This window comes from Falco biarmicus, chromosome 16 (genome assembly GCF_023638135.1).
Source record: "Falco biarmicus isolate bFalBia1 chromosome 16, bFalBia1.pri, whole genome shotgun sequence".
Classification (NCBI taxonomy): Eukaryota; Metazoa; Chordata; class Aves; order Falconiformes; family Falconidae; genus Falco; species Falco biarmicus.
In genome coordinates this window covers 6774525-6914152 of record NC_079303.1, presented here as the reverse complement: position 1 = coordinate 6914152, position 139628 = coordinate 6774525, and the positions used below count along the sequence as shown (strand labels likewise).

General features: G+C 51.0%; 6 protein-coding genes across 10 annotated transcripts; 3 read left to right on the top strand and 3 right to left on the bottom strand.

The window, feature by feature from the left end:
* Positions 1-45338: 45338 nt before the first annotated feature.
* Positions 45339-65276, bottom strand: TAFA3 (TAFA chemokine like family member 3). Its single transcript, XM_056361837.1, has 6 exons — positions 65036-65276; positions 58027-58111; positions 57637-57752; positions 49413-49562; positions 48321-48445; positions 45339-46916 (listed from the first exon to the last, which is right to left on the bottom strand). Exons 3-6 carry the CDS (start codon positions 57749-57751, stop codon positions 46905-46907), a joined length of 402 nt encoding a protein of 133 aa, XP_056217812.1. The 5' UTR covers position 57752; positions 58027-58111; positions 65036-65276; the 3' UTR covers positions 45339-46904.
* A 7562-nt stretch (positions 65277-72838) lies between these two features.
* On the top strand, positions 72839-82299 carry PPM1J (protein phosphatase, Mg2+/Mn2+ dependent 1J). Its single transcript, XM_056361831.1, is given in 11 exon segments — positions 72839-72909; positions 72911-73099; positions 74374-74500; positions 75032-75355; positions 75920-76032; positions 77574-77658; positions 79252-79370; positions 79611-79674; positions 79853-79960; positions 80112-80263; positions 80570-82299. Coding segments are annotated over 11 exon segments (1485 nt in total). The 5' UTR covers positions 72839-72853; the 3' UTR covers positions 80718-82299.
* Positions 82300-83906: 1607 nt separating this feature from the next.
* Positions 83907-93886, top strand: RHOC (ras homolog family member C). 4 transcript variants are annotated; one of them, XM_056362083.1, is made up of 7 exons: positions 83934-84062; positions 85446-85518; positions 87506-87670; positions 91875-92032; positions 92306-92426; positions 92748-92878; positions 93035-93886. In XM_056362083.1, the coding sequence occupies exons 4-7, from the start codon at positions 91877-91879 to the stop codon at positions 93206-93208; spliced, it is 582 nt and encodes a 193-aa protein (XP_056218058.1). In that variant the 5' UTR covers positions 83934-84062; positions 85446-85518; positions 87506-87670; positions 91875-91876; the 3' UTR covers positions 93209-93886. The 4 variants fall into 4 exon arrangements, with proteins under 4 accessions (XP_056218059.1, XP_056218060.1, XP_056218058.1 ...); XM_056362085.1 differs by lacking the exon at positions 85446-85518 and having other exon boundaries at positions 83923-84062; XM_056362082.1 differs by lacking the exon at positions 87506-87670.
* Positions 93887-94265: 379 nt separating this feature from the next.
* Positions 94266-101677, bottom strand: MOV10 (Mov10 RISC complex RNA helicase). 2 transcript variants are annotated; one of them, XM_056362080.1, is made up of 22 exons: positions 101446-101677; positions 100176-100272; positions 99924-100054; positions 99602-99840; positions 99282-99522; positions 98918-99040; positions 98659-98812; positions 98424-98578; positions 98105-98281; positions 97870-98017; positions 97618-97779; positions 97420-97523; positions 97091-97188; positions 96887-97006; positions 96699-96801; positions 96350-96473; positions 96077-96268; positions 95863-95937; positions 95624-95749; positions 95347-95435; positions 95023-95144; positions 94266-94771 (listed from the first exon to the last, which is right to left on the bottom strand). In XM_056362080.1, the coding sequence occupies exons 1-21, from the start codon at positions 101577-101579 to the stop codon at positions 95030-95032; spliced, it is 2907 nt and encodes a 968-aa protein (XP_056218055.1). In that variant the 5' UTR covers positions 101580-101677; the 3' UTR covers positions 94266-94771; positions 95023-95029. The 2 variants fall into 2 exon arrangements, with proteins under 2 accessions (XP_056218055.1, XP_056218056.1); XM_056362081.1 differs by having other exon boundaries at positions 94266-94549.
* Positions 101678-103694: 2017 nt separating this feature from the next.
* On the bottom strand, positions 103695-115342 carry CAPZA1 (capping actin protein of muscle Z-line subunit alpha 1). Its single transcript, XM_056362079.1, has 10 exons — positions 115200-115342; positions 110724-110787; positions 110411-110462; positions 109516-109579; positions 108112-108318; positions 107631-107710; positions 107105-107183; positions 106534-106605; positions 105837-105899; positions 103695-105256 (listed from the first exon to the last, which is right to left on the bottom strand). The coding sequence occupies exons 1-10, from the start codon at positions 115236-115238 to the stop codon at positions 105116-105118; spliced, it is 861 nt and encodes a 286-aa protein (XP_056218054.1). The 5' UTR covers positions 115239-115342; the 3' UTR covers positions 103695-105115.
* Positions 115343-115469: 127 nt separating this feature from the next.
* On the top strand, positions 115470-138486 carry ST7L (suppression of tumorigenicity 7 like). Its single transcript, XM_056362078.1, is given in 18 exon segments — positions 115470-115682; positions 115684-115755; positions 115757-115790; positions 116693-116775; positions 118478-118637; positions 119188-119242; positions 119786-119901; positions 121518-121596; positions 122432-122586; positions 123139-123236; positions 123858-123972; positions 125736-125808; positions 126475-126577; positions 129733-129883; positions 130020-130112; positions 132821-132960; positions 137648-137717; positions 137951-138486. Coding segments are annotated over 17 exon segments (1674 nt in total). The 5' UTR covers positions 115470-115589; the 3' UTR covers positions 137702-137717; positions 137951-138486.
* The last annotated feature ends 1142 nt before the right edge of the window (positions 138487-139628 follow it).

The window sequence follows — 139628 nt, the reverse complement described above, 5'->3', positions numbered from 1 at the left end:
ATATTCATGAAAGGAACTTAATACGTAATGTACGATAAATTAAAGCCTTTATTTCAGCGTCCTCCTGCTCTTCCAGCAAAGTGCATGGCAGACATTGTGAAACTGAAAGAATAATTAGAATTCATCTCTGGGAAAGAAAACGAAGTAATTACCATTAAAAAAATCTTTCTGCTATTTTCTACCAAGCAAGAAATTCTGCTAAGGTATTATCAGCAATCAATAGCAACATACTTCAATAATTGATGATAAGAACATGTATCAGCTGGATAAATTGGCCTTACAGTGTGATCTGAGCACACAAGAAGATGCTGCCAAGCCTCCCGGAGCAGAGTTGTGCTCCAGCCCAGCGTGCCCAGGGCGAGCTGGAGTGGCTCGAACCCATATCCATCTTCCTGGCAGGGAGGTAAAGCCCAGGTGCTCGTGCTAAGCGTGGGTGGTAATCCAAGACACAAAGAATACGAGCTTCAGCAGTTTTCCCTTAAATTACTTAGGAGTTTTGAGCTGGAAACATCTTTTGTATTCTTTCCTAAAAATCCGCGCGCTGTCCTGCATGGCAAGGAGCAGCTGCCGTGCCGGGCTGGAAGCGAGTCCTTGCAATCTGCATTTCCGTGGGTGGTCTGGGGATACTGCAGGATCAAACCTGTTGGGTGAAACTCTGAACCAGCAAAACAGTCAAGCAAAGCACAATTTAACATGGATGGCTATCATTAAATAGGTGAAAAATTCCCTTGAGACTATGCCCGTTTTTATTTGGAAGGCTGGAATTCCTGATTGGATGTGAAATCTCAGCAGGGAGGACCAGGGCTGAAAAAGCCCCTTCATTTTCTGCCAGGCAATTTGTTTTTCTAGGGGTAGAAATGCTGGCTATTTAAAATACTTATGATCAGTTCTGTTTTCAACTGTTATTTGCTGGAATTAAGTGAGTTTTGATTGGAAAATAAGCTTAACCAACTGCTTTATTAGTCAGCGGAAATTGCTTTGGCTAATTGACAGAGGAAATACTGGAAGAGAAATCAAGACCTGGAAAATGTTACTTAACAGGAATAGTTCAGCTCCCCTAAATCACGTTAACTTTCCATTTTGTGGTGATATTGAATGCAGGCGTGGTATAGGCTCTTTTTCAAGGGGAAATAGTAGAAAATTTTCCTAGTAGTGGAAAGTAATTGCATTAGATTTATTGAAATAAAGATGATTTATTCACCTTTGTGATTGGGAATATGAGTTCTCGAGGTGTAAAAACCAGACCTGATTATTTCATTCACTTTCTTATAAAATTAAAGGTTGATGGAGATGGAGAAGGCAGAGCAGGGTGGCACTTTGTTCCCAGCCACCCAACGCCCTCAATTGCCCCTCAGCAAATTCCTCCCGGGGAGTGCTGGCAGTGATATGTCGCAGGAGGAGCCTTGGTCTGGGTGCCAGCCCTTTGCTGCTGGCCCAGCGGGCACATCTGCACCTAGGGGGCCTAGCACAGGCACTGCTGGCATGGGCACCATTGGAATAGGCACTGCTGGCATGGGCACCACCGGCATGGGCACCACCGGCATGGGCACTGCCAGCACATGTACCACTGGCACAGGCACCACCAGCGCGATGCCCAGCTAGGACATCCCAGGCTAAAGTGGCTGAAATGTCTCCTCTGTGGTTTTATTCTAAACAAAAGCTTTCCCTGAATGAGGAGGATGGGCCTTTTGTTATTTTTCTATACGAGTGCACTGGCTGTTCCTCCTGCCCATCCTCACGGCACAGCCCAACCCAGAGCAGGTACATTTCAAACTGGAACTGCCAGAGATAAAGCATGAAGAGAAGCAATAGCACTGGTCTTCACCATCCCCTCCCCAGGGCTGTGCCCGAACCACTGAGTGTGATGGATTTGGCCCCTCCAGACCTTAGTCATCCTTCACTTTTGCTGCTGAGGAGGTGTGAAAACAAAACCCCTGGGCCAGCCCCCGCCCAGGTCCCATGAGAGCCTGGAGGCAATTGCTCCCCACTCCCAGGGCTGAACCCCAAGGGCGGCATCCACCAGGAGAAGCAGAACTTATGTCCAGCGTTTGCTGTCCTGCCAGCACTGCAGGAGCAGGGTCCCTGCCCAGGAACTCCATCACGCTGACAGCTCCTGGAAAAATGCTGCTGCTGGCTGCTCTGCATGGCTGTTCGGCTGCCAGGCTCCCAATGGCACCATCAATCCCAGCCTGCCAAGGCTTGTTGTCCCTTACAGTGATCAAAACAAAAGCAAATTCAGGCAGCAGCTATGAAAGAAAGATGAAAAAAGGAAAGGATACCTTGGGCGAGGAAGGCTAGACCGGATCACTGGCACGAGGTACTGAGGGGTGTGCAGGGGCGCATGGCGCTTCCCAAAGGGCTCCTGGCACTCAGAGCCTGCCTGATCCCCAGCAGGATGGATCGACTTCTCCTGCCCGTGTTTCTGCAGGCAATGAGCAGGATGCTGGTGAGCTGCCCCTGCCCCAGGCCAGCAGGCACCCACGGCTGCGTGGTTCACTCCGAGCTGCTTCCCCAGGTCAGAGTTTCACAGGCCAGGTCACGAGCTGCAGACACCATGCATCCTCACCTGCTGCTGCCCAGCTTCAACATCAACAGAAGATAAAGAGCTCTGAAATGTTGGTGGCCAATGTCTGTTCCTAATAAGAGGGGCCTTTCACTGGATATTTTTGTTTAATTAGCACACTGACTGTAAATATCACCATATATACGTACTGAAAGAGAGAATCAGTTCATATTGTATGGCTTGGCCTTAAGTTTTCTCAACAGTGAATTATTAGCTTGGTGATAAATACATTTTGTCATTTCCTACATCATAAACATCTATTTCTAGTGCTAATTAGAACAGATTCATTGTTGCAGAAGTTATAAGTATCTATAAAAGCTTGCAGTTGTTTCACTAAGCACTCTGTGTGCAGCTGTGCCCCCCCAAATCTGGAACACAGTAGCAGATGGCAGGTATTATTGTACAATTAGCCAGAAAGGCTGGGTTATCCGCTTACCTATGTAATTAAGGAGTTTGGGAAAAAAAAATTCAGCTTAGGCAGAAATATTAATATTACAACCCTTCTGCCTAGGCAGACTCTGCTTTTGAGCCTTACGTTCACTTTTCGTTTTGAAAGCAGAAGTACAAGGGATGGCACAGAAAAGGAGCTTCTCTGGTTGCTGACACGTTTGAGGGATATTCAGGGCTTGGGGTGTTTTTTCATTGGATATTTGTTGCTTCAGTGAGGGCTAAAAAACATTTCCCTGTTGCTTTCTGCTGCTCTGGTAGTAACAAAAACCATTATTTTCATCTGAGTGTTATTGTTGAGCACAGTTGTGCTTAACACAGTCGATAAATGCGGGGAATAAAATGACATATAAAATGTTTGAGACACGAGAGCCTAGGTAACAATCCTCAGCCACAGAGCATGATTTTCCTGCTGGCTGTGAGCCCGTGGGACGGAGGATGTTTATCAGCTTCTCTGCCCTTGTCCCTTCCCACGCACGTTGCCGGAGGTTGGTTTGCTCGGCACGGAGGTGACTCCGGGCAGCAGATCCTACAGGCATCATCAGATTTAAAGCCTGCACGTGCCCTCGTGCCATAAGCGCGGTGCTCTGCTGATGGGAAACCTTTCACACTGGTACGACGCGTACCATAAATTACTGCAGGTGAAAGCAGCCCCAACGCCAGCTGATAACCAGCCGGTGTTTCTGCTGTGGCAGGAGCGGGTCGGGGGCACCGGCAGAGACGCAGCTTGTGCAACCACCAAGGGTGTTTTGTCTCCTCTGCTCTTGGAGGCCTGTCCAAAGGGGTGGGTGAAGGTGGGCTTCAGTGCTAGAGGTTTGGATGGGGATCAGAAGAGGAAAAACTTAAGACTGGGCATAGCAAATGCAGACACACCTGTGCAAACCAGTGCTGAAACCACGACATTCGGCCCTCACTGATGCAGCACCACATGTCAGCAGAGGTGTGCAGAAACCCCTCAGTTTTTGTCACACACAGAACTGCTAATGCGATGCCAGTTCTGCTTCCACTCCCCTATGCTGGCATAGAGTGAGTGCAGAAATAGGCATAACACAAGCAGAGAGGAAAATATCAAAATTCATATTAAAAGTTCTGCCCAATTTTGTCTGGAAAGGCATTGGACAAAGTTCCTATTTTGGTTGTAGTCAATAACTCCGTTCCAAGGTATATTGCTAGGATCATCCGCAGAGAGCATAAAGTTTGCAGGCAGACTCCCAGCCTGATGAAGACACAGCTCAGCTCAGGCTTTAACATGCAATATTCCTCGTAGAGTGATGAACTCTGAGCTGGTAGCAAGGCAATTTCTTCTCTGGATCTCATTTGGGCCAAAAATGACAAATGTAGCTGCTAATTTAATTGTCTGTTGAATTGCCTTTCTCAGAGCTGGCCCAAAAATCAATGCATGGATATATGTTGGCTGCATGTACCCAGCATTATATATACCCCCAAATAAACTCACATCTACTTCTGGTCAATTGCAAAACAGCATAAGATGGTAATAAAGACTGAACACAAATAGGCTATTTGGCTGAAATATCTGTAATTTAAAATGTGAATGTTCCTGCTGCCACAGGAGCTGAAATGAAAGGTCACACGTTGCTTGCCAGCAGCACAAGGTGGGGTAGGGAAGCCCAGGGAGCAGCAGCAGGCAGGATGGTGGGTCTGCTGTGTGGGAACTCGCACGGTGAGCAAATCCACGACCAAGAGGGGAAATATCCCAAGGAAAGGACTGCATAGTGTGAAATGCAAGCCCTGGGGAGTTGCACGGTGCTTGCCAAACTGCTGCAGAGCTGGGCAGAAAGGCAGCTGTGTCTGGTATGATAGAACCAGTCAAAGGGAGTCGAGGGCTCTCTCTGGAGCTGCTCAGACCCTGGGTGAGCACAGAGCCCCGCACGTTTCCTAAGGGCTGACACGTGACAGTAGCATCCCACCTCGCGGTTAATCCCAGCCTGCAGTACCATGCAATCCTGGCCGCTTTGCGAGGCAGGATGCAGCAGGGCTCCCAGCTCATCTCCAGGTCAGTTGTTCCTCATGCAGGAGAGAAGTGGAGACACAAGAACTGGTTTGGTTGTCAAGTGTATTATTTCCCATGAGCAAAATTACCCATGTTTTGTTTCTTTAGCTATTTAGATCACTTAATTTGTTTCAAACTAATTACTACTTCATTATGGTAGCATGCCTACTGCGAGCACAATTTCGAAGTTAGAAATTTGATATGCAATACAGTCCCCGAGCTTTGGGCCAGATTTTTGCTTAATAGTTTAATTTAAAATTCAGGTGAACCCCCAAAGCATCACCAGCTCCCTCTTGAAGTCCAAATGTGTTTCTCTCTGAGCATCGCTTGTGTAGCACCCAGTACTTGCAATGTAATGTAATGCACAATGTAATGTGAAAAATGCTATTTTCTCATCAAAAGCACAATGTCAGAATTACTTTCCTCCTGTTCTTTAAGATACCTGTGCTTTCCCATCCTCAATTAAATGTCAGGTCACACTGGGTATCCAATCAAAGCTAGAGACGTTTCAGATCCCATTTCACATAAGCACGGGGAGGAATGCTGAATTTTTATCACCTTTTTTTGATCTGAAGCCTCCAGGACTGAGAACAAATATATCCAGCCCACAGAAAAACAACACTGGGGCTGCCTGCACCCACCGCCACAGTCTGCCCTGAAAAAACCCTGTGCGGATCTCATTGCCTCCTTCATGCACTGTGTTCAGCTGAATTAAGCTCAAAGATTAAAACAATAAGAAAATAAAATTGAATTAAGTTGATGAGAACACAAATGTAATTTGTAATTAGATCTTTTGTCTTGCCATTTCATTCCCTGCTCTTTTTATAGCCCTTCTCTCTCCAGCTTTTGTGCCTTCTCCTCATGTCTCTTTTGATATTTTTTTTTAAGTCCCTTGCTAAACTCTAAATAACATGTCTGCATTATGTAATCCTTAGACAAATAATTAACCAGGAGTGGTCATGGCAGCAGAGCCAGCCGAGGATAGTAATCTTTCCTGGTATTGCTTCTGCCTTGGCCTCTGGTTTCTGACCGCAGCATCCCGCAAAGCCCAAACACACCAAAGCGGCTGTTCCCAGCAACAGCCCTGCAGGCAAAGAGATTAGCCCGGTAAAGCCACATAAGACAGCAAATGGCATATTGGAATATCGTGTTGCTGGAAACCGGCCTGAAATGTTCTGCAAATGCTGCGGTGGAGGCTGGAGAGCAGCGGGGCGAGGACACCTCTGTGCTGCCCCCGGCCGTGGGGGTCTGCAGCTCCCAGCCCCACACTCCACCCGGATGACCCCCCCCATCCTTCCAGGGCCAGGGGAGCTGTGGCTGCTGCCTTCCCTGTGCTGGCCTGCGGCATCACACCCCAGCCCATAAATCTTGTTGTCCCGGGAAGAGGCTTCACCAGCCCCAGCACCCGGGTCTTTGAGGAGCATCACCAGCTCAGACACCCAGACCGGGGGGGGTGGCAGCGGGCTGATGGGCCATGGTGGCAGAACTCAGCACTCGACAGTTCTGCAAGACAGAAACTGGAGGGAAACACCTTTAAATGAACATAACATCTATCCTAGCTACACCTAAAGAGCTGGTGCCTCTGTAGACCTCACAAAGCGAGCAACCAGGCCAACAAATGAAAGCACACATGATTCATCTGCAATGAAAGTGCCTTTCATGTGGCCTCTCTGGCTGTGGTGTCTCAGGGTTGAGCAGAGACCTCAGCCCACCTGCACATCACTCCCACACCAAAGAGCTGCTGCACAAGGGGACAGCAACATCTCATAGCAGAGCTCCAGGCAGAGACTGTGAGCCTCTGGCTAGCTCAGAGTGCTTTAAAAGCAAAGAGGGGAAATATTTGTTAGACTAGCAGCACTGTTGGGTTAAAACAGAACCTCAGAGTGTTTACAGGGTGAAAAAAATCCATGAACCCCAGGGAGAGGAGGGGAAGCATCACCCTGCTCTCCCAGCACGTGGGGCAGAGGCTGCACTGCTATGGCAGGCAGCCAGTCCTGGGCTGTCCGTCCTATTCGGGACCAGCGTTGGACCTTACATCTTGGATATACAACAAATGGCTCAGAAAGAGTCAAAAATCCCAAGGCAGTTCAGGGCAGCACATGTTCCTGGTGCATGTAAAGTCCCAGAAGTGAGGGCAGCAGGGGCCGGGGAGCTGCTGTGTTCCGCCACCAGGCATGGCTGGGGGCCAGCAGCTCCCACTGGAAGCACAAGCGTGCTGGGGGATGCTTCACTCAGCTTTGCAGTTCCATAGTCCCAGCACTCATGAGCTGCCACTCTCCCAGGCCACCCTGGCACTTGGATGTCCACGACTGAGCAGTTTCTGTTCTGTTTTGCAGCAGCAGAGGGTAAAACCCAAGCGTGCAGCAACCAATGAGAATTTGACCAGGGACCAAGAGAAAGAGAAGAGCAGCACTGTCCTCTGGGTATTCAGAGTTCCTTACATAGCAGCTGTATGCAGGGAAGGCTCTGATTAAATTACCTCCCAAGCACACTGACTGTATTTGCCTAGAAGCCTAGCTTTTATAACTGTGTTTTCTTTAATTGAGAAAGATGACAGCTCAGTTTTCAGCACCTGCTTCAGCTCCTGCCAGGCTGGTTTTAAGACCCAGCCAACACTGTTCTCATTCATTCAAACCTGGATGCTTTTGCTGTAGCTGGTGTTCTATGATTCATACTTTTGGTTTTCCTAAATTGGATTATCACAATCCGAGGCCTTTTGGGCTGCCCACAGACTGTTCTGGCAGAGTGCAGTGCCGTAACTCAGTTTAACACGCAGAAATTTCAGTTCTGAACCTTGTTACAGTTAATCTTCATCCGCTTCCTTGTGGAGAGTGGATTGAGCTAATGCTGTACGGGATGCTCTGCCCTGCTCATCCACCATGAATTCTCCTTCTTATCATTCATGTAGTCCTGAACCAGCCGTAGGGCTGCAGAGCTGGGGCATGTCCAGCTCATGATCTTAGCCAAACTCTGAACTTACAAAGAAAATGCCACCAGGTTAAACAATTTTCCCTTTCTGAGCTGGGTGGCTCTTGGTCAGGGTCTGCCCACTGTTCTGCTGCAGCAGCTCGCACCCCCTCCTCCACACTCACAGCAACCCCGTCCCCAGGCTGAGCTCAGTGGGACTGTGCCAACAGCCCAGCCTCCAACCTGCTGCTGCCTCATTCAGTATCTAAAACTTGATTTTGTTGGTGCATGTACATAGAAAACAGGACATAAACATTTGATTGGGGGAATAAAAAATGTTTTCCTTTTCATGCCACTTTATAGTAGTTTGAGCTGATTTCTAGTTTGTCATTGGTAATTAACAGACATTACTGCTTCTAATTCCTCATTTCATTGCCCTCTGATGCAGAACGATCTCCACAGTATAAAAGCATTTGCTGGGCTGTGCCACACGCTCGCACGGGCGGGAGGCTACATGGCGTTCACTTTGTAAAGAACCATTAAAAGTGACTCCAGGAGTCAATAAGCTAACAGCTTCACTTCAGTTGCTTTATTAGTATTGATTCAGTTAATAATTATTTATCTTAATCCCAGGCCCTCGGCAGCTGCCCGTTTAACCCTTTGGAGGAGGTACGTTATGGAGTCAGGCAGCTGTGCGGCTCCCAGGCTGCAGGGAGGTTCTCTCTGTAATGAAATTCCTCAGTGATTTTCTGCTGTGATAGCCCAGGCACTCTCAGCCAAGGATCAATAAGAAGCAGATAGATGGCAGAGCAAGCAGCCCCTCTCCGAGAAGGCTGCAGGGGACAGGATGCGAGCACTGAGTCCCCTCAGCAGGACCAGGAGGGACCGGAGCATCCCTGTGCCCGAGCTCCGTGCAGGTGCTGGCACCCTGTCCCCTGGGGCAGCTTCCCCACTTCTCTCTCCCCCATCCAGCCCAATCAGTCACCGCACTCTCTTCTGCTAGGACATTTGTGTGCGGCGTTGCTGGGCTTGGCTTTGCCCCTTCACTCACCTTAACCTCTATGCAATACCTTCCTCCTCCTTTGACTCTCCAGACCCAGCAGTATTGAACATTAATTCCCCATTTATTCTCAATAAAAACCGTTCTTTAACTCCTAATAGCTTTCCTAAAGCCATAACCTGCTTTGTCTGCTGTTTAATAGGAAATCAATATTGTTGTAATACAATGAAATTAACATTGATTTATCTCATTCTAACTGGCAGCTAAACCAATAAAGCATTAGTCCATGTGCTCCTTTCAGGAGGTCCAGTCATCTTCAAGCCTGACGTGTTTCTCTTTTTTGTAATTAATTATTAGCAATCTGGCATAAGGCTTGCAAAGGGGATTAGGCAGAATAACTACTTGCAGTGGTTTTCTAAATTAATGCAAAAGTGGAACCTCTCAAACTGCGATGCATTTGAAACGTGTTCATGCTGGCAGGCACAAGTTGCATAAGGACGGTCACCTGTGCTTGCCGGGGGCTAGGAGCCGGGCAGAGGCCACCAGCACATTGTGTCTGCTCATCATGACCATTCCAGCTAGACTAGCAAAGGCTGCAGAGCCCTAACCTCCAGAGGCACGGCAGGAGTGCCTGGAGAGCATGAAGAGGAGACACTGATTTGCACCATGGCCATCCAACTGTCACCACTTGAATTCCCCTGTCACACACCCCACAGGTGGCTGTTCTGCCACCAAAACCAGGCGTTTAGAGGGAACACTCCATCCCAGAGCCAGGCAGCTTTGGTGCCAGGGGAGGTTTGTGTAAGCGACAGTGCTGCTCCTCTGCTAGCCCCAGCCCCGGCTGCTGGGTGGGAGTCTGTCCCTGCCACAAACGCAAGCAGCAAAGCACAGGCTGGAGACCTGAGCTTGAGGTGTCCATGTTGTGCTATGAACACTTAATTGGCTGAACAGCTTCTGTAATTACATCAGTAAATCCTGCTGCACAAGCATCCCCTAACTTGCAGCTTCAGGGTGTAAATAGTGCATTCCCCTGGGTGGGGAGGGACCTGCCTGCCCTGGGACCGATCGCACACGTGGCAGCACAGGCAGAGGGGAAGGATGGGTGTCTTGTCATTTTGCTGGAGCTTTTTTTTCAACAGCTGGTGGTGGATCAGCCGCCATCAGAAATCCTTAGAAATCAAAAGGTAAAAACATATTTTAGGCCAAGGAAAAAGGACTTTTGTCTCTCACTTGGAGGACTGGGAGAACCATTTTTCATTTTAATAATGTGGTGATTAACTTTGAGGCAGGAGGGAATACTCCTCCGAGACAGGAGCACTCTTGACTGCAGTTTACATGGGATCTACAGTAATTCTGTTGTATTAATATAATTACCAGACAATCCATTTCAATAACATAATCACAACCCATATTTCATTCTCCAATTACTGTTCTGATTAGAACAGTTCCTAAGCCATAACCTCCTCACAAACCCATCACCAAAATGATTTTTAAAAGAGAACAATCCAATAATTACTCTCACCATGTTAAGCCAATTAGCCCAGTGGCAACAGAGCAGAAAGGTGGTTTTCTTACTGACTACCCATCAGTAGGGGAAAGAGAAGTTTCAGCAGAAGAACACATCCTTCTTCAGAGACCTTTTTTAAAACTTGCAGTCTTGCTTTAACTTAAACATGCTGGGACAAATCAGCCCTGAGCAGCTGAAGACAATGCACCGACAAAGAGTTACAGTTCGGGGTTTGCCCAGTCCCATCTCCCCACCACGTCCCACCAGTTGCCCACCAACCCCACCAGCTCCCCACCCCAGGTACCGCATGGTGATGCTCCTTCAGGGACCATTTCACTGACGCAGGTGGAGACTGGTGCATGATGCACGGGTGATGTGCCCAGGCTGCTGGGTGCTGCCCATCATTCCCTGCTGCTTTCCTGAGACTTGGCTCTGTGGCCATTTCTCCAGTCCTGCAGCTCAGCCTCGGCTGCCCTTTCTCATTTAACTGTGAGTTTTGGTAGTATTTTTCCTGCCCCACATCTCTGCACTTCCATCACGCTGGACAAGCCACTACTGCAAAAGTCTTCCTACTGGCCCCTCAGCCAGGAGCTGCTGCCGGCACTGCGGCGAGGCTGTGCCGTGGCACCATGAGTCTGCGAGGGCTGTGTCTGCTCACAGGGCGTGCTGCCCTGCGCCCCTGCTCCTGTCACCTGTTTAAGTGCTAAGGATGACCCCAGGTTTGGCCAGATGCTGTTTCTGTAGCCAACGGAGGGAAGGGGAGGGTTAGACAAGCCAACAGCCACAGTCATGGAGGACCTAGCCTCGTAATTACACTCTCATTAACAGCTCTCGCCACTTACTTTTGCCTTCACACCATCTGCAGTGCTGGCTGGGACACGGTTCACAGGAGGCACTGTGCCACCCCCCTGCCAGCAGCCCAGGTGCCCCGGGAGTGGGCACAGGCAGCCTGGCTGCAGGCTGTTCTCAGCAGGGACCCTGTGAAGGCAGCCCCCTGGCCAGACCCGTGCAGGGGGTCCCACTGGGACACAGGGCAGGCTGCAGTCTGCCCCCAGCTCCCTGCCAGCAGTCGCCCTGCTGTGATGCTTGTTTCACTACCTGGGAGCTGGACTTTCCCCAAGCAATGTGTGGGGCAAGAGGAGACCCACGTATGTTTTTGACTCCTTATCTTAGCAAACTATAAAATGTTTTGGACTTTCCCTGTATCAGAGCCTGGTCTGTTCTCGGCTGGTAAGGGAGCAGGTAACGCCATCCTCACACCTCCAACTCCTGCAGTATTACCTGCTCCAGACACCAGCTCTAAATGTTCTAAATTTAAACAAATTACATTTCCAGCTGTCCAGGAGATCACAGCAACATGCAAGGGATGAATCCCGCTTGCCTCAGCACTGGAATTAAGGAGTAGAAATACAATTGTTTGCCATAAGAAAGCAGTTCAGAAAGCTGCATATTACACATTATCATGTTATACATGATGGTTTTGCACTGCAGTCCTCCGAGATTGTAATGAATAAAATCTTGACAACATTCTCTCCTGCATTAATCATTTTAAGCTGATCCTACAGGATACAAGGGCAAATTAAATTCTATTTGCAATTTCATGCATGACGCACAGGCGCGGACGATGCCTGAGCTAGCAGTTTTTCAGTAAGACAAGCGTGTAAGTTGCAATTATGCAGTTACTTTCTCCCATGTGCCAACACTCTTATTACTGACAAATTTATAAATGAAAATGTATGAATGGTATTAAACTCACCTTCAAGTATGTAGCAAATTAAAATGAATAACTTGTAAGACTCTATTTGAAGAAAAACACTACTTTTAATGGTTAAAACGACAAATGGAAGCTGTGCCTTTCCAGGGCTGCCTGCGAGCCTGCTGTCATTGCCTGACCTGACGTGCCCTGTGGAAACCAGGAGGCTCCCACGCCACGTGCCTGTACACCTCATGCAGGCAGTTGCCTGCTGCAGGTGGGCACTGCTGGAGGTGAGCACACACCAGCTCCAGCAGGATGTTCAGGAGCCAAGACCCTGTCCCAGTGTACCCCCATCAGTAGTGCTGGGTGAGACACCCTGTCCCCAAGCTTGTGGGCAGCACAGGGATGGCTGTTCAGGACAGCAGCCCTGGCCCAGGTGGGCTTTTCCAGACACCTTTGGTTTCTGGCACTTCCAGGGCGCTTTCTTCTTCCTTTTTAAACCGTAAATAACTGGAGGAGCTCAGCTATACAGAACAGCCCAGCCAGGGCTGCAGAGCCCCACAGCTCATTAACAGCTTCTGAAACAAAAAAAAAGCAAGACCTCTTTCCCTCCTCCCTTAGCGTTTCAAAGATCCTTTCATCACCGCCAGAAAAGCACAGGGCTCCTGCTTCCGCCTCTCTCCCGCCCCAGCGGCTGGACCACGCAGCGCGCGGCAGAGCTGCAACCCGCATCCCGGCCTCCCTGCGAGCCCGGAGCGGCCGCTGCGAGCTCCTCCGCTGCCGGGATTTACGATTACCATCCGACCTGTTAAAGCAACAATCTGTCGCTTCTGCAAGGTTAACCGTGTCTATTCAGGCTGACAGAGGCTCACGCTGCTAATTTTACATGATCTACAGAGCCCTAATGCCTTCTCACTTTTGGCGACATGCAAGAAGTGTGGCATATGTAAGCTACGGTATTACTGTTGCATGCTCTTTCTGAGTAGCGCAGGCATTTATTGACAGTTTCTATCTAATGCACATCTCAGAAAAGACTGCAGCCCAGGCTCTTCTTCATTTCCCATCCTGCATGACTGAGCCCCAGACAGCCTTCTGCAGCCTGAAGGCAGCCAGGACTTTCTGGATCAAGAACAACACGGATGTGAAGTTCCAGCCTAACTTCATTAATCAAACAACAATTTTCTAAGCAGCAACTAATTACCAGCTGCCTGGATCCCTCATAAGGGAGAGTTTGAAAAGCAACAGCCACAGGTATGGAAGCCAGCGGCAGACAGCCAGGAGGAGCCCAGTGACTCACACAGGGTGTCTCAGCATAGCATGAATGGTCTGATGTTGATGCAGGGTTTTATATAGGAGCAGCAGTAGGAAAGCAAAGCAATAATAGAGGTAATAATAACTCAAGCTTGCTCACTGCCCGTTTGTAGGTCAGCAGTGCCCTTCATGTGCTGACACTGCTCTGCTTGAGCAGCTCCCTTAGCACAAGAAATGTCTTATTCACCCCTGAAGCTCCCTGGCACATCTGTTGGGAGGGACTGTTTCCCTGGGGCTGGCCAACCCCATGCAACGCAGAAGTCAGAGTTGCTGCTGGTATCCACTGTTCACAGGGAGTCTGTGGCACGCACACACACACACGCAGCCCCCAAGCATCTAGCATGCTTTGTGGTACCCAGCTCGTCCTTCTCAAATGGCTTCTTGGGTTCCCCTGTGCAGCATCTGCATGCAGGGAAGGGAAAGGGAGAAACTGGCAAAAGGCTCCATGTTCTCCTTTTCAAGCTTCACGACAGTGCTAACAATTTTTAAAATGCTGTTCTTGATTTTGTTGTTTCCTTTTCCCAAGGCCCCAGCCCCTGCAGTCAAGTGATGACGCGTGTTTCTCACTGCTGCTTTCATAGGGTAAATGTTCAAAACAAATGAAGCAAACTGGAGGGAGGGAGGAAAATAATGCAGAGCTGGTAAGTAGGATGTCTCTCTGGAAGGCACATTTGAGTCAAAATACAGGATACAAAGAATAAAGAAGTGGTACCTGGCGGGCACTTGAACCAGTGTCTTGCAAACCCTTTCCCACGCCCCTGCGATAGCAGCCAGCTCTGGAAAGTGCAGGAAAAGGGCTAGATAACAAACCTTTGTCTCAGAGAAAAGCCTTAAACTTCCCTTTGGAGGAATTAAATTCCTGCCTAAGTACTCCCCAGCCAGCCAACTTCGTGATCTCCTGTCCCTCTCCATTGCACAGCACTCCATGCAAAAGTTCAAAGCCATTTCCAGATGCATTTGTAAGGAGGCCTGTGTTAATCAGGTTATAATGTAATATGCTTCTTAGTCCTCTGGAGGGGAAACTTACACTTTTCTTCAAAGCAGTTTTCTCTGATAACTTATAACCTCCCCCGCCCCCCCAGGCCTTTCTCCTCGTTTGCTGTTATTTCCCCACTGGGAAGAAGCGATTTTCGTGAAGTTATCATATACAATATCACACACCAGACTCCTCTGCTTTGGCCTTTCTTGGTGCACCAGCTGCAACAGAGCCCCAAAAAACACATGGGGCCCAAAGCAAGTCCCACGTGGGTATTGCAGCTCCTGCTTGCTTCTCCTGCCAGCCCCACCCCCCAACCCCCTTACCCACCCTCTCATCTCCATGGGGTTTTTTTCCCCCTCTACATTATCTTGGATTAAGAAACTCATTGCCTCAGACTGCAAAAGCCTTGGTAAGACCCTGGGCAGGATCAGGCATCAGTGCAGATCACAAGACAGCCTGGAAACCCGCGTGTGCTTACAGCGCTCTCCAGCCCCTCGCATCCTTTGTTTGCCTCTGCTTCTCCCTTCTCTCTCTCTCCTCTGTGCGTGTTATTTATCCCTGCAATTAGATCAGCCAGCTCTGCAGTGCGTCCAGGAGGGCATTTGCATGGATTATCTGCGAGGCACAGTGCATGGTGCTGTCGGGATCTGCCTCCCACACACCCTGCTTCTGGGGCAGCCCGTCCTGCCCAGGCACTCTGGGAGCCACTGTGGCTGGCAGCTCCCTCAGCAGAGGGGCCACCAGCCCAGGGAATGTGGCTGCCCCATGGAGCAAGACTCCTGCAGCCCTCCAGGATGCTGTGCCAGCACAGCTGGGCCATGACTGGGAGCCCCCAGGCTCATCCCAAGGCTCCTGTCTCCAGGGTCCCCTCGCCCCACAGGCAGATACTCTCCTTGTGTCAAGCAGCTCAGCTGCAGCTGGACACACACACACACACAAATAATAATCACAGATCCATAGGAAATCTTAAATTAAGTGCAGGCATCAGGCAACCAGAGAGGTAGCACACCAGATCTGATAGCAGGCGTGTAACAGGCTGACACCTCTTCAACACAGCCATGCGAAATTGCGCTGTGCTCCAGCCCGTTGCAGCCTGGAGTCCTGAAACAAACCCAAAGTCATCACCAACCTGCAGTGTCGCTCCGAACACTTAATAACTTTTATTGTGTGTTTTCAGTCTGTGCGTTTGGAGTTTTCTTGTAATTTAGGTGATAGGACCCCAAGGAGGAGCCTCATGAAAACCCTATGCCATGTTTTATTTGCAACATTATGCTAATAGTCTATGGCTTTATTTCGTTGGTCTATAAATTACCTATTCATAAGCAGAACGGTTCATCCTGTATGGATGCACCATGCTTAATACTGAAAATCAGGCTGCAACTCCATGGTTGTAGAGACCAAGAAGTTCCACAAAAAGGCAGGAGAGAAGCCTGGTGTGTGCCTCAGCAGCGAGGGCCAGCCACCACCACCCACGCCAGAGACACCAGAGCCCCACGCGGCACCACCACACCGGGGCTGCCAACCAGGCCAGGCTGTGCGGGCACCTCCTGCTGCCAGCTTCTGCCTGCACCTTCGAGCCAGGAGACAGGTCGGTTGAGTAGTTAGGGCAGCGGTCTGCCAGGAGGAGTGGGGCTCAGTCCCTCAAGACCCTGAGGCTTCCCTTCCACCAGGCCTTCAGCAGCTTCCCAGCACGCTGCGGCGCACAGCTGCAGTTCTGGCATGGCTATGGTTCCATCGCTTGCACGGGGAGCTCCTGTCCCCAAACCCAACAGCAACATGTCTTGGAGAGACACCACAGAGCAGTCCCCACATTGCCCTTTCCAAGGTTGCCTGAGGAGGTAGGGGATCAAGGGATTCTTTTGCATAATTAGCTCCTTTTGTACTTGCCATATCATCACAGGCTTCTCTGAGATTTGTCACCCTCATATATTTTCTGGCTTTTGTGGGCCTATTTGAGCATTTTTTTTTTCTCAACCAGCTGTTTATGACCTTGGCAGATGCTACTAAACACTGCCTGCACCACAGCCCCGCATGAGCTGGGAACAGGGATGCAGAAGCTCAGCAGGGACTGCCAGAGGCTCGCACACACACATTTATCACACCGGCACCGCTGCCCGAGCATGGCTAGATTAAACATTAAGCATTGGCTAAACATGAACACACTGGCAGCTCAGCAAGATGCCAGCTGAGTGCTGCAATTCTGGGAGCAGGGATACAGGCATCACCCAAGCATCGCCACCGACTGCCAGCCATGGGAACCCAGCTCCCCTCCCGCCCTCGCCCCGGCAGCCGTACTCACAGAAGATCCTGCCGCCGGCAGCTCACTCTCCTGGGAGGCTGTTGCTTGCTAACCACAAGCTGCCCCGAGCCCTTTAATACCTTGCCCCAGGTGTGGTGGGCTGGAAATCCCGCAGGTGTGCCGCCACCCCCCCCCTCCCCCCGGCCCCCCATGGGCTGATCAGCAGCTCCTGAGTAAAGACAAGTAGCTCCCTGCCATGATTGCTCTCCTCTCAAATTTACCTAACCCTGAAAACACAGTCCTAATTAAAATATTGACGCAAGGAAGTGGAATCAATCACCAGCTGGCACACCAGGACACGCTTTGCATTAAGTAGCAGCCAGCTGGGTTGTTATGGACTCCTCAGGTGACATTTAATGGCTGTTTGTACAGGAGGAGAAGTGACCCCCCAGCTCAGCGGTGGCAACAATTAGCACAGAGCAAGCCACGGGTGTGCACGATTTTAACATTGAATAAAGACTATTGGTCTTACTCCCCTTAAGCATCCAGGCAAGAAGCTGAGCCCTTGTTTTTCAAGGGTGACAAAGGTCCCATTTTCAGGGCCTGGGGGTGCAGCTCTGTGTAGTTTATGCTGGGGGGTGGGTATCAGTTATCACCCTGTGCCAGCTTCCCCTGGGACCTGGCGTGTCTGAGGGGACATTTCCGTGTGTGCCTTTGGGCGATAGCAGCCAAAACCTGGGGTGGAGGGAAGAGAGCTGGGGGCTTCGCTGGAGGAGGCAGTGGGGAGATAGGGATCCCCCCCAGCAGAGCAGGGAGGTGGGGGCTTCAGGGGTGCATTTGCATTAACAACGGGGCTCATTTTCCACTCACTCCCCTCACCAGTGCCCATGCTGTCTCTGTGCAGCAGCATCTGGTCCAGACTGGACTCCTGCACTGGGGTCACTCATGGGTGCCAGCGAGGGAGGGCCAGAATGGCTCAGCCCCACCCCCGCACCAGGAGCGGTGTGCTCTGCCACTGAAAAACGTATAAAGCAATATTCCAGGGAGCATCAAAGAGCTGCGGAAGGTATTGTTAACCTACATCAAAGATGGAGGCCTGAGCAAGCGGCTTGGCAGGGGTAGTGAAAATCACGGCAGCGAGATCAAAAGGAATAAAATACCAAGATGTGCAATATTTCTTTGCCAGCCAGAGAGACAAATAAGAGAGCTTCAAAGGCATCTTCTGTGCTCATGACTGACTGATAAATAAATAAATAAGGCAGTTGGCTCCTCCTGAGCTCAGCAGTAAGAGGATGAGGAGCAGGGAAGGAGACCTGGCTCCTGACCCTGCTCAATGGACCCGTTGCGCAGGATGGCTCCCTGCCTTCCCATCTCTGCTCTGCGGAAGAGCAGTGATCTAGAAATAGGTGCAGGGGGAAATACTCGATGGAAAACACCACCTGAGGTTCTGCCTTCACTATACGTCCATTCCTCGTGCATGGTCCAGGAGTCTCAGACCCGGAGAGCAGCTGTGGATGAACGACCCAGCAGCGGAGCATCCCCGGGCTGCCCATCCCCGCACGAAGGGGCTGCGGCTCTGCGCTCGGGAGCCCACGTGCTGCCCTCCTCCCTCTGCCTGTGGTTTTCAGCTGATTCTCTTTGAGACTGCTGTGACTCCTTGCACAAACTCTCCTCCCGAGTGTCATATTAAGGAGGCTATTAAAAGACTTTGAAAAGTGTAAGTTTTCACACTCCAGTTACAGCTGACATCTGCCAGCAGTGGCACCCACAGCTAATTAACAGCCCCTGTTATCAAAATATGAAACTCGTTATTTGAAAGTAACCGCTTTCTTTCTCCCAAACTATGTTCATAAAATGACACATCAGGCAATTTTTTTCCATCCATGAGTTACCTTCCATTTTCTCAGTATTTTGAGAAAGTACCATGGGTTTCTTTCTTTCGGAAATGTTTTTTTTGCCATTTGGGAGGAAATGTGCGTGGCAGTGAGCACCAAGAAACAGTGGCACATGCCACAGCAATGGCAAAGCCCTGCCAATGCCTCTCCCAAAGGACTGATCCTGTGCCATAGGCTCAGGGATGGTTCTGAAATCATCATCCCCTGTTCCTGAGGCAAAAGCCACAAGGGAGCAGGAGCACCTGGCGGGTGGGAGCACCAGGGTTTGCACCCACTTCAGCAGCACCGGCAGTGGATGCTCCTTCTGAACGTGCAGACCCTGCTGCTGCCTCAAAATCAACCAAATTATCAGCATCGCTGAGAAGAGGCTTTTGCCCATCACCTCCTACTTTTGACAGTGTTTTGGGGTGGAGGCGAGACAGCTCAGCCTGTTTCATTCCAATCTCACAGGCTTCATACTCTTCTTCGTATGCATGGGGAGGTCACACGTCCACCAAGGCACGCGGGTGCAGGCGTGGGAGTGCAATTCCCTTTGGAGACAGAACCCTGTTTGGGGTACTGGTGTTTGGTCTTTCTTTCTGTCAAGAACAGGCAGCAGCAGTAAGCCCACAACTGCTGCTGAACAAAGAAGGCAGTTCTTTTATCTAAATGGCAAATTCAGAAAATAAGCAGGGAAACAGCTTGGCTTAAAAACTGAACAAACTGCAAATTATTCTGTTTGAGCCTGTTCTAAATTTTCAATTGGACAGTTCACTTTTGACTGTTAGTGGATCAAAAGATGCATTTCCTCGAGTGTCTGAAGGCAGCAGAGCGGACAGAAGCAATTTCTAACCCCTGTCAGGTCCCTGGCTGGGCTGAGCCCATCCTGGCAGCCACCAGCGCTGGGCTGGTTGTTTGCCCAGTGGCTTTAACAAGAGTTCACTCAGGCTTACCCGTGATTATTGGGTCTTTAAGCTAGTAATTATTAAAATGAAATAACAGCACAGCAGAAGGCAGACTGAACTCCCTTCACTCTGCAAACACACCAGACCCCTCTCCCTGCTGGGGTAACAAAAGCACATAAATAGTCCACTTAACACTGGAAACTCAGCCAAACAGGAAGGAATTTATTCATGGCATTTTTGCAGCTTTTGTTTGGGGATCTGCAGGGGGGATTTCAGTGTAAACCTGCCTGGCTTTGCTGTTGTTAACCCTTGTTTTGCTTTTAGCAAGGGAAAGGGAAAAGCAGCAGAGGTTCAGGTGGACACCATGGGTTTGTGTGTCCTGCAAAACCCAGGTATATCAGAGTCATCCCTGGAAAAAAAATCCATTGAAGTGAGACACAAATGCAGCTGTTAGAACAAACAGGCTCCTGCTCAGTTCACGGTCTAATCCAGCACCAATGGGAGCAGGGGGTCCACAGCTCCCCCAGACCCTCAGTGTTTTTCCATCCTGACAGGGATTTTGGTTCTGATGCTGCAAGCTGGTGTGTGCTTGGGTGGGTGAGCCCTTCCCTCCGGGACTGCTGCTCTCTGAGCTGTTGGTCTCTCTACAACACTGGGGATTATTTTCCTGCTATTATTTCCCTTTTCTCATTTTCTCCTGGATTCTCCAGTGTGTTTTTAGCATTTATAAGGGATGGCAGTCCGTCTTTCTCTGAGAGAAGCAGTTCAGAGCTGCCCGCTGTGTGTGGGAAAAGGAGCTCCAACCCAGCCAGCTTCCATCACCGCACCCGCCGCTGGCACTGCTTATCCTGCTTTTTCTGCTGCTGGTGCCCAAGTGAGACGGGCAGGTGGTGGCTTTCTTGGTTTTCTGTTTCTGCTTAAAACACCAGGATTTATTTGTGCAGTTTCTTTTCAACATTTCTGCATGAGAAATATCACCCTGACGTTCCACAACATCTCCACAGTTGCATCTTTGCCAAAACCAACAAAGCAAAAAGATATCTCCTGATGCTGACATTTCTTTAAATAATAAACTTTTCCCACATGCAGTTTCGTATCTGATGTTTTCCAATTCATAACTGCTCTGGCAGTGGAGAGAGAGAAAGTGTGAGGAACCAGGAGGCATGGTCTTGCACATCATCTAGACTCCGGCTGTCAAGCCTTCTGCACAGCCTGCCCGAGGCTTGCCTGTAGCTTCCTCGGAAAATCCCAGCCAGTGACTACTGTACCAACTTACTTTGTTGTTAACTTAGGCTTAGGAATGTTTACTGTCACCTCATTTGTTTCCCATTCTTTATGGCTCAGGTATTTTATTTGTGCAGCTTCTTGTCCTAACAAGGGCAGAGCAGAGAAGGTGAAGGGCCTGGAAGGGTTAAACAGTTCAAGGGTTAGATGGTGACATGCACCAGAAAAGACCTAGAGCCAGCACTCCCCACAGAGCAAAGGCACGGCATCCCTGCCCCAGACCCAGGAACCGGAGCTGAAGGACAGAGGGAAACGGTCAGGATGCTCATAGCTGCCCTGGTGGGTAAAAGTGTTGTTTCCAGCACCGGGTTAAAGTGTTCAGCCCTGTGGAGTGAGAGCCAGTTGGTGTCTGAAGTATTGTACATTTGCATTATAAAGGATCAGATCCAGGTATAAATTATATATCTTGTTTCAGCCCCATCCTTAAAAGCTAGTGAAAATTGTCCTTTGAAGAACTGATTCCTCTGATAAAAGACCTGTATCACGCTTCTGAGGAGCTCACCCCCTTTGCAGAATGGGGATGGCAGGGGTGTGACAGCATTCCTGGGGTACGAACTGTCCCCTGCACAGGCCCAGCCGGCTGCTGGGAGCATGGCAAAGCGGCTTAGCTCCCATGCTTGGGGGTGCTCGTCTCCTACAGATCTAGGAGATGATTATTTCCGTTCTGGGTATAATAAAATACATAGGGACACATGCTGCCACGCTGCTCCCTGGCTGCACTGTCTCCACAGGAGATATCACAGTCACTCCACAGCTAAAACCATGTACAGAGGTACAGGAATTCAGCCTATAGTACTTGAATTATTGCCTCCCAAAAACCATGCCCAAGGGAAGCGAAGAGGGGGGGGACAGGGCCGTGCACCCCAGGAGCCAGAGCTGGGGGCTGGAAGAACACAGCTGGCTGGGGCACGGGCAGTGGGCTGCTCCTGGGGAGGGGGGTCTGCTTCCACTGGCTTGCTCCGAACTTGTGCCGGGGGTCCAGGGAGCTGCCCACGGGCTCTGGGCTGAGAGCAGAGCTGGGGCAGGCTGGGTGCCACCCATAGCACCTGTCGCAGCCCTGCCCAGCTGCTGCTTCTCCTGCTGCCAAAGAGCCACAGCGGGGCAGGAACCGGCACCTCACTCCAGAGGGGAACGCACCGAGCTCACCTCGGCACTCCTGAACACGGGCTGTGTAAAAGCCTCCGTGTTGTTCAACAATCTTGGCATTAAAAGCTGCATGAGTCTGGTGCTGCCCTCGCCTGCTTGAGGGACAGAGAAAACTCACCGTCATCATCCAGGGAGCTGACACATAACTTCCCCATTACATCATTTTTGTTGAGCTTGTGTGTCCATGATACCGCCGTCAGCAGCGGGGGGATTGCTGGTGCCACCAGCCTCCGGCGTGGGCTTGTCCCCCCTTGCTGAGGGGACAGGGAGCACAGGGCCCCAGGGACACCAGGTCTGCAGCTGCTGCGCACCCCTCAGCTCCTCACCCTGCGCGATGGAGCTGGCCTCCCTCTGTGTAGGAAAGAGAAAAAAAATGAGTGTGGCTGCCCTGGAGCTGGGGCTAGCATCAGCACCCTGTCGCTGTCTCGCAGCTCCCTGCATGCTGGTGGATGCACAGAGTGTGACCCCAGGCTGTTCTGCCCGTGCCCCCCAGCGACCACCCCACGGTCCCTTTCCTCCCTGTGCCGCTGCCCTCAGCCAGCACCGTGAAGCCTGTCCAGGGGCACCCAGGGTCCCTGCCCGGCTGGTGCGGCTCACCCCGCGGTGATGGGAAAGGTGAACCGAGGTTGTCCTCTGCTAATATCACAGCTGGAAAAATACTGTTTTCTGTCTGTGTGCATGGGAAGATGAAGGGGTACTTTGCATACTGGGAGCCATAATCTGTAGTGTGATGTACCTATTTTTGTTGTCTCCTTCAAACATATTTAGAGGATTAGAGAAAGCTCACATCATACAAGGGATATAAATGTTATTAAGGGAGAAATGTATTTTTCAGCACAGGCTGCCTGGAAAGTGTGTCGACAATAGTGTTTTAAATACCTGGGCGCTGTTAGTCATAGAAAACGCTTTTCTCCCCCCCCCCCCTTTTTTTTTTTCTTGTGTAACCGTAGTCATCATTCAGCCTTATAACTATAATGGATGGTTGCTAGAAGCCTTCCAAACAAGCCAGCACAATAAGATACAGACGGTTAACCCACATCAATTCTCTAAGGAAATTTCATGTTGGGCCCTTTAATACTCTATCTTTGAAATTATTCAGATAAGTTGGTGCATAGGGCACTGCTGCAGGGAAAAAACTGAACCTGGAACAAAGTGGAATGAGATTTGAAATAATAAAAATAAAGAAAAACCACACAGGCAAGCTTCAGGTACACCTCAAAAATTCAAATGAGCTCATTTGCAGAGCTAAAAATTTCCCAGGGACTCAAGTTGATTCAAAGAGAAATGTATTTAATTTAAAACAACTCACTTCAGGGAGCTCTGCACTGGGATGAAATCTATTAAATAATTGATCAGCCGGGGAGTAAGAAAGAGGGGGGAAAAAAGAAAAAGAAAAAAGAAGGGAAGGCAGGCACCTGGCTGGTGCATGGAGCTGGCAGGGGAACGCAGGGTGCAGCATTGGGTACCAGCCCTGCTGCCCCAGCTGGGGCGAGGGACAGACCGAGGGGTGGCGGGCACCCACAGCCACCCAGCCAGGGACAGACTGAGGGGTGGCGGGCACCCACAGCCACCCAGCCAGGGACAGACCGAGGGGGTGGCGGGCACCCACAGCCACCCAGCCAGGGACAGACCGAGGGGGTGGTGGGCACCCACAGCCACCCAGCCAGGGACAGACCGAGGGGGTGGCGGGCACCCACAGCCACCCAGCCAGGGACAGACCGAGGGGGTGGCGGGCACCCACAGCCACCCAGCCAGGGACAGACCGAGGGGGGTGGCGGGCACCCACAGCCACCCAGCCAGGGACAGACCGAGGGGGTGGTGGGCACCCACAGCCACCCAGCCAGGGACAGACCGAGGGGGTGGTGGGCACCCACAGCCACCCAGTCAGGGACAGACCGAGGGGTGGCGGGCACCCACAGCCACCCAGCCAGGGACAGACCGAGGGGGTGGCGGGCACCCACAGCCACCCAGCCAGGGACAGACCGAGGGGGTGGTGGGCACCCACAGCCACCCAGCCAGGGACAGACCGAGGGGTGGCGGGCACCCACAGCCACCCAGCCAGGGACAGACCGAGGGGTGGTGGGCACCCACAGCCACCCAGCCAGGGACAGACCGAGGGGTGGCGGGCACCCACAGCCACCCAGCCAGGGACAGACCGAGGGGGTGGCGGGCACCCACAGCCACCCAGCCAGGGACAGACCGAGGGGTGGCGGGCACCCACAGCCACCCACGCTGCCCCCATGGCTCGGCAGCACCCAACCTCCAGCAGCCAAACTGGGGCCAGGGGAACCCCTGGAATGGCACATCCCAGTGTCCCTCTGCAGGGGCACAGGGATGTTCGTCTCATCCTGCCGGTGTGTCACAAGTTTTTATTACATTTTCTCCCAGCTGCAAAGTCAAACAGAGCCTCCCGTCCTGCGTGGCCTCTGTCTTGGTATTGGTTTCCTTTCTGCTTCACTGGGTACTTTACAAAGTACTTAAAATAAAACAAATATACTTAGTCCTTTCTCCTCAGCAGCTCTGAGAGCAGATTAAGATGGAGCTGGTATCAAAACACATGTACCGATGATTTTTCTGCAGTGGTTTGGATTTGGATGTAAGATGGAAATACACTTTTAGTGCTTGGATGTAACACTGCTGTGTATGCAAACAGCAATTAAAACCCGCAGCCAAACTGCATAAATCCACCAGTGACAGAATAACTGCAGTTAAAGGGGAAAAATGAAAAGAAACTGCAGTTCATTTGCATTTTTTAAGAGTAATTTTGTTCAGGCTACAGTTGTTCTGAATGAAATGTAACTTCTAAGTACTGTTTCACTGCACCGAAGGCACATTGTGAATGCAGGAGGCTTTGAGCTGCAGCTGGGCTGCTCTGAGTGGGTGATGAGGACAGTGCAGCAGGGACCCCTTCCCACCTTGGCCGCAGCACCAAGCCCAGCCGAACTGGGGAGGGTACCAGCAGCCCTGTGCCCCCCACCCCAGCCCCTCGGACAGCACTGCCTGTCTAAATGTTATTTGTATTGATTTTTTTATTTAAATAGCTTCCCCTTATTAACTAAACAGAGATGGCACAGACTTCCAGACGATATGCTTTCTGCCAGCAGCAGTGGGCAGATGAGTTAATGCATGCTGAATTTAAGATCTATCTCTTTTTACTGCAGACTTTACATGATCCTCCTGCGGGAAGCCCCTGGGACACGTGGGCTGGGCTGGTGAGAGCTGGTGTCAGTAGCAAACACTGAATGGATGCTCATATAATTTCTAATAAATGAATTAAATTAGAGGCATAAATGTAATTGTTATCCACTTCATTTACTATTGACTGCAATATTCCTGCTCAATAAGGCTCAACGAGGGAAGTGAGCAATGTACCCTGGACTGAGGATCCTGTGGGGAGGCAAAGCTCCCCCAGGCTCCTGATGTGACCGAAGCGGAGCTGGTTGGTCCTTGTGAGGGGCTGGTGGGGCTGCTGTCGCTGCCTGGGCACAGAAGCATCACCCAGCATGTCCTCCAGCAGCATTCCTCCTGCACAGCTCCTGCTCCCAGCGACGCAGCTAATGGAGGCATGGGAAAAGCCAGGATCAGAAAGGCTGGAGCTCAGATGGGTGCTGGACAAGGGGGAAAATGTGCCCTTGGACCAGCACTGGGGTGCCCAGCTCTGCTGCTGAGGGTTGAGGGCTGGAAACCCCGTAAAGGATTTATTCAAGGATACTCAGATGAGGCCAGAAGAGAAATGCTCCTTTCTGCTGCTGCCTGCTTCTGTCACGGTGGGAGATGGGTGGGCTGGTGCAAGGGGCTCCCAGTTCTGTCTGGGGCAGCTGCTGCCGAGTGGCACAGGGCTGAGCCGAGCGGGGCTGAGCAGAGCCTCTCCCCAGCAAAGACTGCTTTGCAAATGACATATAAATGCTGCTTGCTGTAAAAAACAAACTCAAATTGTATGTCTCACACAGAAGAGTGAAGCACGGGATGGGAAGAGGCACAGATGGAAGAGGTTGTATAATTTTACTGGTCTTAATAGCAGATGATGAAGTCAGTTTTTAATAAATCAGTAACAGAACTGATAGCAGCTCTCCTTGTGTCAACTGGCCAAAACCACCCCTGGATCTACCCTCTCCTGTCGCCTCTCTTCCCATTCACTACATCGCCCTCAGTTACTTCCTTTCATACCTCATTAGGACCAATAAAATATGTAAAATTGTGATAAAATAGAATATTGAACACTTTTTCCTCTGCTTGTGATCTGACAGTATCAGTCCTGGAGATTCCCAAAAAGGTTTGTTTTTTCTCTGCAAAACATCGCTGTCAAAACCGACCTGGTCTAGGACATGAGTTATGCTCCCCAAGACAGCAAAAGCTTTTTGGGTTAAAATCACAAGTACTTTCTTTCTTCTTTTTCCTTCCTAATAAAAATAAAATAAAAATAATAAAACCCCACAAAAACCAAAAGAACACCCTGCTTTCTCATAACTACATGCCCAGGAATATTTCAGCTCTCCAAAAGGTCACAGTTTTCCAGCAAGTGTTGGTACCTTTCACGGACATGTGAAGCAGCTGGTTAAAAGGTAGGAAACACAACAAACCAGGGGACATCAAAACAGTCCATGCAGCTCTGGTTTTTGTTTTATCCTGCAAACACGTGCATATGTGGCATCATTCAGCCAGTGAGCTAAACCCCTGGGGTGTAAAGCATACATTAAAAGTACAGGATTGAAGTCAAAGTGACAAATTTAAGGAGATTATTTCCATAAGCGTGATTGTGAATTTTCTGTCCTTTTCTTTGCAAGAACATTTTTGTCCTCTCCGCACACCCAATTACCATAGCAAGCTAATTATTGTAATGTGAACCAATTTTTTTGTATGTAAATTTAATTTAAAACACTTTTCTCTTGATCACCAATGTTTAACTAGCTCATTAGAAGCATTTATCTTTGTGAAAAGGAAAAAATCCACCCAGACATTAGAAACACTGACATGATGAGCTGCTATCAATTAGCCTGAGCCCAAGGGTCCATATTTCATCTTTTGGGAGCAGGGGGTCCTCCGGGCTGGGTGAGCACGAGGGACCGCCAGGACGGTGATGCTGATGGAGGCACAGTGCCTGGGGCAGGGGAGCTGGGGGCACAGTTCTGCCCGCTCACCTGGGCATCACCGCTGTAAAGAGGGAGCAATAGCGAGCGGGCAGTGGAGGGACGAGGGTCTCCCACCCTGCAGGGCCTGTGTGGGGTGGGGGGACTTGAAAGCAGCCGCATTATGCAGCTGAACACATCTGTGCCGGCTGTCCCCAGGGAAGAGGAGCTACCTAAATGAAAGGATGGTGTTAGCAGAGGGATGACGAGGTATGAACTGAGAAATAAATTCAGGCTGGAAATTACAAAAAGGTTTCTAAGCTCAGAGCAGCGCGGGTCTGGGTTGTAAAACCCTTCCAAGAGCGGTGGGAAAAGAAAAAAATCCACCGTACTTCTTAGAAGTGGTTTGATGAGTTTCCACAAAGACTTGCAGGGAGCAGCGCTGATGAGAGGAAGCGATGGGGTTTGCGAGGTTCCCCCCAGCTCCCGGGGGAGAGCCCTCAGAAGCTGGTACAAAGCAGCACCGGTGCCCAGGGCAGACGCGCCACATAAAGCACAACTCCCTCCTGCTTTGCTTCAGGGGGACAGGAGTGCCTGAGCCCCACAGCCCACAGTGGGGCCCATGGCTTGGACAGGAGCCAGAAATGCTTAAAAAAACCCCAACAAACAATAAAAGCCAAAACAAAGCACAACAAACTAACCCCAAAGAACCAGTCAAAGACAGACAAACAGACATCTGCCACGCTCTGGGAAGCACCAGTGGGTGTTACCCTGCGCTCAGCACAGCTCATACTCTCTGCTCCCTTTCTGAGCCAAGTGCATCCCTTGGAAAATGTATTGATTACATGAATACAGACTAATGAGAGGCAGGCAGCACCAATGAAGGCAGTTAATTGCTTATTGCACTTTTCTTTGGCTGGTCCCTGGTGATTTTTTCACCAATGAATAATTCAACAGCCACTGACACGTAAGTAATATCTCCTCATTTGCATTGAGCATCATTCATTAGGCAGCAGATGAAAACCTCACCTATCCACCAGCTAATGCCCTGGAAATGAATGTGTTGAGCAATGGTTGGTTCAGCTTCTTGTCTGGGACCTGGAGGCACCACATGCACTTCTGCGGCAGGAGGGGAGGAACATGCCCCACGCCCCGGGGAGCCCAGCCTCCCCCGGAGGGGTGTGCAGGGCTGCCGCCCCATCCAGCACCATCCATGCGTGGCCTCCAGCCTCGGTGACCAGCAGCACAGCAGGGATGAGGGCTGTGCCTTTCGAAATCTGCCTTATTTCCAGCGTCAGCCTTTTGGCATTTTAAATCATTGAGCACTACACAGAGCTGATAATCAGATTTACTGATGGAGCTCCTCTGTCTCAGAGACATAACAAATCCCTTTTAATCCTTTTCTTAAACTCTTCCTTACAAGTGCTTACAACAGAGTTTATCTTTCAGCTTTGAGTCTAATTTTGGCTTCCAAATGTGTTTTCTTTTCAAATAAGGCTGTAGCTGTACTTGTTATTTCTAAATGACTGAAGTGGAGCATATTCCACAGACTTTACAAATATTGCACCACCCTCCCAGCCCATGAACCATCCTGAAAAGTGCATCCGAACACGCAATATCCACATGCCAAATGGGCTGGGAAAGGCACTGACCTGAAGCCTGGCAGCAGCTTTGCCTTCACCAAAGGGTCCACACAGGCAGGTGGGCATCAACACTGACCAGCTCAGCCAGTACTTGAACCCTGCCAAATGAGGACATTTGGAACACCAGGGCTGCCTCCTTAGATGCAAACAGCTCATCAGCAAAGCATCCCCATGCCACCGCCTCCGCCCCGGGAGCCATCCCTGTCCACCCAGGGCAGTGCTGGGCATCCCTGTGTGCCAGGCTGATGGCAGGGAGGGTTTTGGCTCAGCAATCTTGTTTAGGAGACATGGGTGCATTGGTGGCGTGTCACACACTGCCAGGACTGGGATACAGCAGTCCCATGGCTTGGCTATGTTCTTTCCACAGCTGGGAAGACATAGGAAAAATAAAAAAGCATTTTTAACCTGTAGCCAACACTGGTGAGAGAAAGCCAGGCAAGGGGAGGAACAGCCTCTTGCCTTCCCACCAGCAACAGATGCTCCCCCTACCTTAGCAGTGATCTTTGCAAGTGAAGTTACAGGTAATTTAGAAACCAGCAGACAAAAATAAATCACCTACTTTTTTTTTTTTTAGAGTAGGAGCTACAATCATTGCAACAAGTGATGAGATTGTTCTCCTGTGAACATCTCCTCATTACATCCCAACTAAGGTGCTCAGGCACCTTTTGGGATAGCTGCAAATTATATAAAAGCCCAGCCTGAGTCACAGCAATTAATCTCTGCATCAGCAGCACCACTCACTGCTTTTCCTGCCTCTTCTGCACGTGGTTTTCTAATCAACCAGCTCAGCCTGTTCCCATAGAAACCAAGCAGCACATCACTACAGAGTCACGGCTTCTGGGTTTTTTTAAGTTATCATCAGATCTTTATTCTACCCCTAAGAAAGCCATGCTGATAGCTGGAATTGGGGATGGCCACTGTGCCTTGACTGCCAGTGGAAAAGGAGGCTCAGCTGTGAGTGCTCCCATGCATGGCACCTGGGGAGCTCAGCAGGCTGCAGAAAGTTTGCTGTCAGTATAAGATATTGGGAAGAAATTCTTCACTGTAAGGGCGGCAAGGTGCTGGCACAGGGTGCCCAGAGCTGCTGTGGGTGCCCCATCCCTGGAAGGGTTCAAGGCCAGGTTGGACGGGGCTGGGAGCACCCTGGGCTGGTGGCAGGTGTCCCTGCCCATGGCGGAGGGGTTGGCACTAGATGATCTTTAAGGTCCCTTCCAACCCAAACTATTTGATGAGTGCATCTCCTGAATCTATTCCAGCTGCAGCTTTGCCTTTTGCATCTGCTGTTGGCAAACATTTGTTTCTTCTCCAGTTGATGTGTGCTTCTGAATGGGAAGTTGTCCTGGCACTGAAACGCGCTGCAGTAGTGAGCCGTCACCTTCCTCCAGGGGAGGAACAGAACCAGTGTTGTGTGCTTCGCTGGGCCAGATCTGATGAAAAACGTGGAGCAACTCCAGACCCAACACTGGCTGTGGGTACCAGCACCAGGGCTGTGCCTGTGCACAGCCGTGTCCCATTGCTGCATGGCTGTGTCTCATCACTGTGTGGGCTGGGTGCCATCAGCCCGTCACCATGGCATGGGCTGAGCACCTGCTCCTGGAGCAGCGAAGAAATCAGGGTAATTCAGCTTCTCTGCTGCCCACATGTGACCCTCTCCAAAGCCCCCCACTGTCAGGACAGCCCCAGGAGGAGGGCTTGGACCAGGCTTGGTCGCCAGCAGCAGCCTCTTCAGCATCTTCCTAGTGTTCCACAGCTGTGGGTTTCAAAGGGCTTTGGGGAAAGGAGGCAACTACCCCTCACCCAGCCCTTCATCCAAGGGAAATTAGGTTTAAGGTCTCCAGTTTGGGTGCACATCTCAGGGGAGAAGCTCTTAGGAGCAAATGCTTTTAAAGATGCTTCTAGAAAAGCTCCCTTCCCTCAGGTGCCTCAGGCTGGGGCACAGAGACCTGGGGTCCTGGGGGGGCCCCTCTGCAAGGAGCCAGGCAGAGCTACCCAAGGATCCTGCTCCACTGGGGAGAGCAGCAAGAAAAAACATCTCAGAGCTGCATCTGCCTGGAAACCTTAGATGTTTTGCCTGGAGTTTTGTTTTTTCCATCAAAAGCTGCTAATGTAAATATTTACTGGCAACTATTCCCATTCTATTAGTGACAGAGCTTTGTGAAGGCTATGTTTCTTAGGGAAATACTTTAAGAATCTGCTTGATGTATTCAAATAATCTCCAATGTATTAATTTAATTTTCTTTTATTTGCAGGAGTGAAACTCCTGCACATATGGCTATGCTTATGCAACTAGTTGATTAGATTTTACATTTCCATGTGTAATTTATGGTAAATTGCCCACAGATTTTTTAAAAACCTCTATCCTTTAAATATGTCCTGAATGATCTCTTCCATGCACTTTATATAGAACAAAAATAGGGTGATTCTGTATTCTAAAGGGACACCTACTGATAAGAACATGTTGCATTTGTAGTAGTTTAAATGCAGGATATAGAAAATGCCTATCTTGCTGGGATTTTAAAGCCCCACTAAAATGTATTTCAAGGAATCAATCAGTACTGAGTCAGTGTACAAGAACTGCTTTAATAAATCTAAATAGATGTGTCAGGCTCTAAGTGAATTGCACATTAAATAAAATCTGATTCTTCATCGAATGTATTGATTGTTATCATTAAAAGCATATTTGTTACACTTTCTGAGCAGGGGGCTGATCGAAATAACAGCAGCAGACAGCACCGCTGAGCTCGTGGGCTGCAGCAGGCTCTGGAGGGTCGCCCCGCGTGTCCTGCTGAGCCTTGGCAATTCCTTAAAGCCTTCGTTTTACACTGGAGAAACCTCAGCCTTTATGTCTTTCTGTTATACGTGCCTTAAAACACGAAATCATGAAACAGAGACAGATTTTGTGAGCAGCTCTGAGAAACATAAAGGTCGTCATCCTGTGCATCTTCCCAGCTCTGGAAGAGAGCCCTGGGGCGAGGCTGGGAGCTGGTCCCCAGGGTGGGAACAGCTCGTGCCTGGGCTCTGGACACGACACCTTGCCCTGCGCCAACCCGAACCACTCAGCCGTGGCCGTGGTGAGGCTTTAGTTCATCGCTTGTACGCAGATAACGACTGTGAAAGTGCAGCAGGTTGAACGCTGCACTTGGATTTCTACGGTGGGTCTTGGTAAACGTTCTGTGATCAGTTTTGCTGGGGAATGCACTTGGCTGCCAGCAGTGCGGAGCGGATGAGGGGGTTAACCCTGTGCATCATGTGCCAGCCATGACCAGAGCCTAATGCCACTGCGATCCTATCTGCCGGTGCCCCAGCAAGGCTCCACCACCGCTGGTCACAGCAACAAAGGCGGCGTGAGGGAGCGGAGGTGCTCCCTGTGTCGTGAGCATCCAGCATGTGCGAGCTGGATCGTGTCAGTGCACAGATCCCAGCCAGCTCCGTGCACAGGTGCTGCAGGGATAACGCAGGCTCTGTCAGCAGAGTACTGCGATGTGTGTTTTTTCTTCACACATTTCGCTTTCACTTGCCCTTAGGCTTTCTTTGACCCTGTTAAGTAAGCAGTTTGGGACAGGTATTCCATAAATATATATTCTCCCCAAAAAGCTGTTTTGCAAGTGTGGATTTGATGTACAATAAGCTGTTCCAATGTCTGATTTATAAAGCATATGAAGTTTCTGACTGAAAAAAATATGATTAATTTCTCAGGTGTCTCCCTGATTTATTGACCGTGTGGCAATTTATAAGTCATGTCAGCAACTTCATAAGTAACACAATTAATTCTGAAGTTATCCCTGCGTTATCAGAGTCCTGTGTCACTGATGAATACGTGATGGGTTTGAGTTATAGGTTGGCTCTGAACTATGACTGACTCTGAAATAAGTCACAAAGCTGAGTCATAAATCACAAGAGATGGATCTGGGTACACCGCTGAGTCACAAGCGCGTCGTCGGACCGCACACCCCGATTTACGGGCCGGTGAGGTGGCGTCTGCATTATCTCATGGCTTGTGAGTAAAGGCCGAGGTGTAAATCTGTGATGGTGCTGCCAGGGGGGCGAGAAGCAGCAGGCGCTGGGAGCCCTTCGCACCCGTCTGCGCTGCCCGGGAAAGGGCAAATGGGGCAATAACCTCCAGAGAAAGAGGCAAAACTTGGAGGTGTGAAACGCCACTGCTCTGTCATTAGGCCCCAAGGCAGGCTCCTCCATCACTGGAGCAGCTCCGGCACCGATCAAGCAGGGAGTGACGCTGCCAAGATGCTGCCCTGACCCTGTGACTGGTGCTGGGAGCAGCTCCGGGACACCCCGTGCTGCCCAGGCTCCCCACACCAACAGACCGAATTAATCCGTCATTACCAAAGGTGTCCTGTCAGCCCTGCCGGGAGCGGGCAGCTGTGGGGCAGGGAGGGTGGGAGCACCGTGATGGGTACAGCGCTGTGGAGGGGACATTGCTGGGGTGGGACGGGGACACCACCAGCAGGTCTCCAAGGCAAGGGTGCTGATGGAAGGTGACACCGAGGGCAGGCACTGGCTTGCTCTGCCAGGCATTAGCAGAGGTGGCTGCTGCACCCTCTCCCCACCTCCCTCCCACTTGCCCTTTGGCAGTGGAAGGAGGTCTTCTCTACAGGAGCTGGTCCCAGGCAGCGCTGGGCTCTAACAATAACCCCACCTCTACAGCAGAGCAGTTTTTCTCAGGAAATCTACCTGGACATGCAAATGCACTGAGCTTATGACTTTCACTGTGACTTAGCGTTTGCCTAAATGAGAGAGGGTGGCTGGCTGTGTCCTCGGCCGGCCGTCACCAGCGGGCGACATCCCCATCACCCACCAGGGTACACGCACTCACTGCTCGCAGCCCCGGCAGCACGCCGACATACGCTCAGCACTCCCGCAGCAGGGTGAATGGACCCAGTGAGAGCAGCAGTGCAGCCGTGCTGGCCCTGTTGCTCATCTTAATGACCCCAATTAGCAGGCAGGGGCACGAAGGGGGTGCACAACCCCCCCCCCCCCCGCCAGCCTTCCCCGCCCCCACCTCGCTTGCGGACACACGGCACTCAGAGGCAGGAGATCGGCCCCTCGTGCCCTGGGCGTGCACTGATGCATTTGCCACTGTGCTGCTTGTGTTTGCACACGCGTGTGCGCAGCTCGTCAAAGGTCAGTACGGAGAGCCTTCCCCTCGCAGGTGAATAACTGCAGGTGTGCCCCACATCTCTGTTCTCGCCTCTCTTCCTGGGGTACCAACTCTACAGCAAGCCTGGCTGGCACTGGTAGATATTGTAGGCTATTAATTAAGATGTCATTTACAGGCCCACTGGGTGACCTTAATTAAACTATAAAGAGGCAAACACTAATAAGAAAGATGATATCCCTGTGGGTGGTGAATCACGTACATGAACCTCCTAGTGAGGAAGCTTTCCTTCACCTGACGGAGACGGGAGATCTCCCAGCTTGCTGCAAGGACTAAGCCTGGTGTCACTGTTGGTGGCAGAGGTGGCAGCTCCCCTGCCCACGAGACACCTTCCTCCTGCACCCACCGCGTGGCAGGGCCATGATTCCTCCTCCTGAGTGTGCCGGGATGGGTAATTCCTGTGGACTTCACGTGGGCAACAGGACAGCAGCCTTTCCTCAGAGCATCAGACACTTCCTTGAAGGACCACCAAGATGTGTTTCCCTTCTCCTTTCAAGAATCTTCTCCCCTTTCAGCTCAGCAGGTGCTTACCACAGGCTGGGATGGAGATCACCAGAAACCACGCCGGCGCTGCGGATGTACATGGAGCTTTTCTGTTTGTTTTCCTTCCTGTGCATCACTCAGATGCTGTTACACTAAACACTCATTTCATATTCCCAGGAGATGAGGGAGATGTCATGGGAGACATTTACATTTGTAAACTGCAATCAAATCTAATTTAAACCAACACAAATACTGATTAATAGAAGAGGGAACCTGATGCCAAGTCCCATGGCTCCACCCCAAATAACAGTGGTTTATTTTTTAAGAGGCAGATTTGCTTGTTCTCTTTCATTCCCAACATCTGGCAGCACATCTCCAGGTCCTGGCTCCGAGGCAGCCTGGCAGCCACGCTGTGTTGGGAAGTGATGCAGGGGAGACCATCTGACAGCTGGAGGTTGTTCTACCTGAAACGCAGCTTTTCTTCAAAAACTCACCACTGGGACATCATGATACGAGATAAGCTCCATCCCCATTCTCATTTTGCACTAGGTCACTGGTTTTGGTTTATTTCATTAAAGCTGAATTTATTCCAGCAAAGCAGTTAAAATATTCATTACTAGTCTTGCCACCTTTAAGACTCCCCGTTCCCTGTGTACCAGCCCTAATTGCTTGCTCCAGGCAGAGTGCTGGCATGCCATCTCTCCAGCTGAGGTCTTGCATGGAAAAGGTGCTAACAGGAGGGAGTCAGAGGTGTGGAAACAGCTCACAGCAGAGTGAGCTGCCACACGAGCACGTTGTCAGCAGCCCCGTGATGCACACTGGCAGCAAGGAAAACCCTTCACACGTGGACTTGGTGAGAAAAATGCAAAGCACATAGCTTGCTGAGCACGGAACATTGTACACGGAGCATTGAGCCGAACCGGAGGGAAATGGTTCCAAGTGGAGCAGAAAGCCAGTTTGTATAAAAAGCAAATTATTGATAACTGTGGAGACAAAACAAGCAGAACCACCGGATGGGGTATGAGTGATGGACGTTCCTAGGAAGACAGATTTGGAAGTGGTGACTACGGCATCAGCCATCAGCTCTGTCCTGGAAGAAACGGACCCACCTGCCTGAGCACCGGTGACGGGGACCTCCCCCATCAGCCCTACCCTTCCCACCCAGCAATGGAGACCAGAGAGCAGCAATCCCAGGAGGGGCCAGGGGTGGTGGTGGAGGTGGGCAGGGGAGCACAGCGGGGAACAGTGGGGACATAGAAACAGTCCTCAGTGCTCCCCTCCCACTTCAAGCTGCTTCTGCAGACCCTCGGCTCCGTCTGTGCCCACAGCCTGATTTTGAGCTGTGGCTTTGTATTGCACCCAGGTAGCTGCCAGCATGAGAGGACACTTCCCTGGGATGGACTGCAGGCAATTAAGTAATGTCCATGAAGTGGCTGTTATTACAGCAGCTCATCTGGCTTCTCCCTTTGCAAAGAGCCTTCACTGGGATGGTGTCTGGCAGTCACTGTTCTCAAATCACAGTTTTTTCACGGTGAAAGGCTATTTTCTCCAAGCAGCCAGCAGGGATTTTATTGTTTAAATAGTGTGAAATCCTTCTTTATGAGGCCACTTGCCTTCTGGTCTACAAGAATGGCCTTTTGCAGCATCTAATGTTCCCTGTTATCCCTGATGCTATTTGTTAGAGAGACAGTCTGTCCACTCCGGACCCTGCTGTCCTGCTCTTCCGTTGCTAACCCTTGAGGATTTAAAGATGAAATGACCGATGCTGCAGGGGAGGACCACCAGGCGCTGCACCCACAGGTGGTTAATCTTCCAATTTCTTGCAAAGGATTTTAACAGCATTTCCTTGTGGAAACGGGAGGTTTGCTCCACTGATGCCTCCTGTGCTCAGCTGTGCAAGGCCTCCTATCCAAAGGGAAGGTGAAGGAGCCAAACGCGAACATTAATCAGCCACCGCAGCCACAGTGTGCGCATGCCTTTTCCTGGCACCAGTGTCAGTGAGAGCCAGAGACAGGGGCTGAAGTGCAAGGGGGGGGGTATTCCTGGCCCCCCCCGCCCCGCCATGCCAGGGCACTGCAGGATGAAGACATGTGTGGGCAAAGCCCCGAGTGCTTCCTAGGCCCCAGCCAGCATCAGTCTCTGAGTGGGGACTACACTGACGTCGGTGGGTTCAGGGTGCAGACACCCCGTGCAGCAACGGCACCAGCTCACCTGTCAGTATGACTATACTGTCAGTATTCCACCTTCAGCTCAACTTATTAACCCAGTGTTCCTTTCAAACAAAATATCACATTGCTTAATTATTTTTTAGCTAACCATTTGCAAATGCCATCAATTACTGAAAACATGATGCCGCTGCCTTTTGCGAGGCACTGGAATCAGGCTCCATGTCACCCTCTGACAGGAGCATCGTAAAAGTGCATTAATCAAACTGCATATCAGTCACAAAAATTGAGGAGTAATTTGTCAAAGTCACAGCCGTGCTCAATAACCGTTTGGAGATGACTAAGTAATTAATCAATAATGCATTCTCACCTTTTCATTTCCCTAGGTTGCTATGGCTTGCACAGTGGAAGGGCTGGAAAACAACAGACCAAGGTGTCCGGTGGCTTTAGAAACAGCGGCTGGAATTTCCTGGGGAGTTAATTCATCCCGGCCGGGCACCTTCCCTTCTTTCCCGCACACCTGCAGGGCTGGGACCCCCTGAGCCGCCTGGCAGCCCAGACCTGCGGGGAGGCTGCACCGCACAGCCTTAACAGCAATGCTCGGAAGCCCATTTCAGAGCAGGGGGCACCAAGCACCTGGACACAAGCAGAGGCGCCATCAAAGGGACAGAAAGCATTGCCCAGGGCTTGCATTCCCGACTGGACACCTGGACAGACCCTGCCCAAACCCGTTGGCAGGCAGGGTGCATCACCACAAAGCTGGACACAACCTCCAGTTCCATCAGTCAAACCCAGGCTTTTAACCCAATGCTCACCCCGTAATCTAAATAACTGTTTATCAGAGATGCTGTTAATTTAGTCTAAATTCTTCTTTCTTAATGTTTTTGAAATAACACTCTCTAATGCGATCCAAGAATAACCCATTGGTGTAATGAAAAAATTTCCCTGTGAGGCTAAGCTGCTGCTTCTTGAATGGCCTAAAAATGGCAATTTGATTAATAAAATGGTCAGATTTGCAGTATCGAAGGGCTTTTCAACTCAGAATCAATCACTTCACATCTATTACTCAGTGCCAGATTCACTGAGTGCATTGTTGAACTCATTGAAAACTGTGTTAGTAATATTAAGTAATTAGTAAGATTAATGCTGTTGCAGAGCTATAACCTGGGCAGAATCCAGATCAATTAGAGGTAATTATCTTCTGCCCAATTAAATCATTTATATTCTGTTTTTCCCACTGTTTCCCCCCCCCACTAAGAAAGATTCCCTTCCTCTGCACGGTACACACGGGCTGAGCCACCAGCACGGCGAGTGCCAGCCGCAGGATGTTTCAGCAAGACACCGCTAACCAAGGGAGTCCCTCCTGCTCCTGCTCCTCCTCCACCAGGTCAGCTCATTTCGTGCATCCAGCCCCACCACCACTCACACTGCCCACCCCGCTGCCCGGCCAGCTCAGGCAGCCCCGCGTCTGCTGCTACAAAGCCAAAATATTTTCAGCTGAACTCACCAGTTCTACACACTGTTTGGCCCGGAGGGTTGATGCAATAACTTATGCATGATCCTGGCTTTCTAATCAAAATTTCATTATTATAAATGATTGCAAAAGTTTTCATATTCTACATTTTGTCTTTGCAGAGAATTTTAAGCACTCTTTAATTTTGTCCCTTGGTGCTGGTATGTGTAATAATCCCACTGATCCATATTCATATCCTCCCAGTTCCTGCACACATTTCACAACTCATGGAATCACTTTCTTAAAGAACTGAGTATCCACAATATTTATTATTGTAATTAATGCAACATGATTTCAGTCCCTTTAATAATCACAGGACATGATTCCCAGTGTATTTAAATAAGTGATTGACTTAGAGCTCACTAATATGAATGCATCCACAAGTATTTAATTGGATCGTTACTTGATCCTGGCTCCGTGCAGTGTATCATGTTACCAATAAATCAATTATGCATCTCTCTGCTCGCAGCATCTCTCCTGATGGCTCAGAGGACCAGGCTGGCTGCAGAGGGGTGGGTGCACCGGCCCCCAGCTCAGGGCTTTCTGAGGGAGAAAGTGATGGCAAAGGATGTGTCCAGTCCTACTCTGTGGGACTCAATGCACAGCCAGCTCCCAACACACATGGAGAAGCTGAGACCAGAGAAAAGCACATCATTAGAAGGCAATGGAGCATGTGCTAATTTGTCCATGTTTTCAGTTAGGAGGCATTTATTAGGGATGTCTGACTTATTCATATTCAGGTCAACCTGCTAATATTATATTAACCTCTGTTGCCACTGATGTGCATAGGAAAAATTAAAACCACACTGCACAGGGATTTTACATGCCGCTCGAGGCATCTCCTGACCATGCTCAGTGCACTGCTGGCTGCAGGCACCGCTGGCTGCCCACCTCAATGCCCGTCAGCCTGGCCACTGGAAGATGCTGAAGCTTCTTACCAGCACAAGACAGCACATGGCTGGAGCACCCTGTAAGCAATTCTGTCTCACAAACCCAGGGGCTGCCCTGGTGGCCGAGTCCTCCCATGCCCAGTGCGGGTTTCTTCTCCCCAGAGCATCTTTCAGTGGCTTTGGTCCCTGCGGGCAAAAGGGCTGCTGGAGCAGCAGCAGTGCAGCAGACCCTTTCAGGACAGCAATGCCTGCTTTGTGGCTCTGAACCTGAAAGGAGGGGATGGGGACCCCCACAAGACAGGCAGCAGGGGATGCTGAACGATCCAGGAGAGCAAGTGCTAGATCATAGACTGAATGCTCCTGCAAATGTCAACAAAATCATACACATATTATTTTTACTTATTTGACCCATTAACTAACTACAAAATTTCTCAGTAATCCCCAGCAGATGAGCATCAAAGAGAAGACCTATGGTCCTAGCTAATCCTTTTATTAAGAAGTAATGCTATAGAAATCAAATACCAGCAGTAAGTCGAGAGATTAACAACAGGCTGGGAAACACACAAATTAAATTGCATTCTCCCCTGCCCCAGCCAATGGCTCGATTTCTGCTCTGGTCACTGCAGCCCACCCCTCCCCCCCCCCCCCCCCAGCAGGAAAACAAGGTTAGACGTCACTTTATAAAAATGAGACTCTACTTTAATCCCTGATGCAGTCAGTAAACAGAACCTACCCAGGAAGAGCCGATGCCCATGCAACCCACACCCCATCTCCATGTGCCTTTTGCCTGGTGAGGGGAGAGTTCTTTTCCAAATGTGCAGGGATCCAAATCTGGAGACAGAGCCATGCCCAGAAGAGATGAGGGGCAAGTGCTGCCAGGCTGGTGGCAGCAATGACCACGTCTGGGGCTCAGCACCCCTGCCTTTTCAACCAGCTTGGGATGGGAGTCAGGGATGGGGCTTTGCCTGCAGAGAGGTGGGACATGGGCACTGCTCTCTGGTGCGGTGACACCTCTGCAGCAGTCCCCGGGCTGTCCCGCATCACCTGCCTGAATGCCAGACAGGGGGACAGGCCCTGGGTAGAAGAAAGATGATGTAAAGAAAACGGATAGCAGTTCTGTTCAGTGCCAATGGAGTAGGGGGTTCCTGCAGGGAGGGCTGTGCCAGAGCCACTGGACATGGCTGGGGTCTCCTGAGCAAGTGGCAGCGGGAACCAGTGTCCCCAGGGACCCTCCTGAGGCATGGCAGGAGCCAGACTGCTTGCAGAAGGGCCAGGTCTGCAGGTGACCCCAGCAGCACCGTTTGTGCCCTGACTCTGCTTTTATTGCACAGCAGCATCTGAATGAATATTTTATTCATTCCCTTAAGAACATCTCCACAAATGCACACTTTAATAAAACATGAGGACGTGTGTTTAGAAGAGCCATCTAATGCTTCAAACAGCCCCATCATAGCTTATTAACCAGAGCAAACACTGTGCAGTTGTATTTTTATCTTGGTGACTCTAATGGAGTCCCACCACGTGCGAGGCAATGGGAAGGTGCCCGCAGCCCCATGTCCCGGCAGCGGGGCCTGAGCTGTGGCTGCCCCAAGTGCCGGGGGACAGGGCAGTGCATGTGAACACTGGAGCCATTCACTTCACACACCCCCCACAGTCAAACAGGGATATATCTGTGAGCATGCCAGAGAGGAAAAAAACCCCAACCATACAGTGTTTCTTAGCGAAAAGTATTAGCAAACTAGAAAAATACTGAGCCAGATGCTCATGTGCAAACATGCTCATGGACAAGTGCCAGAACAGCTGCAGACACCTTCCACCTGTTCGACTCGCATAAGCTGGATGAGATGGACTCTACCGCTCCTCTGATAAGCCAATTTTGATTTTCCGCGTGTCTAAATACGGCATGGGAGCTGCATAGTAATTCTTTTTCCATAACTGAGGTGATTCTAGCAAAAAAAAAAATGCTTCTGGAAAAGGCAAAATATTTTCTTGTCCTTGTTTGACTTCATTGTAAAAACAGCAATAAACCAAACGGCCAGAGAGGAGCGAGCTGAGCAACGGCAGGAGGATGGAGGTGGCAGGGGTTACTTCTGCCTCTTCCTGCTACAGGAAAGGGAACCAATTAAGTTGGAGAGAAGGAAATTTAAAGCCAGCGAAAGAAAACGTTCCTCCGGCTCTACACCGGGCTGTTCAACTTGCTGGTGCAAGAGGCCACTGCAGGCAAGTTCCCAGTGAGATGATGTAGGAGCAACACTGGCAGAAGTCACAAGGGTGGCACTAGCTACAGCAGCGGAACTCCAGGGAAAGCAAAGGGGATTTGGGGAAGGGCATGGGCCAGCTCCAGGCAGCAGGCACTGCAGGCTGGGTGAGGGAGGGGAGCACCAAGGCCTTGGCTTTTGGAGGCATCAGCTGCTTCCACAGTGACACATGGCTCACGGTGCAGGTGTGCGCAGCAGTCCCAGCTCGGACAAGGTGCGGTCCTCACCAGCAGCATCCTTCAGAAAACTTCTGCTCTGGAACAGCTTTGCATTACTGCTGACAGGTAGCACTGATTTATAAAGCAGAAATAAATGAGTCTGCTCTGCAATTTCACCTAATTTTGTCTCCCATTTCAATTTGCCATCTTTCAGCATAATACTGGGTGGTTAATTATGTTTCCATCTTATTGCTCAGATAATACCCCCCTTGTACTGCACATCGTAGCTACTCAAAGGGTTTCATTTTACCTTTCATTTCACCTCCTAGCACAGCTTTAAATTTAGTCAGCTTGTAATTTTGGGGTATTTTATACATTATGCCTTTATTATTGTGAAGTAAAATGGAATCCTTGTCTTTTAATTCACTCTCTAATAATTCTCTACCAAACCTTATATAATACAAAAGGCTTTTTTTTCCTAAAGACTAATTGAACGGGGTGTAATTATAATACCCAGGGAGATGATATTGAAAGTACCTTAACTGTGACAGTTTCCTCTGACTAATCGCCCTTTCAGCAACTTGCAAGCCCTGGCTGCACAAGCTCCCCAGCAGTGACTGTACTAACGTGCCGGCACCGAGCTTAGGGGGCTTTGGGCACAGTGCTGCTCCTGAGTCAGGACCTCGAGGTCTCTGAGCTGCTGGTGCAGCCAAAGCAGCATCTCTCCCCTCCAGAGACCAGCGGCACGGTCCCATGTTGGAGAAGGGAACAGGGTGTTCAAGGCAGCTGAGGGCCATGGCAGTGGCACTGTCCCACCACAGGAACAAAGACATGGGACATCTCACAGCCCTTTCCGTAGGAGCAGGCGTCCAGCAGCCACAGTGTGAGGATGTTCCCACCTCCATCACCCTCTTCCTTGGGGTAACGCTCCTGCTAGAAACGTTCTTCCTGTTTGGCCAAAGGAAAGCATTGAAAATACAGAAAGAGAGCACAAGGGAGGAGTGCCAGGAGCCGAGGCAGGAGCATCCTTCCCTGGCTCCCTCCAAGAGATGGGAGACAAAACCAGCATTACTATGGGCTGTAGCGCTTTCCTCTGAAAAGCATTTTACCTGCCAGGAGGGGAGCAGTGATTTTCTTTATTTGTATACTTTACTGTGATAGCAGTATACAACAGGCAAGGTCAGCGCTCAGCAGACACCAAGGGGCTATTTCCTCACTAAACCGTGTATTGCAGTAAGTGAAAAATAAGCATTAAGGGTGGCTATTATGCTGACAATAAAATGTTTTTATATCAATGTAGGTGTCGAGCTCAACACTTCTGCAGAGTGGATCCTTCCCATTATGAGCCAACTACAAATATGCTTAGCCAAGCAGGGATGCTTCCAGTAGCAGCCCAGTGTTTGTTATTAGAAACAACAAAATTCCACTTTGCATTCAACAGCTAGGGCTCTTGGTGGAGGACAGGCTACAGACTGGCCCTGGAAAGGGGTGGCATCCGCAGGGACATTGCACTGTGGTGTGGGAGCTACTGTACAAGGAGAAAGGAGAGGACAGAGGAAGCTCTCAGCAAAGCATCCTGGAGAAATTAAGGCATGTTGCTCTAGGATTGCTATGAGTTAATTAGCCTTCACTGGCTAGAACAGGCTTTCAGCTCTCCTCCAGAGCCAGCTTTCTTCTTTCCCTCAAGCACACACTCACACAGGCTGTAGCTAGTATCGGAGGGAAAGGAGGTACTTAAGCAGAGCTCACCAGCGTCCAGCTCAGCAATCACTTGAGCTAACAGGGATCAGGTCTGGTGGGGGGTGCAGGCACCTGGGGATTTCCAGGTGCAGCTTATTCACAGTTAAGCTTCTGCCACCAAAGCTTAGCAGACACAGCAGGGATCTGCTCCCAGAGTGGCACGGTTCAAGCGCCCTTTGCCACCAAGTGTGGCTGCAGCAGGCACACATCAACACCAGCACCCCTGCACATCCCTGTGCTGCTCACCTTCCCACTGCCCATGGCCCTGATGAGCCCTGGCTGCTGCTTTCGATCCAATTTGGAATCACTCATTACTGGCATCTCTCTGGTTAAACTTCCTTGGCCAGAATTCACTCATGTACAGACTAATCCTAAAAGCCTTAAGAGCAGGGCCCCCAGCAAGGGCTTAACACCAGGGAATAACCCCTCCAGAGCCCTGGGAGGGGATGGAGGGATGGGACGCCCTCCCCACACTGGTGGGGTGAACTCAGTACCTGACCTGAGGAGCAGAAACGATTAAAGCTCCCAGCCTGCTATCAGTTGTGAAGGGCAGAGCAGGAGCACACAGAAGAAGTCCTTGTGCATCCCCATGGAGGCAGAGGACAAAGTGCCATCTTCCCACAGCTGTGCTGAGCCTAGGGGCATGGAGAACCCCACCAGGCAGACACACATGTGGGTGTAGGCAGCAGCAAGCTGCTCCCCTCTCCTGCAGGACAGCAGTGGCCAAGGCATGGAGGTACCTCCACTGCCCAGGACACCACAGGAGGGCCATGCAGAGCCCCCCCGACAGCCCAGAACTGGGAAAAAAAGAGACATGGGAAGGTTGCTAGGAAAGCACAAAGCAAGAGCACATTCCCAGTGCCATATTGCTCCCCCAGAGCAGGAGAACGAGCAGCTGAAGCACCTGCTGCTCCCCAGCCCAACTGCCCTGGCACTTGGCTGGCAGGAGAGGGAAACCTCAGCCCAGCCCCAAAGACACCAGGGACAGCACAGCTTCTGCACAGAACAAGAGCAGTTAAGAGCAGTACCTCCTCCCGCAGCAGCAGCATCATGCCTCTTGCAGCAGCAGGACCCACCACCCCCTGCCTCCTTTATTAAAGCTGTCCTGGGGCCTGATTGCCTATTGCCCCCAGCTGCCTTTGCCCTGCACCCCCAGCTCAGGGGGTGCATGGCCCCTCTGGCCCCTGGTGACCGGGGGAGCAGCAGTTTCTGCTGGCAACCCCCGCGTTGGGGCTGGTGGCGCAAGCCCAGGGGCTCGGGGGCTCCACCTGGCCCAGCTTCAGCTGAGCAGAGACAGAGGGAAAGGCTGGTTTGCACAGCCCAGCCTCCAGCACCAGCCCCTGCTCTCTCCAGCTGTCATCCAAGAGCGGCGCCGTAAATTATTCATGCTGGGAACAACACTCAATAAATGAGCTTGACCGGCTGTTTGTTGCAGCCCTGTCCCTCGCCCTGAGCCCTGGCCCAGAGTGGGGCACAAGTTGTCCCGTCCTGTCCCCTGCCCTCTGCCTCCCTCCTCACAGTGCTGTCCTATGTTCGGGGATGAGTCCTGCCTTTCCTCTCTGTGAGGACAGATCCTCTTTTTTCACTGCTGAGGAATCTCTTGCCGATTATTCTGAATGTGGGTTTTTTTCCCCTCTGTTTTTCTGTTTTTAACTGATAAGATCTCCCAGCAGATAGGGCTCTTCATCAGGAGAGGTACAGAAAGCTGACGGTGTTTTTTTCTGTATCTTTTGTCCATCTTAGCCTCATTTCCCCAGGGAAGGATGCTCCTGCTGTGCATCCCTTCTCCTGATAACTTGTGGCCCAGGCTCATCTCATTCCTTTGATGGAGGAAAGCCATCTCAAAGGTATTTATGTTCATTCAGCTGCCCAAGACAGAAAGCTACTGCGCAGCCAGGGCTGTCCCACCGGCAGCCCAGTGATGTCCCAATGCTGGGACACCCTGATGGCCCCAGCTGCACAGGCAGCTGCTGGCTCCTCTGCTGGGCTTTGCCCTCTGCTGCTTCTCAAACCATTCCAGCCTGCGTAACAGATAATAACAAAAAAACTGTCTCCAAATACTTGACAAAACACAAAAGCCCTTTGCTGGGTAACCCAACAGCCGAGCCATGCAGGGCCCACGACAGGACAAACGCGCTGGTAGCACATCAGCGGCCGTGGCCCCGAGCACGGCTCCCTGCCCACTGGAGCTGGAGAAGGTTGTCGCTGGTCAGATCTCAGCATGCAGAAACAGAGACACGGGCAGACTCAACCCTGCAGCAACATCAGTGAAACCGAGATGAAAATCAGCCTGCCGAGCATCACCCGAACTGCTCCTCTGCGGTTCGGCTAAATGAAAGAGTATGCCTTTTTAATGCAATGTGTAATTAGAGAGTGTAAGTCACAGCCAAAAGATTTTATTGAGCCAGAGAATTAGACAGTTGCATGAGTAATGAGAGCGGCCGCCGTTGCACAAGCCGGTTGGGATTGGAATGGCCAGGGCAGAGCCCCAGCCCCTCCACCTCGGATCCGGTCAGCAAGAGAAGAGCTCCCAAAGCCTCCCTTTGCTGCTGAATGAAAAGATTTTTTGCAGAGATTAAAATGAATTTATTATTTCACAGTCTGGTATTTACATCACATCTGGAGCAGGTATTACATACCCTGTTACAAAAATGTCTAAATAACGAGTCCCACCAGTGGCAGCTGGAGCACATAGGCAGGCAGCTGCCTGCACCCCAGCATCCCCCGGGCTGCACGCTGTGCACTCCAGCCCCAGCCCCTCCTGAGCCGGCGTGGCCCCCCGTGTGGGTCACAGAGCAGGGCTGGGCGCCTGGGAGGCACTGGCCCCGCTCTCCACCGCAATACGCTTGCTCAGGCCGTGTGCTGCCAGCACAGCAGCCCTGGAGCCCCCAGCCTGGCTGACATCGGGAGCACGGGGCTCCCGTCCTCTCCCCCTCGAGCTGCCCCACCAGGGGAAACGGTGTGTCCTGGAGAAGGTCACGAGCTCAGGGCCAGGAGATGGTACATTTTTCTTTATTTTGCATTAATGCAACAAAGCCTTGCATGGTCTGGCTCTCTGGCTGGGCATCAGCACGGTGTCAGGCACACCAGACCCGCAGGCAGACGAGGGCTTCCCCTGCGTGTTATCCTGAAATTCGATTGCAAACACAAGCAGTAGCTTGGTGCCTGGGACTTGCATGGTAGAAAACATATTAAACTCGCAGCCTGATTAATGTAATTAACAAGGAAGGAGAAACCAGCAGCATGCTCCATGGAGACATTTCACCATCGCCGGGGGCTGATGGGGTGTCAGACACCCCCGGCCATGCCGCCGCATCTGCCACAGGTGGCCACAGCAGGCAGGTGTTGGGGCAGGGGACACGCAATGCCCCAGGCGCAGAGCAGCCCACCAGCCACTGAGATCAGGCCGGAGCTCAGCGCCTGCTCCGGGGAACCCGCTGGGCCGGGAGCCGGCAGCCAGGCAGGGGAGAGTTTCACACAACCATTGACTTCCCAGTTCCTGACAGCAACCTTGATTCAGCATCCTGGGAGATGGGGAAAGGCGACTCACAGCAGATTTCAGCTATTTCAGAATAAAGCCCATTTGGGGGGACTGCCATCTGTCTGTCTCTGTATTGTCAACAGCTCTTACACAACTGGAGTATTTTATTTAAGAGGACAGGAAAATGAGCCCATTTCTTGGTCAGTGAGTGTGTCCATAGGGAAGGAGGAGACCACAGAGTGACAGGAGTCTTGCAGCTGCACTGGGGTCCCATACTTGCAGCTTCTGGGGAAGCTGGGGCTCAGCGGATGCTCTGACCCCATGGTCCCACCAGCAGATGCAGGACAGCAGTCCCGGAGCATCCCAGCTCTGCAGGCACCACCTGGGCCATGTCCTGCTGCTCACAGCTCCACAGAGCACTGGGGACCAGTGCCAAGGCTGGTCAGCCACCACGTTGCACGGAGGCTATCGTGTGACCTGCGGGCAGAGGAGAAGGAAGAGTGTGGCAGGTGTCTGCTAATGGAAACAGTCAATCTGTTTGCAGCAGGTGAGTTACCCAACACATCCTGCTGACTCTCCCATCCACAAATTGCCAGCAAACAGTCTCAGGAGATGCAAATATGATTTTTCTCTTTGCATTCATTTAACGGGGTGGTCATTTCAAATTTCAGCTTATGGATTGTTTGTGAACCCTGTGCTCTGGCTACAGCTTCCCCTGAGGGTCTGTCTGCAGAGGGGACTGGGAGGGGAAAACCCAGCCCCCTGGGCACAGTTCCTCACTGGGCACCCAACATCACCAAAAGTCCCTTTGAAAACATAGGTCTATGTTTCCAAAATGCCACCTCCCCAGGCAATGGCGAGGGACCCAAAAGGGGTGTTAGGAGCATGCCCACGGAGGTTGGGGCTGTGGGCGAGGGAGGAGGGCAGAAGCCCTGGGGTCCTGCAGGTGGGAATGGTCCCCAGTGAGACCCCAGGACAGCAATGCCAGAGCAGAGGCTTTGAGCTAAGTTAGCAGCTGGGGGGAAACCAGACAAACAATACTAAGACAGGAAAAAGACAATAAACTAAAAGTAGTGCTGCAGTTACTGGTCAGTGATGGATGCCCAGGGCCAGAGGAACCTTCTTGGATGTCCATAAAAACACTTGAGCATGAAAGTGCTTTCTGTGCACAAAAATAATAGCAATAATGAAAAAAATCCCAACATAACTTAATAGGATAATTTTATGGCAGGGGATATGGGGTGAGAAAAACTAAAGCATAAGGAATAATTACACTCAACAGTATGAACAATGATTACAAAATTATGCAACTGATTAACCATGGCATATATGTAATTACTAATGAGTTTGATAAAATTTTAATTACACCTTGTTCTTTGGGGCATTCAGCAAGCCATGAAAATAATAATCATGTAGTGCTCTGTCACAGATGATTGCCTCAGACGGGGAGCGGTGACGGATTCAGGGCTGCAGCACTGTGCCGGGACGAGCAACCTGCTGCCCTGGAGCAGCCAGGAGGTGCTGAGGAGCAGCCCCGGGCTGGTAGGGAAACATCCTCAGCACATCTGCTCATGGGCTGAACCACGCAACACCCTCCTCACCGAGCCTCCTCACGGCAGTTATTGATCAGCAAAGCTGTGGGACCCACTTGGGGTTTGTACCACCCCCAGCGACCCCTCCAGCACCAGTGACAACAGCCCAGCCCAGCCCCTCTGCTCTGCGCTGGTGCATCTGTAACAAACGGTGCATGCCCTGGAGAAGCTGGAGCTCTCCCTTTCCCCTCCCTGCACACTCTCTGGGGATGCTTCCCTGGGTTTTGTTTGCTCCAAGCTGGAAAAAGTACAGCCAGGCTTCCCCCCAGCACCCTGCCAGGGGACATACCTTGGTCGTCTTCACTTTGTTGCCGCTACTGCAGCTCCAGCCCGAGAGGTCGGGCAGCACCTTGCACTCCTCCCCGTCGAGGCACGGCTCCATCTGGCACCACCACTTCTGCAGCACGATGGAGGCTGGCAGAGAGGAGGGCATCAGTGGCGGGGCGCCGAGGGTGCCAGCCCTGCCTGCCTTCGGCTGGCGGCAGGAGGTGCAGCCCCCCTCTCCAGCACAGCCCCCCTCCCCAGAGCTGCTCATCGCCAGCCTGGCCTCACTTGACCCAGCTGCTCCGCTTACCTCCAAAACACCCTGATTTCTCTCCCTATCCCAGGTAAAAAGCCTAATGGAAGCCCTGTCCTCACTCCCAGCAAGAGCAAGGAGAACACTGCTGCTCAGTAACCTACTTTGGGTTCCACTTACAGAGGCAAAGGGACTGTCTACTACCCCTCTAATCTGTTAAGTTCTTGTATGTTATGCCTCCAACATGGGTAACCCAACTGGGCTCCTCTACATTTAGGAATGACAACACACCAGCTGTTTGGGACAACAAAAGCTTTCCCTGACAATTCTTCCTGGCATTTCTTGGTGTTGCACACAAATGCACTCACAGGACACTGGCTGTAAAGCCAGTCAATATCGCACTGGCAGAGGCTGCAGACACTCCTGCCAGCCCTTCAGTGATGCCACGTGATGCTATTTGATAAAATATAGATGCTTCGAGCTTTGCTTAGTGCTCCTCGCAGGTGATGGTGCTTCATGGCTGGAGTCACATCCCTGCCCCCAGCTGCAGCAGTGCAGCGAGCAGACATGCAGGGATCGATGCTGCGGCACCTGGCCATAGCGCAGCAACGCACTGGAGGAGTTCGAATCACTAGAGCACCATGACCCACCCATGGCACACAGCCCGGGGCTGCACGGGGTGGGGGGACACAGCCACGCCAATGGAGCATCCCCAGAATGCTGCCTCTCCCCTTCTGCTTCACTGCAGGAGCCCCTGGGCAGGTCTCCTCTGTTCATCCCTGGGGCACAGAAACCCTGCACCAGCCTGACCGACCCAGAAGACGCAGTCAGGGATGCACAGTATCCGGCTTGCAGGGTACTCACCATCCACACAGGAGGGAGCCGCCCTTGTTGTCCCTGCCACCTGCCCCGGGAAGCAGGAGCATTTCACTGTCTGGGAGCGCTCCTCGATCTTGTTCTTATTGCAGCACCTGTGAGCTGCAATGACTTCGCACGTGCCAGGCTCTACGTGCACTGCAGGAGGACAAAGAGCCACTGTCAGGTGAGGCTGTGCCCTGAAGCCCCCAGGCCACCTCCCGCTTGCCACCCCCAGGCAGCGCTGCCAGCGTGTGCCATGACCGAAGCATCGGGAGAGCCTAGCACGGGCAGCACTGTCCCAACCTCCGGCAATCGCCCCAGAGCTGCTGCTGACATACAGGTGGCTCTGCCCCGCATCTCCCCATCCCATCCCTAAGGAGGAGCACTGGTCCTGCTCCAGACCTCCTGCATCTGAGCTCTTACTCCCAACAGCCCTCACACCCATCCAACCCAGCAAAATTAATAGCCTCTTGCCACGGCCAAGCCAAGAGCTTTACTGAAATGAATGAGCACATTAGTTAATTGAAGCTGATGAGATGCACACTTTGCTACAAGAGAGGATGGTGTGTCATGATGCCTTTGGCTTCAAAGTACCACCTCTGGCTGGAGGAGGGAGAACCAGGACAGTGTTTCTGCCCTGCAGTGACACAGAAATATCATGGTGTTCATCAGAAATCCGGGCTGCTCTACTGTTCCCCCTCCCAGTGCCATTAAAATATTAAGGAAGAAAGAAAACTAATGTGTTGGCTTATCACCTCTGGGATCCAGGTTTAGAAGCTAGTTATGCATTGCAAATCAATGACTTTCGCTGGGTAATGGCCCACACAAGCACAATGCAAATTAGCCAGCCAGGGCTGGATAGAATTCATTCCCATGACCCGAGCGGGCAATCCCTGCAGGTCCTGTTTAATGAGTACCGGAGGAGCAAGCGCAGAGCCATGCACTGAGACATCCCCTGGGTCACCAGGAACAGGCTTTTACTTCTGCAAGTGAGTGGGAGCCAGGCTGTGAGGAGGACAGGGAAGCTGCATTCCCGCAGCGTGCCATCCCAAAACATGTGCAGACAAGCACACCCCAGGCTGCCAGACCTGGCTGCAAAGGAAAGGCTCAGTAAAGGCTGCAAGCAGGACATGCAGGGCTGCGGGGAGCAGTGGCACGCTGCCGCTGCTGGAGGTACCTGTGAGCTCACACTCAGCCCCTTCCCAGCACACGCAGCTCTGGCAGTAGCTGCGACCTCACCTGCATTTGCCAGCCCACCCTTGCCATCCTGCTCCCAGCTCTGCTTCGTGCCCCAGCCACTGCCAGGAGGGTGGTGCTGAGGGTCCCATCCAACCCCAACCCCACGAAGCGAGGCAGCCAGCCCAGGGAGTCTGTGCCGCAGGTTCACGCTGGTGTCCCCTGCCCAGCTCTGCAGGAACCGCCACGTGAAGGGGACTGGGGGGGCTGCCCTGTGTGCTCCTGTGGGTCCCCAGCACATAGCCACGCTCACCAGCAAACCTCGACTGCCTTCGAGGAGCTTTTGGAAAGCAGCCGCTTCACCTTTGCAAACGAAAGCTCTGGGAAATAGGATCTATCTCCAGGCACTGGGGGAAATCCCTCTGCCTCGCAGCCACATTTTCACATCCCTGCTGGGAAATGCTGATCGAAGGGCAACCGCCCAGCTCGTGCCAGCCAGGCACGGCTGCGACAGCTTCCAGCCAAAGCAGTCCTTGCCCCTCTCCTCTTCCCAGCCCATGCGAGCATCCGCTGGGAGACAAAAGGGCAGGACACAAAAAGCCGCCCCGGGACCCGCTCTCCAGCAATGCCACCAGCCTGGGGCCAGGGCAGAGACGCTCAAGACTGGCCCTTTCTGTGCAGCTGCAGCATGAGCCTGGGCAGTGACAACACTGCTCATCCCTCGCAGCCGGCTCCATTGGGGAGCCACGGCCAGGAGCCAGGCACCCCTGCGCCCTGCACCCACCAGCACGAGGGCAGGGTGGGCCAAGCAATTACTATGGCTTTAAATTGGCTTTATTTATTGTTAATTTCATGGTCATTTCCTTTTAATGAACCATCACTTCCATTTCTGCCCATAATATTTACACAATTACCTGTCCTGGAAGTATTTTGTAATAGCATCTCTGGCCATAAATTTTATCTTCCCTTTTAAATGCCATCATAATTCAGCTTTAATGATAATTTCCATTCTTTTTGTATGCAGAAATGGTAGACTTCGTTAAAAGTGAGAAGGGAAGTAACTCATTACAACACAAACGTGGCTGGTTTGCCTTGTTTTTACAGTTAATGGGATTTTTCAAATTATCTGAGGAATAAGCAGGGGTCCTTGGCTTTGCCTGACCGTGAACCCACATTTCACCATGTTCTGGTCCAGGACCACTGGGAGTCACTCACCACCCTGTGCACCCCACCCCCAGGGGTTTTTATACCCTCCAACCCGAGTGCTCACATGTAGCGGTGGTTTTGACTCATTTTTATAAAAGCCTCTCTGCAAAGCTTCATTAGCGGAGCTCTTCCCAGGAGGAAGGGGCAGACGACTGCTCCGCTCCCTCTCACTCCTGCTCTCCGGCTTCTCATTTTCAGCTAATTTTAAAAGCTTCAGCTGAGGGAGAGCCAGGCAGAACTGAGAAATCGCTCATTACAGCCGTGCAATAAGAGTGTGCTAACACACCAAAGCCCTTTTAATTTACTCAAAAAGGTGCAGCATGGAGATAAAGAAAAATTTGCCTCTCCTCTGCATTACCACAGCTGGCTGAGCACTGCAGCACTGGACCCGCAGCCCTGGAACCCCATCCTGCCCCAGCAGGAGCCCATGGGCACCCACCGTGACTCTGCCATCACACCAAGGAACCACAGCAGGCTATGGGTGTGCAGACACAAGGAAGGTGCTCCCACCACGACAGATGGACACAGTCCACCTCCAGCTTGCATCTTGCCCCTGGCTGCCCGGGCACGGGGAAGACAAAAACCATAGCAGACGAGAGATGCTCTCACTGCTAAGATGCTGCTTTGTGCTCCAGCCCTGCTAGACCCAGCCCGGGGCTGCAGTCAGCCATGCAGTGCCAGGGGTGCAGGTCTGCTTTTGTGTGAGGAGCACGGAGGGCAGCTGCGAGCCTCAGAACAGAGAAGTTCAGAAAGCCTTTGTTTTCCCTCAGAAGCATACAGCTTTCCTTTGAGCCAGCCAGAGCCCAGGCAGCTGCTGCCAGTGGGATCATGCAGTAAAGTGCAGTGCCAGCAGCCTCTGCCCCAGGAGGAGCACAGTGTGTGGGGGCAGGCACCCCATCGCCCGCAGCCAGGCTGCTCCCACCTCACCTGCTCTGGGATTCAAACTGTGAACAGCTCAGACCAACACACCACGGAGGCTGGGCAGCCTCCTGGCACAGCCCCACAGCCCCCTCAGGGGCACACACAGCCCTGCAGCAAGGGCTCTGCTGATGGCAGAGCTGGGGAACCCCCACACCCCTGGAACCAGGCCCTCTCTTGGGCTGTGAAATACCTTCATCTGCCTAAAGGTCTTGTGAACATCCAATATCCTGCCCTGTGACACAATTACACAGGAAACTTGCCCCAGGCATTTCCATGCTGCACAGACCCCTTCAGATGCCAGCCCCAGCCCGAGGCACTGCAGCAGGGCACGGTGCATCCCCTTCCTAAGGGATTGCTCCCAAGAGAGCTGCAGGCTGCGTTTGAGCAGGAGGGGCAGCCCCATGGGGAGCAGAAGAGGCACTCCACCCGGTGTTAAAGCACCTCGGCTTCCTACGCACCAAACAGATTCACCTGCTTTCCCACACCTCAGCTGCAGGGAACGCGAACCACACCAGGCACGAGTGCCGTGGACCTCAATATCCCAGTGAGCTCAGGAGTCTGAGGGGTTGTAACCAACACAAATGAATCCCTCTGCACCAGATACGGCGAGTCCCAGGATGTCAGCAAGAGGCTTTGCTGTTTCCTCATCGCAGAGGAGATGAGCAGCCCCATGCCAAGGGATGCCGGCAGGAGAGAGATGCCACTGCTGAGCGGCTCCCTGCCACACTGGACTTTCATGTCACACACTTGGGAAGAGCAAGAAAAAAGCCTGAGCACAGAGAAAGCGATGGGCTCCTCCAGAGCTCCCTGCAGCTTCTTCTCCTTTTGCTGAGCAGCAGGAAACTTCGAACCAGATAGGACTGAAAATGCTGATGGTGTGTTTAACACTGAGAGCTGGAAACCCCCAGAGAGCCTGGGATGAGTTCCAGAGCTTCTGGCATGCTTCTCCCTCCCATTTAACTGGTATTTCCCTGCTGGAACCCTTCTTAAAAAAAAAAAAAAAAAAAAATCTTATCTCACAGAACCGTAAAAGCACTGTAAGAGCACAAGGCTTTTGAATCCTTCATGCAAAAACAAAATAAAAACGCTGTCCTACTCCAGGTGACCTTTAAGTGAGTGGCAGAACATGTTTTTTTACAGAATAACCTGAAACGACACATTCTGTGTGTCCCAGGGAGGCATGGGCACAGCTCCACATGTTCAGTGTAAAATATCACTCTGCTTGCTGGTGGAGAGTTGTAAAATGAAGAGAAGCTGAATGCCTGTAACTGCCAGGCAATGCCCAAACCCTCTGTGTCAGAACCCCTTCCTCCTGGGCACTGAAATGCCATTCAAGGGGTCCAGGTGTCCAGAGAAGGGCTGATCAGCACAGCAGAGACAGGCAGAACCAGGAGGGAGGCAGAGGGTCCGGTCCCCAGCAGGGAACAGAGCAGTGCACTCTGCTCGGAGGGTGGCACAGCCCGGGGGGCAGTGGGAAACAAAGGGCAGACCTGGGCAGCCAGTGGCGTGAGTCTACTCCATGCCCTGCAACAGCTCTACTACTAATATTCACTAAATAATTAAAGTCTTAAAAATCACTACTGCCTTAGATGCATGTATTATTTAGGAGGGTTTTTGGAGAGAAGCAGGCTTGTTTTTATTGCTCCTTATCACTGCATGTCAGTTGGGATTTTTTACTATCCTGTCACCTCAAGACTCCACATTATGCTCTGTCCCCCTTCATTGCACAAATGAGCACGTGCACACCCATGAACTGCTCGTGCAAATCCCATCATTTCACACCTGCAAGCAGAAAGCCAAATATCTGGACTGTGTCAAGAGCAGCTGGAAGCATCCTGCCATCATGCAACAGATGAACCTGTACAGGCACCCTGCAGCTGTGGGATACAGCTCCCGACACACAACCTGCCTCCCTCCGCAGCACTGAGTGATGCCTCCCACACACCCAGCACAGCTCCTGCCTCAGCTACAGAGGGGGGCTTAGAAAAATATAGCATCTTGATCTAAAGGCTGCACATGATGGAGGAACCAACACTTCCCCAAGCAAGAGGGAATCTTGCAGAAGCATCTCACAAATAAACACCATCAAACTGCTGTCTTCACTCTGAGCAGCGATGCACTGACCAGTAAATCTCTCTTACAAGATAATCAGAAATCGGTGCTTCGATTCACCCAGAGAACCTCATTTCCCAAAAGCAAATCCCAGATGACTAAATGCCTTTACTTGTGGTCCAGGTTGAGCGATGAATGTGAACAAAGGCAAAGATGGGACTTTGATCATCAGCATTAGAGGGGTTTATCTGAAGATGCTGGGGCCACCTTTGTGGGAGCTGTATCCAGACAAGCAAGCCTTGTTCATCACGTAGAACTCACTGCTGTTATACGGGGGATTAAACTGCTGGTGAATCATTCTTCACCGAGGAGTTTCCTATTCCATTTCCAAACGACTTAATCTCTGCACTTGATTCATGTGGCTCTAAGTCCAGCCACACAGCCCAGGAAGCACCGCTCCACTCGGATACACCAGCATTCCCCACGTGCTGGGTGAGCACAAGTGATTCCATCTTATTTCTGCAGCCAGATGTTTACAGTGCGGCATTTCCCTGGAGGGTCTGCATGCAGGCTCTCTGTTCAAGAAATTCATAAGTCTGGGGGCTCTGAAACCTTGTGGCTACAGCGTCACAATTAGTGATCTTCCCCTGTTATTGCTCATTTTTCGATGCCACACATGGTTTTAACTGTGAACAAGTGCAATGCTCTAAGCACTTGAAAGCTCTGAATGTGCCTGTCAGTTGCAAATGAGAACACAACATTATGAAAGTGCGTTTCAAACTTTACTGAAAACAGTCCCAAATGAAGCAAAAGCACAGGGCAGACAACAGGAAAATAAAGCTGAAGAACTCAGCAAGCAGACTAAGAATTCCTGGTTTGTGCCCATGGAAATCAGCCCAGGAGAGGCGGCAGCTGCCAGTGCAGCCATGCAAAGTTCTTACAATGCCAGGGAACCAGGATGCACAGGGAGAAACCGTGTTAATACAGACACAGAGCGGGGTCAAACTTTTAAGTATTTGCTCCTGGCATGCCCTCTTTGCTGTGGATTAGAATTTGCTTGAATACAAAGTACAAGATTTGGTCCACTGTGGATAAGTCTGTGTGAGCAAAAAAAAAAACCCTGGCTCCCTGCCTGTGAGCACGTGAATCCACGAGCCTGTCTCCTCACGTATGGAGCGAGACTTATACATAATTCACACCCCGTGAGTACGCTTGGGCATTTGCACTTTAAACCTAGGTGAGACGCTGCTTTATTAATGCCAGGTCTGACTCTTCCCTGAAGCAGCAGCTCCCCTGCAAATGGCTCCAGCCGAGGAGCGAGGAGGGGGGCTCTCCGTCCCCGGGGACCAGGCAGGCTGGACAAGCATCCAGCTGTGGGCAGTGCCCCAGCCTGCATCCTGGGGAGTCCTGAGCTGGTGCCAAGAAGTAACTCCAGAAATGACTGCAGAGTTTTATCTCCTCATGCACCTGCTGCAGGTTAGAAAGAGGGTAAGGCAGGTAAGTGCTGACTAACTGGTTGAGGGAGTCACTCTGGAAGACAGGTTTTGGTTTTAAGCAATGAGGATAGGGATTATAGGATTAGAACTGCTTTAACTGTCAGGCAAAAATGACAGAAATAGGACAGGGTTAGGTGTGGGTCAGGCAAGAGCACAAACAATGTCAAATTAACCCCTAAATACCTTCCTTCCCAAACACAGGCGCAAGAGGCAGACCGCAGGCACCCCAGGATTGCTCTGTACTCCAAGCCCTCACTCTGCCACCCTGCTGCACAGCTCTGCCAGCAACACCAGCCTCCCACCACCACCAAGGAGAGGAACCCCCAGCCCTGGACCACCGGATCCCCACTCCGCACCAGGCGGGATGGGCACAAAGGGCTGAGCACGACTTCTCAGCTGCTTCTCTTCTCACGACACCAACTTCACCGTGGCTTCACGTAACCCCTCCAAAAATCACATCGACTGCACAGAAGAGCATTGCAGCCCACACACGCAGGGGGGATCTCAAAGCCACTGCCAGAATAACAAATTAACACCCCAGAGCCAAGGCTACACTTTCCAGCAAGACTTTCAGTTCTACATCAGTTTATACTTGTTCCATGTTTCGAGATGATCTTTACAACCACAGGTCTGAAAATTTATATTTCTAATGAAAGCCTGAAGTGGAGAGTCCATTGCATAACAAGTATGGTTTGTGATATTCGTGGCAACTTAGATGGAAAGAGTTACATCTCACTGCTCACAGATGAAGAATTACCTTGGTAATAACCTGAATACATATAGATATGCCTCAGATTTTGCTATAGACATAAAGAAACGAGCTTCTCAGCTCCTCAGACTAGCTAGACTCACCAAGCAACAGTTTTTAAATGCCTCATATTAAGTATTTACAAGTCATAACTCCAAGGAACAGCTTTACTGCTATAAGGCTCCAGGTTCCCGCCTGTCTCCGAGGAGCAGCCCAGAGAGTTTCCTGCCTGCACGAACACTAGAAGCGCAAATCCCACAGCCGTCACAGCGGCACTGGAGAGAAAACGTTGGTGTCTCTCAGTGACTATTTGCTGGATTCTGCCCCTGCACCTTCAGCATGCTCATCCTCACCACCTGGAGCCCAGTGATGGGGCCAGACACAGAGGTGCCCCCAGAGAGACACCCATCCGCTCCTGCAGCTGCTGTGTGCCACAGCCCAAGACCACCTACATACATCCTCCCACCCAGGATCAAGGGATTGCCCCTGGCCCCTCACCAAACATCTCAGGTCCAACAGAACCCCCACCCTGGGCATCCCATAGAGACTCCAAGGTACCACCAGCATCACAGGAGCCCAGGGCGATCGCACAGGAACGTGACGCACATAGCGAGGACATCGCTTCCCCTACCTGAATGGCTTCTGTGGTGGGTGGAGGCCAGCGTCAGTCTTCCCCACAGTGTGGTAAGGCAGAGAGTGAGCACGAAAACCCATTTGCTCAGGCTTTGTATGTCTCTCTCACTCATTCTACCAAAAACAAGAAGAGATGTGCGGAGGAAGAGGGGCTGAGGAGGGTTGGGAGGTGCAGCCCCCACTCACCGACGCTGCTGCACACAGCGGTGCAGCCCCTGAACATGCACGGCCACAGGGACCAGGATGGGCTCCTTGCGGGGTCACGGCCCTAGGAGGCAGGGCATGCACCCAGGATTCACCCACCGCCCTCAGACTTCTTCAGCATCATGGGCCATCGCAGCAGGACAAAGAAATCACACCAGCAGTAGCACAGATGAGTGATAGTTACCTTTTACTGGGGATTCACGCTAACACCTGCGCATCTGCCAACCTTGGGTAGGTCAGGTCTTTGCAAGGGGAAGACATCAGTGCATCTAGAAGGAGAAAGAGAAATACGGGCAGTGATACCTGCTGCAAGTGCCTGGGGAGTGAGAACCACCACATCCCCAGGCCCGGGGATGCTCTGGAGCTTGGCTGGTCCCACATCAGTGCACACACCCTCATGAACAGGAGCACCCGCCTGCCCGTTGCACACACCGGCACCTCTCCGGGAGCTCAGCCCGTAACCCTGCTCATGCCCTCTGAACAGCAGCAGGACTCCATCCACTTCAGAGGAGTTGCTCCTAATTTTTACCATCAAGAGTGCAAAATCAGGCCTGTTATAGTATGTTATTAACGCAGATCACAAATACTAAGCACAGACGCAGGTGTGTGGGAGGAGCCACGGTACATCAGCAGTGAGTCATCCCAGGTATCACCTTTTCCATGTGTGGTTACACACTGTCGTTGAGGTCTTTTGCAGTGACACCCAAGGTTTGGCTCTCACAGGCTTGCAAACCACTCGTCAACTGACAGATGGACGGACTGACCGTGCCGGCTGCCCCAGGGCCAGTGCCACACGGGAAGCCAAGGGACGGGGCAGCTGACACTCAGGCAGACACACGCAGCCTGCGGCAGCACCAGGACCCACACCCCAGTGTCCCAGCGCGATGCCTTCTTCTGGGGCTGCTTCTCCTCTCAGTGTAGCTGCAAAGTTCATAAAACCATACTGACACAAAACTGCGTCCACTACCTGTGAACGTGCTGGGTCCCCCTGTCACCCCTCTTGGCACCTCTGTGCACACCAGGGCACTACGCTGGCACCCATGCCATGCAGGACGTGCTGGGAAGGAGCAGAGTTTTACATCATCTGGAGCCCTTAAGGAAAAATTCAAATTCCCAAAGACTTGGTATTTTACTGTCGACTGCTTTAAATATGTTCTCTGTACTATTTATCAGCCACAGCCCTGCAGGTGGAAACAGCTCCGGGGCTCTGCAGGCAGCAGCACAAGCAATAACAGCTCTGACAGCAACATCTCCGCTCAGCATCTGCCAAGCAAAGTGACAGCCTCCTGGCCTCAGTTATTGCCTGCTGAGATCTAACCAGGTCCAGGGCAAATAACCATGTCCCCCATAAAACTTCAGTGCTGGATCGTAATTTATTAACGAGAAGCCACAAAGACGAGCAGCAATGACTCCAAGGCTCAGGAGCGCTGCCACGACCAGACAGCGGGTGCCTGGGCTGCCCCTGCCCCATACAAGGCTCGCACCCACGGTCCCCTCCCTGGTGAGTTTCGCTGCACCAGCCTCCCTGCCCGCACCCACTGGGGCCAACGCGAGCAGCGAGGGCATTGAGGGTAGTCCTGGGGTATGGGCAGCGAGGGCAGTGCTGGGATTCCGGGCAGGCACTGGACAAACCCAGGCTGCGGGGAGAAGAAATCTTTAATTTTGAACCATCTTCTAAGTTTCTACCTGCTCTGGACCAGCCTGAGACAGTGAAACAGACTCATATAATGAAGTGCTAGAACAGAAAACATTGACATTTTTAATCAAAACAAAGTGATTTGAGGTGGTAAAAGGGCATTTCTTGTTTTGGAGCATTTCAAAATGAATTGTTCCGTTTTAAACTGACATTTCAAAATGAAAAATGTTTCATTCCAAAATGCTGATTTAAAATGATATTTTCCATTTTGATTCTCCCAGCTGGAAAAAAAAAAATAATCAGAAAATGTCACCAAAAACGTTGACATTTGCCCAGGAAAAAAAGAGAAAGGTATCTTGACAAAACCCCCCATATTTTATGCTAGAAAAGAATGTAGACGTAAGAAAATACTCCTAATTAACACTGTGGGGTAGTCAGCTTGGCCAGGAGCAGACTGAAGCATGGTTGAGGAGGGCACGGACATGCAGGCATGCCGCTTACCTTCCTGGCTCCATCCCTGCCCGCTGGGTGACAAGGGACTGATCCTGCTCCAGCACAACCCTCACTCAGGCTATACCCTGTGCTGCAGGGGCCAGAGGAGCTGTGCAGACCTGCACCACTGCCCAGGAACAAGGCAGTCCCAAGCCGGCACTGCATCACCAGAACAAACCCAGGATGGCTTAATGTGCAAAAAAGCCATCACTCCTTGAAGCCGGCACAAGCTGGTGTGACAAGACTGCGCCAACTCCCCCGTGTAAAGCTGTATTTAGGCAGTCTCCAGCGGGGCTGTCGGCAGGGTCTGCTCTGCAAGAGGCTTCCTCAGAGAGGATTTTCACACAACAGCCTGCACTGTCGGAGTCCCTTCAGAGATACATCAACCCATCATGTAAATATTGATGCCAGCTTAAAACACGCGCTATTTCCTCAATGAAAAAGTAAACAGCTTTCTCCGAGCTGCTCAGCCCTTCACATAAACGCAGGGGCAGTTGCGTGCATCGGTGCTCAGCGCCGTGGCCAGCCGGGAGCTGGGCACGAAGCCCTCCTGCGCCTCTGCACACACACAGCCAAGCTGGACCAGGGGAGCCAGGGACAAGCTGTGCCCCAGCTGTGCTGGGACATGTACCACAGCCCACATCTGTCCTGCCCCACAAAGCAGCACACCTGGCAGCCCAGATGTGAGGACAGCAGACATGATGCTGTCACCAGCTTCTGCATCTCTTGCAGCAGCGAGCCCCCGATGCCAACGCACATCCCACGCAGCTTCCAGCAGAGCAGCTGGGTCCCTGCGGGAAGTCAGCCCACACTGGCTCCCCCTCCATGCAGGGAGCACAGCCGAGCTCCCAAGCATGAGCACAGAGCCCCACAGCACACAACAAGGCCCCTCTAGAGGAGCCCAGCCCCAGCTCCTGCCCATGGAACACTCCAGGAGACATCCCCAACTCTCTCAGCTAGACCAAAAAGCAAGTGCACTGCTGGCTCTGGCTGCCTCCATCCTGCACAGGACAGAGATGCGCTCCCAGTGCAAACTATATTTAGCTTAGAAAGGCTGAGCTGTTTGCTACAGCCAAGGAAGCATAAATAAATCACAGAGTTATCAATAATGCAGCCTGCACTGTCCACACCTCACTCAAAAGGGAAGCCACCGAGCAGCAGGAGCCAAGCTGGCGGCCAGGGAGAGCATGCGGGGTTCGAAGGATCACAAGGCCAAAAGGTGCCATCCCCGGCAGCAGCCATCGGAGCGATGCTCCTCCCCGCAGCCACACCGGCACAGGCACTCAGGGCTCCCACTCATGCATAAACTCCCATTAGAAAACACAGCTGCACAGAAATTGCTATTTTGACAGTTATCAACCTCCATTGTCATGAGACTCCAACTACAAATGTTTGGTCTGACTTGAAATTTTTCAGCCTGGAATGTCATTTTGAAATGAAGAGTGGTGTTCTGGCATGTCAAAGCACTTAATTCTGATTGAAAATATCGGTATACTCTGCTCTGTTTGGAGTTCTGTGGAATTTTTCATTAACGTTTTTTAGCTGCTTTCCGCCTTTTGGGGCTGAACTGAGACCTGAAGTAACTACAAAGTGCCCCAAACTCTCAGAAAATAAATCTCTGTTGTGGCCAGCATGGTAAGAGGTGACTGTTCCTCCACATGGGCCCACGTCCCTTTCCATGGGCACAGGCCATCACCCACACATGAGCTTATCGAGGTTCCCCCAGCACACAGACACACAGGCACACCAGGAGCAGCTCCACGCTGCCCTCCCAGACCCCAGCCACTCTGCCAGTCACAAGAACTGGAGACTTTTTCCTCCTTCTCCATTAAAGCCACACGTAGAACTGTGACCCTCCAGCCAGGACTGCTCCATCCGCAGCTCAGCTGGAACGCAGCCCAGCACCCCACAGTGCTAATGAGGGACTCTCTGTCATGCCAAATTATGCTCCAAGTCCTGCTGGTCTGGAGCATTGTTTGCAACGGTCCATGTGAGCTGCATAATTATAGTTAGCAGGATTCCACCCAGAAAAGAGACAGAGAGGTGGGGGAGGCTGGCACACCGGCTGCTTTTCTGTGCCGAGTGACACAAGCTCTCCCCACTGCAGCTCCAACACTGCCAACCTTTGTGCACATCTGGCCCTACAGTTCTGCCAGTTTTCTGAGAGCTATATTCATACCCCTCTTGTCTCAGCACTTCTTGGAACTTGGGCACCTTCGTTTGGTGCAGGAAGAGGTGCAGACTTTGGCCCAACAGAGCACAACCCAGGGGTCCTCAGTGCCGGGCAGCCCTGAACCCCAGTGCAGAGTGGAGAAGAAACCGGGCTGGAGCCCAGCAGGCACAGAAACCTTCCCACGATGTTGGAGATGTTACACTGCTGTTGGAGGGAGCAATTTCATTTTAATACTCCCTTGAAGCAAAAAGTCAGACCATCTTAGCAAGTGCCCCACTGTGCAGGACCAGGGCACAGGCTACACACCCACGACCACCCTGTGCATCCCTGCCATGCCACACAGCTACCTGGCAAACCTCATGACAGCAGTGGCCAAGCTGACCCCTCCTCATACAAGAGGGAGGGCTGGACCCCCAGACCACTGCTAGCTCCATGCCTGCAGACACTGCCCGGAGGGAAAGTGTCCTTCCCTCACCCCGAAACACAGCTCCGTGGGCTGCACAACAGGCGATGGCAGCAGCATGGAGAGGCTGCTGAGTCTCCTGAAGAAGCTGACGCCTTCTTGAAAGATTCTGACAAGCAAGGAGACACCTTCACGGTCCCCTGGGAAAGCACAACACAGGCTCAAGAACAGCTCTGCATCCAGCAGCCAAAGAGATGGCAAAAGCAGCAGGGCAGGCTTGGCAGAGGGCATCTCCCTTCTCCCCCAAGGCTGGAAAATCAGCCAAGTGCTGGATCCTCCACCTCAGGCAGGTGAGAAAATGCTCAGCCGTGTGCAGGCTGTGAGATTTGGGCCCTGAACCTCCGAGACACTCTGCTGCTGGTGGTCCTGGGAACAAGCTGTGAGGCTGGGGGTCCGTGGGGAGGCTGGTCAGCAAGATGCTGCCATCCTCTGAGCACAGACTGACAACAGCAGCAACCTCCACACCTCCAGGTTCAGCAGTGCAGGCCAGCAGACTGGCTACCTCCTCGCTCCTTCTGCAGCACTGAGGATGCTCTATTACAGGCAAAGCTGGGAAGTCAGAGCTACTGTGGCCGCAGAGCTGGGGGCAGCGCCCAGGAGGCTGGCATGCCCGCTTGGAGCTGTGCTGACAGGAGCTTCACGCATCAATTCCTGCGCCCTCCCATGCTCCGTACTGCCCTAAACACTGCACTGCTCCCCTCCAGAGGGAACCCCCACCACAGGGGAGCCTAGCCCAAGCCCCAGAGCTCCAGGTTGAGCTGAGTCCTTTTGCACACTTCATTTAGGTCTTACTTGGGGTGCACTTACAGCAGTCCAGTCCCACAGATGTGCTAGTGAGTACAGCACGAGGCACGCACCCTCCGACCATACAAAGAGGTGGCAGGGGAGCACACAGAAATGCAGAACGCTCTTTCCCCCAAGTGTGCTCTCTCATCCTCTCCTTTATGCTGATTTATTTCCAGCTCCTTGCTCATTCCTCCAGCGTCTGCAGCATTTCCTTCCCAGTCAAGGTGAGCGGGAGAGTTTTTAACTGTAATTCCACCCAAGCACGGGCCTGCTCCTGCTCCTTCGCTCAGTGAATCCCAGCCACCCCACTGCCTCTGGCAGTTTGAAGGTCAGCTCTGCTGACAGCTCAAACCTCAGTCTCATCCAGTGCCAGGAACCTCTCTCTGGCAGAGCGTGGCCCCTCATCAGGGGTTTTGAAACCCAAGGTCAACAACAGCTCAGTCAGTCTTGTCAATGGAGGAAAGCAGAGGACTTGACAGCTCAAATTGTTTCCCCAGGAGATACACCACCTCACCTGTGCAGGCTTTTTGCCGGGGTGTGGGTGCCGCAGCACAGCGAGCTCTGCCAGGGCAAGGGCACCTGCACGCTGACTAGCCCCCCAAGCCTCACATACTGCATCAAAAGGGATGGCTAACCGGCAGGAGGAGGAGACTCCTGCTCCCTGCCCAACACCACGGCATGGATCCGCTCCTGCCTGTCTCCAGAACAGGACTGGTACCACTCACACTCTCCTGCAGACCACTGAGCCTCCCCTCGCAGGCGAGTGGAACCCCCGGCTTGTGCAAGCTGCTCCCCGGCCCCTTGCACCAGCCCGCCCGGCAGCAGGACACCAGCACCCCGCACCACCCCAGCCTGGCACCGGCCAGAAGCGAGCCCACCCCGGCCGAGGGAGCTGCAGCAGGGGGGAATGAAGTAGCCGAAGAGCGAAGCCCACCTCCCACCCGTCCCGCCCGAGGCTTTGGCTGCCGGCACGGCTCGGACCGAAGGCGGGCGGCGGTTGCTCTCGGCTCCCCATCCAGGGAGAAGCATTTTCGGCTGCAGTAACCTCGGATCCCTCCCGCAGCGCTTTGCCGCCCCAGGCTGCGAGCGGCTCCGGGGGCTGGCAGAGCCCTTCCACCGGGGGAACCGCACCCCCGGCCAGGGCTCAGCCCCGCGGCGAGACCCTGCCGAGCCGGTGACCACCCCCAGGCCCCCTCGGGGAGGGCACCCCGTCCCGCGGGGCCGCCCGCTGCTCTCGGGGTCCCCTGTAACCGGGCTCACGACGGGAGCCGGCGCGGAGAAACTTCTGCGCGGACCGGCCGAGACCCCCCCGCCCCGCAGCGCGGGGCGCTCGGGGAGCCGCGGGCCGCGCCGCCGGGGGCGCCGGGCCGGGACGCGCTGCACCCGGCCGGGCCGGACCAGGAGCGCGTTGCGCTGCGGAGCCCCGCACCGGCACCCACGGGCACCCCGAGCCCGGCGCTCCCCGCCGGTAACGGCCCTGCCCCTCAGCGGGACGGCCGCGGCCACCCCCTCGCACCGCCCCGGGGACCAGCACCGGGCAGGGGCGCGGGGCCCCGACGGCGCTGCCGCTGAGCGCCGTGCCCGGCACGGGGGTCCCGTCCCACCCCGCCCGCCCCAAACTTTCCGTCCGGGGCCGCACGTACCTGCCGGTGCCGTCCGTGCGGGCCGGGGCCGCCGCTGCCCATGGCCCACTCCGCCAGGTCAGCGCCGCGTCCGCGGGCCGCTGCGGCCGGGGGCCGCTGGCATCGCCGGGCGGCGGCGGCGCCGGTAGCGCGGGGCTGGGCTGGGCGGGGGCGGCGGGCGCGGGGCCGAGCGGAGCCGAGCGGCCCCGGTAGCCGCGCGAAGGGGTGCAGCGCCGCCTGCCGCCCCGGGACCCGCACCGGTACCGAGCCCGGGCTGGCACCCCGCTCCGCGCCAGCCCGCCCCGCCGCCCGTCCCTCCTGGAAGGATGCTGCGCTGCGCTGCCCCGCCCCAATTAGCCCCGGTGCTCATTAACGTAGCCAGTAGGGAGGACCGGTCAGAGCTAATTTACCTGAAAACCAATTTCACCCCCCGCAAATGACAAAAAGAAAAAAGCGTGAGAGCCCCGGTGCGCAGCGAGTGACACCGCACGGGGATACTCGGGCGGAGGGGCAGCCGCCCCCCCGGTGCCCTGCCCGGGAAGGGAGCCAGGCCGCAAGCCAGCCCTCGCCGCCTTCCCGGAACCCGGAGCTGCTGCAGAAACACCGGGAGCGGCCTGGCCCCAGCCCGCCGGCGACCCCCGAGCCCGATACCGCTCCGGCGGCTCCCCCAGAGCAGCCCTAGGCCACCGAAGCGAACCCTCCCGTGCGCCCCGGGATGGCCCGTGAGCTGCTGCGGCCACTGGCAGCAACAGGCTGTAAAATGCCAACAAGCTGCAAAAGCAAGGGTTGAATTTTCACAATCGCTGCCAGGAGTTAGCCTCACAGCCTCCGGACAGCTGACATGAAAGGCTGGAATTACACGTAACTCATTTTCTTCGCTTTACCATTTGCGTACTGATGAAAGCCGGTGGTTTCTGAAGACAGCTCGCAGTTTACTCCTGGACCTTTCAAGCCACTGCTCAGCTGGAAGCACTGAATGATTTCCAAGGCCAATCTGAGTTACAGATCAGTGGCAGCTGTGCAGACAAACCACATTTGGGCAGTTTGCAGATCTCCTGGTCGTTTTGTTTCCATGAGACCACTGAAGCCTTTGTGCATCCCCTCTCCCCACCCAGGCACCAGCCCTTGGAAAGGGCTCTGCCAAAAGCCCCAGTGAAGTGTGCCAGCCACCCTCACCAAACACTCACTGCCCCCCAGGTTTGTCCAAGCCTCGCAGCCTCCAAGCACAGTGGGAGCAGCAGATCACGCTCTGAACACCCGGGGACATCTCAGATCACCACCAAGCTGGGCCCCTCAGGGCCACCCAGCACTCTTGCCCATGGCTTTGGTGTGTGGGGTCTCAGCCTGTCCTGCCTGCCAGAGCCCCGGCTCCTGCTCCTCCAATGCTCCGTGCCTCTCACAATCCTCATCATCTGACCTGTTTTCCTTCCTCTGATCCAAGCGGATTTCTGCAGCCAGTTAGAGCAAACCACAGCCTCCACAGCACCTCACATCAGACGTTTCCATTTTTTCCTTAGGAAAGGATGCCAGGCAGAGACAGGATCCCCCCCCAGCGGGGAAGGCTTCTCTCTACTTTGTGTATCCACAGCAGAAGCCCAGACTTCTTCCTTTTTAATCTTGGTTTGATTTATAATGTCTCCAGTTCTGATCAGTAAAACCAATTAGCACTGGTGAGAGCAGAGCATGGCCAGCAGCAGCGCCAGCCTCAGGCAGCCACCCCGAGCACGGTCCCTCCTAGCCCCGCCACCCTGCGCCCAGGCTGGGAGGCAGATGTCCCAAAGTGACCCACCAGCTCCCAGGGGCCCCAAGACCTCGGCCTGGGAGAAGAGTCACCCCAAAATGCACATAGAAAGCCAGGGGAAATACCCCAGCTTTAAGAAGCTCATGGTAAGAATAGGTTTCTGTACTATTTCATCTAAAGGAACTGACTTTCTCCCTTTATAGAGTCAAAATTGTATATGTCAAATTCCAATTAATTAGACTTGGTTGCTCAAAAGAAAATGGAAAAGCTCAACGTGATTAACCCAAACCCCAAGTAATAAGATATTAAGAAAATACAAGCATCTCATTTTTCAGATCAGAGGTGTTTTAATAATAATGGCAAAAATCAATATGAAAGTAAATTAAATCTGCTGTTTATATTCATCAGGTAATTTGATAGAGAGTCTGCCAATCGAGGTCTCCATTGCTATGATAAGTAAATACAAACATATTACTTCTCAGATCACAAAGTTTTAATGGAAATGATCTAGAGCAAATGCAATCAAAACTATCTTTCACACCAGCCAATTTCCAAATAGGCCAGATTATTCAATAAGGAAGCCCACAAAAAATCAAGTTCTTTATTGATATAATGGTACAGAAATACAAACTCGCTGCTTTCCAGATCACAGCATTTCAATACAGGGGAAGAATTAAGACTCCAGTAAAGCTGATTTCATTTAAATTCCACTAGAAGTGAACACAGTAATTCCTCCTCCCACCGACTGCTTGTCCGACTGCCCAGCAGCAGCAGGCTCCAGCAGTGCTCTCCTCCCCTGTCACTCTTTGAGGAGCCAGTTATCTCACCCAGGGAGGAAGGAGTTCTTAGCATCCGTAACAAGGCAAGTTCGGCGAGGAAAGGAACCACACTAGAAAGATCTTAGTGATGAATACCCCTGCTACCATGTAAGAAATCATTTCCCTTGCACTGGATGGCTGTCAACATACCTGGAACCCTTCTGTGCTCTCTAACTGGCTTTTTTTACAGGAAGAAAACTCAGGATTTACGGCAAGGGCTTGGGATAGATGCAGAGGCAGGTGGGCATGCCAGAAGACTTTAGATCCTCAGTGCGATCAACACATCTGCAGATGCTAATAGAGACATACAAACGATTTTATTAAAGATGGAAAAAAGCAAACTCCTGACGTTTTATTCCTGGGGAGGATTTGTTACACCTCGTTTTCAGTGGGTCACTGAATTAACATTTAAACTTATTTATCCCCTTCCTCTGAGGGCATGACAGTTCCTCCAGACTGTCTCAGCAGCAACCACTCAGGTCCAGAGATCTTGCTCCCTTTTCAGAAGACTTTGCTGACAGCAAGGAATTTCAGTGCAGATTCGCAGCCTGACAGTATGAGGGTACAGGAGGCAGGATCTCCAGGGAGCCCGGGGACAGGCAGGGATGAGTCCTACTCGGGGTCCCTGCATCCTCTGGGACATGGGTCTTTCCAAACTGAAAAATAAATACCCAAAGGCTCCATAAATTCCAGTTAGCATCATTATCACACATTTATTATTGTCCTTCTGTATTTCTACTGCTAGGTGACATTATATGAGGAGACTCGTGAAGCCTTTTGGAGCAGAACGTAGCATGAAGCTCCCTCGGGCAATGTGAAAGGGCTAAGGCAGATCTGGCAGCAGCAGCGGGGGGAAAAGCCTAGTGACCCAAGGGGGTAAAAACCTGCTGCCCTCTGCCACTGCAGCAGGGAGAGGTGAGGGTAAAAGCCTGCAGGAAATCTGCAGCAACACCAGGTCATCTGGTCTGCAGAACACTGACTACAACAGCCCGCAGAGAGGTCACATACACACCCCGAGCTGCAGCACTCGAAAGGCGGCTCTGCACTCGAGCAGGAAGACACAGAATAAAGATGTGTGGTTGCAATCAAATTATCCCTTCAAAGAAATAACAATAAATTCTGAACTTCCCAATTACAGGGGACAGGCAAACCTTGGAAACCATTAAGAGCTGCTTCTTCTGTTGATGAATTATCCAGAGTGCACAGAGCTATTTGCTGAGCTTCACTGTATTACACTAATTATAAATTAATATATTGCTCATTACACAGTAAAGCTGTGCAGTCAACTAATGCACTGCTGCAAAGAGCCTATTTTAAAACATCCTTTGGTACTTTTATGATCTAGATGTTTAATTTACTTCTGTTCTGGCTTAAATGCCACCAACATGTCATTCTTTCACAAAGAAATATCCCAGGCTTCATCCTACCTCCTTTGGGGCTCAGAACACAGATGGATGACGGAACTTAGAAAGGCTTTTTCAGTGCTAAGCAGTTGCATGAGAAATTAAGCAAAATAGCATAATTTAAGCCTAATTCCTTTGCTACTAGTTTTTAAAATCAGTCATTATCAGGACAGCAGGCTGGCAGGGGATTATCTGTCCCAGCGGCAGTGCTGCCCGTGCACAGCTGCTTCCTCGTCGTGCAAATGCGGCTGGTGCCCTGGTGAGCTCAGCTCCTCTTGCCCTGCTCAGAGACAGGCAGAACCAGGAAGAGGGCTGCTCTTCTCAAAGAAAAAAAGGGGGTCTTTGAAAGGAATTAAAACCTCCTCTCCTTTGAAAATAAAGTTTTTCATTCAGAAAAGGGCTTTGGAAAATTGTTCCTCTGGTCTCTCCCTAGAAATTAAAAGCAGTCATTTTCATTACCCTTTTCACATAGCTTTGTCCAGAAACAGAGATGATGTCATAACCTTACATCTCCTCTGTGCTGCACAGGGAAACACTTAGCAATTAAGAAGGCAGGCAAGGACCCAGGAGTTTATCTTCTCCCTGGAGCTGCAGGGCACTCAGCTGGAGCAGGGGGGCACTCAGCTGAAGAGGGGAAGGAAACACCAGTGCCCAGATCCAGCAGAAACCCTAAAACAATGCTGAGCTGCACAGAAATCTCGGGTTTAGATCAGCCTGAGCAATCCTGACAGCTCTGGAGGCTGAGGGAAAATGTCTCCCCAGCTTTGCACCCACTTGAGTGTTGCTGCTAGAGATAACTCACTGCAGCCTGGAGGTGAAGAAGCATCTCCAGAGCTGAGTTTGGAGGCAGAAAGCTAGTGGTTTTGGTAGGAATCATGCAGGACAGTAGGTCTCCCAAATAAAGCATTGAAGGCTCACCCAAAGCCATGCCCACATAGGGTGAGTGCCTGGCCCTGTGCTCAGGCAGGGAGGGATGCTCTGGGTGAGACCAGGGGCAGGGGAAGTACAGACATCCTGGGCAGGAACCCCTGAAGCCGGGAAGGGCAAAAGGCAGAGCTGTTGGCTTCCACAGTGGCCATTTACTAGCATTTGTCTCTGCAGGCTCCTAGTCTGACTCAGTCTGTGACCGTCTGTGTCCCCAGACACAGGCAGGGGTCTTGTTCCAGGCAGCCTTGTGATGGGGAACACCAGCCTGGCAGACGAGGAAGAAAATTCACATTGAACTGGCAGGCAGGATGAATAGGAGGAAACTGAGCCCTCTTTCTTGGAAAAGTTGTTAGCATTGCATTGTTTCAGAGGACATTCTCGCAGCATGTTTTTATGTCAGACCATTGTTTGTGTGCAGCACTCAGCATAACGGAGACAACAAACGCAAAACAAGACCAGCCTTACCCAGAAGTCATTTTGGAAACTGCCGTTTCTTTCTTTCCAAGGAAAGCATCCTGGTGACTCAGCAGTATGGGGCACGTTGGCAGCCCTACAGAAGCGAGAAACATTCCCTGGAAAATCCGGTGATTTTCAATCTTAATAACACAAAGGATATTACACTCACAATACTGTGACCACCCTGTGTGACAGCAGCAGGACAGAGATGCTGCAAGGGAGAAAGCACCTGGAGCAAAGAGAGGGCTTTCCTCTTTGGAAACCCAGGGCTGCCGGAGAGGGCCCAGAAGGGTGCTGGCCTCCAGGCTGGCACAGCTGCTCTCGGTCAGCCCCTGCCCACCACAGCTCCCCTCCTTTGGGGCTGGGGCTGCCAGAGCACCCACACAGCCAGAAGGCACCAGGGGCCACAGGGAAAGAGATGGGGAGCCGGTGCTAGAAATAAGTGAAACTGGGTAACCTGTGGTGTGCCAGGGCTGCACACCCAGCCCAACCCGGGGGTCCCCAGCCCCCCACAGTACCAAACCCTAAAGTAGCTTAGGGTGTACCGAGCCAGGAGGTGCTGCAGAGACGGGGCTCCCAGCCGTGCCAGCCCACCCAGGAGAGGGGCAGGAGGGCAGCTCAGCAGCCTTGCTGCAGGTGCCGGCAGTCGCAGCCCACTCGCTGCAGCTCTCCCTGCCCGGTGTCCCGGGGGGGCTCGGTCCGGTGTCCCCGGGGGGAGGGTGGGTCCTCGGCCTGGTGTCTCTGGGGTGGCGGTGGGACGACTTTGGTCTGGTCTCTGCAGGGGGTCGAGGTCTAGTGTCCCCAGCCCAGTGTCCCGGCGGGGGAAGCTCGGTCTGGTGTCCCCAGCCCTGTTCCCGCAGCGAAGGGGGTTCGGGCTGGTGTCCCCAAGGTGGGGGTGGGCTCGGTCCGGTGTTCCTGGCCCAGCGTCCCCGGGGCTCCGTGCAGCCGGCCGGTTCCCAGGGCCGTAGCGCAGCCTGTGTCGCCACCCAGCGCCTCCACCGCTCCCTGCACCCCCTCCCCCCCCACCGGGGGGCCCGCGCTGAGCGCCCCCGGACAGACAAGGGGTAATGGAGGGTGGCGGGGCTGGGAGCGGCTATAGCATTCCCCCCCCCCCCCCGGCACAGACACACATCGCTGCTGCCGGGATGGTCTCAGCTGGGCAGCTCGCAGCAGAGCTCGGGGATCGCTAATTAGCGGCAAGACACTGCACTGACCCGCTAACGTGCGGTGGGGCGAAGAAGCACCCACATAGGCGCTGATGCACCCACGTGCGCTGAGCTGTGCTGCAAACATCCACTGCAGGTCAGGGGTCCCGGCGCACTCCCTCTCAGTTCTGTAGCACCCGTGATGGGGAGCAGGGACATATTTATCAAGGAACACTTTAACTGGAGCCAAGCAACAGCTGGGACCACCAGGTGAGCAGTGGGTGCAAAGCAAGGTGGGAAATGAGGCAGCAGTTTCAAATAGGGGCACGTGAACAGCAAGGGGAGCAGGAGAAAGGATATGAGCTTGGGTTACATGAGGACTGTTAAAGAACAGCAGGCTACTGAATAGCTAGTAACCCAAGGGCTTGGAAGGTGGGAATAGAGGTAGTATGAGCAGCTTCTGTAGGGTGGTCTTAATAGCCTGGTGTGGTTAGAAGAGCTGGGGGTGAAGGTGGCTAAAGCATGGAGGGCTTTATATAGCTAGCAGCGAGAGCTCTGCATCTGCTCAGACCTCTGTAAAAGCCCTGCGTGGGAAGGAGTAAATGGCTCTTCTGCAGAGCTGAGAGCACTGGGACACACGAGCCCTGGAAATAGCCTCAGTTTTACTTTACAGTAGACAAACACTGTTTTTTTCAGCAGGTTTTCTGTTGTCATAGGAACCCAGTGGCAGGGAGGCAGAGGTTGGGCCATGTGAGAGATGCTGTATGAGTGCCAGATCTTCCTCCTGCCCAGCAGGTGGGAATGTGCTGTTCTGGGTCAGCTAAACCTGCGTCCTGCTCGGCGCTGGGGTCCCGAGCCTGGCTGGGAGCGGGGGGAGCCCCGAGTCCTAGTCCTCTCGCGTTAGCTCCTCGCTTCTCCGCAGGCTGCCCGTTTATTAATAGCCTGGCATGGCTGCGAGGGGGTTGGGTTTCCTTGATGAGCGCAGGGAGAGTGACAAAGCACCTGTCGCGGGAAGGGGATGTTGTACCGCACTCGGTGGCTCTGCTGGACCCCCGGGAAGATCCAGCCAGGAAACCCACCTGGCTGGAAAGCCCAGGCACGGAACGGGGCAGGGCGCGCCCGCCAGCTGTAGACCCCCCTCCCCGCCTCCGCCAGCCGGGACGAGCCTTCCCCCGAGCGGCTTCTGGCCGCTGCCCCGCCGCCGGGGGCTCTGCCAGCGCCGGGGCCGCCGCTCGCCGCCCGCGGAGCCACCGCGGGCCGATGCGCGTCCGCGCTGCGGCGCGGCCCCCCCCGCCCGGGGCGGAAGGCGGGGCGGGGCGGGGTCCCGGCACGGCTCGGCACGGCTCGGCATGCTGCTGCGGGTGCGCACCGCCGTGGCGCAGCTGGTGGCGGGGCTGGGCGCGGGCGCGCACCCCCCCCGCGGAGCCCCGGGGCGGTGGGGAGGGGGCGTCGCCGGCGGGACCCCCGTTCTGCCGGCCGGCGTTCCTGCAGCTGACGCCCGAGGAGCTGCGCCGGGCCGACGACCACGCGGGCCGGGCGGTGCAGAGCCCCCGCGACGGCCGCCGCCGCCTGCCCTGGAGCACGGGCTACGCCGAGTGAGCGGGGCCGGGGGGCGCCGGGCGGGGGTCTGCGGCCCGGGGAGGGCGGGGCGGGCAGCGCAGGGCGCCGGAGCGGGATCCTCGGGAGCTAAAGTGGGTCGCAGCCCGCCGGCGGTGAGCTCGTTGGCTTCCGCAGGAGCTGGGGAGCTTGTGCCGGTAACGGTGGCGGCGTGGGCTCAGGCTCGTCCCCGTCCCGAGGGTTTGAGCTGTGATGGCTTTTTTGTGCTCATCTGCGCGGTACCGGTGACGCTGATGGGGAACTGCCACCGAGGGCTGAAGGAACTGCTGCAGGACCCCGGGGGGAGGAGGGGGTTGAAGCTGTCTTTGGGATGGGACCTGACTTCAACTTCCCCTTGGAGGGCCTGATCCTCTTCTTCTTTTACTTGCTGCCAGTTTCACCCTTAACTGAAGGCCGATGGAGAAGGTCAGGCTCTGAAGGCCACCTTTGCTGCACAGTGCTGTCAGTTCACACCCCCATCCCTTGCTCAGGCCGGCCTTCCTGATATCTTAGGGAGCTTTCTGAGATACTAGTTTGCCCCAGGAGATACTGGGATAGGAGTACCTGGGGCAAAACCCACCCTCTGCTCGGTGCCGAGGCTTCCCTTCCATCTCCCAAGACTTGTTTGTGCAAACCACTTCAAAAATCTGTGCCCACAGAGCTCATCCTGTTGTGGATGCTTACAGCTTCCTCCCGTGAGCAGGTTTTGCAATCTAGACCTGAAATCTGCTGTGCCAGCATAGGTTGTGAAAACTTAGTGTGAATCTTTTTGCAAAAGTTCTGCTGGTTTAATGTTCATTGCCTTCTCCCCTCCTTCTCTGAGGCACCTGCTCCCTCTGAGAGGTGCTGGGTGTGATGGGACGTGGATGAGGCTGTAATCCTGTCCATGAGTCCCAGCTGGGGCGGTGTGCATTGAGGCTGGTCCAGGTTTTCAGGCAATTGCTCTGCATGGGGCAGTGGTGAGGACCTTCAGCAAAACCAGCTTTTTCTGGTCACCTCCCTTGGTGGGTGGCTGGATGGCCGCTCTACCCTGGACCCATCTGTGCTGGTGGGAGCGAGCACTGCTGCTGGTGCCAGATCAACCCATGCAACTGGTCTGGGACATCTGCTCGCCTGGCTGCTGCTGCCCCAGGCGGGACAGGAGCATCCACAGAGAGCATCCCCCAGGATGTGGGGGAACAAATGGGGGCCGGTGGGATGAGGTGCTGCGAGGTGGCTTCTGCTGGAGTGTGGTGTGAAAAAGGAGCCTTCATACCTTGTTTCCTTCTGGCAGGGTGATAAATGCAGGGAAGAGCCAGCACAACGAGGACCAGGCATGCTGCGAGGTGGTGTTTGTGGAGAGGAGACCCAGCCTGAGGGGCCGGCTGCCATCCCGGGAAGGCAGCGGAGAGCTGGACGGGGTGAGAGCTGGGGCAGCATGCACAGGCGGGGACATGACAGAGAGGATGCCCAGTGGCAGGACACGAGATGGGGCCCATGGCGATGTGTGCACACTGCTGCTTCCCTGGGGATTCCCTTGGTTCCCAGGTCAGCTGCCCCTGCTCCCTGCCAGCTCCTGCTATCATCCCTGCTGGACTACACCAGGGTTGGCTGGCCCAGGGAGACTGCTGGCCCACGTGCCCCGATGGGCTGCGGAGGTGGCTGCCATGCTGGCCCCATCGTGCCTCCTCTTTGGAGGAGCCGGCTGCTGGAGACATGTTGCTGGCAGCACGAGGTGTCTGACGCAGGGCTGGGCTCCAGCCAGGGACCAGCCGTGTCCAGACAGCTTTGACCAGCTGCCCACATCGCTCCTGCCTGCGCTGGGCTGGGACCTGCGAGCCAGACGCAAAGCCCCATGTCACTGTCCTCAGCTGGTGACCCCAGCTGCTCTCAATTCCCCATCCCATCTGCTTCCTCACAGGCTCACTTAACCTTCCTTTCTCTCCCTGCAGGGCAGGAAGGGTTTTTATTTCCACTACTGGGCCTTGTTTGACGGCCATGCGGGCAGTGGTGCTGCTGTCATGGCATCCAAGAGGCTCCATCTGCACATCTGTGAGCAGCTCCGGGATCTCGTGGACATCCTGCAGGACCCTTCCCCGCCTCCCGTCTGCCTCCTGCATGATGCGAGGGCTGGCCCTGCGGAGCCAAGCCGGGTGCCCCTCACAGAGGATGACAGGGAGGTCCCCCACGATGCTTTGCCGCGGTTTCATCTGGAGAAAGCGGTCTCCCATGACAGCCTGGTGATCGGTGCCATCGAGAACGCCTTTAAGGAAATGGTGAGTGAGCCCCTGCCTGCAGGGATGCCCAGGGCATCCCCTGGGAGCATCTCTGCTGCCTGTGTGTACCCTGGCTTGTCCCCTTCAGCAAAAGGCAGCTCTGCAGCAAGTAGGGGGCTGCAGTGAGCGGTCATAGCAGGGCGGGCTCAGAGAGGGCACTGCGATGCTCTCCTGTATTTTAGGGGTTCAGGACGCAGAGGCTTGGGGCTCCAGGTCTGTGTGGGTGCAAAGGGCTTCGTTGCACTTTGTTCCAGCAGGGCCAGCTGATCCCCTCCTGTCTTGCTCTTTCCTGCCCACTCCACTGCCCTGGTAAAGCCACTTCCCCAGCTGTCCCGCAGGACCCCTGCCTGCCCCCCAAGCCCTGCAGCCACCCCTGGGCTGTGTGGGGAAAGGTGCCCGGGCCCTGGCTGGCCGCGGCTCCTCACCTGGAGCGGGTTCTTGGCTTGGTCAGCAGCTGAGGTGCTGTCAGAGCAGCCAGGCACTATTTTGGGCTGGTTGCGGCTTTGCTTGCTGGCGTGGGGCCATGTGCCCGCCCTTGCCTGGAGCTGCTCTCTGTCTCCCCAGGACGACCAGATCAAGCGGGAGCGGGCGTCCCAGCACGTGTCTGGGGGCTGCTGTGCCCTGGCTGCCATCTACCTCATGGGCAAGTTCTACGTGGCCAATGCCGGTGACAGCAGGTACGGCCCCACAGGGCAGCCCCCTCCTTTCACCCCATAACTGGGGAGCATTCCGGCAGAGTAGGGTAGTGCTGGAGGCATGGCTGGAGCACCCGGCTCCATCCCTGAAGCTGGGCTGTCCTGGGGAGGGCAGAGGCAGCAGGACTGGGCAGAGCCTGCCTGCCTGCATGCCCTGGGGACAGCATGCCCTGCCATGATCTCCACATTTGCCCAGTGCACAGATGGGGCTGCAAAATCACTTCCCAAAATTTGGGACTTGCTCTCTTCTTTCCTGACAGTGTCCTGTCTGCTTCCCAGATGGCTCTGGATCACACCCTAGACCCTGCTGCTGGCGGTGGCCTAGGCTGCAAGTTGGGGAGTGAAAACTGCCCTCAGCAAAGCTTTCAAAAATGTGCAAGAAGTCATTTTAGGGCACGCTTTATAGCAGCGAACTGTTTCAGGAGAAGGACATGCAAATCTATGTGCAGACAAATTCCATGGGGGCTTGGAGCCTGAGGACTTTGACTGATACATGCATATCCTTGGGTACATTACTGTAATTGTGCCTGGGTGTCTTCGTTCCCCCCAAGCAATGGCAGGGAGGCAAGTCCGCCTTATGCTGAGGGTGAAGCTGGTTTGAATTGCCCTGTATTTACTGCAGGGTTAGCTTGCCCTCAGCAGTGTCAGGCCAGCAAATACTGGCTCTGGTAAATTGTCTGAGGCTGGAGGACATGCATCCAGCTCAGGGACAAAGGAAGAGTAGATCCTTTGTGCCTCTGCTTTTGGGTGCAGGACCTCTCCATGGCAGCAGCAGCCAGGCGCCAGCTGTGCGGGACAGCAGCATGCACAGGATGCTGAGGCTGTAACTGTGCCCCTGGGTGAGGATCTGTGGTCCCTCCTTGGGCATTAGATGCTGCCAGAGCTGGGTTCAACCAGGCCCTGTGTTGTGTGTCCCCCCACCCTGAGAGGGGACCTGCAGCCCTAGGCAGGACAGCAGGCGGGACAGCTGAGCCACCAGTGCTGGAGATCTGTGACTCCCCCCATGACATCCAGAAACATCTCATAATCAGACTTCCTTTTTTTCCTCTTTTTTTTTTTTTTAACACATCAAACAGTCAGACTGGCCCCAGCAGTGAGCTGCAGTGCTGGTGCGGGCTGGGTGCTTGCACCCATGTCCTGCTGCTGCTGGTTTCTGCCTCTCCTGTGTGCGGTTCCCTCTAAGGGAGGGTTCAGCACCTTTGTGCTGCTCCTGTTCTAACCATACCCTGTCCTTTGGTTTGCTCTGCTTCATCCCCCTCTGCCGCATCCTTCTCTTCCATTTTCTCTTCCTCTGTGCCCTTATCCTGCACAGGAGAGAGGCATGCCCTGCCTGCCAGGGGCTGTGGGGCTGGCGGGGGGCAAGCTGCAGCGGAGCCAGCAAGCAGCCCCCCAGCCCAAGGCTGGGAAGGAGGGAAGGGGTTGCACCCCCTAGGCAGGGAATCAGCCCAAGAGAGCTGGGCTTAGCTCCCCCACCATGTCTCTTCTCCTCCTCTCTAATCTCATCCTTCCATGTTTCATTGCAGGGCCATTATCATCCGTAACGGGGAAATCATTCCAATGTCCAGGGAGTTTACTCCAGAGACAGAGAGGCAGAGGCTGCAGCTTTTAGTAAGAAAGACCTTTCTTCTCATTCCTGCTGAACCACCTCCTGGCCCCTTCCCAGCCCTCCATGCTGCCCGCTGGGCTGCCATGGTGGGGTGCTGGGGGTCAAGGGCAGCCCCACAGCTGGGTCCTGCTGCTGGCACTTGTCCATCCCAGCCAGCTCGCTGGGAGAGGCACTGGGACGTGGGGAGCTGCCCTGGCTTACTGGCGTGGGGGCATCTCGTGGCTGGTGCAGCCCTGGTTTGCTACGGGGCCAGCACGAGGGGCTGTGCCTGTGAGCCTGACCCGGTCAGGACCTGGGGATCCTGGGCGCTCGGCACGGGGCTGGTTCGGTACAGTTGCATGGAACCAGTTCGGTCCATCTTTTGCTGCTCCTGCCCGGGGAACGGGGAGCATCACCTGCCTGGGCTGCGCACTCACCTGCTGCTGCTGCAGGAGCACCGGGCTGGCTTGTGCAGTGGCCAGGAGGAGCGCGACTCTGCTCCTCCACCCACCGTGCTCCCTTGCACGGTCGAAGGAGCCGCAGTGCTTGCGCCGAGTCCTACTTTCTTCCCTGGCTGCTCCCTGGGGAGGCAGGGAGCTGATGCATGCCAGCAGGTTTCTAGCTTTCTTCCTGAAAGCTCCTTCTCCTGCCCGGCCTGGACAAACCTCCCTGTGCCACGCAGGGAGACTTTTTAAGGTTATAAAGACCTCTCTGACGGCAGTGCAGAGAAGGAGGCATTTGTGTTGGAGGAGGTCTTGCTGGATGCGATCTCCTGGCTTGCAGTGTACTTGGAAAAACACTGAGCCATTTTTTCTTGAATCTATTTTTGAATGACCGAGAGGAGGAAACTGCTGTGAGTGGGATCCTCTCCAGCCGGCTGTGATGGGCAGGACGCGGGCAGGGGGCCAGGCGCATGCTTGCTCCACTGCACGGTGCCCAGGCTGTGGTCAGGGCCTGTCCTGAAGCGGGCCGGGGCTCTCCATGCCTCTGCACCAAACCCTCCCATGTTCCTGAGGGCTCTCCTCCTTTCTTTCAGCTCTTTCTTCCTCCATCTGCACTTTCTAGTGTGTCCCTGTTCCCGGTCCCTTGCACGGTGTGCTCCAGGAGGCCCTGGGGCTGCTGGTGCTGCCCTGGGAAGGGGCTCTGTGCTGCTGCTTGTCCCTCATCACGGCTGCAGCTGGGACACGGTTTCTGGAAAGACTCTTCAGCTCTTTTCCTCGGGCGAGTGCCATGCCCTGTGCTGAGCCTGGGGTCCCAGGAGGTTTGCGGCTCTGACTCCTCCTGGGAAAATTCCAGCTTTTCCTGGAATTTGCTAGGTTTTGATCTCTTTTGGAGATCCTTATTTCCCAAAACTCCTCATGCAAAAGCTTAACCTTCTTGCTGGGTGGTGGCATGGCTGTCCCCAGCTCTGGGCATAGCACAGACAGGTGGTTTGAAGCTGCTTCACCACTGCCTGTTGGGGTTGCAGCAGAGCGGCTGGTGTTATTGCCACCACGAAATGCTGTCGCCGAGGTCCTGGCAGGCTGGTGGGTCCCATGCCACAGTGGCCAGTGAGGTGCTGCTGCATGGATCCTGCTCTCCTGGCCCTGCAGCTGAGCCGCTGCTTCTTCCCGCAGGCGTTCCTGAGGCCCGAGCTGCTGGGGAAGGAGTTCACCCACCTCGAGTTCCCCCGCAGGATCCAGCCCAAGGAGCTGGGGAAGAAGATGCTGTACAGAGACCAAAACATGAATGGCTGGTAACCCCCCCAACCCGCCTGGCAGGCTCCGTGCCAAGGGGCAGCACTGGGGTCCCACTGCACATGGGTGCCTGGCTCCAGCATCCCTTCCCATGGGGCAGGGCGGGGCTGTGGCACACTGGGTACCGGGTCTTAAAAAAAAGGGATTTTGTCCCCGGGGATGCTGTGTCCTGAGTGGGCAGGGGAGGTGCTGGAAGCCTTCACCTGCTGACGTTTTGTCTCTGACTTATTTTAAACCAGGGCTTACAAAAAGATAGAAGAGGATGACCTGAAGTTTCCACTTATCTATGGGGAAGGCAAAAAGGTGAAGTGCTTTGGCAGGAGGTGTGTGTGGGTCGCTTCCTGCCTGCCCTCACTGAATCAGGAGTTTCCAGCCCGTTTTTGCTAGTGCTGTTGCTGCTCCAGTGCCACCAATTCTCAGGTGGGAATGGAGGTGGAGATGAAGCAGCTTAAAGTTTTCTTTTGATTTCGCCATTCTCCAGGCTCGGGTGATGGCCACAATTGGGGTCACACGGGGTCTGGGAGACCATGACCTCAAGGTGTTCAGCTCCAACGTCCACATCAAGCCTTTCCTGTCCTGCTTCCCGGAGGTGAGTGTGGCTGCCAGTCACTCCATGCCCAGGGGCTCCTGCAACGGCTGGAGCCGGTCAGGGTGACCAGATCTGTGGTGCACCCAGCGCAGCAGGAGCCTGCTCTGCCTCTCTGCCCCTCACCCTCACGTCTTGCCCCATTGCTTGCCAGGTCAGAGTTTACGACCTCACACAGTATGAGCACTGCCCTGACGATGTTCTGGTCTTGGGCACTGATGGGCTCTGGGATGTCACCAACGACAAGGAGGTGGCTGGCGTGGTGATGGAGGTGCTGACAAACTATGAGCCCAATGACCCGTGCAGGTGAGTTTCGAGCAGGCAGGGGGATGAGCGTGTCCTTCACTAACACCTCCCCTTGGCCTCGCTCCTTGGAGCAGTGTCGTGGCTGTGCATCCTTCTGGCCTTTGGGCTGGTGCTGTTGCTCTGCAGTGTGCAATGCTTCCCTGGATGTGTGTATCTGAGCTCAGATCTCTCCTCTCCAGGGGGCCCTTTCCTGCACCTCTAGCTCCTCCACCTTCTCCTTCCTTGTAAGGGACTGCAGGATGCTGCAACAGGGAGTCTCGTGGGGTCTGGGCTTTCTGCTGAGCTGTGCTGTGCTGTGCCCCCCAGGTATACCGTGGTGGCCCAGGAGCTGGTGGTGCGGTCCAGAGGAGTGCTGAAGGAGAGGGGCTGGCGGCTGGCCAATGACAAGCTGGGCTCTGGCGATGACATCTCTGTCTTCGTGATCCCTCTGGGTGGCCCAGGCAACTACACATGATGCCCGATGACCCCAGGGCAGCGGGGCTTGCCTTGCCTGGATGAAGATGAGCAGGACACTTGACGCTGCCTCGGGGCCACCTCTCCCCCAAGCACTTGTTTCCTGAGCCGACTGTGAGAAGAGTAAGAAACCTGGAGCCTCTGTCTGTGCCCCTGCCCAGAGCATCCCTTTCCACCTGCTTGCATCCCAGCCCCGGGTGGAGATGGAAAGGCCTTGGACAGAGAACGGGGACTGGGGTCGAGGGATCTTTTTTCATGCTGCCACTTTCTTGATTGCTGTGAAAAGCCAAAAGGCTCCCTGGCTTCTTGGTGCATCCTTTGCATCTCACCCTGGGCCTGGGGGTGCTGGTTCCAGCAGTGTGCAAGAGCTGTCAGGCTGGTGGGGCACTCATACCTGGGGATGTGCGTACTTGCTGCTGCTGCAATCATCTCCCCCTGCCCTGTGGCACTTGCACCGGTGACACCAAAGCTGCTGCTGGGGCTAGGTGCTGGGGCTAGGATGGGCAGTGGTCTGGGGTGAAGCCCTGCCGGCAGCTGGGCAATGCTCAGTGTGGCATAAATCGAGCTGAGGGTGGTGTGGTGGTGGGTGAGCACCACGACTGACATCCCAGCTTTGTGCTTGCCCTCTCCAGCCCCTCACGCCTACATCCCAGCCACGCACCTTGTTTCAGTCTCCAGTTTGGGAGGATGGGGCAGTGCTGGTTTGCTGCGGTGCACCGAGAGCCCCTGGGAAGGAATGAGCATTGTTGCACTTGCACTGGCTGTGCCACGGGTTCTGCCCCCACCCTTCTTCATGCCTTGGATCACTGCTGTGTTTCTGGAGCCAATTATTTATTACTGTCTGGAGAGCTGAGCTGGAAATTGTCTAAGTCCTTTCTTGGTGTGGAGAGTCTGTATGAATATATGTCTGTATTTTTGAGCAGTTCTAAGTTGGCCACTGCTGAGCAGCAGTTGCACGCAGGGCAGCCCTATTCAGCCAAGCTTAACAGCTTAAACGTGCTGCATGGATCTGCTTAGCTGAGGGCTGGAAACCCACAATAAAAGCAGCTTGGTTGTGACTGGGGGGGGGTGTGTGGGGGTGGTGCGGGGGAGACAACTCCCTCCTTTTTCTCAATAATCTCAAAGCTGGTGCTGAGCAGAGCTGTTGTAGCAGCAGTTGATCTCTGTGCAGGATCTTATTTTATATCGCACATACCACTGACCTGAAGGATGCATTTCCTGGAGCTCTGCAGTGTGTTGCATCCTCCCAAAACATGAGGGACGATCCCACCCTGGCACTGTGGTGAGGGGGAGAGCTGCGCCATGGTCCCTTGTTTTGGAAAAGCTCCCTGGCACCAGCAGTTTGTGTCCTGCTGTCCTGGGTGCAGCCAGCTCTTGTCAAGTGTCACCTTTGGTGAATGTTGTTTGTCTCTTGTAATCAGTGAGATGTAAATAAACTGGGTGCACTTAATGGGAAGTGAAAGCTATCCAGTGAGATTTTAACCTATTGACATCTGTGCTGAAGGGAGCAGGGAGCAATACTGGAGCTGGGAGCATGTCCTCACATAGCACTGTGTGTTTAAATAAAGGTTTTGCCACTCGGAGTCCCACTTCAAAGTCTTTCTTGCAGTGCTCCTGCAAAGAAGACTTACCTAAAAGCCAATTAGCTCTGATTAATTTATGTAGGCAGGCTCGGTAGCGAATAGGCCCAGGCAGGGTCATGTGAGCTGCTGTCCCTCTGCCCTTGGCCCTGGCCAGACCCCATGGACTATCCCTGCCTGGGGTGGGCTGGGGGGGGGGTCGCAGCTCCCCACAGCAGGCTGGGGGACAGTGGCAATGGCCAGCCTGGTGGGGAAGGGTCACAGGGGGGGTCATTAACCCAAACCACGACCTGGCTGCTGAGCGCTGCATTGGGTTTGGATGGGGACTGAAAACCAGCAGGCGTCAGCCTGGCCCCCCCTCCCCCCCGGCTGCTCTCTGGTGTAGGCAGTGCCAGGGCACAGGCAGGGATGGGAGGGGAGGAAAGGCTAATGGTTTTCCTGCCCATGGGGTCCCTCCTTCAGGAACGGGTGGGCTGTGGATGGGGACACAGCTCTGCAGGTTATGGCTCCCATGGATGGGACTGTTAGGGAGGTAGGACCCCTCTCCTGGTGTTCAGGCATCCCAGCAGCAGCTTCCCCTGCCTCTAGGCATCCCTGCTGTCCCAGGTCCCCCTGACTGTTACCCTTGTGCTCCTGATGCTCACACGTGTTTTCCCCACACCTCCAGCCCCCCCTACTTGTTTGCACAGCCCTCTTCCCCTGGCACAATGTTCTTTGTGCTGGTGGCTGAGGACTGGCTCTGCTTTTCCAGGTCACTGCTTGGGAGCTGCTGGGTAAGGCGAGGAGGCAGAGGCTGCGTTTAAAGCTTCCTCTGTAGTTCCCTTTTTTCACTAAGGAAACATTTCCTTTGGAACCAGCTCCTGGCCTGGGGCTTGATAAATTAAGAAAAATTGTCTCCGAGCCCTTAAAATAGCAGCAGTTTATGAGCCTGGGTCTGGGCCAGGACCCTGGGGCTGCCTTTCCCTGGCTGCGTGACAGGGACTCAGCCCTGCAGCGGGGGCGTCGCAGGGGGAGCAGCCACCCGTCCTCCCGTGGTGGGCAAGGAGAGCCGGAGCCCCTGCCTGCAGCACTGGGGTCATCTCGGTGTGGGGTCCGACGGGTCACAGACCCCCTCTGCCAGTGCCCCTGCAGAGGGGAGACAAGACCCTGGGGACAGGGCATGTCCTTTGCAGCTCCGCTGTGCCTGTTACGGTGGGGAACGGGGCCTTCCCCGGGGACAAGGAGCCGACTGGGCAGCGCGAGGGGTTGCAGGGGGGTGCGATGGGGTTCGGGTGCTGGTGCTTGCTGGCATCCGCCGTCCCCGGCTACCGACGGCTTTGGGCTGCCCTCAGCAACGCTCACGGGGGCAAAGGCGTCTCCTCCAGAGATGCTCCGATGGGGACGGCTGGGTAGGGGGCAGAGCGTGGGGGGTCCTCCCTGGAAGGGTGGGTGGGAGCGGCCGCTCAGCCTGTCCAGCGGCCCGGTCCCTGCCTGCCGGCGGGAGCCCCGCCCGGGAAAAGCCGCTGGGGGCGCCCGGGCTGGCGGAGGCCGCGGCTGTCGCCCCGCCCGGCGGCTCGGGACCGGGCTGGGATCGGCGCCCGGGGGTCCCCGGCGCCGGGAGGGGGGCTGCGGGCTGAGCACGGCTCGGCTCGGCCGGGCTCGGCGCTCCCGCCCCGCCCTCGGCGGGCGGCCCCCGGACGGGGCGGTGCCGGCGGAGCCGCGCTGCGGGGCCGAGGCCGGAGCTGGGACCCGCACCGGGACCGCGCCCGGGGCCGCGGCGGAGAGAGGTGCGGGCTGCGCTCGGGGTGCGGGGCCGGGCGCTGGGGGCACTGGGGGCGGGACGGGACCGGACCGGACCGGGGCCGGTGCTGGGGACTGGGGATACTGGTGGGATGTGGGGTTACAGGGGTCTGGGGTTACTGGTGGCGTCTGGGGTTACCGGTACTGGTAAGGTGTGGGGTCGGAGCTGGGATCTGGGGGAACTGGTGGGGTTTGGGGTTACTGGTGGGGTCTGGAGTTACTTGTGCTAGTGGAGTGTGAGGTCGGAGCTGGGGTCTGGCGGAACTGGGGTCTGGAGTTACTGGCACTGATATGGGGCGGGGTCAGAGCTCGGGTCTGCGGGAACTGGGGTGTGGGGTTACTGGTGGTATCTGGGGCTACTGGTGGGGTGTGGTGTCAGTGCTGGGGTGGGCTCTGGGGCACTGCTGGGGCAGCCGGGCACGGGGGGTGGGTGCCCCAGCCAGGCTGGGTTGGAGCCCAGCGGGACGGGAACCAGGATGGGATGGGTATGCCAGGGATGGGATGGGGGTCCCTGCCTGCGGGGTGGGGGTGTGTCAGCGGCAGTTCGGCCACCGCGAGTCATCCCCCAAGGGTGGCCTTGGACTGCAGGTCCCGACTCGTGGATGCTGCCCAGACAGGGCTCCCCACTGCCTCCCAGCCTGTGACTGACAGGGCCAGGCTAGGGGACAGCCCAGGGGCTGCTGCCCCGTCCCGCCGTCCCTCCCCACTGCCCCTGCTCCAGCAGCATCCCCATGCACGGCCTTGCTTGTGGAGCGGCCGCTCTGTGTTTTCTTCAGAAAAAGGAAAAAAGTTCCCTTTGCTTACTGCTGAGCTCATTTTTAAACGTTTATATTAGGGGGGCTTGCGGGGAGGAGAAATAATTGTGTAATGTCTTAGAAGCAGGGAGCATTCCAAAAGCATGACTGCGTGGCCTGTTCCAGCACTAACAGTCCGCAGCCAAACCTTCCCAGCGGCCGCCAGGGCCCCTCAGCCCAGCTTCAGCCTCTCGACACCCGCGGGGAAAGAGCAGCGTGATCCCGGGCTGCTCCGCCGGGCATCGGCACAGGGATGCGCTGGGAGCCGGGACCCAGCTGAGCCACCCGGGCCAGGCAGCAGCTCTGCCGCATCCCCAGCAATTCCCCTCGTGAAACCGGAGACAGGAAGGTAGCGGCTCTAGCTGTGTTTGGCTGAGACCAGTTGCATTTTATTTTCATTTTGCCAAGCGCCTTTAGCTGTCCCAACAGCTTCAATTTATGTTCAGCTCCTCCTTCCCAGCTACAAGTAGTGTAGGTAGAGACCGTGTGAGATTTTACGGGCTTTAAATTGAATCCATGTTCCTGACAGCTACAGCTTCTCCAGGGAAAATAAGCCAAGTCACTGTCTTCCAACAGGTTATCAGGAGCGTTTAACCAGGCTCACCTCCTAACTTGCTGTTTACACTGGAGAGGCGTATTGACATGAAAAGTAAGGAATGTATTAGCAAATATTGATTGGCCCTGGGGCAGCAGCAGTCAGGCATTGCATGAGTACAGGCATCTGCTGAGATTGTGGCATGTTATTTGAAGCTTTCAGCAAGACACTTGTACTGCTGTGAGTCTGGGAAGGCTGTCATTTCTGTGGGAGGTAAAATAAGAACATGGCATGATGTCCTTTGGAAAAGGCAGGCAGTGTTTTCCCACGAAGCTCAAGCATTTGTGGTTCAAGCTTTGTTAAGGCTTTCAAATTCTTCTGTTCCAAGTCCTTTTCTCTGTTTTGCTTCTGGATGTTTTTGCGGGATTTAGCAAAGAAAACAAGCCAGATTGGCTGCTCTGCTCCGGGTCTGGGTTGGGACAGTTGCCCTTTGCTGCTGTGCTAGAACATGCTTTAACCCAGGCTGCTGATTGTGCCCAGAGAATAACTCATAATTTTAGAAGAAAATTGGTAAGCTGAGTTTGAGCTCACCATTTGGATGTGGCAAGTCTAGGTGTTAAGGCGTCACGCAGCTTTCCCGGGGTAAATACAGATGCTTTCCCCAGTGCCGGGTAGTTTTGGCAACGGTGGGGCAGGATGGGGAGGCTTGGAGCAGTGGGAGCCGGTGTTGCCAGTAGGTGTGGGTTGTGCTCTGGGTGTCAGCGATGGTTGTTGGCGTGAGTAAGGGCTGGAGGCTGGTCTCCTCTGTGCTACACAGAAATGCCCAGCTTGGCCTGCCGGGGGGCTGTGTGAGCATGAAATTGCAGATGCTGCTGTGCCAAAACCAGCGCCGCTTTGATCGTCTCGAAGCTGCAATCTGCCGGGAGCTCAGAGCCCAAGTTCTGCCCGGGCTGTTGCGTTTCCCTCTGGCATTGCTCTTTGCTTCAAGCCTTTTAGGAACTTTTTTCTGCTTCAGTATGAGAGTCCCTCAGATACCCGAGACACTTGCCAAGATGCTTGTCCTGTGCTACCTTGGTCATGGTTTAGATATCTCAGAAAATTAGGTTCCCCTTGATGGGCGAACCTGTCAGATTTTAATTTGGAAGTTTATTTTCTTTTTCATTGCACCAGTTGTGCCAACAAGTGCTACCAGCTAAAACTGTTTCTGTTGTGAAACAGCACTGCAGGGCTTTCTGCTGGGAATTCATGCAAAGAACCTTGTCCCTCTGCCATCCCATGCCCAAACACCCTCCATGCCCTTCCAATTACTTGAACTTGGGGACAGCTGTAGCCTTGACATACACCTTGGTGGGCTCCCTGCTTGTGCTGATCCAAGCTGTGACATGTTGGTGGGGTGGGAGGAGAGCTGCTCCCAAGGGGGTCCGGGGGAGGGACCCCCGTGCCCCCAGCCTCTGGGACTCTGGCAGTGTCTCTGGTGTTCCAGGGCTGTCCAAAGCAGCTCTTGTTTGCCCAGCAGCACCTCGCCGGGGTCCTGTCCCAAGGTGCCCTCGCCTGGCTCGCTCGGGTGGTGGCAGCAGCCCTGTGCACACACAGAGCCATGTTTAGAAGTGGAGACAGCCTGTGCTTGGCTGCACTGGTTAGAAAACATTTTCTGTGTTCCCTGCTAGTGTTCTGTGCTTTCTGGATGCTGCGAGCTGCCTTAGGTCTCGTCTGTATTTCAGGTTGCACAACCTGAACCGAAGGCATGCGTTTTGGCGTTTTTGAAATCCAGTTGCGTGCCTCGTGGCTGTTGTAGCCTTGAGCCCGGTCTGTGCCGTGTTAGCCCAGCTCCTTCCCAAACAGGAGTTAAACTGAAACAGTCCAACCGAGCACTTGAATGCTTTAAAGTTTAGTAGAGCTGAAGACACAGCAATATCAGGAAAATGTTGGTCTGTTCAAGAGAGGTGGTTTTCCTTCTGTGGTTGTGTTGCACTGCCAGGGGGTCCGGGTGGGTGCCTGGGCTTTGGGGTGACAGCAGGCTGCTTGTTCCCTGAGCCTCTGGTCTCAGGGGAGCAACCACAGAGCTGCTGGGGCAAAGGCGTATTTGCTAATCTTCCAACAGGCAGCCTGGAAGGAGATGCTTGGTGGCTGCTGTGCAAGGCAGGAACACCAGCCCCGGGTCTGTTCTCCCATCTCTGGCCGTGAAGATCCCCAGGGCAATCCTAGTGGCTGCACAAGCGGTGCCTGGAGCTTTGATGCTCCTCCTTGCTCTGCTTTCCTGGACAAGGTGCTCTTTCTGGACAAGGAGATTTTGTTTGGAGCCGGATGGCTGCTGGGCTGGGGGGCAGTGGGGAGCTGGCCCTGCCATGCTGGCAGCACTGAGGGTGTCCCTGTGAAGGGGGTGTCCCTGTGAAAGGGCTGCTCCCAGCATGGCTCCATCCCTGCCAGCTCAGCCCTGCCCAGGCTTCGGGGTTATGCCTCCAGCCAGGGCTGTGGGCAGAACAGAAATTCGGCTGGTTTTGCTGATAAGTGGTGTGACAGGTCTGGCCGGGTGGGGCTGTCATCAGCAGCGCCTGGGAATTTCTGCTGTAGAACAAAACCCCTCTGTTGGCTGGGGGTGTGTGGGGGGTGTGTGTGGGGGTGGCTCGCGCCTTGCCAAGGAGGTTCATTGAAAGATTTTGCCCCCTACCTTGGAGTCCTGCTTCAAAGTGTTAATATCTTTCTCTGCCATTTCCTGAGAGCCCGTAGCAGACGCTGGATGATGGACTCATCCTGCTGCCAGAGGAATTCCCTGTTTCCTGCTCAGCAAGAACCTCACATTTTGAGGCACGAAGCTGGGCGAGGCCAATGACACAAGGGCTGCCCTGAAGCCCTGGCTGGTTTTATGGTGATGGCTTTAGATTAGCTGCTTGGAAAGCAGAACAGAGTGATTTGGTTGCATTTTGCAATTTCTTGGTGTGATGAATAAGATGCCTGCTCAGGATTAGGCTGGTGCCGGCCCCAGTGGTGAGCACTAAGCCCGTGGCCGTCCTGGGGTGGCCCCAGCCTGCCCGCAGCAGGGTGCAGGGCTGGGCGGGAGCCTGTGGGGTTTGGCAGTGCCGCTCTGTGGGAGATGCCGGCACAAAGTTGCTGCCCCCTTTTGTTATCTCTGTGGACACAGATGCGAAGACGTCTTCCAGTGAGGCACCTCAAGCGCTGCTCACGCTCAAAACCCGTGGTTGCTGCACGGGCCGGGTTGGATTGCCAGCGTGGCTGGGCAGTCTTTGCTGTAACTTGGGGTGGTTAACACTTGGCAGAGTTTAAAATCTGAATTTCCACGTCTTGATGTGGGTGACTGTGTCCTTTTAATCGTTTGGCCTGCCAGCAGCTGTAGTAAAGCTATCCTCCTCAACTTGTCTTCACATTTTCCACTCTCTTTTATCTGCTTGCAATCTGGGAACAGTGCAGAGCCCTTTGCGTCAGGCTCCCCTGTCCCAGGGACCGGCCTCATCCTGCTGAGTGACAGCATCCCCTGGCAGAGGAGCTAGTCCCTCCCCGCACAGAGTGCCGGCAGCCGGTGGCGTTGGTGCTGCACCGGCTGGCTTGTAGGGTGAGGGCACAGATGGGGGCACCCGGCCGGTCGCCGAGGCACACAGTGCTCACAGCCTCCTTGCCCCACTTGCCTTTGCATGCCAGCTATGGATTAGTAATGGGCTATTTCTGGATGGCTTTTGTGAGTAATGGAATGAATTGTGCTGAGATTTTGGGTGGGGACAGTGCCTCTGCCTGCTGAGTCACCGCTTGGCATCACACAGGGCTTGGGAGCTGTCGGGGCCCAGAGCCATCCCAGGTCAGGGTGGATGATGGAGGCCGTGGGAAGGAGCGCTGGGTGCGGCAATGCTGTTCGGTTTGGAGCATCTGCCATCGTCCTCGCGGGACAGCATGCGGGTGCAGGGGAGCTGGCAGCCGTGAGGTGGTCTTGTTTTAGGTCCGATGTCAGGCAGACTGGACACAGGCAGATCCTGGCGTCTGTCTGGGAGCAGGTGTTTATCTCCCCAGGCATCCTCTGTTCCTCACGCTGCAGTTGTGTCTCCTGTGTTGGGTGGATTAGATAGCGGTGTTACCCACACCACCTTTCTTCCTCCATTCATCTCCGAGATACAGAGCTGCAAAGCAGCAGATCACATGTTGCTGCGGGCAAAGGAGTTTCTGTGTTAGTAAATAGACTTTTTTGCCCATGAGCTCTCCTTTTACTGTGCTGTGGAGATGATGGCTGGAGAGAGGACGAGCCTTTGGTCAGATGAGAAGGATGGTTGCAATGGGGGATGCATTTCTTGTGTTCTCAGGGTTACACTGTCCCTGACAACTTGCCCTTCTCATGGGGGCAGGAGACAGCAGGCTCCTCCAGCCCTTTTATCTGCCTCTGTAACACAAATGTCACGTCTCCTGAGGATAAGCTCCTGGCCGGCTGCCCATGTGAGGGGCCCTGGGCGTTCCTGGCCCAGCTGGGACAGGCAGGAGCAGGAGGACATGAGGAAAGGGAACAGGAGCTGTGCTGGGGGGGTTTCCCCTCTGTGCTCAGCCCCTGGCAGTGGGACCCTTTGGGCACTTCAAGTTTTTTATTCAACTTCAGCGTTGCACAGATGTGCTCACCCTTTATATAGGTATGCTGCTCCACTGGGATGTGCACTTTACGCCGAGGCTCCTGGTTGAGGAGTGCCGGCTCCTGCCAGATGTGGCCCTTCATCCTTGCTTTTCTCACTTAACAAGTGCTGGTTTACTATTTTTATTAATTGCTCCATGGCACTCAGCAGCCACAAACCATTCCTGCTTCATCTTGTGAGGCAAAGTGCTTGTAACCTGGCAGGGGCTGGCATGGGTTTGGGTGAAACCTTTCTCTCTTCTGCCCCATCCACACGGTTGGGCAGTTTGGTTTGTGAGAGCTGGGGTGGTCCCTGAGACTTCCCCAGGGTCCATGTGACAGCCCTGGGGAGGTTTCCTCCAGGCAGGAGCTTAGCGTGACCGTGACCGTGACCGGCTAAGTATGCAGAGGAGAGGAGCTCCCTTCAGCCTGCTTTTGAAATGCAAGTCAGCCGCTGAGTCTTAATTTCTTAATCCTTCACTTGCAGCTAATTATGATGCAGCCTTACTCGGGCTTTTCTCCTCCCTTTTCTGTTGGCGCAGGGTGCGGGTGTGATTGCCCCGGCAGAGGACGGACACCAATGCCTTTGTTAGGGCTCGGTGTCAGTGCCCGATAGGTTTTCCCAGCGTGATCTGCTCCCAGCTCGGTGCCTTGGTGTAGGTGTCCTTCCCGCAGAACTGCCCCTTCCAGTCCTGCTGCCCTGGGCAGAGTGGGTTCGGAGAGGGGCAGGGCTGGCTGGAGGACACGGAGCATCCCTGCCTTCGTGAGCGGTTTGCTGGTCACCTACAATTTCCCCCAGCCCACAGACCAGCGTGTGCCTTTCCAGGGATTAAACCCTGAGCTGTCAGTGTGTGTCTTGCCCGGGGTTTCTGCAGGGACAGGGAGCTGGTGATGTGCCGAAGGTGCGTAAGGAGTGGGTCAGGCTTTTTGGACTGAAGCATCTGGGAAGCTGGGGATGGGAAAGAGATTTGGGGCCTGAGGTCAGGGAAGGATGTGATCCCACCACGACTGATTTTCTTGTGCCTTGTTCAGACACCACAGCAGGCATTTTGTGGCATTTTCCTGGGTGATTCTCAGGCTCAGCTGTAATCTCCTTTTGAAACTCAAGGATGCAAAGGCAGAGTTTTACTTGGGGCAGAAAGCAGCCTGCTGTACTGTGAGGTTTCAGCTGTTTGCTGAGTGATAGCTGGCAGCTTCTGCTGCTGCCGTTGCCAGTGTTGGATCTCCGCGGTTGTGTGGCAAAGACTCCTTTGTCAAATAAGCTGGGATGGGGCCAGCCCAGTGCCAGGTGCCAGGCGTGCAAGTCATGCTCACTCGGACCTCCTAGAGATCGGTTTGGCAAGTTCCAGCTGCTGATCAGATAACTTGGGAGCTGGTGAGCATGCTTGAGTGAAACTCGGAGTACAGTTTCTGCCCTGAAGAATTCATAATCTAAAATAAAATGTGTGTGTGTGACACTAAGGTTGTCAAAAATCCCATTTTCCTGGGGTTGGATGGCAGGGGCGGGAGCCTGGCTGCTCGGTGGGGTGGGTTCATTGTCTTGCACAAGGTCCCTGTGTGCAGCCGCCAGCCCTCACCATGGCTGGGGCATCGGGGTGTCAATTCTCCTGGCTGTGGCTGCAGGATATAAATGGTTCCAGTCAGGCTGGTTCTTGCAGTGCCTGTGAGCTGGTGCGTGCGTGGAGGTGTACCTGGCTGGGCTGGGAGAGCCTCTGTCCTGGCAGTCACCAGCTGCTCATGCCAGGTGTGCCCGGGTGTCCGTGTCCAGTGCCCTCCCGGGCAGTCGTTTGAAAGGTTTTGGGGCACGGGGGGCCAGGAGCATGGGCTGCCCATGGCTGCTCTGTCCTCTCACCTGCTCTTGTCCCCGCAGCAATGGCAGCCATCAGGAAGAAGCTGGTGATTGTGGGAGATGGTGCCTGTGGAAAGACGTGTCTGCTGATCGTGTTCAGCAAGGACCAGTTCCCTGAGGTCTACGTGCCCACTGTGTTCGAGAACTACATCGCTGACATAGAGGTAGACGGGAAGCAGGTAAGGGCAGTTGCAGGGTGCTGGAGCTGCTCCCGTCCCCTCGCTCCTGCCCTGTCAGTGCCATCAGCCAGCGCTGCCGCACGGGTCGGTCCGTGCAGCTCGAATTCACCTGCAGTGCTCGGGGGAGCCCCACGGGTCCTGCGTTTCTGGGTCACCCTGAACCTGCCCCAGTTTAAGGAATATTGTAGCTAGAACTGAGGAAGAGAAACCTGCTTGCTCCTGGCCCGCCGAGCTGTCTGCAAGCTGCTGAGCTGTGTCACTCTCCCTTCCCAGGTGGAGCTGGCCCTGTGGGACACAGCGGGACAGGAGGACTACGACAGGCTGCGGCCCCTCTCCTACCCGGACACAGACGTTATCCTCATGTGCTTTTCTATTGACAGCCCAGATAGCCTCGGTAGGGAGTGGGGAGCAAGGGGGGGACCTGGGGCTCCCACAGGATTGGGTGCTGCTGCTAAACCCCTTGGGGTCTGGAAAGCCCCCGTGCTGCCTCTCTGGGGGATGCCAGTCCCTCCCTTCCATCTCCTGGCTTTGTGTGTGCTCCAGAAAAATGCAGGGAACTTGCAGGCTTGGTGGAGGTGGTGGGAGAGGATGCTGCTGCAGGGCAAGCTTTCCCTGCTTTCTTATGGGAAAAGCCTGGTGCCGGTTCCTGGGGCTGCGAGGAGGCTGGGAGGGAGCAGCCCCTCAGCTCAGAGGGGTCCGTGTGTGTTGCTTGCAGAGAACATCCCTGAGAAGTGGACACCAGAGGTGAAGCACTTCTGCCCCAACGTGCCCATCATCCTGGTGGGGAACAAGAAGGACCTGCGGAATGACGAGCACACGCGGCGGGAGCTGGCAAAGATGAAGCAGGTGAGGGCAGCCCCGGGGTCCCGCTGTTCTGCTGGCGACCTGCCTCTCCCCGTGCTGCATCCTGGTGCTGGGGGCTGGATGCCCCAAGGGCACTCACTGCGCTTTTGCTGCTGTTTTCTGGTGAAGTTTTCGAATCCTCTTTTTAATGTTTTCTAGGAGCCGGTGAAGCCAGAGGAGGGGAGGGACATGGCCAACAGGATCAACGCCTTCGGCTACCTTGAGTGCTCCGCCAAGACGAAGGAGGGCGTGCGGGAGGTCTTCGAGATGGCCACCCGCGCTGGGCTGCAGGTTCGGAAGAACAAGAAGCGCAGAGGCTGCCCGCTGCTGTGAGCAGCCCGGCGGGTCAGGAGGCAGCTGCCTGCGCCGGCACCCTGCTGCCCCGCACCGTGCGGGGAGGGAGTGCTGGCAGATGGACCTCGTGGTGCCAGTACCTGCCCCGAACCCTCTGCACCAGAGCTGCTGCCCAAGCCTGCAGGTGTCCCTGCGAGGCTGCGGGGCCGTGAGGGGCCAGTGCCTTCCGTACCCACTGCTCTCTATGGGCCGGGCGTTTGCGTAGCTCCCTGTGTCACCCCGTTTTTGTACCGCTCACCCTGGTTTTGCCTCTCCCATGGGAATTGCCACGGTGTTCGCTCTCCCTCCCCAGCTCCAGGCAGGTGCTGCAGAAGCAGGAGGTGCTGCTGGCTGCTGCCCGCAGCTCACACGTGGGGTCTGCTGTGCCCTCGAGGTGCTCTGCCCACTCCCCTGGGCCATGCGGGCAGTGCTCACCAGCTTTATACAGACTTGCCCAGGGCAGCTTTCAGCCCAGTCTGTGTGCAGAGCCAGGCTCAGCCGCTGCTGCAGGGAGCTGGGCTTGGCTGCTGCCAGAAGCGCTCTGCTCCCAGGACCAGTGCTCTGCCCAGCTCTGCCAGTAACACCTTCTTCCAGTCTGCACGGGTCACGGACTTAGCATCGGTAAACTGAACTGCGTAATTGGGAGAATAAATGCAAACTGGTATTTTAGTAATTTAACTCAGCTTGTGTTGCATCCTTCTGGCTGTCCTTTGTGCCCTGTGCTGGTCCAAGCTGCTGCCTGGGGACTGGGTCCATGCGCTGCAGGGTGGGGGCTTGCTTGGCCCCCAGCCCCTCTTGGTTCAGCCCCTGGTGGGGGATCAGGGCTTGTCACCATGCACTTGGGTAAGGCCCAGGGAGCAGCTTATGTGGGAAGGGCTGGGCAGGAGTTTCCTAGTTGTACCCAGTCCCTGGTGCAACAGGTGCTGCAGTCACTGCTGGAGCCATCCCTCCTCTTTAACCATCTTGGAGCAGGTCAGGGAGGGCTGCAGCAAGCCTGTCCCTGCTCCGGCAGCCCCAGCTGCAGTGGCAGGGCCCAGAACTTGACTTCAATACACCATTTTTCTCTAAATGTTTATTGCAGGGAAACAAAATGAAGTGTGGCTGCACAGCCATGCCAGCTCTTGGGCCGAGGAGCCGAGCCACCCTGTGCCTGAGCCCCAGTCACCCACTGCAGCAGCGCTGAGCTCCCCTGCACACCCCAGGATGCTCTTTGGAGGCTGGAGTTGCGCTTAAGCCAGTCATTGACTGGTGAGACCAGTCACAAAGAATTAGCTTTCCACAACTGTATCGAAAACCTTAAAATGGAGAGTGATTCCAGTCGAGCACTGGCACGGTCCCGCTCTGCAAGGAGAGAGAGGTGGCTGCCCCACAGTCTGTGCCAGGGCTCTTGGCTGGCAGGACCCCCCTGCCCCTCGGGCTCAGCCCCATCCCCACAGGGATGCATGGTGCACTGGGCACCCCGGGAGTGAGGCAGGGGGAGAGCAGGCAGCTGCTTCAGGCCAGGTGCAGGCCAAGGGGTGCTGGAGCTCCACAGGGCTTCTCCTCCTTTCCCAGATGGGTTTCCTACAGAGAAACCCCATGGCAGAGCTGCCCCCTGATTCAGGAGGGGACAGGCAGCCCCAAAGCAAGAGCCCATCCCAAGTCCTGTTGCACTTGCTGCAGGAGAAGCCTCCCAGGGTCCCTTGCACATGAAACTCTACCTCGGCTCATCCCCGGCCCCGCTGCCCCCCGGGGTGCTGATGCCACCCGTTCAGCTGTGCCGCTCCTCACCTTGCTCCCGTGGGGCTCCACTGGCAGCTCCCAGCCCTGCTCACCTGGCTGCTAATTGCTGAGGTGCAGCGCGTGGAGGTCAGCGGTGAGGGTGTCCTCTGCCGGGCTCTCGTCCTCGTAAGGGTAGCCCGTGTAGCCACCCTCCTCCTTGCAGTACCTGAGGAACCTGCGGGCACAGAGCGAGGGGAGCATGGGCAGGAGGTGCCAGTGGCATTGCTGCCTGCGCTGGCCTCACTGCTTGCAATGGCCTTGCTGGCTCTGTAGTGCTGGGCACAGCCAGGCACTGTCTGCAGGCAGCAGGGAAGGGCAGGCAGGTGCTCCAGAGCATCGCCTGGGGAGGGGGCCAGGTGCAGCTGGGCAAGGCTGACCTCTGCCAGTGCTGGTCCTTGCTGAGCACGGCCGGGTTACCCACCACGATCAGCAGAGCCTTGGCCCTGGTGATGGCCACGTTGAACCTCTGAAAAGGTAAGAAGAGCGAGGGCCTTACCGTGCAGCAGCGCTTCTCAGCCCCCTCGCCAGCCCCTCCCAGCCACAGGCAGCTCCACTGGGGTGCTGAGCACCCAGAGCAGCTCTACCTGCCTGCAGGACACTGGGGAGGAGGGGGGAGTGCTGAGGGAAAGGGGTCTGCTCAAGGCAGCACAGTACCTTGGGGTTCTTGAGGAAGCCCAGCTTGAAGTCCTGGTCAAGCTGGAGGTATTCACTGCAGCTGCGCACAGTGGAGATGAGGATGATGCACCGCTCCTGGCCTTGGAACTCCTCCACGGAGCCCACCTGTGTCAGGGACAGCAGGTGAGTGTCTGGGGAGCACCCCCAGGCTGGGGCTGGTGGGGGTCCCTCTGCCCATGGCAGGGTGGGCTCCTCTCCCCCGGCACCCAGGACCATACCTTCAGCAGGCTGATGTCTGGCAGTGACCGCAGGGTGGGGTCCAGGGAGGTGATGGCTTTCCGGATCTTCTCCACCTGGGGGGAAGCATGCAGCACAGTCCAGCTGCCATGGAGCCATCCTCAAGTGCCAGCCCCGGGGCTGCCCACCATCCCAGTGCCGCTGCCCCCTGGGAGGTCTCTGCCTGTCCCCGGCCCGCAGAGCCGTGCCCCTCACCTGCTTCCTGTAGGGAGAGATGATGCCGATGTCCTTGGGTGAGACGCTGGGGCAGCCCCCCTTGCCCCGGCTCTGCAGCAGCTTCTTGAGGTAGTGGACCAGCACCTCAATCTCAGCCGTGTTGAAGAACGAGGGGCTCTTGGCTTCTCTCCGGTCTTCCCCACAAACCCCATGGAAGATGATGGGGAAGCCCTGGCGATGAAGAGCGTTGGGCTCTGCTCTGCCCACAGCTCAGGGCTCCCCCATGGGCCCCCTCACTGCTGCACCCCTCACTTTTTTGGGAAGCTCCTCCCAGGCACAATACAGACTCCGGACGTCAAGCTCGATGCTCTCACAGGCCTTCAGCTCACTGTCATAGAAGAGCTCATTGGGGATCCTGAGGATGGCTTCGTGGGACCTGGCAGAGGCAGGACAGTGCCCAGGGCATGTACCACGCAGCCCCAGCACCCTGCTGGGTGCCGTGCATCCAGACTGGTGGGTGAGCTCCCATCTCCCACACCAGCTGGGGCACTATGAGGCTCTGGGGAGCCCGGGATGCACGCACAGGTCTTGCACCAAGCCACACTCAGCAGAGCAGCCCCATCCCCACCTGCGCCCATCCCCATGCTGGCCCCGTCCCCACCTGTAGTTCCAGAGCAGTTTGGTGACGAACTGGGGGTTGTATCCTCCACTCGACTTCTTGTACAGGGGGTTGTGCAGCATCAGCCTCTCCAACAGCGAGGTGCCTGCACCCAGCGAGACCCCGTGGCTCCCCGCAAGGCTGCTCAGCCCCTGGGCGCTGGCAGCGCTTCCCTCCCTCTCCCCACTCACCCAAGCCATGCTTGATGGATAGCGGTGACCTCAGGACGGGGCCCAGCTGCTGGGGGTCTCCTGCCAGCACCAGCTGCCCCCCATTGGGGTTGGTCTCTGGGTCCATGGCAGTCAGGAGCCCTGGGCAGAGGGAGAGCTGAGTGAGGGACAGGGGGGTCCCCAGGCCACGCAGAGACGCTGGTCCCTGAGATGGCAGCCACTCACCTGCGATAGCAACCACACTCTCTGGCTCTACCGCCTGGCCGCACTCATCAATGAAGACGTGGGAGAAAAACCCTGGGGGGAAGTTGGCTGATGCCAGCCTAGGGGAGAGGTGGAGTGAGGCTGCCTCAGCATCCCTGCCCTGGCTGGCCATCCTTCCTCTCCTCACCTTCATCCCCACCCTCCTGCAGAGGAAGCGTCCCCTCTGCTGCCCACTCTCCTCCACACCTTCTCCCCACCACACCCCACCAGGCTGCCCTCACAGCCTGGCTGCAGGGCAGCCCCTGGGTCCACCCACTATGGGCAGTGGGGACAATCCCTGGTCCTCCAACCTTCCTGCTGTCACCAGCGTGGTGATGAAGATCCGGTAGCGCCCCAGGTGCTCCTTGCTCAGGTACACGTAGCAGCTCTGCTTGTCATCCCAGTTGCAGCAGGGCTAAAACAGAGGTGTTCGGCAGGATCCTGCTCTTGCTGGGAACCGTCAGCCCAGACATGCAGCATGGTGCCGGGATGGAGGGGCAGGGACCTACCCTGATATCGGCGGGCACCTCATGGTAGCTTCTGGAGCTGGCGATGAGCCTGTAGATGTACCGGGGAGCAATGTCCTTGATCAGGCGCTGGCACAGCAGGTCTGCGGCACTGTTGGAAGGGCTGCAGGCCAAGATGTGGGCATCCTTGAAGCACGTCCATACCTAGGTGAGAGGATAGGGTGACAGCACCGAGCCCCACGGGCCAGGGTGGGCAGCAATGCCCAGGACTGGACCTGAGCACTGGCTGCTCACCTGCTTGATGGCTTCTACCACTGTGACCGTCTTGCCTGTCCCAGGGGGGCCAAAAATGAGGTATGGGGCTGGCCTGGACATCCCCGTCACGATGTGCATCACAGCTCTGCACTGCTCCTCGTTTGCTTGCAGCTTGCGGTCAAACCACCTGTGGCAGCAGAGGCTGAGCGTGCCAGGTCCCCATCCCCTCCTGTCCCTGTCCGTCCCCTCCTGCGCCACAGGCACGGGGACTCACCGGGGCTGGAAGGTGCCTGGGAAGAGGGACTTGTGGCAGGAGGCAGAGGGGAAGAGGAGGCTGGACAAGCCACGCTGCATGGCCAGGGCTGCAGCCCGGTGCTGGACCCGCAGCGGCAGCCGGCTGAAGGTGAAGGTCACGTCGAATCTCAGATTGTTCACAAACTTCTTCAGCAGCCTGGGAAGGAGCAGTGTAAGCAGGGCATAGGGATGCTCCCCCCTGCCTCCCTCAGCCCTTCCCAGCCCACACCCGGCCTTCAGTGCATCCCAGTGGGGCTGCCAGGGCCCTGCCAGCCCAGCCGGGGCTGGACGCCACTCACTTGGAGGAGAAGCCCAGCCTGACCTTCTCCAGCTCCACGCTGTGCACGTAGCCCTTGTACTGGACAAGCGGGGAGCAGTCCCGCTCACTGCTCAGGTGGGCAAAGAGGTGGTCCCCCTTGAGCACAGACGGGCGGTTCTCGGCCACACCAGGCACCTGTGCCGAACAGCCAGCGTGATGCCAAGCACGCCGAGAGCCCCAGCACCCCTTCCGCCCCCCGGGCTCTCCCTACGCACATTGAGGACCAGCAGCGTCCTGTCCTGCACCATGGGCACATCCTGCATGTCGTAGCGTCGGATGTCCACCTCCATCTGGATCTCCTCCAGGTGCAGCAGCAGCTGGAACTTCTGCTTGTAGTTCTCAGCCTGCAAGGGGGCTTCCAGCAGCGACCTGCAGGCAGCAGGGATGTCATCGTGGCCCAGGGACACCCTGGCCAAGGGGCAGCGGGTGGGGGGTGAAGGGCTGGGCAGCATGCCCCCACCCCTTGGCACTCACTGCATGGCAGCCCAGCTGGAGCTGGCACTGGCGCTGGGACCGAGCAGGATGGTGTCCTTGAGGCTCTTTGGGTAGTGGTAGATACCCAGAGGGATTTCCCTCTCCAGTTCGTTTTTCAGGGAGCTGGGGGGAGGGGACAGCAGTGCCACAAGGACTGCAGGGTTGGGCTCACGCTGGGCTGAAACCACCCATGGACCCCACAAGCAGGGTGTCCCCAACCCTGCTGTCACCAGCCATCATGCGGGGATGAAGCACTGTCCCAGGGTGCCGGACAGCTAGATCCCAAGGACTTGAGCATTGTCCCAGCTGGAGAATAGGCTGGGGCCCTCTGCACAGGGTGGCCGCAGGTGACCCTGCCACATACCTGTCAGGGGGGACACCGTCCTCAGTGATGATGGTGACAGGGTGCTGGAGACTGGCCTGGTAAGACTGGAAAGGTGCTGAGGGTCCCAGGTCCTTGGCCAGCTGGCTCTCAGCAACAGCAGCAATGCAGCGCCCGATGCTGAAGTGCTCATTCGGCTCCTTGGTGAACTCGAAGACCACCACGATGCAGAAGAACCCGTTGCAGGTGCTCAGGCACTGCACCTGGATGGGGTATGTGCCGCCTGCGAGGCAAAGAGGTGAGAGCTGGGTCCTGCACCTCCTCCAGTGGGGCAGGGTGCGGGCCAGGGGCCGGGGCCCTACCTGGGTGCAGCAGCAGGGACTGGCCCTGTGTCACCCCTTGCTCATCGGTGAAGGAGAGCTCTCGCGATGGCTGGCGTGGCTGGCACCGCCACAGTGTCACAGCCTCCGTCCCACGGTTCTGCACCAGGACAGAGGCCAAGCAGGGCTTGCCACGCACCACCGGGAAGCGGATCTGTCCGTTGCCCTGGTCGTGCTCCGAGGTGATCTCTACCCCGTGCTTCCCGCGGATTAACTTGGCCCTGTGGGAAGGGAGGGTCAGACTTTCCCTGCTGGTGTGGGGGATCCCCAGGGCCATGCCGGGGCAGGGTGCTGCTGGTCATACCACTTCTTGGCATGGCTCTGGGGCACTTGTGGAGTGGAGCTGGGCTGCTGCCCTGAGGCAGATGCAGACGCTGCCTTTGTGTTTGTCCTGGGTCTCCGGTACTGGTCTGCCACCACCACACGCCTCTTCTCCTGCAAGAAGCCACCAGCATCAGTGTGCCCCCAGGGTTCTGCCGGGGCTGGGAGCTCTCACAGAGCCAGTCCCAGTGGGTGCAGGAGCTGCTGTGCTGCCCCAGCCTGGGGCCTCCCTCACCTTCTTGAAGTGCACTGACTCCCCATGGACCTGCACCTGATGGGTCACTCTCAGCGCGTACAAGATGCAGGAGAAGTTGGGTATTTTTGTATCAGTCCTGCACAGACAAGGGAGAGCCCAGCTCGGCTGCGGGGGGCACAAGCAGCTGAGAGGAGGCAAGCAGGGAGGGAAGGTGAAGCAGGGCACTGAGGCTGGGGTGAGGGGCACTCGGTGGCTCCTCTCTGCGCTGGGAGAGGGAGGAGGACTGGGGCTTTCCACTGGCCCCTGCAAATCTTACATCCCTGTAGGCTGCTCCAGCAGCTCCATGCTGTGGCATGTTGTTCCAGCTGTGCCATGGCCATTCCAGCTGTGCCACAGCATCACTGGCCCCAACAGCTATGCAGTCCCTGTCCCTGCACAAGTGACAGCAGGGCAGGGACGCATCCTCATCCCAAGATCCTCGACAAAGACGCTGTCCAGAGGGGTCAGCTACCTGCACAGCCCCAGGGGCTGAGCCGGCACAGATGGGGGCTCCTCCAAGGCACGGCCACTTTGCTTCTGGCAGTGATGCCTCACCTGGTTCCTCCTCCCACACCCTCGGGCATGTCCCGCAGCTTGCCAATGGGCTGAATCCCGCCTTTGCCAATAATTAACAGTAGTGACATTGCACAAGGGCCAGCGTGACCAGTGTCAGCAGGGTGAGATGGGGAGCGTGGCAGGCAGTGGGTGTCCAAGGCGAGCCCAGGCAGCTGCTGAGGGGCCCATGCAGCTGGGAAACATCTCAGCAGGGCTGTGCTGAGATGGGGGGGCCTGGGAGCATGCCAGGCTGGTGTCTGGAGAGGCAGCTCTGCCCCACACTGCACCTACAGCCCAGCATGACACGGCTGCCCCAGCAATGCTGCTCTGTCCTCTCCATGCCTGGAGGGAGCGGAGCCTCTGCATTTAACTCGTCCAAGTGGTCCTTGCTGCTCAGAAAGCACATGCTCCTCCATCGCCCCCAGGCAGGTGATGAGGGAGAGCCCCTGAAGACCACACTGGCTCCCCAGTGCTACCCTCACACCCAGCTGATGGCTGGAGCTGGCTTGACACCCCATGCAAAGCCCTGGCAATGCTGGCTGGGGACTGGTGATGCTGGCCAGGTACTGGCAGTGCTGGCTGGGGGAATGGATGATGCTGGCCGGGGGAATGGATGATGCTGGCCTGGGACTGGCGACACTGGCCGGGCGATGGACGATGCTGGCTGGGGGTCCATCCCAGGCAGTGCTGCCGGGGTCCGGCCAAGGGCTCTCACCTGCTCCGAAACTCCTGGTTGTAGATGCCCCGCAGCGTGTCCCTCCGGCTCTCCTGCTCTCGGCCCGTGTCCTGCAGGAACTGCACGAACTGATGTCCCCACCGCCGGGCCTCCGCCACGCTGAACCGCGGCATGGCAGAGCCGAACTGTGCCGTGCGGAGCCGTGCCGAGGTGTGCCGTGTCGGGCTGGGCTGGGCTGGGCTGAGCCGCGTCGGGGCTGGCCCCGCAGGGGGAAACGAAAGCGAAAGGGGCCGCAAGCGCTGCGGGACCGCCCTCCCGGAGCGGGGGGAGCGGGGCGGGGGGGGGGGCGGCTCCGGTAAGGCACGGCACGGCACGGCACGGCACGGCACGGCATGGCACCATCGCCCCGTGCCCAGTTCGGGGAGAGCCTCGCCCCGGGTCCCGCAGCGCACAGAGGGTCCCGCCTGCGGCATCCACATGGCAGCGGGGATCGCGCTGGCTGCGTGCGGGGGGACCGGGACCCCGAGGGGCGCGCAGCCCCCTCGCAGGGCTGCCCCAGGCGCGGGGGAAGCGAGCGCCCAGAGCGGGGCTGCGGTTGCGGGGCTGGAGGAGCTGAGGTGCTGCGTGTCAAAGGTCTGGGCTCGCCGTCACCCCCAAGCCCCGGCAGGAATCGCTCCCAGGGAGGCGTGCAGAGGCTGCCACTCGCACCCGTGCTGCTGCCAGGGCAGGAGCGGGGCCCCGGTGCTCCGCATCGCTGTATGCAGTGACGGGGGTGATTGCTCCCAGAGCTCACACAGCTGCTCTACCAATGGGGCAGCAGCAAGAGCTGGGTTCTCTGCTCCTGGTTTCCTGAGCTTCCATCCTCCAGCCTGCCTACGAGGGGGGCGATCCCTGACCTGCCTCTGTGCAAATGGCTCAGGACCCTGGGACCGCGTGTGGTGCTGGCTGGCTGCTGCTTTTGCCTCGCCCGTGGCCCAGGGCTGCTGGAGTAAGCTACTGTTCTCCCCACCTTAGCTTGGGTGGCGTTTCCACCGCTCCGAGCTCTTCAGGCTGCTGCTGTCTGAGGGTGGCTGCCAGGCTGCGATGGTGCAGGGCCCCTCGCAGGTTGCGGGAGGGCTCGAAAAATGGGGTGTTGCCTTTGAAGAAGTTGCTTGTAAGTCTGTCAGGTATCGCAGGCAGAATCCTGGTGCTTTAAGCTTGAACTTGCAAATGGGTAGGAAAGCTCCTTCCCCAGGGGGCAGCCGCCTGGGCTGGCTTTGCCTTCCTTGGCTTAGCCCAGCAGTCCCAGCTCACTGTCATTCACCTGGGCTCAGCCTCTGACTTCTGTACCTTCACCAGAGCCAGCCTGGGATATGCCTGCTCTGGAGCTGGCCTCAGCCTCTGGTCTCCAGCAGACAACAGCAGATGACTGTAAGGACTAGAACGCCTCTGGGCATGTGTCACCGTGGGGCTGGCACTTGCTTAGGGTCCCGGTGGCTGAGAGTCACGCCAAGCCTTGCTTTTCCAAGGAGGAAATAGGAGCTGGGAAGGGGTGAGGACTGGGAGAGCTGAGTCTGCTGTAGAGAAGGCTGGTGGGGGAGAAGGGCCAGGCAGGGAACAAGTTGGCCTAAAGGATGATTAGCTAAAGATTTGGAGGACAAAGAGATACAAACAGTCTTAAGGCTGGAACAAGTGGTGGCAAACTATTAGCCTAACTAACCCATAGCAGGGAAAAAGCTAACCTTGAGGCAGATAAAAGCTCTTTTGTGTGCATAGCCTTATCTTGCGACCCGCTTCAACTTCACATTCTTCAAACTGCTGCAGTGCTTGTCTGGATGGGACCACAGCCACAGACTGCAGCACCTTAGGTGCTCATCCACCATAACCTTTCCTCTAGGTGCTGCAGCAGGGAGGAAACCCTTTCTACAAACACCTGCTGGCAGCAGCGCTGTCCTTGAGTAGCGCTCTGCACAGCAGTGTGCAAACCCTCCAGAAGACGGTCCTTGCCACGCACCCAGCACAGGACACATCCAGCAGTTAGTATTTCACAGGCCGAGCAGAAGAGGTGGGGCAGGCAAGGCACAGATGAGTGGAATAAGCTTGTCCACCATTTTCCCCAGGGTGAAGTGCTTCATTAAAGCTGCGTGACCATTTTTTCTTCTAATCTGAAAGCTCTCTGGTCTGTGTAGCAGAGTGGGAGCATCACCTGTGGGTCTGCGAGCAATACCAGCCCTGCTTTCAGGCTGTTACCTGGAGATCTGCCTTCATCAGGAGCCAACAGAAACAAGCCACAAAAGAACACACACAAATGGCTTTAAAACAAAGATGGGTGTATTTCTACTAGACTGTTTGGTACAGAGATGGCCTGTAAGATGGTCAGTCCTGACAGCAAATACAAATATACTTTATTCAGACAAAACTTCTCACAAAGGATAGACACTTATTTTAGGATATTACTGTGCAAAATCTGAAGCGTGATGCACAGGCAGTTCCATCCCTCTCTTCCCAACTCCCTTCTTTGTGTATTTAAAAATAGGAAGACACTAGCCAGTTTAAAAAACAGAACATGCAAGAACACCCAGTGATAAAAAAGTGCAAACAAAATGAGTTCACCAAAAGGGTTTCATTTTGCAGTGAAGCCATGTTCTGAGTTCTGAAAAAGGCATTCACATGCCTCTTCAACCTCCCCTTAAGAGAAACTGGTAGGACTGCTATTTCTGATTTTACAGGGGAAAAAAATTAACACAGAGCAAGCATTTAGAGAGCAACAAATAGATCAATTCCAAAATTCCCTTTAAGTATGAAAAGAAACTGGCCACAATTGAGACAAAATGGAAAGATATTTTCTCTCACTTTGGTGCAAGTTTATTTATTTTGTACACTATCCATTGATACACCTGTGATACAAATTCTATGAACCTGCCACAAAGCATTAAAGCACAACATACCTATTATTCTGTAGACATTTGCATTTTTTAATCACCATCCAGCCTACATGGATCACTACCGATTCAACACAGGAACTTGCAGTTCTCTAAAAATGCAGATGTCTGACAACCGTACTTACATGGGGGAGTGGAGGGCAGAAATGTTCACTTTTGGGGAACATGGCTCAAATCTTCAGATTAAAAAAAAAAAAAAAAAAAAAAAAAAAAGTGATGTCCCTGGAAGAGCTGGCTGTGTAGGGATTTCTGTAAAGAATCTTGTAAACTCATTTTATACAGTAAAATCTAAGCCTGCAGGCTTTTTGCTTTGTGGGGGTCAGAAATAATAAGGAGAACATGAGGACGTACTGTCTTTTGCATTTATTATACCTTGCAGCATAGCGCCTTGAGCTGTTGGCAGATTTGACAAACTTACTGGAGGACCTGGAGTGCTGTGTACGGGTGAAGGGAATGCTCTGCACCCTCAGCTGTATTTGTAAAGGGCTTTTCCAGCTAGGAAGTTTTCCAACCAGTACAATCAGTGACTGAGAACAGCTGTACTTCTGAACCATGAATGTAGCTTAATTAAAATGGCCTATCAGTAAATGCAGTCACAACAGGAAGTTTATGTGGCAGGAAACACAAAACACAGACAACGCTGTTTGTTCCACAGTTCTGAGGCTAGAAAACCTGTTAACTTTGAAAGCCCTAGAAACACGCTGCACTGGTTTAGAAACCATCTACTTGGCATAGGACCACATTTGTTTTTTGCACACAAACATTTCATAGATCTCCTTACTTCTGCACTAAGCATTCTGCATTTCTTTGCCAATCTTGTAGCTGAGGATTTTGTTCCAGTCGATCTTGGTGCGGGTGACGGGTAGCTGCCGGCGTAAGGCTTTGAAAGTGGTGTCTGACATAGTCTGGTAGTTTTCACTGATTGCTGTCTGCAAAAGCAAGTAGATTCAGTTACAGCAGGAGTAAGACACACTGAGAAAAGCATGACTCTCTGTTAAAGCTGCAAAACCCTTTCTACAAGGTGAAGGCATGCTATTAACTAAACTAGTAACGCAGTCACCAGTCTGTGTGCAAGTAAAAGGGTTTCTATTAAACTCCCCTGTGAACGCAGCAGTGTTTCCTTAGGTGTTTCAGTGACTTATTTTTTATCGAGTCTCCTTGCACACGGGCTGGGACAATGTAAAAAGCTGTCACACAAATTTCCTCTTCAGTATTTTTAACTGTCACAGAGGAAAATACTTAAGACTCACCCACTCCCTTTCCACGCTTGTTCCAGGTATCATTTGAAACCCTTTAAAATAACTATATAGCAAACTTAATTATTAATTACAAGTAGTTTACAGCTACATTCTTTAAACAAATACTACTGTTCTTTTCTAGGTAATTCTTACAGTCAATATCAGATTCAGCCAGAAACAGAATTACAGGTCGGTTTTCCATATTTCCATTAACTGTAAATGAAGACCAGTATGATTACATCATACTTATTTAACCACCACTGATCCTTACCTGGTACTCGTTTTCTGCATTTTCTATTATCTTAATAAATTCCTTAGCTGTCTGGACATCACTCTACAAAGGGGAAAAATATTTTTTTATGTTTAAGAGCAACTTACAAAAGCTACACAATGGGTTTTTCAAATGACAGGCTGAGTACAGAGGAAGAGGATAACATCAGCAGCTTCCGCCTCATGTTTGCAGCTGGGTTCCTTTTGCTCTCTAAGGATGTCTCAGTGAGGTTCAGGACAGAGGTATGTATTGGCTAGAGCTTTTGCTCCAAACCGAAACAGGACTGCACCCTAGTGAGCAAAAGCCAAGTAGACCTTCGTGGTATAGACTGGGGATTTTGTGACTGTTGCTCCCTCTACCGTACCACAGGACTTCTTTTCCCTTACTGTACTGCTCTTACCATTTGTTTTCCTTGCACGTAGGTAGAAAAGCAGATTCTGCCCTCTTTAACTGAGCCTCCTAGGATGAACTTTCCGACAGAGACTGTATTTTCCAGTACAGGCAAACTTGAAGCAATCGAGAACCTGGGCTTCCCATGTGACTCTAAGCACTACAACTACATTGACCAGTCACCCTAAAATTACATTACTTTGAAGTGAAGAGAACATAGACATAGAAGCACATACTTCACGAGATGTTTAAGAAATAGTGTCTTTATCATAAAAAAACCCAACCAAAAAACTTGTAGCATACTTACTGAAACCTGTACAGAGTCCTGTATATCTTTATGACTAACCAGCTGAACGTTGCCATCCTCATAATAATGAACCTGAACAAAGAGACAAAATGCAAGTTATCATTAACACTCTTTATAATCCCTAGAGCCCCCAAATGCTACCAAAATGGCGCAACAGCATTGTTGTGCCAGTCTTCTCTGCTTACGTGGAGACTAAAAGCAGGATGGATTTTCTAAAAGGTTTCATTCTTTGTCAAGACTGCTCAAGATAATGTTAATGCAGTAAATGCCTAGAGTTGAAATAAGAGCAATTATAAAAGAGTTCATGGTATAGGTTTTAGCCCTATAAAGTGAAGCACACTTGGAGGCGCATAGGGTAATGCTATACAATAAACCACAGGCCAGACTGTAGACCATGCCCGAAACACTAGATTTAAGAATAAATTTCTTGAATTATATAGTTTAATGCCATCTTGACTTGAGAAGGACATTTCAGCTGTGTTTCAGCATCTCATGCCGAGCTGAATGCATTCATGTAAGAGAAGCACAATGCATCTTCTCCTGTTATGTCCACCTGGATTTTGTAACTCACCTGGATTTTGAGCACTGCAGCCACTTGAGCTGTTGGTGGTGTGATGGTAAACTTCCATTCTGATCTCCAACGACCATTCCTAAAAACAATCAAAGCATGAAAACAATTTCCAAGAAGCTTCAACAACAAAAAGAACCAAACTAACAAAAGCAATCTGTTTCTGCTGTCATCTTATGACCAGTATTACAGTGCCTTACATGGCACTGAATTAAATTTCTGAAGCACAGCTGAATACGATGCAGCTTCAGTACAGGCCAGCTCCAGTGCACTTGTGCTCAGGAATACGTAAGGGGATAACTAGCTAGCTCTGCTAACACCTTTCTCTCTGGATAGGTCACTGAGCTACACTGAAACCTTCAGGGAAGCACCAAGGGAGCTGCAAGGAAAAGAGACTACAGCATGAAAAGCAGAACTTCTTGGGAAGTCCAAGGCTACTTGCTCTTCAGACTGTGTCAGACAACATGGAGGATGGGTTTGCTTGAGGACTAGTAAAGGAAGAAAATACACAATGTTGAAATAATCTTACCAGAAGTTTTTGGGCTGGAACTGGTGGCTCTCAATACAGGCAATAATTGTCTGCTGCCCATCTATAGATTTACCATAAACCTGTATTTAGAAAAAGAGTTATAAAGGCCCAAGAGCTGAGGAAAGCCATTCTTAACATCCCTTTTTTGCAGTATGGTGGCTTGCTGTGTGGTATCTCACCGAGAACATGTACCACTGATTACACCTCCACTTGCACATACGTGCAAATACTGCCTCCTTTTTACTAACTGTGGGTGTTCAGATGCTTGGCAGCCATGACTAGAAAAAATTAGGTCTAATACATCTTTACCACTGTGGCATACCCAGCTATTTGCACTTTCTTTGGAACTTGTTATTCCAAAGTTAGCAAAAACATTAGTGAGGATGGAGAATTCAAACAGCATGGCCCAGCACAGAGTCCACTCAAGGTACTGATTGACACGAAGCAATGAAATTTCAGTGAAAAAAGATAGATACTCAACAGTACAGAAGCCATTGGGGTAATGATCTTTCACATAAGCTCTCAATGCACTGTCACAGGCATCTCTCCATTGTTTTAAAGCTGATTCTGTGTCCTCAGGCTGGGGGTCACTTGCTTCTTTCCTTAAGTGATCAAACTTAAAAGAAAGCTTGTTTCTTGGGTCTAAAAATCTGCCATTGCCCAGATCACCATGTTCTGTGATTAAGACCTGTAAAAGAAGTTGAAATTAAGATACACTTATGCCACTCTAAATGTGCTGTTTTGCATTTTCCCCTGAATATTTGAATAGATATCAATGTTTCAATAGATTCTTTCATTGGGCTATAATATCACATAAAGAAACAAGGATTTTCAGTAATAATTTTAACCAAGAGTAGTTGAACTGAGGCTGTAGGTAACCTCTCTGTTCTTCACAGTAATACTGCACCTAGTCTTCTGTCCCAGCAATGGCTGTATTATAATAATGTACATATTCAGCTTAAAGCTGGGCATTCTTACGATACAAACAGGTGGTTTTGCTTTTACAGTTATTTTTGCTATTTTCCTTCCTCATTCTAAAGAAAATGAAGAACTTTACTCTGGAATTTACTATTTATTGTAATGTTCCGTTGTTGCAGTAGCTCTTCTTCTGGTCAGGTAGTTGTGGCTGTTTCTAATATACACAAACTAAAGTACACAGTAAAGCAGCACTGTACCTTCCCTCTCCTTTATCTTATTCACTGTAATTCTCTGGCTTCCCAAACATTGGCTTTATTGTTTTTTTTGGTTTTTTTGAGGTTGTACTGTAACTTTCTCGTCAAAGCTATTTCTTTGGACAGCCCTCAAAAAAATATCTGTCCCATGAACCTATCTGGGACATCAGAAAAGCTAGGTCAGGACTTGGCTCAGAGAACAGAACAGATGGCCAGGCCAGCTTTCCATCTTCTGTAGGACTTGCTGCTTGTTTTCAGAAAAAATCCACCCTGTTCTGCTGGCATGGACTGGACAGTATTAGATTGGTATAATCAAAGATACAGCATGTCCTTTAGTGTAGGGGGGAACAGATTAAAAATGCAGGAAATGGTAAAAAAAACCCCAAACTATTAAGATTCTACTACCAATTGTCAGCAGGAACTGTAAGCAGGTAGCAACATAAGAATTTTTAAGTGCAAATGGAGCATGGAGCTTTATGTAAGGAACAACGAATTAGAGCTACTAGGCAGTATCAGAAAAAAACTTTAAGAGAACATCTCACACTTGTTCTATTAAGAACAAAAGTTTAGTAATATATGATGTGGAGGGGGAAGGAGGAGAGATGGTTGCTTGTGAGTAGAACGAGCTAGTCAACATCTTGATGAAACAACATTTTTATTGGTTTTACACAGTGTAGTAATACAAACCTCAAGTGTAAAAAGTTTTCCCTTACCTGATCATCATACCCTTCTATCTTCACCGGAGTGAACTGATCCATGTTATACTGTGCAAATGCACTGTTAAGAATTAAAAGAACACGAATGTTAGCACATTTATTTTGACTCCAGAATAAGTACATCGTGTGGTTTATATTACAGACAATTTCAACTTAATTTGGCAAATAATACACACAAGCACTCTTAAAGAATTTTTCAGTACCTTTTATTGACAGTAGCTATAAAACCCCAGGTCTAAAGCCAGGTTTATTTAGTGATGACCAGAAAAGTACAGAGTTCAAAAGTACAACAGCAGGCAGCCTGGGGGAATATGAGCAAGCCAAGGCAAAGCAGGAACACCCTAGCTATAATTTAGACAGCAGTAAGGTAAACAAACGAGTAGACTAATATTTACAATTTTCTTATGTAAAGACCTGATGACTGACATGTCACCCAGCTTGAAGTAAAATCTTAGCATCAAAAACCTTGTATGCATAATCTTTAAGTGCCTTATAATGAGACTGTGCAAGTAAACAAGATATTTTGAAAGCTTTTTTTGAGGGCAGTTCTTTTTCTAAACTTCAGCTAAGGATTACTCAGTATTTCAGGCTCCACTTGCTTTACAAATCATGCTTCAACAAGATCAGGCATTCCTGCTGCTGCAGAGTTAAACTTTTTGGCAGAGTGCCTTCCTGTCGGTTCTATACAGCCTCTACAGCACAAATTCCAATTTAGGGCTTTTAAAAAGAAACATCGATGCCTTTCACTATCTATTTTGTTGGGGGGATAAGGAATTAAAGAAGATTGCTCTCAATACAACAAAGGGCTTGCTTTGTCACAGAACGATGGGCATAAGAAAACATACGCATCTCTGATGGTAATTTGACTTGCGTTTGAAATATTAGTACTTACTGTGCTGCTCCTTCCCTGAGAAGATTGTCATTGTTAAGCAATAACCGGACATCTGGAGAAGAGAAAGTTCAGTTAGGTTATTAGATTTTTTGATCAAACGTTTTTCTTTATGCATTTCATTTTCAACTGTACAGATGCAAACATTAAAGTGATTAAATAGTTTCATTAAGCATATGTAGTCACAGAGTGACAGCATGCTTTTCCCTCACCACTTCTTAACCTTAAAAGCAGTATATTGTGACACTGCCTTAGCCTCTGACGACAGATGAAATGAGAAGAAAACGCCACCGATCATTTTTCTTTATTTACTTACCATTGAATACTTCATTGAATTCTCCAGGGGGTGCGTGAGTGATGAATTTTGCAGCTATACGCACCTACAATGAAGCAGAAAAGTAATTGAACTGAAGAAGAAAGATAATTTACTGAGTTCATACATTCTGCAACCTACAATGAAGCCATTCACCAACAAAACCAGCTCTGACTATGATAGGAAGTGCCAGACTTAGGGAGACATCTAGGCATGCATTGTCAAAATAGACTAAACCCAGATTTTATTTTATTTTTTTCAGTGTAATTGAGCAGAATAATTCCAAACATATTCAGGAAGTTCACATGGGCACCTGTAAAAATCTGGACTGTTCCACCTGCACAGTACTAACCTATTTAAAGGATATGAATGCTGGCTAGCCACTCCCTTTGGCAACATTCCGAAACAATGTTTTTTCCTGATCCTTGCTAGTAATCAGAAACCTAAAGGTTTATAAAGGTATATAAAGAAACCACTGCAGTAGAAGTGACAGTGTAACTGGACAGTAACTGGAGCACAACCCCGTAGCTAAGGAGTGTCTGACTGTTTTGCAGGACACCCTCATACCCTGTGATGCAACTTGTTTGTTGCTGATGACTGGCTGAAGAAGATGCCACAGCTTCACAGCAACAGCATGTGAAGGATGAGAGGTTGATCCCTCTATAAATGGAGCAGCAAATCGATTACATTGACTGCCATGGGACTGCTTCCAGAGTTAGTTATGCCCCATGGACACTGAAAAGCCACAGACGTGCTCAGGGTGCAGAAGGTGCTATGGAGATGAAAGTAAAAAGCTGGGAACTGTCAGAAACAGGGGAGGTGACAGAAAGTGCCAAAATGAACCACAGAAGTCAGACAGAGCCTCCAAATGAAACCATGAAACCACCTACACTTCAGCAGGTGTCCTTTCCCCCCTGCCCCCCCCCCCCCCCCCCCCCCTTGACCCTCTAATGCTGCCTTGGTCACTTGTAACCCTAAGCAGCGGACACACCACCCGTGCCATTCAGTGGCATTTTACTCCTTTCATCTTGTGGTATTTTATTGGAAACTGTACTGTAGTCCAGCCATGAACTGTCAGGAGAGTGGAAGAATTCAAGCATGTGGAACTGTGAGTGATACCATAAATAACTGAAAAGGCTAGCTATAAGAAAAATACCTGAATGCCTGCAAACTTTGAAGCTGGAAAAGAAAAACCCGTTCTCTTCTAAAAAGTAGTAAGACTGCACCGTGTTCTGAAATCCAATACACGTCTTGCATTGTTAGAATTTAGGTGATCTAGTTATCGATTCTGCTGAAAACTAGTAAGAGTTTATGGTTTTCATAATCAGATCTTTTATGGTTTTTACAGGACCAAAGGGAACAGAGTCATCTTGGAAGACTTGAAACAGGAAAAGACACAAAATTAAACCTCTCCCTTAGAATAATAAAAACGTCATTTCTTCCAATAAGCACAGCTAACAAAGCTGTGCAATAAGCCTTTCTTGCTCAACTAGACATTTATTGAAGATGACTGCAGAACAGTGCTCATTACAACTCTGATTACTTTTTCTACTTTTCATTTTGAGCAGTAAAACAAAGGAGTGTGTATATAGCCAACTAGTTCGGCTGAATTATTGTCAGAACTGAAAATAACTTGCTTCTCTCAATAGTCTTCCCCATTTTAATTAGAAATTGTTGTTTGTCACAATGATTTAAAGCAAGCCATGAAAGGAAAAAAACACCTTTCCAAACAAAGGGTACACGGCCTTATTCCAACAGTATCAAGTAACAACTCTGCCTTAATTGGATTAGCTTCAGATAAAAATAATTGTCTTCCAAATTAGCACCTAATTTTAAAAAATGTATATACTCTTTCTGTCTTAAGTAATTAGGCAATACAAATGAAAAACTGAAAAGTCAGTAACTTGTGTAATTGATACAATACGGAATGTCAAACCATCTTCTAAATTTTTGCTTTTAGATAAGGTTGGTAAATATACAGCAACAACATAGCTCTTACTGTTGGAAAATTTTTGCCATTTTAAGAACTGTAATTCAGACACATTGTTGCCATAATCTTGTTAGATTTCACTATCAGATATCTGGATGGTGACGAAGATCACCTAACAGTAATTAAGGGGGGCACTGCTGCTTTATATCCTCTGTGGACTTTGCTGAGAGCCAGCCCTAAAGGGCTGAAAGACTTCTAAAATCACACCATATGCTTTTCTAAGAAAACGCAAGTGTAAGCATTCATACAGGCATTATCACTGTGCTAAAGGGCTTACAAATATGTACCACTTCATGCCATGATGCCTCTCAGTGGGAGGACTGTGCTGGAATACATCCTGCAAATTAATTCCCCAGGTAAACAGATTCTCTTTTATAAAGTGGTTCAACAGATGGACAAATAAGGCCCCCCAAAAAGCCATAAAACTTATAAATTTATGAACAATGTTGTGGCTGTAGAATCATACTGTAATGGAACCCTCATAAAAGGGACCACTGCTTTAATATGTTGGCTTTTAGATCAATGGATTCTCATAAAGAGATCCTTGTAAAAACCACAAATCTTACAGGATAGATTTTTAGTCTTCCAGAAATTCTTCCACTTGGAAGGATGAACAAAATTAAATCAACCCAGAAAGGACTCTGCATTTTAAATCAAATGTTATTACAAAAGCAGCCATAACAAAGCAAACGCTGCAAGGTGTTCACTTTCATAAAGTATCCCTAGCCCTGCCTCTCTTGCACAGCAAAGAAATAAAAAGCATTTAAGTCAAACTACTGAAATCAGGAGTGGAGTGCAGGAAACAGGTTGTGGAGTAATTAATTCTAAATGTCAAGCATTTGAATCAGTTGGTTTTTAGAGTTGTTTTGTTTCAAAGTGGTGTCACTGCGGTGGCAGGATGTTCATTTGCAGAAGCATGAAAATAAGACTTTCTGCAAACTGACCTACTTCCTGGCCATCGTTGCCATTTCAGGTAGTGCTGCAACACGTTAGCAAAACAAACTTCCTCCTTCTAAAATGGGGAAAGTGTCTGAGAAGGAAGCTGCAGAACCATTAGTTTAAGCTGGCAAAATGGCAGCAGAATGAACTTAGGTAGACAATAGGATACATTGCAGTAGACTTTAAACTAAAATGAATCCTTCAGGTTACCTAAAATATGCCTATAGAGAATAAAGAAGTGAGGCTAGGGGGAGAAGGAATTAATTTTGTTGCTCTATTGATTTATTCTGTTTGCTTTATTTTAAAGCATTGGTAAACTCACCTAAGAAAGGAAACATATACAAAAGTCCTAGACCTATCTGAATGGTTATAAAATAGACACTGTAGTAAATCCTTGCTGCGTGTTTCTTCTTCAGATCCTTGCTTAAGATTATCCTTTTCTACCTGTGCTAGGCATGGAGCTACTTTAAACTGAATCTAGGATGCCTGAGCTGGGACATGAAGCAGAACAAAGGCTCTGATTTCAAGCGAAATCCCATCTACTTTGCCAAATAAATTACTTGGGCGCACATAGTTCTGAAGAGCCTCTTCTTGAAGGAAAGACCTTCCCTGCAAGTGCTTTGAAAGAATTGCAGATTCCAGGTGAATGCAGTGGGAGGAGGAAAACCAACACCCACTGACCCCAGGTTCTTGCAACACTGACTCTCCTTCCCAGACTAAACAGCTAGCCGAGATGTAAGCCTAAAACAGGGACCTCGGGTGTATTTCCAGCTCTTTAAGGACCTGCTAGATTACCACAGGTGATTTACTTCACCTCCTTCACTCTCAAACCTGTACCACCCTAACACCCAAAATAACACAACTCCGGTTTTGTTTTAATTTTCACATCAAAAGCAACGATGACTTCATTTTTAAACTAGCACTTGTATGTAACTAGCGTTACCTGGCAGAAAAGGTAACCCCTTCGCCTGTTAAATGAAACTCAGTGCTGCTCTTAAGACTGTAATTTTCCCACATTCCTATGCAAGAGGAACAATCTGTTCACTTCTTTCCCAAAATAAATATTCCTCTATTTGCTTCTGCTTAGGCCCTTGCAGCCAGTATAATTTGTAGGATTTAAATAAAAGTTACTGTCAGCAGCAGGGGCAAGCAGAAAACGTGAAGACACGTTCTGAAGGTGTTTTAGAACAGAACAGGTTGCACAGCACCTTTTAAAGACACCGCTGCCTTTTACTGACCTAAGAAAAAAAAAAAGCTGAAAGCAAATATATTTTCATGCACAAAGGTGCGCCGAGACTCCTCAGCCGCACCCAAGCAATACAGAAATCGAAACGCAAAACGTTGCGCTGGTAAGTAACCGCTGTGCCCGCCCAGCCGCTCACCCGGGCAGCGCAGGCCCGGCCGGTATCCGGGGTTCGTCTGCCCCAAGGCAGTGGGAGACTAGGCCACAGGTCGGCCCGCCAACCCCAGCTAAACCTCCTCACTGCCCTCCCCACCTGCTACGGAGAAAGTGAGGCCAGCCCACTGTGTAAGTACAGCCGCCTGCCTACCTTTTCCTCATCCGACACTCGGTCCTCGAAGTCGGCCATTTTGGCAGCTTTGGGCCCAGCCCGGCCCCGCGCGGAGCATGCCGGGACCGGCGGGCTGGGCGCCGCCGCCGGGCTGGGCCGGAAGTGCGGCCAGCGCCATATTGGCTGCGGGCAGACGCCGCACGGCAGCCACGCTGGGGGGGGGGTGGGCCCGCCTGGGTCGGGGAGGGCTGCGCTGGCAGAGCCAGAGCGGTCGGGGGCGGCTATGGGGCCCTCGGGGCTTCCCGGCCCGCGCCGCGGCGGGGGAGCGGCGATGGGCGCGGGGAACTGGCTGCCCACACTGGCGGAGCCCCCCGGGCCCCGCCCCGCCCCCCCGCCCCGCCCCTCTCCCGGCGTCCCCCGGTGGCGGCCATGGCGGACGGCGGCGGGAGCAGCCGGGGCCCACCGTGCCCCGGGGCGGCCGCGGCGCTGCGGCGCTGGGAGCAACTACGGCGGCGGGGCGGCGGCGGCGGCGCCGTGGGCTCGTGGGCTCCTGGCCGTGGCCGCTGGGCTCGGCCTCTTCTACGTGGTGCTGCGGGGTGCCGCTGCGGCTCCGGGACGGCCTGGCGGCCGGTGAGACGTGGCGGGCCGCGCCGGGGGGGCTGAGGGCTCGCCGCGGGGAGGCTGCTTCCGCCCGCGCCGGGCTGCTGCGGGACCGCCGGGCAGGGCCGGTCCGTCCTGGTAGCTACCTGCGGGCCGGTCCCGCGTCCTGGGCCTCCCGCAGCGACACACCGAGCGCTCTCGCAGTGCCGTGACTCTGGGGGCACCCCGGTGTCCGGGGCTGCGCCTGCAACCCCGGCCTCTGCAGACCCGCGACGGTTGGAAACACCCGAGTCGGCTCTCGTGGTGCCTCGGCCACCTCGCACCCCAGCAGGCACCTGGGGGCCCTTGCTAGGCTGGAGCCCTGACCGGGGGGAGCCTGCGGCAGCCGAGCTCCCCGTCACCGCCGGGCCGGGCCGCGCCGCCCTGGGCCCCCCAGCTTCCCCCCGGGCCGGTGGCAGAGGACAGCAGCTGGGCAGGTGGGGACAACATCCCCTCTGGAGCAGCACCAGCAGCTGCGTTCCTGGCCTTGTGGTACGAGTGGTGGGAAGGAGAGGTCTGTGGAAGATGCATGTTCTTAACGCTGACTGTGAACTTGCATCAAAACAGTGCATTTTGGGTTTAGATTAAAATGAAATAATAGATTGCATTGGCTTGTTTTGGTCCGCCAGCCATGATATGGCTGAAACTGTAGGCAGCTTGGTCTAAGAATTTACACTGGCTTATTTTAGATTGGGTGTATAACCTAAATCACTGGCACAGATGGCTACAAACAGCAAATAATATATAGGCAGGGTTCTCTAACAAAGCAACATTATCTACAAAATTGGTATGTTGTGATATGTGTTTGCATTATATTTCATTCAGCCTTGTTTAATAAAAAGCTACTTGTTTTTCAATTCTGTTTAAGTCTTTGTTTTTCTTTCTCTTAACAGTGACTGTGTTCTTAAGCACTTTGACTCCGAAATTCTACTTTGCCCTTACAGTGACTTCATCTTTTATATCTGGGCTGATATTTGTAAGTAGTCCACTTTTCTTAAACAGCTAGCACCTCTAAAATGCTTTTGTTAGGGGTAAAAGCAGTCGTGGTTTTTTTTTTTTTATCAGACTCTAGAGGGTGCCTTTGTACTAGGAAGGAACTTGCTCAGTATCTTCTCTGTTGTATATATTCTTCTATTTATGCTGTATGTTGAGACTAAGGAAAATAACTTGTACCTGTTTTAGGAACTCAGGCTTGTATTAAGGAGGTACATAACAGTATATGTGTACATAGATTAAAAATGTAAAACATGCATGCAAACTGCAGAGCTCTGTGTCTGTGTGTGTGAAGAAAACACAGATTTTTCTCTCTCCTAAGCTAAGTTAAGGGTTTAGTTTCCACAGTAACTTTTGGTGAACTTTTATGCATGTGCCATCTTGTAACTATCTTAACAACTTTGGCGTGAAAACGAACCAATAATTCAGCTCATCTTTGTGTGACAGTGTGCACAGACGTGGCTGACTGTGAAATCAATGGGACATGCTTGTGCGGTCAGTTCTGCTAGCGCAGCTGTTTCTGCAGTGATGATTGTCTGACCCTGATACAGACTGCGGCACTACATACAAATCTTTCATGTTAATCTTTATTTTCAGTATTAAAAGCTAAAAAAAAGTCTCTTCTCATCAGTTAAACCTATTTACCAGAATGTGCAAAATCTGTTTTATAGGTGTTTTTTTGTAGCTACGCTTTTTTTAAAGTGTTTTATTTATGTGGCAGAAACAACTTGTTTGCTGTAATATTGTTTGGGTTTTGACTGAAGGATTTGAGGAAAGTCATATAAGGAGATGGATTGTGCTTGTGATAGTCTTTTACGTAGGTTTGCTCTTAAGAGAAAAAAGTGGTTGTTGGTCAGCCACTATTTATAGTAATGCTTCCTAGTAAAGAATACAGTTTGTCTAAACATCATGGTTTTCTGCTTGGTAATGAAAATACTCAGAGAAGTTGGTCAAGAACTGACAATACGGTATAGTGCTTGAGGACTTGTGATAAGTGGGTATCTTTGATGGCCTCGAAGAGAGAGATGGTAATATTTTTGACCCAAATTTCTGATAAGTGAACTTGATTGCTGTTAATTCAGCCTTTTCTCTTTGTACTTTTCTGAATGGCAGAACATGTCAGTTTAACTGCCTGTTTTGTGCTTTATTCTTTTAGAATATTTTTGTAAAATGAAGAATACACCTGTCCTGAGGTTCTTGCCTCTATGCACAGTTTTCCTATACAGGCCTTTTCTGAAAGGGTCTAGAACAGGGGTCCTCAAACTTTTTAAACAGGGGGCTGGCGCACGGATGAAGTGGCAGGCAGTCATCTGCGGCTGCTTGGTTTCTCCCCCCACAACCCCCGGCGGAGGGAGGGCGGGGGGTGTCTGTAAATACCGGGGGCCGGATTGAGGACCCTGGGGGGCCATAGCTTGAGGACCCCTGGAAGTTATCCTAATGACTCTGGGAGGGAGGAACATACGTTTGACTAAAATTTTACTTTTGTTTTTCAGTCTGTTTCATGTTATGCAGGTGATTCTGCATGACAAGACAGGCCAAACCAGATAATTAGTTTGTAGATAAGTTCTGTTTATAGTTATTTGCAAGGGGATATACTAGCTATGAACAACTGGCTCTTCGTCTCAGATGTTTGTTGGAAGGGTGTCACCTATGGAAATTTCTGATGCTTTTTTCTCCTGTGACAGGTGTTTGAATGGTGGCATTTCAGAAAATACGGCACATCTTTCATCGAGCAGGTTTCTGTGAGTCATTTGAGGCCCCTGATAGGTGGCACAGAAAACAGCCCGCCAACACCAGCAGCATTCTCCGCTGGAGAGAGTGAGACAAGCAGGCAGAGCATGCCAGGTGATTGTCAGTCTGTCCCAGCACACTGTAGCACAGCTTTTCCTTAAGCTTCAAGGTCGTGGCTGGTTTGCATGAGCTGGCTTTTAAACGACCTTCGTGCTTGTAAGAAGTGGAGAAAGGCCAGCATCTTGCAACGCATTTTATTAAGAATGGTAAAAATGAACTAAACAATAATGCATCTTTGATCTGAACATTCATTATTAAAAATACTATTTAGAAAATGTATTACATATTTAGCTAAAACTGTTTCAGTAACATTAGATATTTACTGTTCTGAATATGTGTGAGAGAAACATTACATGAGTGTAAATGGCAGTGTTTAATCTTTCCACTATGTGCTTTTGTGTACCCCAGCAATGCTGGGGAGCAAAAATATTAGGGGATAGCAGAAGTTTATGAATATACTGATTGTCTGATTGTGCTCAGGTTGTATAACAATGAAATTACAGCAGCTTTTGAAAGTAAAAGTACATTTGCATTACTGCATTTTAAAGTCAAGGTAGTATTTTCTGTGCTCTTAACTCAAAAAGTACTACTTCTTTTTTTCTAGAGTGCAAAGTGTGGCGAAATCCTCTCAATCTTTTCAGGGGGGCAGAGTATAGCAGGTATTAATTATCTTACTTCCCATTGCATATTTTTAAAATTAATTGGGGGCATACACATGACTTCTTCACAGAGCTTGCACTAGTAATGTCAGGAGACAGCCGAGACCTGCAAGATTATAGGGGTGATTGATGCCAGTCGTGTGTTTAAAAGGCACCTATCCAAGCTTTGGCAGTTTCAGTGTTAAGAATGCAAATACTACTCTAACATCATCATTTTTTTGGAGAGTAAGAGAAAAAAATATTCAGAGGCTGATACAGTGTTTCTGAATCTAAATTCTCTTTATTAAAGTGATATGGCTGTATTATAAATCTCCTTATGTTATTTCATCAGAAAAGCTGCTTCCTAGGAAGCCAGGTCCCATAGAACTTTACAACTTGAACAGATTATGGAGCAGCAGTACTTTAAAATTCTGGTAGCTCCAGTCTTTTATTAATAAAAATCTTCTGCAGTAGCTTCAGTTGTGGGGCACATCAGATATCCCTCTTGATATCAGCATTACTATTTACTAGGAGTGCCTCTTACTGAAATTTCTCCTCTTAAAGATACATGTGGGTGACTGGGAAGGAGCCTCTTACATACTATGACATGAATTTGTCTGCTCAAGATCATCAGAACTTTTTCACGTGTGACACAGATGCCCTTCGGCCTTCAGATACAGGTATTGATGTCGTATGCATAAGGTGTTTCACTGTTGGAGAGTATAAAGTGTTTTTCTAAATATATTTCGAGGTAGCGCAAGCTATTGTGTCAAATATTTTGTGAAATTATAGTCTTTCTCCATTGCTAAGGAGGTTTAATAGATGTATTTAGTGAAAAGATGCTCTTTTACCTTGTGCTTTCTTTCCTCTAACTTTAAGGCTGTCAGGATCCTGATGTATTTTAAGGTTTCATGTTTTTCAAATAATTAACAACACGATATTGAAAACCTGGATTGTATTCTCAACAGTCAAAGATGTGGTCTCATGTAAACCTTAATGAATAGCGTAGTCTCCAGAATCTTTTTGTTGAGTTCCACATGTTTAGTGCAGAAAATGTTCTCTACCTGGTTATTGTCAGACTGGGTGCAAACTATTGTCAATTTGTCAAGTTCCGGAAGTGTTAGTTGTCAGCTGGCTGTGACATGCTTGGTATGAACGATGTGTTTTTGTTTCACAAAATGGAGTGTATTGTCTCGCTTGCTAAGCCAAGACTAATATTTTGTTTCCAAAAGAAAACTCAAACATTTTTCCACGTTATTCTTGCTGGACAGCAGAAGGTTTTGTTCCAAAAGAAACATGTATAGATTCTTCAGTTTTCTTATCATACTTGAGATAGGCCAGATACGTAACTCCATGAACGTAAGGTTTTGGAGTTCTTTCAGAGCTCTATTTAGTGTGAAAGCTGTTAGTTCTGCATAGAAAATGGTATCCCAGAGTATGTTGTTCTTTTGCTAGAAGTTGGTTTTCAGTTTGGGATTGTCATTTTTCACTAATGGAAGCATAGCGGGGAGGGGTTGAGTCATTGCACTGAAACTGTGTTTGCTCCTTATCTAACAGTAATTTCGAATTAAAGTTGTAATTCGAACAACCTTTTTGAGTAGATAGATTTTAGTCTTTTTAATTGTTTCCTTGAACACTTCCTGATAAGGTGATGCATTATTATAGTACATCTTGAATTGGCTTTGCCATGTTATGCCACTCAAATGTGCTTTTGAAATAAAAAAAAATATAAATATTTTAACCTTTTATGATCTGGTAGTTGTCTAAATACTCAATGTATGTCTTGCATGGGTATAGTTTCAGCTTAGTCTGTCACTGCTTCCTTTGAAGTTCTGTTTGAAAGCTTAAATTAAATTCTGTGCAGGTCTGTGCAAGAACCTGTGTTTAACAATTGCTCCTGCCAAGATTTCAACAGGTCTTGGGAAATGTTTCCAAAATTCTGTAGCAATTTAGAAATTGTACATCTGCCTGGTTATGTAAGCTGTCTTTGCTTCTCAGTGTAGGACTTCTTAAATGGTTAGTGAATAATCTTCCTGGGGGTGTTGCTTTCTTAAATTAAATTTGGGGTGTAATGAGAAGTTGCAAGATTCTGCTGCTTGTGGTAGAAACTCACACTGCAACTAAAACACTTGTTTACTCTTCTCTGTAAAAATCATATAGCAAACAGGAATTTGCAAAATGGAAGTGAACATTAATGTGGAGCTGGTGCCCAAGCAGCCAGCGTTGCCTCTGTTGGCTCCCAGGTGTTTCACCCATGTCTCTGTCCCTCACCAGCCTTTCAATGTTTTTACAACAGTTATGCAGAAAGCATGGCGAGAGAGAAACCCTCAAGCCCGGATTAAAGCAGCATATCAAGCTTTAGAGTTGAACAATGAGTAAGTTTTAGAGTACATGTTCAATTCCTGTATTTCTAGTGTGAAAGATTAAGATGAGTGTTATGGGGCACACTGTCAGTTTCTTATTCTGATAATTTACTTTTGGCAAAGTTCTTGAATAGCTTAAGGGGGGCTTCTGTGAGAATTGCACATGGGGCTGTCATCTGCACTGAAATGTTGAACTGTTCTATAAAAACCAGCTTTTTTGTTCTCCCTTTTTCTTGGGCAAGATTTTTTTTTTTTAAATATCCTCTTACCACTAGCAATAACAAATGAGAAATCTTATTTAGATGTGGAACAGTAAATTGAATATGAAATCATGTGTGTTTCAGTGATAGTATTGTGGTAATGCTGTATTTGGAGTTCACAGGTGCCACTCCTGTAAGGGATTTGAAAATACATTTATAACGCAAACTAAAGAATTTCACGCCCTTCTGTGATCCGTTTTGTTATGTGGTCTCATTGGTTTTGTGTATAATGTCTACCTCCTGGTTTTAGAAAAGCAAAGCAAACCAAACACACAAAAAACCCCCTCTCTCCAGACAACTGCTAGAGCATCTTTAATATTTCAAGAAACATAATTTGACTTGCTGTTATAATTCTTTCTTTTGTTCTTTCTCCAAATGTGTGTGTGTGTTCTGTAAAATGGAAAAGGTTCTGTTTTCCTGACATCCACAGTTTAAACTCAAGTCAGTATTTTGATAGTTTAATATTGTCAATGCTAAGGTATTAAACATAAGTAAAAACTGCCCATTTCTAATGCTTTTAACACTTTTAAAAAAAATACAAAACTTTTTCCCTCAGAATAATTAGTGGGTTTTTTCCTTTATTACAGTTGTGCCACTGCGTACGTCCTCCTGGCTGAGGAAGAAGCAACAACTATTGTGGATGCTGAGAAGTATTTCAAACAGGCTCTGAAAGCAGGAGAAATGATCTACAGAAAATCTCAGAACTGCCATTCCCAAAGTCCCCAGCACGAAGCACAGCTGAGTAAGGGCTTTTGAATCACAAAAACTCTTGTTTCTGTGTGAGCAGAAATGTGAAACTAAAGTTATAATTAGTGATTCTAGTTTGATTCCCAATTCAGTGAGGCAGTTACTACCATTTTAGCCATGCTTATGCGTGGTGTGCTACGTGATCTTTTGTAGTACCTGAATGAATCTTAGGAGGTGGCAGTTACGCTGTGTGTTCCATCGGGGGGTTGTCTCTCTGAGGCTCAGTACGTTATTGTCTTGGGAAGTCGGATAGGTAGAGCAGACCAATGAAGCAGTTGGTGTGTGTGAGTAGCACCTTCTTTTATACCGCCCAGCATTTTGGAAAAAAACAGAATTTTTTTTGTCATTTAACCTTGTTAAAAGTTGCTGGCATTGGATCTTGATGGGCCTTGGTTGGGAAAGCAGTAGTAATTATTTTATGTGTTTACATGTGGAAAGGAAAAGGTTGTGGTGTTTTTGGTGTGATTTTCTTTTTTTTTTTTTTTGGAGAGGGAAGGAGAGGTAAGAATGAAGCTGATAGATTATATTTTTTTGTCTTTGTAATCAGGAAGAGACACCAATGTATTGGTGTATGTGAAAAGGAGACTAGCAATGTGTGCAAGAAAACTTGGACGAATACGAGAAGCAGTAAAAATGATGAGAGATGTAAGTAAAAGTAAAAAAAAATGGTCAGCAACTGTTGTTTTCAGTCACGTTGTCCAAATTCATAAAGTTCCTTTCTAGGCATCATAATTAATGTAATTGAATTATTTTCCAATGAGAGTTGCACATCATGATCCGGGATTTTTTTTGAGAACAGGTTTTTTTGGTTCCTACATGCAGGTTTTAAATTTTTGTATATTATGTCATATGTTCATGATTCTGTTGTCTGGTTTGTGACACACTTGACTTGGCAACTTAACTTGTCAAAATAGCCAACTTTAGACTTCTTCATAATTTTTCTTCCCCAAAGTGTGTTGTAAATTCCTTTTTTCATAGGAAAATATTACAGACCAAACCAACTCACTGTAGGAGTTGTGCAGATTTCAGCTGAGAGCATGTTGTATGAACCTCAGTATACTTATTTTCCAGTAGGTGAATATAGCAAAAAAAAAAAAAGGTAGAAATGATGCAATCCCTTTCAGGCTGCTTATATGCCAGTTTGACACTGTGAAAGAATAGAACATTAAAAAGGCATAATTTATTGTACTGGGTTTTGTTAAATATTTCAGGGATTCAAGTGCAATTCTGTATGTGCTTAATTTATTTCTCTTTACTGATTTGCAGTTGATGAAAGAGTTTCCACTTCTCAGCATGTTGAATATTCATGAAAACCTCCTGGAGGCACTGCTGGAGTTACAAGCTTATGCAGATGTTCAGGCAGTTTTAGCAAAGTATGATGGTAAGTGAGGGTTATTGGGGAAATAACTGTGTTTTCACATGAAAGTATAGGTGAGGTGGGCAAAGTGTGCCTGTCCAAAAGCAGATGCCTACCCACAATCTCAGCTAGTTGACTGTATTCCATTCATTGGCAACAAACAGGCGCTTCCAGAGTTAAGTTTTTTCTCTTGAATGATGAGGTCAAATTTAGGCAAGCTAAATTGCATACAAATTACTTTTTATGTTTTTAAGTTACTTCTAATCTGTAAAGAAATCTTGAAGCTCACTTTGCTTCAATTCAAGGATTATTTTAACTTTTTAATCTCTTCTACATCCCTCATTATGCCTAAATTCATCAACCTTTTTCAGTCAGCACATAGCCCCCTAAGTAATTGATGTAAACAAGCTGGAAAAGATAGTTTTCACTTCTGTCATCTTCTAGGCCTGGCCTCGTGATTCTGTGATACTGAGGTTGCTTGCCAAAGATTAGCAACATGCAAGCATACTGCTTGCCAGAGGTTAGTGGTATGCAAGCTTTGGTCCATTAAATGGTGGTAGTTTGCTTTCACTTTCCATCTTAACTAATGTGTTTCAGGTGTTGTGCAAGTCTAGATAAAGGTTAATAAAATACATACTTTATTGTCCTCAGAGTTTTGCCACCTAGATAATGCCTACATCATTAATGTACAAAGTGCTGCTGTCAAAGCTGTCCCTTCAATCACCTTCAGAATTGAGGGGCATGGAAGCAGTATGTTGTGGCAATCATTCGCTGCCCTTGAGGAGTCAGTATGTTCTGTTCTTCATCGCTTCAGGAAATCAAAAGTACAATATTCTTGCCCAAATCCTATGCCTGTTATGTGTGGCCACCCTAGCAGCCTGCTGCTGTTACTTGCCCGTTCGTGTTCTTCTGTGTTCGTATTAATTTAACAAAACCATTGGCTCTTTTCCTAGTGTTTCTTTATGTTAACATCAGGAATTGCACCACTTTCTTAAGAAAGGGTTGTTGATTCTTTTTTTTCCTGAGCATCTGGAAAAATGAGTATGAGCTTCAAACTCTCTGTAGCACCTCTGTGTTTTGCTTGACACGACAGCCAGACTTCTGTTAAGTGATGGACAAGCCCAGGATGGGATTTACAAAAAAAGCAAGACCCATCTGACTATACACAACATGGTACTTGGGAATTAGACCCCAGACTTCGTCTGCTTTTAAAGTAAACTTGTGCTGTGGAGTGCTAACCTTCTAATCTGTAATTGTCAGCTCAGACCTGGCCTTGGATATTCTACAAAACCTACAACTAAGAGAATTTTTCCCATGGAAATGGAAAAGAATGGAAATTGCGTTTTCATTAAAATTTGTCTACCTGTCTGTAATCTTTTTTTTTGTCAGCTTCTAGTCGGTCTGTCATTCAGTATTGTATAAAACACAGTGTTAATGTGCAGTTGCAAAACTAAGTAAAGATTAGAAGCTTATTTTAAACCTTCATGGGTTAATACAGGAAAAGTACACCGTTCTTAAGTGTGTATTTATACATGCATTTCTCCTTGAATTCACTTTCAGTGTCTTGGTACCTTTAGAAGAAAAAATTACTTTTTACCACCTAATGACTGGTGACCAGAAAGACTATGCAAAGAAATTCTGAGTTTCTCATCATAGCTGAAATGTTCCAGATGTTACATTCATTGTCTAGTATACCCAAGTAAAAATCTTTAAGCTTAAAGGATGTAGGTTTAAAATGGTTGTCTTGCCTTAAAATATTACAGCTTAATTACTTTATTTTATCATAGATATCAGTCTTCCAAAATCGGCAGCAATATGTTACACAGCAGCACTGTTAAAAGCCAGAGCTGTTTCCGAAAGGTAAGCAAGTACATTTGTGAAAACAGCGGTTTGTTGCTAATCTTGGGTTATGCTGTAAAACATGAAATAAAGAGGTCTAAATCCAATATGTAGCAGTTACACTTAACTTGCTCCTAGAAATGTATTTATATATACATATATGTGGGTGTGTATTTAAATGTAATTTACAGTTTCTTCTAAGCATCCATGAAGTTAATGGAGGTGGAGATGTTTTTCAGGAGTGGACGTATACACATGCGCTTTTCTGTAAATTTTGTTTTCAGTGTCCAGCTCACAATGTTCAGCAGTTCTTTGTTTTATGGATTGAGTGTGGGATATTTATGGTAGTTCACGTTGGCATTTCACTTTTTTTCTGGTCTACTTGCACAGCTGATTCTGGCTTTACCACAGAGTAGGTGATGCTGTAACAATCATATGAAAGACTGGGCACTCAATTACTTTACATGACTGATATAAAGTTTCAAAAAGTTAAATGTAACTTTGTCATAGGGCATGGATGACAGTCAAGATAACAAAATCAACAGGAATGTTTGTCTCCTAGGAAGATTTGTTTATTGTTCTTGATAAATCAGCCACTTTTTAGTGAACTGCAAACTTAAAATCAATAGACACCTGGTTAGCATTTATTATTTGTTACTTTTGTTCAGCATGGGTTTTTCCCTTCAGGTTCTCCCCAGAAACTGCCTCTAAAAGAGGGCTTAGTACAGCAGAAATTAATGCTGTGGAAGCAATTCACAGGGCTGTGGAATTTAACCCTCATGTTCCAAAGGTAAGAGTATTTTATTTCCTATCAAACCTGTTTTTATCGTCTTATGAAAAAAATCATGTTATAGTATGAACTTTTTGTTGGAGCCTCTCTAGTCCCATGTTTTCTTGAAGTTTGTTGTAACTCCAGCCATTGAGTTGTTAAACACACTAGTATTTAGATCATAAGTGTTCAGTGGCCAGAATTAGTTGTTTGCAGTAGGTGATGATCAAATGTGGGTTTTTGGTTTTGTTTTTTTTCGAAAAGATTAAACTCAGAAATTTTTAACTCATGAAAAATGGAGTAATCTATTTCTGAAGGTCCTTTATTGGGTAAGGGTAAGCATTAACAAATAGAAATTTAAATATTTAAAATCCCTGAAGCCAAATTAGGTTCTCCAAACAATAACCACTCATAGTATTTCAAAATACTTTCTGCTGTGCTTCTGAGCATGGTTTTAGAACTCGGGTTACTGAAAGATCTACAATCACTTATTTTCTTCATCCACATGTAAACAAGATTAAGTATCGCTACAGGCTGCAATTTAATGTCTGGCATTACTTGAAATGGTAAAGATGCAGATTCTGCTGAGCACTGAGTGAAAATAAAATCTTAATGTTGCTTTTTACTGTACTGTGTTGGTGATATATTCAGTTTGAATGCAGAAGCTTGGCTTAGTCCTGGACCTAATCCTCTGCAAATGATCATGGAGTCCCAGTGACTATTGCTGTGAAGCCTCGAATTATCCAGCCGCTCTATTCTGTCTGCCTGTCCAGTCTAATAGAATGTGCACTGAGAAAGCTAATTGCTGGGAGAAATTGCTGCTTGTTTGCATGACTGATCAAGAGCGTAGCAAGTTCATTTCAGACAGTCTCAGACAGATTTTTCTTTAGCCTCTGCCTTTAGGGGAAGAAGATTATAATGCATTATCATTATCTAAAAGTTCTTTTATTTCGTATATCCTCCAGTTGTTTCAGGAGCCTCACACACCTTTTTAAAGAAGTTAGATACCATTTCAAACAGGCTGTTAACAAAATATGTTCTGTACTTCTACAGGCAATCATGGAAACTGATTCCAGGTTTCAGTAATTTGATCTTGTTTTCTAATTGTATACCTATCCAGTCATCTTCATGGGCTTTTTTTATTACAGTATTGCTTTGAAACAGCAATTCATTGATGGCAGGACAGAATTTTGTTAGTGCTGGCTACCTAGAGCTCTAAAATGCTCACAGTCAACGCAAACAGGTGAACAAGGGTTCAAACAAGTTAACAGGGGCACAGACAAGTGAAATAACTTGCCCAATGGGTTACAGTGGATTAGTGGGGAAGAAAATCTGGTTTTTGAATTTGCAGTCTGTTTTGTCCCATGGACTAAAAATAAATGAGTATGTAAAGCAGAAATCCTTTTCTTGCATCTGATGAAAGTGGTTGTCTTTGCACATAACATAATTTTGTGTAAGGAAAATAATGTTTGTTTCTCTTTTTCTGAGTTATGCTTCTACAAGGATGGATTTTGTTTCAAAAGTTAGGAAGACCTTTAAAGAGTGCTAGAAAACTGGTACTCAAGCCATTTCAAACCAGAGATGTGTAACTAGACTTTGGTAACATAAGAAACAATCTTGTCCAGTCATCTTCTGAATATCTTACAGATTTGTTGCGTGTAAAGATTTTCTTAAACATGCAAAACCCCACGTATTTTCAGTGCTGATACCTTGCCTGTTTTAAACAAGGGCACAAAGACCTGCCAGACTTTGGAATTTTTCTGTTTGTGTGGTAACACGGGCGCAAAGACAGCCAAAGCCTGGGGTTCAGCACTGGCATGTTGTGGCAATACTTGCAGTGGGGCTTCATTGCTGCTATCGCGTTTATAGTCCCTTGTGCTCTGTGCAGTTAGCACAATGGAAAAGCGGGCGCTGCGGAGAGCATGAGGAGTCAGGTCAAGGGTCAGATATTTGAGACCATTTTCCCACAGCAGCACTGTGTGAGTGATCCTTTACTGTGTTAAAAAAAAAAAAATAAAAAAAAAAATAATTGAAGAGGATTAGAGGGGATTAGCAAGAATATTACCCTCCGGAGCGTAGGCCCAAGGCACTAAGAGAAGAACCTAGCCAGGCAGTAAATGTGCTTTATTTGGCCGGGGCACAACCCCTCCTACATTCCTTCAAGAATCTGAATGGGAAAAGTTAAGTCCTCAAACTGGATTAGTAAATAATCTCATAGTTTGTGGCATCTGCTGAAATAAATCGGCGAGTTAGCTGCATTCTTACACTTTGGGAGACAGTCAAAGGAATTGCCAGCTACATTGATCAAAGATGTGGATTAACTTTGGCTGTTATTGAATAAGACACTATATGCTAGCAGAGGACAACTCGCAGGTAAATACTAGAGCTGAAACTGTTATTTCATTCTTGTAAAAATTACTCATCTGTCTTTAAAAGCTAAGTTCAGCTGAATACCTGTCTTTTTTTAATGTACCATGAGAAAACAAAATTGCATGTCCTGTGTTTCAAGGGAAATGGAAAATGATTACTCCTTGTGTTCTTTGACCCTTCTGTGCATCAGATGTTCTGCTGATGTAGGAAGAAGGCTGAAACTGAAAAAATCTGAAATCAGAGCTACTTTGTGGTAGTCCAGCAAAACCACATTAAAACAAGATTTTCCTGAATTTGGTTTATTATTCTTCCTTTGGTTAAGCATACTGACACTTTATGGTTTACTACTCATACTTGAGAGCTGATAAGTACTTAGCCTCCTACATTGAAACTTTCAGTGATTGAATGATGAGCAGAAAATACGGTTGGTTTGGGGTTTTGTTTGGGTTTTTTTAGCCTAAACTTGCAGCTCATTGGTATTGTACCTGCAGCATTATACTTTATGTATATTCCACAAGAATGTGTTTTTATTTTGCCTTACGGAAGTTGTTTGGTGGTGGGTTTTTTCCTGGTATTTTGTGTGTAAAAAAACCCAGTTTGAGAGTCTTGTACACAGATGTGTGTTTCGCTGCTTTTCGTGTGTGAGTGCTGGCTGTCTGTGCTGTCAGGGTTGGGCTGTTGCAGCACGTAGATGTTGGCCCCTGTGTGATATGGTCAGTTATGCCTCAAATGATCATTTATGTTTCATGATTAACGATTTTGGAATATTCTGTGTAACCAAGTGTGCTTCTTGTTTTTACTTTCAGTATTTACTAGAAATGAAAAGCTTAGTGCTACCTCCAGAGCATATTCTGAAACGAGGGGACAGTGAGGCAGTAGCATATGCTTTTTTTCACCTCCAGCACTGGAAGAGGATAGAAGGGGCTCTAAATCTGCTGCACTGTACATGGGAAGGCAGTAAGTATCTCTCCTGGTTTTATTTTTTCCTGTACAGTAGACTAATCTCTGCCTTTATTCACCTCAAACATGATTGGTTCTCTTTGTGAGAAGCTGGTTTAGATACAGATCTAATGCCATTCACTCTTTTTTCCAGCATTTAGGATGATCCCATACCCGTTAGAGAAAGGTCATCTTTTCTATCCCTATCCGAGTTGCACAGAAACAGCAGACAGAGAACTGTTGCCAAGTAAGTGGTTTCTAAGCAGTAATGATAATAAAACATAAGCTAGGGACATGTTCAGTTTGTGGTATTCTGTATTTACCTTACTGTGATTTTTTTAGTTTGAGCTTCCTGTGAAGGAGATTCAGCTATTTGTTGATGTCCCTCCCAAACGATCCTGAAGCACTTGACGTGTGTGTGTGGTAAATGTTAGCTTGATTCTGTAATAGCTTAGGTCCTTCAAAGATGAAGTCTGTGTGTGGTACATTCAGACTTAAGTTTGGCCAACTCTGAGAACAACAAAATGGACCAGTTATTTAAATCACTTTGAAAAGTCATGGATTTGGCGACTGTTGTAGAGGAGCCATTTCCTTTTAGCAAGTGATAAATGCTTGGTTCCAGTCCTGCATTCAGGTATCTAGCAGAACCTGTGATCTTACAGAGAATCCTTGGTTAATCTATAGCTTCATAGAATACGTATTGTTGGACAGTATGCTTCCTGCAACTTCCTACCTGTGTAGGTACTTTTATGGATTTATACTAGCATTTGACACTGAAAAGTCATCTCCAGCTGCTCATTACTTCAAGATTACTTTATGCAATTATGAGCCTACATGGGGTTTTTCTTTAGGTAAGGCAAACAAGCTAAATTACTAGAGCCCCATGGTCATCATATTTAGGAAAACAGCATTAATTTAGATTAGAAATGGGCTGTTAATTACAGACGTTGATAGAATTCTTTTGGGGGTGAACTTTGTCATGAAGAAACACACGTCCCACAGGACTGGAAAGGGCTACTGCAAAAGCACCAGCAGACCCACTGAGACCACAGCTGTGGAAAGGAAAGCTACACATACGTGTTTCTATTTTAAAGCCTGAAGTTATATTTAAAATGTGTAATTTAAATTTGCCCCCAGACTGCTTTAAATTACTCATTTCTCACTTATGCAGGATATTGCACAAGGAATTCCTTGGTTAGCAACTAACCCTAAATTGTAGACTTCCCAGCATAATTAAACACCAACACATGCAGATATTTCAACACGATCACTCACGCATTCCTGTTATGTTTTAAATATAAACCTACCCATAAATAAAATCATCTTAACACTTTTATTGCAGTACTTCCTCAAGAAATCTTGACACTTAATTTTTTAAAATTTATCTATTTAAAATAATGTTGACCAAATCAATGATTCAAAAGTCCTGTGTTGGTCTGACTAGTAACAATTCTTAGATGGCTGTGAATGTATAGAATTGCCTTTAGTTGTCCTTACCTATTTTGGATTTGTTTTTAATTTCCCAGTGTAGGAAAAACTATTGCAAAAAGAATCCTTCCTATATTTTTAGGCTTTCCTAATTCATGTTGGGACCTGTTCTAAATTATATTGCTCCATATTTTAAGAATCAGGTGAGTTTCTACATATGGAGAGCATCAGAGCGTTCCATAGTAGAGAAGTGGTTTCTTTTGGCTGCTCAGTAAAGAGGAGTGTGTGACTGTTGTCAGACTAGCAGGGCTGGCTGCCTGTTACAAAGGTGAATTGATAATCTCTGGGGTGACATTGAGCATCTCTGATGGGCGTTAGACATGGAACTCCAAATGTTCTACTTAGTTGTGCTCCAGAATCACACTTAAAAGCAAACCAAAACTCAAGCCCTTTGCCATTAATGAGTTGCAAGAGCACAAGCCACTTGCTGATTTTTCTCTTATAATGGTAGCTTTCCTGGGACAGCATTCAGGAGCAGGAGCTGAGAGGGTAAAGTGTCTCTTTCCTTCTCAGCCTTCAGTTTAAGAATGAGTACGATTGTATTCTCTTGTTTTACGAAAAGGCTTACTTAAATTCTGAAGCTTTTGTTATTTTTTTAAAACAGCTTGTCAAGAAGTGTGCAGCCTTTGAGTTACTCATATCTATATAAACTTTTTTCTTTCTTTAAAAACCTTTTAAAATCATTGAATAGAAGTCAGAGCTGCAGGTATTCAGAGCCAGTAATTGCAAATTCACCAAACAGGTCCTCAGCTAGTAACCGGTAGTAGTGTCTTGAGTGCTGAAAGCTCCACATGCCAGCCCTTAGGCTGTCTAATCACCTTCTTTTGATTTTGTTACCATAGATTGGAAATTGCAAGGAGCTGCTACGTACAGAATTTATAACCTAGTCCTGGTACTGTTTTCTTTGAGGTCTACTCTGTCAGCTGCTCTGAAAAAATTTACTGTAGCCAGAAATCTTTGAAAAGTGTTAAGGAGCTACCTTGCTTGTGTATGTAACATGACTGTTGTTTTGTGCTTGCTGAGCTGCTTATAGGATGGGGAGGTGTGCTGTTCTCTTCAGGTAACAGGATTAATGCTTCAGAGGGTTGAAAATACCTGAATTGTTTAAATTGCTCTAGGTAGTTTTGACACCTTGTGAATTTTACATTTCTTCCCTCTGTCCTGTTAAAAGAGTAGGTACCAAAAATGAAGCCTGATGAAATGCTTCAAAAATCAAGCCTATGCAAGTGAAAAGGCAATTGGGAAGAGAAAGATGTAGTGACTGTTAATACTGAAGACAAGCATTTAAAGTAGGGGGAAATTTTTTTAGAAGTTTAAGTACTGGGACCTAAGATGTACTGCACAATAGTCTTGAGTCCACGCTTATTGCTGAAAGTCTAAAACTGAGTTACAAGACTGTATAAATAATTCAGAAAACTGTCCTCAGTTATCAAGTGTCAATATCCTTCATTTTTTTTTTCCTTCCAGCATTTCATGAAGTCTCAGTTTACCCGCAGAAGGAACTTCCCTTTTTCATCCATTTCACAGCAGGCCTATGTTCCTTTTCAGCGATGCTTGCCCTCCTTACGCACCAGTTCCCTGAGCTGATGGTCATTTTTGCTAAAACTGTAAGTATTGTCTCTGTCAATATGCTTAGGTAATATGTGGGACCTTTGGGAGTTTTGAGGTCCATGGTGAGGTAGGCTCCAGTCAGTCTCACGCTTGTGAGGCATGAATTATTTTATCTGCTTTTGTTAGAATCTAGTTAGTTACAAACACTTGTTGAAGTTTGGGCAAAATGTCTGTTTTGACAAGAAGGTGAACTGTTACTATAACATACCATGGCTTTAACTTGCACTCGTACAGTGAGAGAGCAGCATTTCAGCACCAGAGAAGTTTTGCCACAGAGCACTGCGTTGAGTGTGAATTTTATACTCATAGAAGTGGAAGACTGCAGTGCAAGTGCCTGGAGATTTTGAGACGTGAGTAGAAGGCAGGCTGGACTGCTGGAAAACCAGGTCTCTTGGTGAACATTGAAGAGTACTAGCATGATGTAAGCCAGGTTCAGAAGTTAGGTTAGCTATCACTCACCTTTTGGGAACTAGATAATGGTTTTATATCTCATCTGGTTCTGGTTACTAGATGGAGAATGTGTTCGGTGACCACAGATCTATCATTTGAGTACCTGTTCAAGGACAGAAATTGGACTTGATAATGGCAATCAGACTTTTAGCTAGATAAATTTCTAATCTGTGCTGCTTTAAGTATATGTAAATATGTCTGCTATTGAGCCATTTGTTTCTGCAGGTGCCTTCTGTGTGTCTTTCTCCCTCTCTCTGCCCTGCTTTTTTAAGGATTTCTTTTCCTCGCTTACCTGTTAACATTGCTGCTGGCTGTAATCTTGTCATCTTTCTGGACTCTGAGAACGGTGCTGTCTTAATTTGATGGAGGGAGAAACTGCATAGGCAGCTTCCTCTCCCCACTTCTCAAACTAAGCCATGCAGTATATTTGGCCTTTATTGAACAGTGGATCTCATGCAGTAGAGCAGAGTGGCAAATAAAGAGTTCCAAACACTCAGTGAATCATTTATTCTAGCTTTGCTAGTCAAAATAGAGGGTGAAAGGTGTTATGTCATCTTGCTGTTTTAATGCAGCAGGTAATGGCGACCTGGGAGGTAAGCCTTTTTTCTCAAGAATACTTCATTCCTAAAAGCGTTGGCTTTGCTAGTGATTCTAGTCTGCAGTGCCCAAGTCATGCAGGTCTGAGAGTGGGGCCTCATTTCCACACAGTTCTGTTGATCTTTATGTTGGAAAATGTAGTTGGACATGCCAGTGACAAATTTCAGTGCTACTCATAATTGGCTGGGTTCATAGTAACTAGGATCTAACTATCTGCTTGATTAATTCTGTAAGGACTGCATTAGCAAAGTTGTATGATTTCCAAAGAGATACAAGGTCAAATGTTATGCTAACAAAGAATTGCTTGGTGAAGTTCTCTCTGCTGGGTTTCTTGAACCAAAATAAGACCTTGTACGAGTTAGCTTTGCGTAATGCCATTTTGAATGTCGAGTGATATGTCCAAAGGTGGGGGAAAAAACTCCCGGGGTTTGGTCGTTTGGCAGCGTGTTTATGTCGCTTGTTTTCTATAGGCAAGGATGGATAGTGTCTATTCAGCTGAAAAGATGATCAAGAATCATGCGTATTGCTGCATCATTCCACCAACCAAGTCTCAGTGGTGTCAGGCACAGACAAAGGGATTCTTGCCACTCACTGTGCTAGTTCAATACTGGCAAGAGTGGAAACTGTATCGAAATAAACAGACAAGACGTGAATTCTCTATTAATTTCTTGAGATTGCTAGCTGAGAAAGAAATACCATCTTCCAGTATTCTGCTATTTAGATAGAAATGTTAACTCCCAATCATACTCTAATGACTAATATTCTTCCTCATTTTATTAGATTATTGTACTCTTGATCCCATTCCTGGTGTTTTCAGAAACATCCAGAACACTTGTAAGAAACAATGATATTCAATATCAGACAAATATTTTCACTTGTAGAGAGCTTCAGTATTTTAACTACAGATAATGCTGTATAGCGTTAGCAGCCATCACAGCATTATCTCCTGTGTTCTGGGGGTATGTGGCAGTAGCATCTAGTTGAATTTTCATACCAAAAATGGAAATTTACCTTCTATGTAATGACACCTTCCTTTCCACCCAAGAACACTATAATAAAACAATTATCTGCAGGTAGTTCTAGTGCTTTAAGCTTTCTAAATGAATTAATGGATTTTTTCCTGTGTATTTATTTCAAGTATTTTTTCATGATACTGTGTGTTTAACTTATTAAATATAGTAGTTTGAGATAATGAAGTTCTAGGCAGTATACACAAAAGCAATACAAAATGTATTCCCAGCAAATCTAGGACACAGTTTTAGGAATAACAGTTGGAAAGTATTGTGTATATGGAATTTTTTGTTGTCAATCTGACTTAGTGTGACTCCTTAAATTACATTTCAGTTGCTTCTTAAGCAAACTGTTATTTCCAGCAATTTAACCTACAGCAAACTGCGTGCCTCTAAAGGGTTTTAAGAAGTTGAATACCTTTCTATTGACTGGAAAAGTCTGAGTTTACATATTTTCATTTGTTAGTGCTTGAGTTTGTTTCCTCCATAATAAATCACAGGGTAAACCTTGGCAAATTGCTAAAAATATTCCAAGTGGCCAAAAATCACAATGAAGCATTTACTAGTTCCAATGTATACAGCATAATACACCATCAACAGAGACTTGAGCACTGGCACCGGCTGTGAGCTGGCTCCCTCTGGAGCAGGAGGCAGTCCTGCTCTGCTCCCTGGCCCTGGGAGCAGGTGCCAGAGGGATTTTTCATTGCCTTGCACAGGTAGAAAGTGCAAGGGACTGGTGCTGGCAGAGCACTTAGCATTTACGGATCCAGTTAGCCACAGTTGCTCTTGCTAGATCTTTTGCAACTCAGACTTTAATGATCTTTGATGAAGGGAGGGTGTACCATGTGAGTCGGTGCCAGTGAGGACAGTGGAATAGGCAGTGGTAGAGAGCTCTCTGTGACCTGCAGTACGAGTGCAAGGGCTGTCAGTGGGTAAGAGCTCAGCCTTGCTGATTGTTTCAGCTAGATTTCTGATCTCTCGGTGAATTACTTTGTTCTTGATAGTCAGACAGCTCTGTTTATGTAGTTGCTGTTCAGAATTTTCTCAGTGACAGAAGGAAGGAGGTATGCAAATGGGGCGACGATACACAGTTCACTGAGCAACCTGAGAAATACTGTTACACAAAGAAAACCTTCTGTTGAAAGTGCAGACAAATGGGTCTGATTATTTTTCCATTCAGTATGAATTTTTATTTTTTAGTAATTACGTAGATGGAGAACTGGGTAGGTATCTATCATCTTGCAAATGTGACATTGTACAATTCCTTCTGTAGTATCTTACAAAGACACCAAGTCTTGACTTCAAGTAAGCTAGAGACAGGGACATCAGACAACTGTCAATAGTCATCTTGGAGGTTCCTGAAAACTCCTAACATGCTTACCTTCCAAGCAAATCAGTCACATTTCTTAAGTCTGATCCTTATGCCACTGGAATGGACCAGTATTAGTTAATATTAAAGTACTGGGAAAACATTGCAGCAGTGTTGCTGCTGAATCCTACTGGAAACAACTTCCTTGTTCAGGGAATTGGATAAAATCCTAAGACAGTCCATGTTCAAACTGTTTTGATATGGATCGCTTGATACATTCACAACAAAGGAAGAAGTCATGGGACTTAAATTAAAAATTGGCTAATTTTTACATTGCAAGATCAGGAGAGAACATTTCTCGTTCTGGTTGTTCCACAGCTCCCCATTAGAGGATTCCTTGCCATTTTGCTGACAGCAGCCATCTAGAGACAGAAAATAGGACTAAATAGAGCCCTGTCTGGCAAGTCCTGCTTTCTGTGACACTCTGCCTTACTTTCTGAACAAATCCCCCTACCACTTTCCCCAAAGCTCATTAAGTGAGACTGGAGAATTAACTTTTTAGCCAGCTGCTGAACTTTTCATATTTATAAACACTTGAGTCTTTTGCTTATCTAAGACAAAATGTGTATAGTTTGGAGATGTGCACTTCCCTGCCAATGTGTAATGAGTGGTTCTACACTTCATAGAAAAAAAGCCTGAAGTTTCCTGTCACAGCTGAGTGTCGATGCCAAGGGCAAAGGTTTCTTGCCTTGCTAATCTACATCTTAACTCATGCACTTAATGTGAAGGTGCCACACGCAAACAGGCAGGGAAGAAGCTAGCTGCAATGAAAAGCTCCTGCGCTGCTGTGAATGTTATGTTTTAAAAGCCTTTTTAATGTAATATTTGAGGTTATGATAGAAGCCAGGAGAACCAAAGTAAAACCCTCAAAGTAAATGAGTCCTGTCACTGCTGCCTCATGAAAAGAGGGTTTGTATGAGGATAACACGAGTCTCAGCAGAATACTTGGGGGATGGGTTGAGGAGGTGCAGGGGAGTTTGCAGCATTTGCTTTAGCCTAATCTTTATTTCTGGAACTGTTTAGATGGCATCTAGAATATGGATCCTGTCTGGAAGCACAGGCTGGTTTTGGTGGATGGTCTGTTCAGTTTTCACACATTTTGAGTTGATGACCTATAAATAATCCATGCTTGAATATCCAAGAAAATACACTACCCTCCTCCCCAGTCTGTTCAGCACTGAAGGTGCAGTTTGCAGAGCAGTTGGAAGAGTTGTAGCCCTGAGAAACGCTGTCCTAACCCCTCCTGTTTCTGCCTAGGTGCTGCGGGTGCTGTGGCCTGTGAGTGCTCCCAGCGTTCTGGCCTCCAGCTGAATGGACTGTGCCAAGGGTGAGTGGACAAGGCTGGAGCTGTGGCTTCCAGAGGGTTCTTTCTTCCTTTGTGTGTCTTGGCTAAAATGTAATGTTTACTACAAGCCGCTTTCATGGCATCAGCATTGAGGGGATCATAGCTCTGTTGAGGGAAAGGTACAGGGTGGTTTTTCACTCGTACCTTGAGCCTGTGAAAGGATGTTGGTTTGGAAACTGAGCTAATTTGTTCTTGTTGTGTTCTGTTTATTCCAGTGGTTGAGAACTCTTCTTTCACCCTTCAGCTTCATTAGGGAAAACATCAAGGTCCTCCTGCTCTCCAGTCTCTGACATCAGCCAACTCCAGTGTGACTGGAGCGTGCTTGCCACGATGGTTTGATTTCGTTGTTCTCACAAGCCTCAGCCCTGGTGGCTAGCTGACCCCTAGGTGTGGCGGGCAAGGAAGAAAGCCGTGCTGTTCAAACTGGTATCTTTGACAGGCTTCCGTGTTGGTAATGGTGCTTAACATATGAATTTCTTCTTTGGCCTTAGTCTGTAAGCATCTAAGAAAATAGTTTTTGTTGAGCAATACCTTATTGCTCTCTTAATCGTTTGTACAACTGGAAGCTAATACTTCCTCTGGAAGAAAGGAGGGGACGCAAACTGAGCAGATGTTTGGAGTATTGACACTTCCTTCTCAGCTGCAGATGCACCAGATAATTGGCTTAGATTTAATTTTATAAGCCTCTTTCAAAGTATTTGTTAACAGCAAAGTATGGTTCTGCTTTCTTTATTAAAAGGTTGCTTCTTAACACATTGAATTTGTTGACTTCTTAAGCGTCTGTCAATATCTATGATAGTGTGCAAACAAAGATTTTTCTTCCGTATCCTATAAGCTTGCATTATGCAAGGAAATGGTAGTATAAACGTCTCTTATTTCATATTGTTACTTCTTTAGATTTAATTGTACATCTTCTGTCTTTCAAACTGCTTTGCCTTGAAGAACAGGAGGTTTCTGAAACTGCCGAAAGTGTGATATATGCATAGGAGTCTTTTTGGGAGACCTAAACTTTCAAGTCTTAGCCCAAAATACTGTCCTTGTTGGTATCAAGACTTGAAGAGAGCTGAGATGTGAAGCACTCTTCAAAGGAACTGCTTCATGTATGGACCGTCCAAGAGGGTTTGTTTACTGCAGAGGTGAAAAGATGGCTGTGGCAGCCAAGTGGTTTGAGGTAATCGGCGTGACCTCTGTTTCCACTTTTCTCCATTAGAGAAAACGTCTACTTTTTCACATTTGGGTCTGCTGCTCTGCATTGAGAAAGCAGGGTCAAGTTAGCCAAGGCTTCTTAAAAGTGGAAGTAATAAAAATAGCACAGGCATATGGATAAATGCTAATTCTGAGCACATCAAAAGTTGTCCATCATCTTGCATTTTACAGAAACACATATACTTACTCACATTTAATCTTGCTGAGCTTTGTGAAGGACTGATGTAAGCCACGATGATGGCTTCTTTCAAAGGTGGTGTAAAGTATTCTAATTTCTGAATCCTGGATGGAAGAAGCTTACTGTAGCCTACTCTGTTCTCTTGGATAATAATACCTAAATCAATCAATTACAGGTCAATTTGAGTTGACCTATAGTCTGTCTTGATGCATTTCTTTTGTTTTCTTTTTCCCCCCCCAAATCATTCTTTACCTTGTAAGCAAAGTACTATGGAGTGGGCAGTTGCCTGTGCATTTTTTTGTAACTTTGGCTGAGAGGAAACACACGTGTTTAGGTAGAAATCCCATTGTTACTTTCCACTGTGTATTTCTATTGACTGGGCTTTGATCCAAGTTAAATACTTGAATTCATTGAGGAGTCAAGAGGGGAGCCCTACAGAAAGGTACTACCAAATTTTTCTGAGTTGCGTAACTACTTGTAGGTAATTTTCTCAACTTTCTTTCCAGTTG

Coding starts and splice junctions, on each gene's coding strand:
- MOV10 (XM_056362080.1), bottom strand. CDS start 101,579: ATGCCGCGGTTCAGCGTGGCGGAGGCCCGGCGGTGGGGACATCAGTTC. Junction 100,273..101,445: donor AACCAGGAGTTTCGGAGCAG/GTGAGAGCCCTT, acceptor TTGTCTGTGCAG/GACTGATACAAAAATACCCA. Junction 98,579..98,658: donor GGACGCTGCTGGTCCTCAAT/GTGCGTAGGGAG, acceptor TGTTCGGCACAG/GTGCCTGGTGTGGCCGAGAA.
- CAPZA1 (XM_056362079.1), bottom strand. CDS start 115,238: ATGGCCGACTTCGAGGACCGAGTGTCGGATGAGGAAAAG. Junction 108,319..109,515: donor TAGAAGGGTATGATGATCAG/GTAAGGGAAAAC, acceptor CTTCTTTTACAG/GTCTTAATCACAGAACATGG. Junction 107,184..107,630: donor TTCCAGCCCAAAAACTTCTG/GTAAGATTATTT, acceptor GATTGTTTTTAG/GAATGGTCGTTGGAGATCAG.
- TAFA3 (XM_056361837.1), bottom strand. CDS start 57,751: ATGAGTGAGAGAGACATACAAAGCCTGAGCAAATGGGTTTTCGTGCTC. Junction 49,563..57,636: donor CCACCACAGAAGCCATTCAG/GTAGGGGAAGCG, acceptor GTCCTCCTGCAG/TGCACGTAGAGCCTGGCACG. Junction 48,446..49,412: donor GGCTCCCTCCTGTGTGGATG/GTGAGTACCCTG, acceptor CCTCTCTGCCAG/CCTCCATCGTGCTGCAGAAG.
- RHOC (XM_056362082.1), top strand. Junction 92,427..92,747: donor TGACAGCCCAGATAGCCTCG/GTAGGGAGTGGG, acceptor TGTTGCTTGCAG/AGAACATCCCTGAGAAGTGG. Junction 92,879..93,034: donor AGCTGGCAAAGATGAAGCAG/GTGAGGGCAGCC, acceptor AATGTTTTCTAG/GAGCCGGTGAAGCCAGAGGA.